Here is a 144,179-nt window from a genome sequence, read left to right as displayed (position 1 = left end):
GCTTCACTTCCTTGGGGCATGGTGCATAAAGGGCCTTAATCAGATGACATGCTACAATGTCATTGGTGAACCCAGGTGATAGCTTGGCTTTTGCATCATCAAAATAATAAACAAGTTTTTGTGTGCAAGTAACTAGCTAATAGGCTTGGCCACAGATTTGATTTAGGGTCCAACATATTTGCTTTAGGGTCCAGTAGCACTCACTACATTGGACAGCTTGATAAGCACATTCCTCCATTATGCCTGAAAGCATATATAACTCTTGTACCATTTAACACTAAGTAGTACCAATTGTTGGGCAAGATCTTCCTGACCGTCTCTGGTCTACAGATGCAAATGTGAGCAAAACCTGACACCGAACTATTAATAATCCATCACTCCCATTGTTTGGAAGGATACCTAGTACTTAACTGAGTTGTTGAAAGCTTAAGATATTTATATTGGATCCACTGCTTATAGTGTCAAGAGCCTCTGGTGGAATAAAGAATTCAAATACCGCAAGTGAGACGAGTTATAATTGCAATGAAGTGTTCGCTGTTGTAGTTGCTTTAATTCACTTCTAAGCAAAATCCAGCCCAAATATGGCACTCTAGTTTTATGGCCGATGATACTGAAGACAAAGTATTGTCTTTACATCAGATTATGAACACAGGAATCTGCATTACGCCTAGTCAGACCATGGGTTTATCCAGCTGACTGGCAGGGACTCTCCAGGGTTCCAGACCAAGGTTTTTCCCAGCCCTACCGGAGATGCATTGAACCTGGAAGCCCCTGCATGCAAGCATCTGCTCCCCCACTGGGCTATGGCTCTTCTTTAAGATGGCCTTTAGGCTTCCAAAATCCATTGTCTATGTCTAGAGATGGGGAAGGGGGGGACAGACACTCCCCACTCAGCTCTTGCTCAATGAAGTTTACACGACTGATATTTTCCCACAGATGTTCTTATTTCTAAAGAAATGACAGTTGGACCAATTTCATTAGAATTCTTTTTATTCAGGCCTTTTAATCACAATTGTTTAAAAAGCAGTCCACCATGTTATATCCAGAGAAATGCTGCAAAAAGGTTTGATCATTTGGTTCTATTCCTTGAGGAAAATATGCAAGCTGTCCTATGAAGTGTTTGTTTTTATTTCTTAAAACACATAACCCTTTCGACTTTGGCCGACACTAACTAGAGCCATTTTGTGCACATTTAGGTCAGGGCTGGGCAACTTTTTCAGCCCTGAGGGCTAAACGTGAGATGATGGGTGGGCTGTTGGAAGCCTAATTGAACACCCTCTTCCCCAGCACAATCACACAGCCTTGGCGTGGGAAGAGAAACCAGGGGCAGTATGCACAGGTGGCTTCTGAAGGCCACAGGTGGCCCACAGGCAGTGGTTGCTCACCCCTGATTTAGGTATGGCTGGGCATATTTATGATGTACTTTCGGAACTCTTTTGGATTATTGTGAATTTCCGACAACAAACTCTTTTGTTCCACTCAGCAAGAGCAATGGGTGAAGTCTTCACTGATGTAGCCTTTGCGTGCAAAATAGATCTGTTTCCAATCAAACTTCCTGCACGCAGCATCTCAAGCCAGACGTATCGTGCCCCTTCCTTGACAGAAATCATGCAAGCATCTGGTTGGTGCTGTCAGCTCCGAGAGTTGCTGATCATCATTTTGGGGTGGAAACTGGTGGGGTCTAAATCTGATCAACTCTAAAGATGATCAGTGTTATCAGAGTTTATGTGCTGATCATCTTCTCAGCAATGAAATCCAAATACCTGTGAAGCATAAACATACATGCTACTGCTGGGATGTGTGGGAGTTAATGTTCCATTGTGCTCAGAGGACTTCCTTGTTCCAATTAAAGACACACAGGCTCCAGCTGCAGGGCTGTTATCCTATGCCGGGGTAGGGAACATATGTTTTTGGGATGCAACTCCCATCAGCTCTAGCCAACCCAGCCAAAAGTAAGGGATTCTGGGAGTTGCAGTCCAACAACATCAGGTGGGTCACAGGTTCCCTATCCCTATTCTATGCACTCTTACTTCAATGTAAGCCCCATTGGGCTCAATGGAACAGGTCTAGGTGTATCTGGCTATACCAGAACACATGCAAGTGGAGACTCACATAACTGAATAGTCCTCTTTCAGTAGTAGTAGTAGTAAAAAGAAATTACAAGGATATGTGGTTTGAGACAATTTTGTAAAGATTTTTTTTTTTAGAAACTATTATGGCGCTTTTAGGGCCAATCCTATGCAAGTTTAGAAAGGAAAAAAGTCCTACAACTCCCAGCATTCCCCAGCCAGCCATGCTGGTTGGGGAATGCTGGACAATATAGGACTTTTTTCTGTCTAAACATGCATAGTATTGCGCCCTTAGTTTGTTAACAGATGTTTAAAGAAGCTTCAAAGTGGCATGCTTGATATTTATCTTTTGATTTTAAAACGCTGCTGCTGCTTTCTTTAGTTTTGAAGTGATGTTATTGGTTTTATTATTGGTTTCAATGTGCTTAATTTTATTAGGTAGTGCTGGAAGCCAGTGTGGTATAGTGCTAAGAGCCAATGGCCATGCTGGCTGGGGATGATGTGAGTTGTAGTCCAACACATTAAGGCATCCAGTTGGGGCAAAGCTGGGTTAGAGTGACAGATTACAACTGGGGAGATACAGATTCCAACCCCATTAAGCCATGAAGCTGACTGGGTGACCTTGGGCCAGTGACGCTCTCTCAACCTAATCTACCTCACAGGGTTGCTGTGAAGATAAAAATAAGGGGGGGGGGATGTACATTGCCTTGAACTCCTTGGAAGAAAAAAAGCATATACATAAATAAATATTTCCTGTGATGTATTCATTCATTTTTTTCATCTCACTGTCATCAAACGACTGTGGCAGGGTTTTTTTAAAGCTGTCGTGAAGAGGGGATGTAGTTGGATGGAAATTCTTACCACAGGCAATGGTGCCACTTCATCCCACCTTCTCTTCTCTGGAAAAAAAAAAATATCATCCATATCCAGCCATAGAAAAAGTTTTTATAGCTACAATGTAAACTCACTCTGAGCAGTAGGAAGCACAAACATTGGAAAGGTCAGAAGTACTAAATAAAAAAAGCAATATTCTATTGTAATATCTGCCTTGGCAGGCCAATATGGAAGCCTTTGTTACACAGAATGCATCCAAGTTTCAAGGAAGTTCATCATAAATAGATTGGTCAGGAAATTCACAAAGTGAGGGTGGGACACAAGACCTGGAATCAGTTGGTATACAAGACATGATGTTTATATTTTCGAGTCTGATGGAAAACACGATGGATTTTTGGCGACCTCTGGCAGTTTCTTCTGGAAAACTTACTCAGGCTGCAATCCTAAGAGGACTTACTTCCAAGTATACATGCTCAAGATTGCACTGTTAAGACACTGAAAAGCATTGTCCCTTCTGTTTTGAAGGTCTGTTTCAATTATAGATTTTCTCTGAAAACAGGGATTGCCTTGAATAAGATCCCCCCCCCCCCCGGGTGGATGGATACCACAAAAAGGGTGTTGAAGTCTTTCCGATGACAACAGGAAAAGCATAAGAAGAGGAGAGAGAATGATGTTGAAGGATGGGTGCTAGTGATGGAACAGGAGAAAAAGACTGGGGGTTGGAAGGAAAAGACAGGCCTCAACAGATGAAGGAGTCCTGGAAGTGACTGTTGTTTTAAGAGATGGCACTGATAGGCAGAGAAGAGGCTGTGGAGACTGGCCATTGACCTTTAGGCAGACTCATGTTACAGGGGCTGTCAATCTTAAACAATGGCAGAGTTGGCTCCCGCCTCAGCACTCTAGAATGGTGTTTCCCAAACTGCATCCGGGACATGCTGTTATCAGTATCAATCGCAGGAGGGGCTAAAGGGAAACACTGCCACCCCGTTGCATCCACCACATCATCCTCATCAGCATCACTGAGAAGCTCTATGAAGCATTGATTCTGCTTCTCTCTTCCAATATATGGAGAGCAACATCATCTAGGGAGAAGGGGTGGGGAATGTATGCCCCCCACATGATGCTGGACTGCAATTCCTATCTGCCCTGGCCAGCATCACCAATGGTGAAGGATAATCGGAGCTGTAGTCCAACAACATCTAGAGGGCCACATGTTCCCTACTCCTGGAATAAGGACTAGGTTTCCTTAATGCAGCGTGAACTTTAGCTGAGAGTATGGAGGAATCACAGAAGCATCACCAGTGCCCCGGAAGCTTATGGCATCTCTACACCAGCCTAAAATCCTGCATTTAAAATGAGGCTTTCTGCTTCCATTTTAAACTTTTAAACACAGGATCACAACAACTCCCTTTTTCACCTGCTCCCTTTCCCCCCTCCCCTTCCCCCTCCTTTCCCCTGTATCTGAGTCTTCCATATCTTTCGTTGATGATCTCGCTCCTCTTCTTGCCACTTTTCCTCTTTTCACGGAGGGAACTCAAGCGGAACACAATGGGGTGATTTGATAGCTCATCATCTGTGATCCATTCAAAAACAGAACAAAGGGCATTTAGTGCAGGAGACGGAGATGTCCTGGACGGTCACGGCATCATGTAAAGAGCCTGCAAACTTCTGTGCAAGAGCCATTTCAATCACAGGATAAAACCTCTGTGTGAAGAAGCCCACAGTCCCATCACTAAGCCCTGCCTGACTGGGCAAAGGGCAGGGCAGGACATCAGGAGAAAATATTAGGTGGGCTAATATCACAGCTGCAAGGAACCTATGTTTTAAACATCCTGTTCCATCTATTTTTCCAAAATACAACACACGCACACCCCACATATCAAATACATGGTCACACAGCATCCATTGTACATAGAAAAAAACAGCCATCAGAAAAAAAACAATTAAAAAGCATAAGTAAAACAACTTAATGATCAACAAAGAAAATCACATAACCAGAAGGAAACAGTGAAAGCAAACTTACAGCATAGTTATCTCATATTAAAGCTACTATTATGTTTCAAAGGGTTTGTTCATAAAAAAAAATACAGCAGCTTGAAAGATATCTCTGTTTGTTAAGTTGTGTTTCCAGAATTCTTCCTGAAATATATTGTGAGAAAAATACTATATCAAAAGTTAAGGGAATGCTGCTTTAGCAAAAGGACAAAAGGGAGAAGGTAGAGGTATCAACTTTTTGTCTGGTAGAGCTCTTGTGCCTTTAATGGCTAAATGGTGAGAAGAAATTCAGCCCAGAGAGAGATAACCCGTCACTTCATGCTGAGAAAAGCTTCATCTGTTGGGTTTCTGCCTGGCATGAAACTGTTAAGACACAAGAGCCCTGACAGAAAAAATAGAGTTGACAAACCTTCCAGAAGATAATCAAGTCCTCCCCACATTTCCAAGGCAGGTTCTTCTTTACTTCATCCCTCCCATAAATCAACCCAGATGCAAAGAGCTGCAACAACCTAAGTGCACTGAATGCCTACAAAGCAGATACTTCCAGGACCCTGTAGCAAACTACATGCTACAGAGGAGCTGATGTCTTGCTCAATTTGTTGCTCCTGGAACTTCTCACAGCTTGGAAGTCAGATGTGCACAATTATATGTTCCTGGCATTGTGCCATATCTCAGGTATGGTCTCTAATCTGTTGTGCACTCAAACTGGGTGATTAGGCTGTCATGCTCCAGATATAGTTAAAGTCATATGATGATCCATAGCAGTGCAGGCTGGAGCAAAATTCCTTCCAAAGTCCAAATACAGCAAATTCAGTTAAACCTGTAGTGTGAAGCACATCTCATCCTACCCTTTGAAAGAGTCATCTGCACCGTAGGAATTATAATATCGACCTACTTTACAGGGTTGTTGCTGTAAGAACTATTTACATAAAGTATATGAAGCATTTTGAACACACACCCCCCCCCCCACATGAATGCTATGGATTGCTACTAAAAGAACTGAGCTCCATCAATTTACACTGGAATAATTCCAAGTATGATGGTTTAACTAATTTCTGAATCAGAGCCAATAAGAGAAAGTGGACCTGTTTTAATGTGAGATATATAACTGTCAGCTGGATGAAAACAAACAGAAAGATGGCATAGAAAGATAGTAAATTCCAGACAAACTATGCTTTGTCCCTGCGGTTTATTTCTAAAAGAGAGGTGCTGAATAGCCAACTTTCAAGCCAGTCCATCTGAAACTTTCCCCTAATGTGATGTTGGACTATAACTATCCAGTGGGAAAGGAGATTCACTACATTCAGAGGCACTTTTAATTTAAATATTATTTCTCATGGAAGCACTACTTAAGATTCAACCCACTATTTTTTGCATTTAATTTCCCTCTGACCTCATTGTTTATGATGTATACATACCTGCAACTTAGAATAATATTTCATGCATCTGATGACATGGACTCTTGTCTATGAAAGCTTGTGCCACAATACATTTGTTCATCTTTGGGGTGCCACAAGACTCTTCTTCATTTTCGCTGCGACACAGACTAATGTGGCTACCCCTCTAGTGTTAACTATCCCATTTTGTCTGAACTTGGAAACTATGGTTACCAGCTTTGAAACAAGCCAGGATCTTCAACAAGTTGGTTTAAGATCTTGGCTTGTTCCAAAGCTGGTAACCATAGTTTCCCAATTCAGACAAAAAGGGAAACTATGGCTAATTAGATACTTTCTGGTTTAATTGCAGTTCATGTGAAGGGAGGAGCAAAGGGGCTGTATGTACAAGCAAAGGCCTCATTGTATCTCAGCTTGTTAAACCAAGATATGGTTGTCCAAACCATCTGGATAAGTCAGAGCAATGTGGAAATACGAGGCACCAGAGCTGCATGACCAAGCATCAGTACAGCAGCAGTCTCTGGTGTTACTGCGTGACAGACTCCTGTTGGCATCCAGTGCAGAAAATCACTCAGGGAATGAGTTAATTCCTGACATCCTATCTCAAAGGGGCAGGGCTTAAAAATGCCATATCAGGAGGAAATGTGCATGGGTACCCTCACTGATAAACTCCTTTCTCCTAACAAAAAAGCAAGCTTTTGCATGCTTGTACGCAATAGGTTTAGGGATTTTTCTCTCTCCTTTACCAAAGGTTCCTGGCTCTTGCAATTGATAGTGGAAAGCTCCCTCAGTCTTCCCCACTACATATCATCAAGGGACTGAGACTTTTTAACATCAAAATACTCAGCACAATAGTAGAAGCCACAAAGACCATATTGGGAAGCAAGTTGCCACAGAATGGCTTCCAGCCCTAAGGCTGAAGAACTGGCCAAGTTGACAAGGCTTACGGTCAGGGGTAAATAGATGGGTTTATAAGGTTGTGGTAATCCCAAACCTATTCCCCATATGCTCTTCCTACCTCCTCCTCAAGGCTTTTGGCTACTCAGCACTATGCAATTATATGGGCAAATACGTCATTTGTCGACTATATAGTTGCCAGGGGTCCCCAACTTTTTTGGACCCCTAGGCACCTTTGGGAATTTGAGACCATGCTGTGTGGGAACCACCACAAAATGCCTAATCAGTGGATCACCACTTTGGCATCTACCTGTCGCATCTATGGATCTTAGGCTGCGTCTTATTCAGCAAAAACTTTTGTTTTGTGTCTATTGGCCACTGCAACGTGTCTTTAATAAGGGTTTGTCTAATTTGGCTAATTGCCACTGGTGCAATACAGCTAATTCCTATTTCAAACATATGTTTTGGCAATGTCCAGTAGTTGCTTCTTTTGTGGAGGAGGTTATTACACAGATAAAGTTTGTACTGGAACACTCTTTAATAATCACTGGTGTACATGCTCTTTTCAATTATTTACCTGCTTCATGGAAATTAACAAATGTTCAGCATAAATGGATTCTCTGCACCCCTTTGACAGCTAAAAGACTGATATTACAACAGTAGAAGGATAAATACTCACCTTCTGTAATGCAATGGATTGCGGACCCTACAACACTTTCATTATTTGAAAGGGCGGCATATAGAGGTCAACTTCAAATAGATATTTATTTGGCTACTTTGGCCCACTTTTGTTGAACCCCATATATAATTGCTAGAAAGTTATATGCATTTCATACAAATCCATACATATATATTAAAAATATATATTTTTCAAAAATCCGGGTGCCCATGGGCACCACGTTGGGAACCCAGTTGTGGATGCCCTTGGAGGTGCCTGTGGGCACCATGGCACCCACATGCGCTGCATTGGGGACCCCTGATATAGTGTCACTCCAACTGATCTATTTCATCATAGAGTTGGCCGTTACTGGTATATAATGAAACAGTTAATGAGTTTTCCCCCTTGTCAGAAGTGATTTGGGATAAGATAAACGTGGAAATGTCAAAGGATGAGTTACATTCAAATTATTATTAAAATATACTTACATTAGTAATATAACTTACATATGCTAATTACTATTCTACCTCTGTAGTCTCTTCCCTTTTGTCCTTATCATAGACCAACCTTCTCCAAGCTGGTGCCCTCTAGATGTGTTGGACTACAATTCCCATCATCCTCAACCAGCCTGGCCATTGCGGTGGTGGGAGCTGTAGTCCAACACATCTGGAGTGCACCAGGTTCGGAAAGGCTGCCATAGACCATCATAGTTTGCCCTAGCCAGTATCTGCAGGCAGGCTTAGTATAAGATTCTAGGCAATGTGAGATGGACTGAAAACATAAAATCAATTAATGTTTCTGTATATCTTTCTTTTAGAATCTTAGGGAAGCATACTTAAGTATACTTACGTTTACATACCTGACTATGCTGAGGTACATAAGTGTAAAATGATTCACTTAAGCTGTCAAAACGTAACTGTCTGTGCACATTGTTTTCCCACAAGCCACAGAAAGTCATGCAGCTCCAACTATTTTTGAGAGTTGGGGACCCACAAAGCTCAGAGCTTTCACCATTTCTGCTTAATGTCCAGACAGAGACCTTACAGAAACTAGCAAGATGATGTAGGTTAGGTTGCTAGCAGTGTACCCAGTCAGATGCTTCCAAAGGCCACACTCCATGTTATGACTGCATGCTCATGTACTATGACTTTTGCAGAATTCTGTTATGACCAGTAACTGTGTCCTACAGATCTTGCAGCTAACAGTTAGATTAACAATATACATGAGTGTGAAGAACATGCAAGAAATCTTGATGCCTGATATGGAAAACACAAATGTACATTGTAATATACATTGGAATATTCTTGTCACTTCCAGTTCTTGACTAAGTAAGGCCTTGGTGGTGGGTGCAGATGTGTTGGACTACAATTCCCACCACCATGATGGCCAGTCTGGTTGAGGATGATGGGAATTGTAGTCCAACACATCTGGAGGGCACCAGCTTGGAGAAGATTGGTCTATGATAAAAAGGACAACAGGGCTCCTTCCATTGGTGGAAGGAATCAGTTGCAGGAAGGGTTGTGGTGAAAATTTCTGCTGATCTGTCAATCCCCCTGTAGCCCCCAGCACCATCTAACCTGCTGTTCTTTCACCCTCTAGGACAGATTTTTGGGGCTGCAGGGTAGAGGAGGAATCAGCAAAAATCACCTCTCCCCAAGGGATCATCCAGTTCATGCACTTCTGCTCCACACAGCTTTGGATCCAACCAAGTGACAATTACATTAAAGCTTAAGGTGACCATTTACAAAGCAGTGTTGGTGATAATGCACACATCCCGCCCCGGTGAGCTAATTTATACATGTACTGTAATAAAACTGGTTATCCCAGTTAGTTAATTAGAAACTCCCTAAGGCTGCATGCTTGGCCAAAAAGCCAAGGTATGATAGTCTGAAATGGGCCCATATCTGCATGGCACATTGCAGCCTGCTGCCGCCTAGTATTTGCTTCCTGATATTATGATATATTTTACTGGCTATTTTTCTATTAATGCTATTATTCTTAATGGGTTTAATGTTGCACATCACCTAGGGCTAGTGTAAAAAGGCAAGTAATACATTTTATAACTCAATCAATGTCTTCTGTTCTTGATGCTAAAGCAGACCATCAGTTCACAGGCCATGGGTAGAAATCTGTACATTTTCTGGATATCCTTAATGCAAATATTTTACTGTTTCCCCACTTTGAGAAATGGAAAAAGGAGAAGTGAAATTTGATTCCAGGCTGTTGTTTGCCTTTCGGTAATGTAATAAATTGTTGCCAATGACTGTCCTTATTAACTCTTAGAATCCTGCCCAAAGAAGCCCGAAATAGGCACCAGTATGCACCAGCTAAATACAAGCGTGCATTCTGTTTGTTTGGGGAATTTTTGTGTTTGAAAATACCCTTTGATCAACCTGCTGTGCCGGAACTGTTTTCGGAGCTCTGTGATAAGGTATAGCCTCTTACTAACTCTGTTTTTGTGAGAGTAAGACAGGTTAATTGGGCTTGACGATACTGACGACCCTTTCAAGTCATGTAAAATGAGACCGGAGAGCTTATCACAGGTAGATAACCATTAATATTCCTTGTACTGTCTAAGGGAAGAGAAAGGGAGTTGTTTGTTTTAAGTGTTTCCTAAGGTATCCAACAAAGGACACAAAGGGGAAACCATCTGCACAGAGGAGACAGGGCCGCCATACAAATAGCTCACTTGGAATGAAAAGACAGCTTCCTCCTGCTATAACTGATCATTTGGATGAAAGACTGGGAATTGGCTCATTGCTTTACAATAGGATTCAACCCTTCCATTGAGGCAGTGGAAGATTAAGAAAAATGAGAGGAAATCTTAAACTACTTCTCTTAGCAGACTTTTCCTTGATCTAAATCGTGAAATCCTTTTTCTCCTAACCTGCCCCCACCACCAAGGCCTTACTCATGCAAGAAATACCAACTGAAAGTGACAAGAACGTTACCATGTATATCAAGATTTTTCCCAATTAACAATGTGAATGAAAAATAAGAATTGGTTTTGGTAGCTAAATACTTTAGGATGGGGGTTCAGAACCGCAGGTGTGGGGGCCAAGTCTGGCCCTCAGAGAATCCCAATCTGGCCCTCCAGAGTTCCCCAGGAGGCCATGCCTCTTCCCCTGGCCCCACGCCTGATGGTTTGGTGGTTTCCTGGCTTTTCTCCAGTTTCCCCCCTATCCCAAAAGGCTGAAATGCTTCTCCCTACACATAGTTCCTGGCTATGAGAGCTTTAAATATTTTGGGGTTTTGACCCTGCCCCTTTTGCCTTTGGCTCCACCCACCACTGGAATGTAGCTCACAAGAACTTCTCTGAAATGGAATTTGGCACTCAGGCTGAAACAGGTTCTGCACTCCTGCTTTAGGGAACCCTAAAAACTGCCCTTCTGTGAGAACTGGAGATATTCAAAAGGGAATCCTTCACATTACAAACCACAACTCCCAGGATTCTTCAGGGCAAATCAAGACAATTAAGTGCAAAAACTATGCAAATCTGTAATCCTGATATGCTGAGTGGAATTTTGAGCTCCAAACTGCCCTTGAAAATTCTTGAATCTTGGGTGTATTTGGTATGTGGTAAATATGTCCTGTTAAAGAACTAGGGAGCGAGCAATCCTTCCGTGATAGGCGACCACCTATCCAATGTAGAGCAGGAGAAGTGCAGAGGGGATCTTCCCCTCTGTGCTTCAGCCACCCTGCATTTGCAGCTGGACAGCTGATTTCGGCTGTCTAGCTGCAGGAAGTTGGAGTGGGGGAAGTGGTGGCCAGATGACACATTGGATATGTCGTACTGGATTTCTGACTTCCCTGCCCTGGCGCGCCCCCAGGAATGCCCCGTTTTCGCCGCTCCGCACTCCTCTTCTGAGCACGGGGCCGTTCTGTGCTGCCTACAAGGCAGCACGGGAGGGGGTGGTCAGTTCTCAGGGAACTGACTTATCCTATAGCCCTCTAGCTGCTGACTAGCAGCCATAAGATTGTGCCCTAAAAGTTTTTTTTAAAAAAAAATGCATGAAGAAGATTCAAATAGCAAAAGAGTATTTTCCAGTCTGGGAAAATGTCCCAGTGTGGTTGAGAATGAAGCACTTTAACATAACTCTCATTCATTGTTTCCTACTCATTGCTAAAAGCGTTAACACAGCACAAGTGGTCAAAATAATTACAATGAACTGGTGGGTAGGAATAAAAGGTTAACCACTTATTTAATGAGAAATGCAAATTTGCTGTGCTGCTGGTTGACAAATTACTACTTGCCCAATCTCTTCTTCAGTATCCTAACACACAAGATGATTTCCTGAATGAATATCATTTATGGGTAAGAAAACCACATGAACACCTTAATATAGGACTAATGTGCATTGTCTATTTCACTGAATGTACTTGTGGTGAGAAGCCACAATTTATAGTAGGTTTGTTTGATTCGTTCCTCCTGTGCTATTTTTTCTATCCATTCTTTCATTCTATTCCCGTCTTTCACGTAGGTCTGTTTGTTTTCTATTTGCGAATATAATATCTATTTTAAGCGTTGTGATGCATTGTTTGCATGCTGCTGTGTAGTCTTTACTAGAATATTAAATGTATTCATGGAATTAAGAGGGCATTACATAAAAATTACTTTACATAGGAAGTTTGGTGGCTGACTATTGTTCACTTGTTTCCTTTCCTCTCTCATTTCAGTACAAAATATGGTACATTTTGTGACAACTCATAAAAAAGACATACCTTTATACAGAAGTAACTGATTATGGTTCATACACATACGTAGATGTGTGTATGTCACATGCCTCGATACATCTCAGCAGAGAGTTCCCAATACATTTCACCAGAGAGCTAGGCTATTATTTGACAGCACTACTCATGCTCGTTTATTTATTCATTTCATTTCTATACCGCCCAATAGCCGAAGCTCATATACACAGATAAGAAGCTTCTCATGCCTGACTCATCTATATCAGGTTGTATGAACTCAAGACAGCCTGGCTTCATAAGTGGCTTTGCTTTAGGCAAGTCGCTCTGTCGCAGCATCACATCCTCAACTGTAAAATGTGAATAGTTGTTATCATCTCCTAGTTTTATTGTGAGAACCAGAAAAAATAAGCATTACAGAACAGTAACAAAACCAAAAAGCAAAAGCTCAACAGTTACAGAACTATACAAACATGCTATGCAATGGCTACATTAATTGTTTGTTTTCTAGCATTGGCTGCCATCTAGCACAGCTACATATTCTTAAGTCGCAGGGGTGTGGAACCTCTTCCAGACCGTGGACCAAATTCAATTTCGGAGAAGCTTTTGGGAGCCACATTCCAGTGGTGGGCAGAGCCAAAGGCAAAAGAGGTGGGGCCAAAAATACCCCGAACACCAGCTTATTGTAGCTTAAAGCTCCTACTGCCAGGAACTAGGCCTTAGGATAGGCATTTCAACCTTTTTGGAGGGGGGGGGGGAAGCATGAAAAAGCTGGAAAATCATCCAATTATCAGTGGTCAGGGGAGAGGGAGCATGTCCATCTGGGGAACCCCAGAGAGCTGGATTGGGATGGCAGGAGGGGAGATTGGCCTGCAGGTCTGAGGTTCCCCACCCCTGCTCTAAGAGCACATGGATGAAGCTAAGCAAGTATTAGCTCCTAGCGAGACCACTAGGAGCCTTCTGTAAGAACAGGAGATTAATATAGAAAGTGAGTCCTATATAAGTTAAGCGAGTGCTTGACTGTGGTTGTGGCCCTTTAAAGATCTTGTCTCAAAAAATACCAATGGCTTAATATTAAGCAAGCATCAGAGGGAAAGGAACAGGCATAGCTACATGGGAAACAGGTTGTCAGTGTGTCTGTATTGTTACTATATGGAAGAAGATTTGAAGGTTTCATGTCAGATATTGGAGGGAGCAAAATATAGGAGAGCACTTAAGTGTAAGCTGGAATGTTTCCGTTGTTTGCTAGTGGATAAGATGTCTGTGCTCAGGGTCAAATACCCTTGGTTTCAACACAAACACACACACATATATTTGATTTGCATAATACTGAGTTGTGAACTCATGATAGGTAGGGAAAAGTCACATCCTCCCCCACCGCAATCGTTTCAAGGTATGCCAGCAATATATAAAAGGGGCTAAAGTGCTCAAGGCTGGAACAGCAGAAAGAGGTTCCAAATATGTTATTACATCTCCTTTTACCTGTGCTTCTGCCAGGTCTTTACTAGCAGATTTAGTATCGAGGCCAATATTCACTACCAGGATAGAGGATGGACAGCTAGCTCAGATGAGGTAGGATTACAGAATGCATTTAAATCTGGAAACGGTGATGAGGGTTGTAAACCCCTTCCTCCAGACCCAAAGTCCTTGCTGCCAGGCTAATAACTGCTCAGCTCAACACAAAATCGGCACTGCCAACTTTTTTTTTATTAGTTTCTACTCCTGGCCTTTAATATCAACTGATAGAAGGAACACCATGCTTATCTTGAGGTAAGCTCAGAAGGCAACAATGAGGGAGAGGGCCTTACCAGTGGTGGCTCCCCATCTGTGGAATGACCTCCCTGATGAGGTCCACCTGACGCCAACATTGTTATCTTTTCAGCGTCAGGTTAAGACCTATCTCTTTTCCCAGGCATTTGGCAGCACATGATGAGTTTTAATCAGTCCTGGATGTGTTTTTAGTTATGAATTACTGTTCAAAGTTGTTTTTAGTTATATGTTCATAGAATAGTAGGGTTGGAAGGGGCCTACAAGACCACTGAGTTCAACCCCCTGCTCAATGCAGGAAGCCTGATTCCCAGGCAGTTCCCCATCCAAGTACTAACCAGGGCTGACCCTGCTTAGCTTCCGAGATCAGATAAGATTGTGGGTGTATATTGCCTGAGTGCTTTTATGTAAACGGCTTTTAAGCTCTGTATATTGTGTTTTAATGTTTTGACTTCTGTAAACTGCCCAGAGAGCTTTGGATATGGGGTGGTATAGAAATGTAATAAATTATCATCATCTTCATGCCACTGAAAGCTACATTTAAACACCTATGCAGACTGAGACACTATTAAAGGCACAGGAACAGGACGCTCTAGTTTTTTTGACGAGTTGGCAACTCTACACCCAGTGATGGAGACAGATATTTATTTATTTAATTATATTTTTAATTTGCCCAATAACAACTCTTCTCTAGGCAGATTACAAATAGTTAAAAGTATAAAATACAATACAAATATGAGTGGTACACCCCTGGGAAGCAGCCTAATTCACTTGCAGCACTAATATAATGTGCTTTAACCTGCTAGTAAAAATGCCTGCACAGGGTCAGCAAGGGATCGAAAACTCAAATGGTCAGATAAGCTTAGTCCTTCCTCCCTTGGAGCTGTCTTGGTGAGCCTTGCAGGGGAAATCAATTTCATTTATTATATTTCTATACCGCCCAATAGCCAAAGTTGTCTGTGTGGTTCACAAAGATTAAAAACCTTAAAAATACAGTATGATGCACAGTATAAAAACAGTTTAGCTACAAAGATATAGAGCAGACACACAGACACAGACACATATCCAAACAATATCCCATATCCTATGCTGCCAAATGCCTGGGAGTAGAGGAAGGCCTTAACCTGGCGCTGAAAAGATAGCAACGCTGGCACCAGGCGGGCCTTGCTGAGAAGGTCATTCCATAATTGGGGGCGGGGGGTGCCACCAAGAAGGCCCTCTCCCTTGTTGCCACCCTCTGAGCCTCCCTTGGAGGAGGCACCTGGAGGAGGGCCTCAGATGATAAGCGTAGTGTACAGGTAGGTTTATGCCAATCAGAAGAATGTGGTATGATGGTCCAACCCTCAATTCAAAATAGAGGCAAGACTAGTAAACTCTGAACTTGTCTCTAATGGCTGAGAGTTCCTGACTGAGAATCTCGCAATGCTTGCAAGAACCCTACAAAAACGAAATATGAATTGGTCTATCCAGTGGCACCAGTGGGAGCAAACCTCAGGACAGTGGCAGGGACAACTTCAGCAATTTTCAGTTAAAACTGGTTAGTGATGCTTATTAAAATCACACACTTTGGCAAAGTTTTACCAGTCTTTAATATTTTACATTTCTATACCACTTTTCTGCATCATTCATTTCTAACGGCTTTTTTAAACACCTATCGAGAACTGAAGGTGAAAACTTGTTCACTCTTGTTTGTCATACTTCTGTCTGTTGCAAGACCATCCAACAGTGCATACCATACTTCTACAAATCTCAGAGAAGAAAGTTCCACTTCTTTACACAATCGCTTTGTGCCTCACCCAGTTTAGATAGCATTTATCTTTAAATGAACTGCACTCTTTTGCAAGTTTGCCTGATATGGTAACAACCAGTACTGCACTTTAGCAAATATTGTACAATTCACAACAATAAAGGCAAAAATAAGGCTGGTAAACAGACACGATCATTTAGGGTGCAATCCTATACTGGCTGGGGAATGCTGGGAGTTATAGGACTTTTATCTGTCGATACATGCATAGGATTGCATCCTAATGTGTTTTTGGTCTTGAGCACACAACATTGCAATCCTGCATGTACTTATCCAAACCTTTTAAATCCTGCTAACGTCAGACAGAACAAATCATGATCAGGAGCACAGACCTTGTATGAACAGATAAAAGCTTAATTGTTCCAGAAATGAAAGAAAAGGAAAGAAGGGCCAAACAAGATGTGCAAGCATTTGCACTTTTGGTAAATAGAAAGAAGATCCCCCAAGATGGGGGATACGTGGCTCAACAACACTACAAGCGAGAAGGATCTTGGAATTGTTGTCGATCACAAGCTGAATATGAGCCAACAATGTGATGTGGCTGCAAAAAAGGCAAATGCTATTTTGGGCTGCATTAATAGAAGCATAGCTTCCAAATCCCAGGAAGTACTAGTTCCCCTCTACTCAGCACTGGTTAGGCTTCACCTGGAGTACTGTGTCCAGTTCTGGGCACCACACTTTAAGAAGGATGCAGACAAACTGCAGAGGGTTCAGAGGAGGGCAACAAAGATGATCAGGGGGCTGGAAACAAAGCCCTATGAAGACAGACTGAAAGAACTGGGCATGTTTAGCCTTGAGAAGATGAGACTGAGGGGAGATATGATAGCGCTCTTCAAGTACTTGAAAGGTTGTCACAGAGAGGAAGGCCTGGATCTCTTCTCGATCATCCCAGAGTGCTGGACATGGAATAATGGGCTCAAGTTACAGGAAGCCAGATTCCGGCTGAATATCAGGAAAAACTTCCTGACTGTTAGAGCAATACGACAATGGAACCAATTACCTAGGGAGGTAGCGGGCTCTCCTGCACTGGAGCCGTTCAAGACGAGGCTGGACAGCCATCTGTCAGGGATGCTCTGACTTGGATTCCTGCATTGAGCAGGGGGTTGGACTCGATGGTCTTGTAGGCCCCTTCCAACCCTACTATTCTATGATTCTAAGCCTCAGAAGGCTGTAATTCTGAGCAAAGGAGTGGCCGGGGAGAAGGACTGCTTTAATGGTTCACCCTGCACCTTTTTACCAGCTATTTCCCCACACACAATGTTTCTCCCTCCCTGCTTGCCTCCCACCACTAATGCTGTTTTTACCTGCATAGGGTTCCAAATGCAGACTTGCAAGCGCTACTGTGAGCAGCCTGAGATCTTTAAATAGGCAAAAGGCAAATCGGAAGACTTATTCTTCCAGTCTGCCCCTCGCGTGACTTAGTTTTCCTCCCATGCCAACACCGTATGCATGATAGACTCAGGCTGGAATCAGGACAACATGGGATACATGTGCAGGTTGCCCAGCCCTGAGGGATGAAAGCTGAAATATATTACACAATCTTACCTTCTAAGGTAATGCCTAAAACTTTACCCATGTTTTGATTCTTTCTCAAACCTCTCTTGCCCTTTTCTACCAGATGTCACCTTCCTGAGAATTCTCCATCCTTAGCCATTTTAGGAATGTCACCTTCACGACCAGCACTTAGACCACAGAGAGCCCGTGTAAATGGTGGTTTGAGTAACAGACTGGGACTGGGGAAACCTGACTTCAAATCCTCACTTAGCCATAAAGCTCACTGGCCAGTCAGTAGCTCCCATTCTTTCCCAATGAGGATAAAATGCATCTCTGCTTGAGCTCCTTGGAGGAAACTTGGAACATAATGTAGTAAGTAGTTTGTGTTACTGACCAGGGTGGAACCCAAAATGTTTCACTAAATAATGTTTAGGCTCTCTGTTTTGCAGGCACTGCAGGGGAGCAATCCTATGCTAGAGAACTGCCAGCTGAAGGGCTGTAAGATTCAAAGGAGGCCCTTCTACACCAGTAGAAATGAGACCCACAGCTGACATGGTACACCAGCAGAACATCATAAACGTTTGGATGGACTGCAGTCTACTAGGATCCAGAGGCTACTCAAATACAGCACTGTTCAGTTGTTTTTCAGGTTTTACCTGAAAAACATGCATGCTCACACACACACACACACACACACTGATGACCAGAAACATTTTCAAAACATATTGTTATGTATAAATGTTGTAAATAAATAAATACAAGAGATTCTGGTACAGAAGAGTAAATTTCAGGAAAGAGAGGCAGGCAGGCAAAGGAGACCATTTCAGAATCTTCTTTCTCTTGCTGCAGGGCCATTACCACCAACTGGCCTATGGGAAGGATTCGAATTTATTCTTAGTATTGTTTACTGTCTTGTATTAATTTATCTACTTAACTGTTTCACTCACTTTAAGATATATGCCTACGTAAGTACAATATAAAAAAAGAAGATCAAAGGCAAGCCTATCAAAATCAATAGAAACCACCTTAACAAAATGTTACTTACTGGGATGGAAACTGTTTGAAGGCACAGAACCATCAAATGCTATGCTGTGTGTTCTTTCACAAATGCTCCAAATATTTTAAATATTAATAAAAAATAAGTCGTTGTAGATAGCCTCAGACCCAATATGTTAACCTGGACTTAAAATACCAAATGAGAGATCACACAGGAAAGACCAGCACAATTAAAATGTTTGGATTGTGTCGAGACAGAGAAACAATGTGATTGTGCTGCCACCTCTTGATACATTTCAGAAACACAGGTTCATAATTTAAAATTATAAAGTAGGTTAATGATAAAAACAGCAAGAACAAATAAATTTCTTTTTTAAAGGTTTCTAGTTATTGATATAACAAAATCATCAAATGAAAGGAGATGGGAAGACAGATCTTTTAAACTTCTCTTTGTATAATGTATATCACTGTCCAAACCCAAGAAGAGAAGAGTTTCCTTGTCTTCCAAAGCTCCCACTCATGTCAACAGAGGGATCTGATCCACATGCATAGTAGCGCATGCTCATTCATTTCAATGGAAGTGAATGGAGTAGTAAACGACCTATGTGGATGTGGATCTGTGAATCTGGATACTGAACTGCTCAGTTATCTTAGGAAGTCATAGAGCCATTGTGGGATCTGTAGGCTGAACAATCAAAAATATTTTAAACTTATATATACACATACATACAACCACACTTACACACATACATATTGTTGTGAACCACTCAGAAAGCTTCAGCTATTGGATGGTATAGAAATGTAATGTAAACACACACCCCTACCTCTCTTTCTTTTCAATGATTGAAAAATCTGCCGCTTTAAGACCAGTTAAAGCTATCACACGTTGGCTCAAACTCTACAAAGTCAAGAAATAAAGCTGATGCCTTAACAGATGTGCCCCATGATCAGTGATGATGTTGTACAATGTCAGGAATTGGATGATGGGTGTTGTAGTCCAACACATCTGAGGGCACCACCTTGGGGAAGGCTGCTTTACACTGTCCAGCTCAAATAACCAAACTGTTGCCAAGGGGTGAAAGATGTTCCTTCCTTTTCCCTCCTTCCAGTAACATAGCTGCCATAGCCCACTATTGTGTAGAGTGAAAGAAGGTGTGAATAAGTAAAGATATGCTTTTTGTAGGGCTTAATTTGACCCAGGGTTCAGCAAGGCTTCCCAGGAAGCTGTTGTTCTTGCACTGCTAAGTAGTAAGGTAAGAACATAAGAAGAGCCATGCTGGATCAGACCAAGGGTCTATCTAGTCTAGTATTCTGTTCACACAGTGGCCAATCAGCCGCCCACAGGAAACCCACAAACAGGACATGACCTCAACAGCACCTCCCACCCATGTACCCCAGTGACTGGTGTACATAAGCATACTGTCTCTGATACTGGAGGTAGCATATAGCCATCTGGACTTAGTAGCCATTGATAGCCTTCTCTTCCAGGAATTTGTCTAACCCACTTTTAAAGCCAGCACTATGTCTTGTGGTAGTGAATTTCATAGTTTAACTATGTGCTGTGTGAAGAAGTACTTCCTTTTATCTGTCCTGAATCGCTCAACAATCAGCTTCAAGGAATGACCCCGGGCTCTAGTATTATGAGAAAGGGAGAAAAGTGTCTCCCTATCCACTTTCTCTGCACCATGCGTAATTTTGTACACTCTATCATGTTTCCCCTTATTTGCTTTTTCTCCAACCTAAACAATCCTAGCAGTTGTAATCTTCTTCTTTAGGGAGGAGCAATAACTCAGTGTGATAGAGCACATGCTTTGCATGCAGAAGGTCTCTCAGGTTTCCCGATCCCCCCAGCACACATCCTCAGGCAATGTGACACCAGACACCCAAATCAGTGAGATTTCTTTATTGCAGGGAATCCCACGGCAAAAGCTTAATTATTACACTCTTCAGAAATCATATAGCTGATGGTCAGTAACTATAGGCGCTATGTAATTCCAGAACAGTCCAAAGCTAAACACTACTACCATGATTAAGATCCTCATCAACGTGGTTTCTCCATTGCCATCTCCATGGTTTTGAACATAAGGGAAAGGACTCTGGATTCCTGGGTACCTAACCCAGACAATCCTTTCACGAGGTTCCAACCCTGGACATGGAAAGGGAATGATTCCTGAAATGAACCCATCAGGCAATCAGGGGATAACTTCTTGAAAGGCCTAAACAACCCACACCCATAGAGAGTCCAACTTTGAATCTTTTGTTGATAACTCTAGGCTACATGGTCAAGGCCCATCAAGATCAAGGGAAGGGCATACCCACACATGCAAGGAGTTCCAGGCCACTGCTTTCACATTGGCAACTCCATGCTGCATGAATTCTGGCAGAGGAAAGTCCAAAAGTCATAGATCAAACCCAGCCTGCCATACACTGAGCTGCCCACAAACACAGACACACAATGCACAGCAACGAGAGTTCAAGTCTGTGAAAAGCCTCACAGTACGTTTCATGGCAAGTCCTTAACAACCCAAAGTTCCAGTCGATGTGCAGAGTGCCTCCAAAAGCCCAGACAATGATGGATCCAAACACAGAAGGCTTCGGACAATGAAGACGAGATGTTCCTAGCAAAGGCTCTTCGCCTTTGCATCAGCTTAAAAGGGAAGGCGTGACCGTAAGACACCCCCTCCGGATCCCTTGACAGACGAGGGCCTTTAGCCTTTCAGCAAGGCCCCTGTCTAAACAGGGTGGCACTGCTCAGCCCTCCAGCAGTGACGCTTCAACCCGGGCAACGCTTCTGCAAACCCCACCCCACCTCTGTCAGGTTCTCACAGACGGCTTCCAGCCTCCCTGCCTGCCAAGGCCAGGCCACAGTTGGACAGGGAGTTGGGTGACTCCCCCTGGGTCTGCTCTGAGAACACCAACAGAGGTAAGCTCACACAGACTCTGACATTCCAGAGCCTGAATAGACCCAAGCCCTTCCAGGCTACTTCTATTCAAATCCTGGCTATAACCTACAACAACATCACATTGTTGGCTCATATTCAGCTTGTCATCGACAACAATTCCAAGATCCTTCTTGCTTGTAGTGTTGTTGAGCCACGTGCCCCCCATCTTGTAACTGCATTTGGTTTCTTTTTCATAGGTGCAGAACTTGGCATTTATCCCTATTAAATTTAATTCTGTTGTTTTCTGCCCAGCCTTCTAGTCTATTAAGATCACTTTGAATTCTGTTTCTGTCTTCCAGGGTATTAGCTATCCTGCCCAATTTTGTGTCACCTGCAATTCTGATAAGCATTCCCTGCACCTCTTCACCCAAGTCATTAATAAAAATGTTGAAGAGCACTGAGCCCAGGACTGAGTCCTGCGGTACCCTGCTCGTTACCTCTCCCCAGTTTGAGAAGACCCCATTGAGAAGCACGCTTTGAGTCTGATTCTGTGGACAACTGTGGATCCATCTGATACTTGTTTCATCAGCCCACTTTGAGCTAGTTCGCTCATCAGGATATCATGGGGCACTTTGTTGAAAGCTTTGCTGAAGTCAAGGTATATTATGTTCACAGCATTCGCACAATCCACAAGGGAGGTTACCTGATCAAAAAATGAGATCAGATTAGTCTGGTAGGATTTGTTCTTGACAAATCCATGTTGGCTTCAAGTAATCACTTCATTGTTTTCAAGGTGCTTAACAGATTGATTGCTTTATAATCTTCTCCAGAATTTTCCCTGGGATTGATGTCAGACTGACTGGTCTGTAGTTCTCAGGTTCTTCCTGTCTGAAGACAGGGACAACATTAGCCCTCCTCCAGTCATCTGGCACTTCACACGTCCTCCATGCATTCTCAATGATAATAGACAGCGGTTCTGAGAGTTCTTCTGCCAGTTCCGTTATTACTCTAGGATGCAGTTCATCTGGCCCTGGAGATCTGAACTCATTCAAAGTAATTAGGTGCTCCTTGACCATATGCCTATCGATCTCAAGCTGCAATCCTGCCCCTTCAGCCTGTACTTCACCTTTGTCAGGGGGTTCATAGACCCTCTTTTGGGAGAAGACTGAGCTGAAGTAGGAAGTGAGTACTTTTGCCTTTTCTTTGTAAACTGTTATCATTTTGCCATCTGCATCTGCCGTTTGGATGCCTATTCTCCCAGTTTGGAGAGATCCTTTTGGAGCTCCTCACAATCCCTTTCTGTTAATAAATAATAATTTGCTGTCATGAGTAAACTTGGCCACTTCACTGCTCACTCCTAATTCCAGGTCATTTATGAATAAATTGAAAAGAATAGGTCTCAGTAAAGAACCCTGTGGGACTCACTATTTACATCTGCCCATTGGGAGAATTTATCATTTATTCCTCCTCTCTGCTTTCTGTTCTTTAACCAGTTACTGATTCATAAGAGGCCCTTTCCTCATATTCCATGACTGCTAAGTTTGCTCATGAGTCTTTAGTAAGGGACTTTGTCAAAAGCCTTTTGGAACTCCAAGTAAATGATGTCTACCGGATCACCCGTCTACATTTAGTGACACTATCAAGGAACTCTAAAAGGTTAGTGAGACAGGATTTATCTCTGCGGAAGCCGTGTTGGTTCTTTTCCAGCAAGGCTTGTCCTTCTACATGCTTACTAATTTTATCTTTAATAATGCTTTCAACCAATTTACCTGGAACAGATGTTAAGCTAACTGGCCTGTAATTTCCCGGATCCTACCTGGATCGCTTTTTAAAAACTGGTGTTGCACTGGCCATTTTCCAGTCCTCTGGTACAGAGGCTGATCTTAGGGACACATTGCATATATTTTTTTAAAGGTAGCCATCTTTTTCTTGCCAGGGCAGAAATCCAACATGGGTAGCATTCTTTGCCCTACATGCATTCCCATGCATCCTGTTGAATTTTAGTCTGTCCATGGAAGGCACAAGAGCCCTAGCAGGAAAAAAAGAGAGCTAAGCCTCCTTAACCCTATATTATACATTGTACGGTAATAAAGAAGAATTTATAGACCTTGTACAAAATGCTTTCCCTTTTATCACCAAGCAATCACAGGCCTCCCCTTCATGGATCACTGCCTTGTTGTGGCGAAGGGGCTTGCGTAACTCAGTGAAGCCATAAGCTATGCCGTGCAGGGCCACCCAAGACGGACAGGTCATGGCGGAGAGTTCTGACAAAATGTGGTCCACTGGAGAAGGAAATGGCAACCCACTCCAGTATTCTTGCCAAGAAAACCCCATGGAACGTATCTCAAGGCTAAAAGAGATGACGCCGGAAGATGAGCCCCTCAGGTCGGAAGGTGTTCAATATACTACTGGGGAAGAGCAGAGGGTATTTCCAAGTAGCGCCAGAAAGAGTGAAGCGGCTGGGCCAAAGCCGAAAGGACACTCAGCTGTGGATGTGTCTGGTGGTGAAAAGAAAATCCGATGCTGTAAAGAACAATATTGTTTAGGAACCTGGAATGTAAGAACAATGAATCAAGGTAAGCTGGAGGTGGTCAAACATGAGATGGCAAGACTGAACATCGACATCTTGGGAATCAGCGAACTAAAATGGACAGGCATGGGTGAATTTAATTCAGGTGACCATTATATCTACTACTGTGGGCAAGAATCCCTTAGAAGAAATGGAGTAGCACTCATAGTCAACAAAAGGGTGGGAAAAGCAGTACTGGGGTACAATCTCAAAAACGATAGAATGATCTCAGTACGAATCCAAGGCAAACCATTCAACATCACAGTAATTCAAGTCTATGCCCCAACCACTGAGGCCGAAGAAGCTGAGGTTGATCGGCTCTATGAAGACCTACAACACCTTCTAGAACTAACACCAAAAAAAGATGTCCTCTTCATCATAGGGGATTGGAATGCTAAAGTAGGACGTCAAGAAATTACCGGGATAACAGGCAAGCACGGCCTTGGTGTACAAAATGAAGCAGGACAAAGGCTAATACAGTTTTGCCAAGAGAACACGCTGATCATAGCAAACACTCTTTTCCAACAGCACAAGAGATGACTCTACACATGGACATCACCAGATGGTCAATATTGAAATCAGATTGATGATGTCCTTTGCAGCCAAAGATGGAGAAGCTCTATACAGTCAGTAAAAACAAGACCTGGAGCTGACTGTGGCTCAGATCATGAGCTTCTTGTTCCAAAATTTCGGCTTAAATTGAAGAACGTAGGGAAAACCACTAAACCACTCAGGTATGACCGAAATCATATCCCTTATGAATATACAGTGGAGGTGAGGAATAGATTTAAGGGATTAGACCTAATCGACAGAGTGCCTGAGGAACTATGGACGGAGGTCCGTAACATTGTTCAGGAGGCAGCAACTCAAACCATCCCAAAGAAAAAGAAATGCAAGAAAGCCAAGTGGCTGTCTGAGGAGGCTTTACAAGTAGCTGAAGAAAGAAGGGAAGCGAAAAGCAAGGGAGAAAGGGGAAGGTATATCCAACTGAATGCAGAGTTCCAGAGAATAGCAAGGAGAGACAAGAAGGCCTTCTTTAATGAACAATGCAAAGAAATCGAGGAAAACAACAGAATGGGAAAGACTAGAGATCTCTTCAAGAAAATTGGAGATCTCAAGGGAACGTTTTGTGCAAAGACGGGCATGATAAAGGGCAAAGAAGGCAGGGACCTAACAGAAGCAGATGAGATTAAGAAGAGGTGGAAAGAATACACAGAAGAACTATACAGGAAAGATCTGAATGTCCCTGATAGCCATGGTAGTGCGGTCACTGAACTTGAGCCAGACATCCTCGAAAGTGAAGTCAAGTGGGCCTTAGGAAGCATTAGTAACAACAAAGCTAGCGGAGATGACAGTATTCCAGCTGAGCTATTTAAAATCCTAAAAGATGATGCTGTTAAAGTGCTGCACTCAATATGCCAACAAATTTGGAACACTCAACAGTGGCCGCAAGATTGGAAAAGGTCAGTTTACATTCCAATTCCAAAGAAGGGTGTTACATTCCAAGGCCAAAGAGTGTTCAAACTACCGCACAATTGCGCTCATGTCACATGCCAGCAAGGTGATGCTCAAAATCCTACAAGCTAGACTTCAGCAGTATGCGAACCGAGAACTACCGGAAGTACCGGAAGTACAAGCTGCGTTTCGAAGAGGCAGAGGAACTAGAGATCAAATCGCCAACGTTCGCTGCATCATGGAGAAAGCAAGAGAATTCCAGAAAAGCATCTATTTCTGCTTCACTGACTACGCTAAAGCCTTTGATTGTGTGGATCACAACAAACTGTGGCAAATTCTTAAAGTGATGGGAATACCAGACCACCTTACCTGTCTCCTGAGAAACCTGTACGAGGGTCAAGAAGTAACAGTAAGAACCAGACATGGAACAACTGAGTGGTTCCAAATTGGGAAAGGAGTATGACAAGGCTGCATATTGTCACCCTGCTTATTTAACTTATATGCAGAGTACATCATGAGAAACGCCGGTTTGGATGAATCACAGGTCGGAATTAAGATTGCCGGGAGACTTATCAACAACCTCCGATATGCAGACGATACCACCCTAATGGCAGAAAGCGAAGAGGATCTCAAGAGCCTCTTGTTGAGGGTGAAAGAGGAGAGTGCAAAAGCTGGTTTGAAACTCAACATTAAAAAAACGAATATTATGGCATCTGGCCCCATCACTTCCAGGCGTATAGAAGGGGAAGAAATGGAAGCTGTGACAGATTTTATTTTCTTGGGCTCCAAGATCACCGCAGACGGTGACTGTAGCCATGAAATTAAAAGACGCTTGCTCCTTGGGAGGAAAGCTATGGCAAACCTAGACAGCATAGTAAGAAGCAGAGACATTACTTTGCCGACAAAGGTCCGTCTAATCAAAGCTATGGTTTTCCCAGTAGTAATGTATGGCTGTGAGAGCTGGACTATAAGGAAGGCTGAGCGCCGAAGAATTGATGCTTTCGAACTGTGGTGCTGGAGAAGACTCTTACGAGTCCCCTGGACTGCAAGGAGGTCAAATCAATCCATCCTAAAGGAAATCAACCCTGACTGCTCATTGGAAGGACAGATGCTGAAGCTGAAATATTTTGGCCACCTAATGCGAAGAGAAAACTCTCTGGAAAAGACCCTGATGCTGGGAAAGACTGAAGGCAAAAGGAGAAGGGGACGGCAGAGGATGAGATGGCTAGATAGCATCACTGATGCAATGAATATGAACTTGAGCATGCTCCAGGAGAGAGCGCAGGACAGGAAGGCCTGGCGTGCTATGGTCCATGGGGTCATGAAGAGTTGGACATGACTGAACGGCTGAACAACAATCACAGGCCTCCTTCCCAGTTAGGATGCCAGTATGTTTGCATTTACTGTCAGGAACTTTGAGATCTTTTTCAAAAGGAAAATTGTGGTAATATATTAAATGGTAACGGATTTTTTCACCTTGGAGGTTTAGCCATATTCGTTTGTTGTGGCCCAATGACTTAACAACTTTATTTGTGGCATAAGCTGTCTTGGGCATTTTCAGATGCACGAAATGTTATCCTGAGTTGCCAGGGCCCCATACGCATATGATGGCAGCCGAAGGCAAAAAAGCTTCCTAAGCGAAGTTCCACGGTGGGGCTGACTTCTGCGCACGCACGTAGTGCGCGGTGAGGTTGCAGTCCTATGCGCGCGTACCCGGGAGTCAGCTCCGCCGAACCAAGCGGGACTTGGTTCCGAGGTCATCGTACACAGGGCGTAAAATGTGCGCGGAACCATTCCGAGCGAAGCCGGCCCGCCGACGGAGGCGCCCGCGGCTGCTCGACTCGGCTTACTGACCAAGCGCTGTGCAAGTGGTGATGAGGCCCAAGGCGGGGAGAGCGCGCGAGCCGCGCCGGCGCCTTCCTGCAGGGGGAGCCGTCCCGCGCCCTCCGCCTCCTGCGTCGCCTCTCTTGCCGCTTGCCGGAGGTGGCGGCTCCTCGTCGGGGAGGGGGCGGGCCTCGCTGCGGCTGGGCTTCGCACGCCGGCTGCAGGCGAAGGCGAGCGGCGCCTGGCCCTGCCCAGTCCCTCCTCTTCCTGCGTCCCGCCCCTGCGCCGCCCGCACCGCCGAGGCGTTCCGCTGCCTTTCCCTGGAGCTCACCGCTACCAGCATGCAGGCTTTCCAGTATCCCGAGGTGTATCGCGAGGAGACAGCTGTGAGTACCGACCCGGGGGTCCTGCTGCTGACTTGCCGCGCGGGAGACGCCCCGCAGCTGCTCCCCTGCTGGTGCCGGGCTCTCTTTTGTCTGCCGTGCACGCCCAGCCCGCAGTCTTTTGAGTGTTGTTCAGCTTCCTCTCTTCGGGACGTGTCCCGCGCCTGCCTGCCTGCCTGCCTGCTCTTCGCTCCCTCTCAGGGCTCTGTGATCTCAAGGAATTGCCCACCACCGCCCACATCTAGCCCCTATAAGCTTCCTGTTACCTTATATCCCAGTCTTTCCCCAACCTGGTGCCCTCCAGATGCCTTGGACTTCAACTCCCGTCATCTCCAGCCAGCATGGCCAACGGTCAGGAATGCTGGGAGTTGTAGTCCAAAACATCTGGAGGGCGCCAGGTTGAGGAAGGCTGTTCTGTACAATATGGGTTCTCCTTCTGCAACCTGATGCCTTCCAGATGTGTCGGATCGCAACCCCCATCATCCCCACCCAGCACAGCCAATGGCCCTGCTAGTTGGGGTGATGGGAGTTGTGGACTAACACATCTGGAGAGTACCGAGCTGTGGAAGGAGAATATAGGTGTTCGAGATAGTAACAGGTTATGTTGACTGAGGGGTTCTACTATTTGAACACCCACCCACACCAGCCTTCCAACCTTTTGAGTGTTTCCAGTGCGACTGGAGAGATAGATACAGCTGTTTAGGTGTCCATATTTTCTGTCCACACTGACCACTGAGGTTGTGGGAATTGCAGCAGACTATTACTGTGACCACATTATGTTTCTCTCTCTGGAGACGATAGGGGCTGCTTGTGTGGGCAAAAAAATACATTGTGTGAACTGGCTATCAGAGCTTAACATTGGCGTGTTTTAGTCTCACCCAGGCCTGAAGTTAAAAAAAAACCTGTTGTCCAAGCAAGGAGAAATATTTTCCCCAAGTCATATTGTGGGGCACAGTGTTCTGGGTTGTGTAATTGGGGCTGCTGTATAGATAGATGCCTCACAGCAGGAGATGGGCCTAGATTACCTTCACCCCTTTCTGATTCTGTTCATTTTGGGGACTCCAATTTGGTGCTTAAACTCTTTAAGCTTGAGAAATTATACCTACCTGTAGGAAAGAGAACAATGTCTTGCAGAAGTTTTGTGCATTGGCAGCTCTATTGATTAGCGTTCTGCATACCTGCCCAGAGTCTTAGGTATTTAGTACCCACTGTATGGCCCAGAGAAGTGCTGCATGAGTATACTAGGCAATAAAATAAAATCCCTCCCAAAGAAGCCATTGAGATATTCTTGCATACTTCCTCTTCTGCACTGTCAAGCAGTAATTCTTCTTTCCCACTTCCCATGGAGATCTATGTAATTGTCTTCGTTTTTTAAAACAAAATTCACACTCTTTATAGCCTTGTTTCTCTAAATAATAGGGCTAATATCCAATTGGATACTAACGCTAACATAAATTACATTGCAGTAGCATAAGGGATGTCTTGCACAACATCAGTAGCATTAGCTGGTGCAGTGGGTTTTCTGGAGAATCTTGTCACAGTATTGGCGTTGTGCTCAAGGTCCCTTATGCCAATGCAACATAATTTACATTAGAACTAGTGTCTGGTTGGATACTGCCCCTAGGAGTCCTTGAAAAAGGAAGTCCTGAGTTGCAGAACTTCAGCTGTTGACTTTAGTTGATGTTTTCGCCCAGCTTGTATGGAGGATATAAGGTGTCACAACATCAAAGCCAGGGCTTTTGCAAATAATTCAGCAGAAGTTATTAGTCCCTAAGAATTACACATCTATATGGCACAGATACTGCAGTGAAAGTCGTTTGTGGTATATTGACAACTTGAATGTGAGCCAACTCTCCCAGTCTACAAATACTTCCCTGCTTGGTTCCTTGGTGGAAATTCTGGCCTGCTGTATATTGCCAGGGGAGTGATTATTTTAAAAGTCTGGCAGTTTGAACCAGGGCTTAGCCCTGTAACTCCATCTGAAAACCATGGCTCCTCCTTGGCACGAGTGTAGTAATGGTGAGGAGAAGGTGGAAGAATGACTGCAGAATGCTGTCCTTCACCACGGCATTTCTACCTACATTAGAATTTGTCTAACCCCCTTTTAAAGCTATCCAAGATGGTGGCCACCACTACATCTGTCCCATCATTCAGCCATTCTAATACTATGAGAGAGGGAGAAAATACCTCCCTATCCACTTTCTCCACACTGTACATAATTTGATCCACCTCTGTTATGACCTCCCCCCATAACTTGCCTTTATTCTAAGCTAGAGAGCCACAAACGTTGTAACCTTTCTTCATAGTGGAACTGCTTGAGACCCTTGATCATTTTGGTGTCCCCTTTCTAAAACTTTCTGGTTCTACTATATCCTCTTTGAGGGGTAGTGACCAGAACTGTACGCCAAGTGTGCACCATAGATTTGTATAATGGCACTTTGATATTGGGAGTTATATTTTCAATTCTTTTACTAATGATCCGCAGCATGGAATTTGCCCTTTTCACATTAGCCACACAGTGGATTGATGTTTTCACTGAGCTATCCACCACAATCCCAAGAACCCTTTCCTGGTCAATCAGCAAGTATGCAAAGTTTTGTACCACTTTACGTTTGCTTACACTGAACCACATTTGCCATTTTGATGCCTATTCCCCCAGTTTGGAGAGATCCTTTCCAGAGCTCTTCACTGTCCCTTTTTTGCTTTATCTACCCTAAATAATTTTATGTCATCAGCAAACTTGGCCACCTCACTGCTCACCCTTAATTTCGGATAATTTATTGAAACTGGTCCCAATACAAGTCCTTGGGGGACCTCACTGTTTGCATCCTTCCATTGAAAAAACTGTCAGTTTATTTCTACTCTGCTTTCTGTACCAGCTTTCAGTCCATAAGAGGAAGTATGTAAATAGGAAAGGGACACATAGGCACTTGAAAGGATTTCCAAGGACTCCATTCCCCATAATATTCCTGTTCCAAATTAGTACCCACTGCTGAGAGTTTTCTCTAACCTGATTGTTTGGTAGCACCAGATGCACAGAGAGCCTGCCAACTTCTGCAGAAGATCCGCAAACTTCTACGGCATGTAAACCTTTCTGGATCGGGGGCCTAGTTATGTATGATTAACCAATTTGGGGGGTGGGGAGCAATTGCTCTTTTACAAAATACCTAGATGAAATGACTTGTCTTCTTAATTGCATCGTCCACTTTTCAGCAGAATATTGCATGACTTCTTTTAGCATCAAGTGGTTCTAAAACATGTTTTAAAAAAGAAATGTTTATTTGAAAACAAATTCAGGTGCAAGACTATCACGGCTGTAAAATATGTGACCCGTATAGCTGGCTTGAAGATCCCGATAGTGAACAAACAAAGGTAAGCCTCTAATATAATTTTGGACATCTTGAGACAGGTGCCTTTGCAAGCCAGAAGTGCAAAGTATTGTTCAAATGTGATATTAATCTTCGAGCAATATTTTCTTCAACTCCCAGCATTCCTGACCATTGGCCATGCTGGCAAGGGTTTATGGGAGTTGAAGTCCAAAACATCTGGAAATCTACTTTCTGCCCATTCTGGGGTAGACCATTCTGAGCTTGATGGACAGGTGGTGTGATTCTGTATAACAAGTGTTCTTATGTTGATTTCAAGTAGCAGAGCTAGGAAGATCCCCTGTCTGAAACCTTGGAGACTGGTTCCAGTCAGAGTAGACAGACAAGACTGGGCTAGATGGAAGGATGGTCTAAGGCAGCTTCATATGTTAAGCTGCATTTTCTTTCCCTCTTTCCACTATCTCCTATATAAATATATATTCTGTGATGTTTCATTTATTTATTTTTAATGCATTTCTCAGCTTTAAATACATCTGACAATGACTATGTAGGAACACTCATTATGTAGAACTGATGGCAATTACTATATTGCCTTGTGTGTATGGATGGAGAGGAGTGACATTCCAGCTCAGAAGGGGTAGCCATGTGGCCACCATGTGGCTGCCTCTGGGCCAAAAAGTGTGGTGTAGTGGCTAGAGTGTTGGACTGGGTGTCGGGAGGTCCAGGTTCTAGTCCCCACTCAGCCATGGAAACTCACTGGGTGACTTTGGGCCAGTCACAGACTCTCAGACCAACTACCACACAGGGTTGTTGTTGTGAGGCTAAAATGGAGAGGAGGAGGATTATGAGTTTTTCCACCTTGAGTTCCTTAAGGGGGAAAAAAGGTGGTATATAAATGTAAAAAAGAAAATAAATAAATAAGGAAGGAAGGAAGGAAGGACCTCGTTTGGAAGGTCCAAGGTGCTATAGGTAACTGGGAAGTGGTAGTTAAGTACCCTAAGGTAGTTAGTGCCACTGATTATTGATAGTGAAATGATAGGGATAGAACAGATGATGTATTGGTCCATTTTAGGTATATGGATGTGTGTAGGTGAGGAGTAACAGATCATGCCTTTTCTGTTGGGCCAGGCAAGGTTGGAGGGAGCTCACCTGTGGGAGACAGCCAGGGGAGCTGGAGACAGTAGGTTGAGACAGTGGCCCTGTTAACTTCTGCAAATGACCAGCTTAGGTTACCTCTTCCAGCTTTCCTTTGCTGGACCTGGGAAACAGCCTATGAATACTGGTATAATTAGAATCTGTGCATTTTGTGGTGTATGCATTCTTGGCACTTCTCGTTGTATGCTTCTATAATTCTTGATTCTATCATTCTTGATTTTGGCAGTAAGATCTGACATTCAGGCATCTGTACAAAGGCTACACCCTTGTTGCCCAAGTTCTCCTAATTCCATGTTCTAGAAATCAGAGGTGGGAAAACGCTGTAATTAATGCAAACTGATGCATCCTACTCGCTACACATGTGATAGACTAAGGAGTATTATACCAGAATTACCTGCAGGACAAAGACAGTTTTAATAAAAACACACCCTGGTGGTTGAAGCCAGTTAGCTGAGTTATGCGGAAAGCAAATACTCCCCAGTGTCAGCAGTTATTAAAGAGAGTGTAGTTTGAGTCAAGGACTTAACATGATCTTCCTAAGCTATTGCAGTGTAACTTCCCATTCTTCACTGAATAAAACATTACACGTTGCGTGTGTTTGTATGTATGCACTGAGAACTTATGTGAAAACTTGATTTGCAAACGGCATAAGCTGCTTGTTCAGTCCACAATCCCCTTGCCTGCCAAGTGTGTGGCTCCGTCCCTGAGGGGCGGGTCCCATCTGGAATTGGCTCTACCCTTATAGCTGCTGTGATAATGGAACAGGCAGAGCTATATGTGTAGTAATTACATTTTCAGGAATTCCCCTTCTGTGTTAGATGTAATCCTATTGACTTCACTAGCTTATTCACGTTGGCACCAGTGTTCAAGGAACTTAGCAGAATCCAGCCATATTCAGGGCTTGTTAGGAGATCCAATAAAACACTTGTAAGAGACAGCCATCTGTCAGGGATGCTCTGACTTGGATTCCTGCATTGAGCAGGGGGTTGGACTCGATGGCCTTGTAGGCCCCTTCCAACCCTACTCTTCTATGATTCTATGAGACCTGTTTTAACTCTCTTCTGGAGTTGCCATATTATCCAGGGCCTATTTCTTTTTCTGTAGAGAGGGTATTGCATTATAATACCATAAATCAGCTTTCAACAAACCCACTTGTATATGGTGACTGTGTATAAAACTTTGTGCACCCCATATTCTCATAAAATGATTTCATCCAGTGAATAGTGTGCAGTCATGTGATTTCAATACTCTTGAAGACATGTGTGTGTTTGTGTATCATGCAAGGTTTTGCTTAGTATTATTTGGAAGAGTTGATGCACTTCCTCCCCAAGAATCAGTTCTGATTCCCACCCAGCATGTGAGTAAAAAACAAAACATACACGTGCATGATCTTCACATATGATATTCATAATGTATTAAGACACTGTACTTTAGCGCTGTCTTAATACATTAGCAGAAAATGGAGACAGTGCCCAGATATTTGCTAGCCACGGTGTTCTGGTGCAGTCATTACGGAACACCTGTCTTGACCATGGTCAAAAGATTGGATGCGAGCTGGTCTTCACCCCAACCCAGCCCCCGTTTTCTCTTCGCTAGTGTCACTTCTCTCTCCCCTTTTCTTTCCAGCTTTAGCTATGGTTTAGCATTGTGACTGTACTAAGATTTCCCTCATTTCCAGGGTTTTAGGACCCTGGTTTGCAAACGTTTACAATAGGCGCTGGTTAGCATTAAAGAGCGTTAGCGCTGAGGTAATAGAGTTCAGGCCAGGAAATTCACCAGGCGCAAATATGTTTTGATTAGTCTGAAAGATAGATGGGATGTGCATGATTTGTACTCAGGAGGGGCTGTAATTGGCTCAGATGAAATGCAGTGCTCCTTGTGTATAATGTGCCTAAAATGAACTCTGGTACAGTTAATTGCCTTTTCTAAATGTATAAAACATCTAGCTGTTCATCATTTTCAGTTCATTGGTTGACATGTGAAGCTTCATTTTGCATCTTGCTGTTGTACAAAGTAGTTTGGTATTAGTTTTTTCCCTATATCTTCACTTCATTTGGGGCCTTGAATGGGAACTGAATAGTATTGTGCTCTCCAGTGAGCTCTTAAAAGAAATTGATTTTTTAAAAATGTGAACTACTTTTCAGAAGCTACCAATTTGTTTTATAGGAGCTAATAATATTATGCTCCTTCCTGACCCCTTTATTTTCTGTTTCTTCTTCCCTTCACTGAATTTATAGCTGCCTGGCATCTGTTGGTGTGGCATTTCAGATGTAATCTAAGGCTGTGATCCAATATGCACTTGCTTGGGAGTAAGCCCTGTTGAACTCAGTGAGACTTCTGAGTACAATTTCATAGGATTGGGCTAGAAGTCCCATTGGACACAGCAAGGCTTTTTTCCAAGTAAACATACATGGGAGAAGGCTGCACAGAAGCTAACATGCAATCTTGCTGTAACCATTGTTACTGTTGCTTCACAAGCTCTGAAAGAACTGCTGTATTAGGTCATGTACTAAGCCATGTGTTCACACATACCTTTTCAAAAAGCAGTCATCTGCCTTCACGTTAACCTCACTGCTGAAGCTCTTCACTTGTTCTTGCTATTGCTTCAGTGGTGACTAAACTATTTCTGTTCCTGACTCCTTACACCAGCCTTTCCTAGCTTGGTGCCCTCCAGATGTTTTGGACTTCAACTCCCATCAGTCCCAGCCAGCGTGGCCAATGGTCAGGAATGCTGGGAGTTGTAGTTCAAAACATCTGGAGGGTACCAGGGTGGGGAAGTCTGCCTCATGTAAATGTGCTTAATATACAGCAAGCAGTTTCTAGAGATTTTGTCTGGGTTTAAATCAAAGAGGTCTGTAAACCTAATTAGAGCTCATACCTGTGATGACTAAACATAGTTTAGGGCCTTTTAAGCCTCTTAGCCCATTTTGTTGTTTGCTCAGTCTGGGTGTGGTGAACAAGTGGCAAAACAAGGCCTATCTCAGCATTCTAATAAAGTGGTTTCATAGCAAAAAATACTCAAGTGAGTCCTTTGATGTGGCGCTGGAAAAGCCAGTTGACAAGCTGTTGGGTTGACAATGAAAAGTGATTGATGGCTTGTGCTAGGACCTATTCATCAAGAATCAGTCCCCAAACATTTATATAATTTAACAAGGGATGCTGAAATTAAAGTAAAAACAGTCAGGTTATTCTCCTGTCTTGAAAATTAGATAATCAATTTAGTTTTGATTATTATCATGTCGTATGCCTGACAGAGCACCAGAGTCCCTTAATGACATGAGCTGCTGCATTCCTGAAAAGAATGCAGTTGGTTACCTTCAGTTCTACTTTGAGACTGTAATTATGAAGTAACGCTTGATCATTACAAAATATTTTTCACTACCTAGGTCAGGGGTGGGCAACTTGTGGCCCTCCAGATGTTTTGACCGGTGACACGCACCAGCCCTAGCCGCTATAACCAATGGTGAGGGATCATGAGAGTTGTAGGCCAAAACATCTGGAGAGCCACAAGTTGCCCACCCCTGATCTAGGTCAATTCTTACTGTGGCTTATAAAATACTTGTTTTACTTCAGTATGTTTTGCTTCCTCTCTTTTTCTTTTAGGCTTTTGTAGAGGCACAAAATAAGATCACAGTGCCTTTTCTTGAGCAATGCACTGTCCGAGGGGTATTTAAAGAGCGAATGACTGAATTGTATGACTATCCCAAGTACAGTTGTCATTTCAGGAAAGGGAAAAGGTATGTAAGGAATTTTTGTGCATGTACGTCAGTGGATTATGACCGCCTGTTATCGGCTCGTAGTCAGAAGTGTTGGTGTAGTGGTGAGGATTGTAAGTAGTGTTCCGCTTGTTCACTAAGTGGTTCTTAGCTCAGAAAAATATACATTGTGTGTCTGCCAATTAAATCTCAAGCCAAAATATCAGCTCCCAGCCTGCCAAGAAAATAGTAGAACAAGTGTAGCTGACAATGAAGGAAACACAGGCATCCTGCCCTGTTCTATCATTTAATAGTTAGTACATGCAATAAAGGAGGATATCGCTGCTTCCCCAGCTTTTCAGTCCAATCATTGTCTTTGCATATATTGACTACAACACTGGAAGTGGGAAGCATTTTACTTCTTACTGAGTAGTTGCTTACAAAAGAGGGCCAGTGTGGTGCAGTGGTTAGAGTGTGGGACTGGGACTCAGGCAACAAACCTGGGTTCTAGTCCCCACTTGGCCAGGAAGCTGACTGGGTGACTTTGGGCCAGTCAGTGACTCTCAGCCTGACCTCCCTCACAGGGTGGTTGGGAGAGGAGGAGGATTATGTAAGCCACCTTTGAAGGAAAGGCAGGATATAAATGTAGCAAACGATGCTGCTTGTATGCTTTCCTCTCATGACTTTTAAGGGCCAAACTACGGGCAGCGAGAGATCTTTCTGCCTGAGGCAGAATAGCAAATAACATGCACACACACCCGGCTCAAGTCACGGTGCCTACGCCGGTCAAGTTATTTTGGCACTTGAGGCCCGTCAATGAAAGCCTATCATGCTATAACATATTTATGTGTCTTCAAGATGCCACAAGACACTTTGTGGCTTTTGAACACGAAAGAAGAAGACCTCCCTACGTGTCTTCACATCTGCGCACCTTTCTCTAGCAAGTGCAAACCCCTGCTGTCAAGAAAGACTATGCACCCATCAGAGCCTGGCCTCGTGGATCATGCAGCCAGTAGGCGCACTCCAGAAAGATGCTTTCAGAGCCAAGGAGATCCAGACAAACTCAAGCAAGCCAAGCCAAGCCACACTACATGCTCACATATTATCTTGCCTCTACTCCAAATGCTGCTGCTCACATCCCTTTTTTCTGCAGTTCCTCTTCTGTCCTGCTGACCCAGGTAAGGGGCCTGGGCCAGCTTGGAAGTAGCAACAGGTGAGGAAGGCCTCTGGCACTCCATGGAACAGGTCAGCAGCCAGTGCACCTCCCCCCCCCCCCCCCGGAGCCTCAATTACTACTACAAAAGTGTAGTAATTGGCTGGGCACTTCTGTCTGCTCAATCAGGCACTAGCGTACAATGGGGTTGTTAAGCAATGTTGGATGCTGGATGTAACCGTCTTATAGCCCCCTTTATATCTTAAAATGCATCACTTCACTTCAAAAGGCAGGTATACCTTCCACACTGCACAGCTGCTACACTCCTGATACTACAGCAATAATAATACTTTTTAAAGATTCCACACACGTGCAGAGATTCACATTTCAGACTCACTCAAGGCACAATCCTATGCATGTTCAGAAAGAAAAAAGCCCTACAACTCTCAGCGTGCCCCAGCCAGCCATGCTGGCCAGGGGATTCTAGGACTTTTTTTCTCTGTATAAACATGCATAGGATTGTGCCTTTGTCACACTAGCATGCATAGGATTGTGCATCATATCACACTAGCATGACTATAGGGATAAAATAGGATCCCGTCTGTGCTTTTCAGAAATGGAATAGTGACCTGATGCTTGAACCGTAAGTCCCCTTTCACATATACTTACGGTGCGGCTGACTGAGTTGCATATGTTTGGGTTGTTTTTAAGTTTCCTAGCAAAACCTCCCCAAAAGACAGGCTGAGGTATGCTAGGAGTTGTAGGACTTTTTCTCTCTCTTAACATGCAGAGGATTGTGTTCTTAATCTATAATTTGGTAAGTACATGGCAGAGAAATCTTATTGTTTCTGTTAATTACATAATACATCAATGGCAAAAGCTTTGGGGAGAGCAATCCTGTGCCCCCTAGACAGTGTCTGGGGGGACAGGCATAGGATTGTTCAGTTTCCTTGCTCCAACCTCAGAGCCAGGAAACCGCACTCCCCGCCCCATCCCAGGAAAACTGAGCACAGAGATGGGGAGAAGGAGGTGTTCCTGGGGGCAAGGAGCGGAGGTGACCTGGGCAGCAGCCATACGAGAGGTCCTGTGGCCCTCCCAGCCTCCTTCCCTCTCCGAAGCCTCTGCTAGATGGGCGAAATTGCCTGTCTAGCTTAAATGCAGAGTGGGAGGCACAAGGCGCCACCCACTCTGTATTGGATACACATAAGCCTCTGATGTAGGAGGCTTACGCGTACCCAGGGCGGATCCCATAGGACTGCGCCCTAACTGTGTTAGTGGATGACTTAAAGTGACTTTGTAATTTCATTCTGATGTTGATGTTATGCAACTTTATTGGTGAATTGCATGCTAACTTTTGAAATGGGGAGATTTGCATTTTTTCCATCTGAAAATATTTTGGCTGCTTTCATATGTTATAAGTCTGCCACTGCTCTTGAGACTGATTTTAAATTTTAAGCACAGCACAGGTCTGACTACAGAATTATGCAGGCAAACTATTTCCTTCATTCTCTCTCACGTGTATTCTAGGTATTTTCACTTTTATAATTCTGGACTTCAGAACCAGCGAGTATTGTATGTGCAAGACTCCTTGGATGCTGATGCCAAAGTCTTTCTTGACCCAAATAAACTTTCTGATGATGGCACTGTGGCTTTGCGAGGTCAGTGTAGCAGATTTTCCAAAATGTGTCATTTTAGACACCTGTGTAAGGTTTGTCGATTTTGAATTATGCATAAACATGTCTACATAGAGGGGAGGGGGGATATGCAAATGTCAGAAGATATGTAACATTTCAGTTTTAAGGGTTGCCGATGCGTTGTAGGCAAATGCTAGAGCATTAATCGAAAGCAGGGATGAGGAGCGTGTGGCCCTCCAGAAGTTGTTGGACTGCAAGCGTTATCATCCCTCACCCTTGGCTATAAGAACATAAGAAGAGCCATGCTGGCTCAGAACAAGGGTCCATCTAGTCCAGCATTCTGTTCACACAGTGGCCAACCAGATGCCCATGGGAAATCTACAAGCAGGACATGAGTGCAACAGCACCCTCCCGCCCATGTTCCTCAGCGACTGGTGTACATAGGTTCACTGCCTCTCATAGTGGAGGTAGCATATAGTCATCAGGACTAGTAGCCATTGATAGACTTCTCCAGGAATTTGTCCAATTCCCTTTTAAAGCCATCCGGATTGGTGGCCATCACTACATCTTGTGGTAGTGAATTCCATAGTTTAACTTTGCACTGTGTGAAGAAGTGCTTCCTTTGATCTTTCCTGAATCTCCCACCAATCAGCTCTGTGGGATGACTCCGGGTTCTTGTATTGTGAGAGAGGGAGCTATACTGGCTGGGTCTGATGGGAGCTGCAGTCCAGCAACATCGTAAGGGTCACAGGTTCCCCTCCCCTGATCTAAACGAAAACATTGTTAATGTGAGTAACTAATTAATACATGGTATGTTTTTAATTTGCAGGTTATGCTTTCAGTGAAGATGGGGAATATTTTGCATATGGCTTGAGTTCCAGTGGCTCAGACTGGGTGACGATTAAATTTATGAAGGTGGATGGTGCTGAGGAACTTCCAGACATACTGGAAATGGTAAAATTCAGTTGCATGGCTTGGACCCATGATGGCAAGGGCATGTTCTACAACTGCTACCCAAAGCAAGATGGCAAAAGTGATGGTGAGTGGCATGCAATAACGGTTCAGGAACAAGCCTGTCCTATCTCTAGGCCTTTATCTCCTTCATCCACTTCCCCTCAAGTGTCCGTATTTCACTGTGTGAACTCTGCTGCCTTCTTTTGGAAATCTTGACTCCCAGGGCCTTGGCTTCTCTGGCTCCTGGGACTTTTAATTCTCCCTGTCCACCTTGCCAACACAGCCTCGTCTCACTTCCATGCTGCCTGTTTGTAACTTAAGTAATAAAAATAACACAATGTATGACAAATAATGTAAAAAGCATAGGTCTAGCATAACATAAAGGAAAATAATGATAAAAAGACAAAATGATGATCCTTGTAGCTACTACAGAGCTTCTTGGGAGTAAGGACTCATATTTCTAGCAAACAGATGAGTGTTATGAAATATATACTTTTGTTAACTCACTAAATGTTAACTCACTAAATAAATAGTTTATAATCTGTGAAAGTGTGAGACATTACGCTCATACTAAGAACAAGAAATTTTGAAGCATACCTTGTCTACATGTAATCAAATATTCTAATTGCCCCAGGCACCGAGACGTCAACCAACTTGCACCAGAAGTTGTACTATCATGTCCTGGGAACTGACCAATCAAAGGATGTTTTATGTGCCGAATTTCCTCATGAGCCAAAATGGATGGGTGGCGTGGAGGTATGATGCATTTCATCTTGTTTGAAAGAGTACTTGTAGACATGATTTACTAAAGGTTCAGCAGATAATAAAGTAAGGTGAAATATTTTTATAGCCCCGACTATTCCTTGTGAAATAAGTTATCACTATGCCAGTTGGTGCAGGGATGGGGAACATCTGGTCCACCAGATGTTGGTGGGTTCCAACTCCCATCAAGCCCTAGTCGGCATAGCTAGTGGTGAGGGATGGTAGGAGCTGCAGTCCAGCAACATCTGGAGGGCCACATGTTGCTCATGCCTGATTGGCGTGAACTCCTTTTGACTAGTGTGGTGCCAGAGTGTCATGGCGATTGGTTTAAAATAAGAATGTTGCTGTTTTAACTATGTGACAATCTGTATGGGAAACTGCTAGATTCCACTATTTCTCAAACTGTGTGTCTGTGTGTTCTGCCTATTCTCAGCCAGTGGTCTTTTGATCCTCTACTTCTTTGGCACCATTTTTTTTTATTTGGAAAGAAATGGACCGTAATCAAGACTCTTTGTTGTGCACTAAAGCACATACATACTTGGCTTTTAAAATAATGTGTGTTTTTAAAATCGTTTTTCCAAAAATCGTAATTCTGTTACTGTGAGCTACTGATCATAAACATTAGTGTGGATTGTTTTTTTTTAAAAGAGTGAGAGAGCAAGAGATACTGGCAAAATGGGAAGCGCTTTTCAAATGGTGTAAAAATATTAACAAAATACTCCCTTCCTGCTACTTTGACTCAGCAGTAATTTTGACAACTATAAATGCTAGCTTATCCATCTCGCTCATTTGGGCCCCATCCTTGCTCAGAGTGATGTGTCCATGTGGTTTTCCCCACTTGAAGTACTAGTTCCCCTCTTGAAGTACTAGTTCCCCTCTACTCAGCACTGGTTAGGCCTCATCTGGAGTACTGTGTCCAGTTATGGGCACCACACTTTAAGAAGGATGCAGACAAACTGGAGTGGGTTCAGAAGAGGGCAACGAAGATGATCAGGGGACTGGAAACAAAGCCCTATGAAGAGAGACTGAAAGAACTGGGCATGTTTAGCCTTGAGAAGAGAAGACTGAGGGGAGATATGATAGTACTCTTCAAGTACTTGAAAAGTTGTCACAGAGAGGAAGGCCAGGATCTCTTCTTGATCATCCCAGAGTGCAGGACACGGAATAATGGGCTCAAGTGACAGGAAGCCAGATTCCGGCTGAACATCAGGAAAACCTTCCTGACTGTTAGAGCAATACAACAATGGAACCAATTACCTATGAATTATAATGAATCCAAGGCTGGAGTTAAAATCGCTGGAAGAAACATTAACAATCTCAGATATGCAGATGGTACCACTTTGATGGCTGAAAGCGAGGAGGAGCTGAGGAACCTTATGACGAAGGCGAAAGAAGAAAGTGCAAAAGCTGGGTTGCAGTTAAACCTCAAAAAACCCAAGATTATGACAAACAGCTTGATTGATAACGGGCAAATAGAGGGAGAAAATGTGGAGGCAGTGACAGACTTTGTATTTCTAGACGCAAAGATTACTGCAGACGCTGACTGCAGCCAGGAAATCAGAAGACGTTTACTTCTTGGGAAGAGAACAATGACAAATCTTGATAAAATAGTTAAGAGCAGAGACATCAGACTGTCTGCATAGTTAAAGCAATGATATTCCCCGTAGTAACCCATGGCTGCGAGAGCTGGACCATAAGGAAGGCTGAGCGAAGGAAGATAGATGCTTTTGAACTGTAGTGTTGGAAGAAAATTCTGAGAGTGCCTTGGACTGTAAGAAGATCAAACCAGTCCATACTCCAGGAAATAAAGCCAGACTGCTCACTTGAGGGAATGATATTAAAGGCAAAACTGAAGCACTTTGACCACATAAGGAGAAGACAGGATACCCTGGAGAAGATGCTGATGCTAGGGAAAGTGGAAGGCAAAAGGAAGAGGAGCCAACCAAGGGCAAGATGGATGGATGATATTCTGGAGGTGATGGACTCGACCTTGGGGGAGCTGGGGGTGGTGACGGCCAACAGGAAGCTGTGGCGTGGCTGGTCCATGAAGTCACGAAGAGTCAGAAGCGACTGAACGAATAAACAACAAAATCTAGGGAGGTAGTGGGCTCTCCCACACTGGAGGCATTCAAGACGAGGCTGTACAGCCAACTGTCAGGGATGTTTTGACTTGGATTCCTGCATTGAGCAGCGGGTTGGACTTGATGATCTTATAGGCTGCTTCCAATCCTACTATTCTATGATTTTATGACCTTCAGAAACCGCCCAGTGATGGCAGAGAGTAATTGGCTGAAGGTCATCCAGTAGGGATTTGAACCTAGGACCACCTCTCCACATATTTATGTTTCCTGCAGCAAACACAAGGTATAGATGACATTCACCCAGATATGAAATCGGGCAACTGGATTCACTCAGGGTACACAGACCTGCATACAAGCATGTAGGTTGTACACATATTATGTATTCGTTGCGGGAAACAGTATCACTGGTGTACACACAGCAAATAGCATTGCTCCGTTTGGGTCTTCGATTGAAGTTCAGCTTCCGTTCACACCACAACGCATGCCTTTTATGGCAAACGGCTGTCACTTTTAGGTCTATGTTGATGTCCTATTGCGTTGCGCCACTGCACATGCAATTTCATGATGTCACAACACAGCAGGGATGTTTTAGCGCTTCTATAACAATAGTCACCACCGTTTGCCACCCTGTTGCATCATCATTCAAAGCAGCTGCATATAGTGTAAACATGGGAAGAGATGGTGGTAGCATCTGTAACGTCGGGGTGGTTGATCTAATTTCGAAGTTCTTTCCACTATGAACTCTCTAAAGGCGCAATAATCCTATGAATAGTTAGAGAGAAAAAAGTCCTACAATTTCCAGCATGCCCCAACCAACGTGGCTGGTTGGAGAGATGCTGGGAGTTGTAGGACTTTTTTCAGTCTCAACATGCATTGGAGTGCTCCCTAAGTAGCCTTAGGGCAAGGGTGGGGAATATCAGGCCCAAGATCCAAATCTGGCCCTCCTAGAGTCCTGATTCAGCCCTCTGGAGTTCTCCATATGGCCACCACCCCAAACACTAATTGTTTAGCCGTTTCTCAGCTTTTGTGCAGGTTTTTTCCTATTCTAAAAGGTCGAAATGCCTCTCCTGTGGCTCAGTTACTGGCAGCAAAAGCATCAAGCCACGATATGCTGATGTTTATTTGTTATTTGTATTTTTTGTATTTTTGGTCCCACCCTGTTTGCCCACCACTGGAATGCAGCCCCAAGAGCCAGGTTGGGGATGGCTGTGTTAAGGTTTCAGAAGTAACTAAGCAGTTCATGGAGTCAGTTCTATTAGTGTCACTAAGATAAAAGAGGGTTCCAGTGGTTAGAGTATTGTTCTGGGGCTGGGGAGACTCAGGTTTGCGTCCCCACTGGGCCATGAAGCTCACTGGGTGACTTTGGGCCAGTCATGGACTCCCAGCCTAACCTAACTCACAGGGTTGTTGTGAGGATAAAATGGAGAGGAGGAGGATCATGTATACCACCTTGGGCTCCATGAGGGAAAAGTCAGGATATAAATGTAACAAATAAATAGAAGGCGGGAAAGAGCCATGTAGGGATGATGGAGAAATTTGAGACGGATTAAAATGAGCTTGGATTTCTAAGAATCCGACCTGCAGCATCTGCTGCAGATTGACCACCTCAGGCCCTGCGGAGTCCGTGGACTTTCGGATGATTTTTTTACTTTCCCGAAATTTACGCATATAAATCTGTAGAAAAATACATAAGTTTCTGCTGAGGAAACGTAGAATGGAATAGGGGACAATACACTAAATATTACATACTGGGGTAAATTATGTAAACACTTACGTAAACACATAAATATTTACATAATTCCGTATTTTTCCGCATGACAAAAATTTTTTTTGCATCCATCTGTGGATGGATGATGCAACGAAAGGCACCTGACAATCTGCGAAACACAGACGGAGTGGATTTTACACAGTCCATACATCCCTAGAGCCATGTACACTGTCTTGAGCTCCTTGGAAGAAATGAAGGATATAAATGTGAATAGATGCATAAAATAAATAAACCAAGCCTTATAATGCCTCCTCTAATAGTTTTATTTTTCTTTTAACATTAGCTTGTAATATCTATGGGCAGGGGGGCGGCGAGAAGAGAAACCTAAATAACCTCTGTTCCATTCCATTGGCCCTTATTCAAGGTATTTCCCTTTCCAGCTTTATCCTCAACCCCTGTTGTTATGAAGTTAATGTATATTTGTATCAATTCTAATTATAAACAGAATGACTATGGCCCCAGCTTTCTCCTGTAAACTGTAGCTGACATGGACAGAGTTTTGGCTGGAAGCAGATGGAATGAGTTTGAGACAGTGCCCAGAAGAGGGCACTGTGGAATGATGATTTGATGCTTTGGTGTATGAGTTAAGTGGGGTGAAAAGCCTTGGGGATTTGAAATGGACTTGTGGTATACATGTTGCTGTTTTCAATGAAGTTTACATTCTTGGAGTAATGTAAGATATAACGTAAAAGGTATCAGAAATATTTATAGAAGGTTATTCCTTCTTTCTGCTGCCCCATTTTCAAATAACACTGCGAAAACCACAAGAATATAAATAGTATATTTTGCTTCAGAAATGTATTAATTTGTAAAACCGTTTTCACTTCAGCTAGAGGCTGGACACAAGATTGCTCATTGTCGACGTGATCACCTGAAATAACTTTGTGCTTTCATTTGAAAAATAAAGGAACCAAGCAGTACAAGACAGGATTGATGTAATATCTATACTGTAACGTGTTAAGGAAGTTGTCGTGGTTGGCACTGATTTTATGAGCTGATGATGCATTAGAATCTTTACAAATCGTTTAAGTTCTTGGAAAATGAAAATGGGCAGCATGGAATTTCACAGGCAGTCTCCTGAGGGAAGTGAGAGATCAGTTGTGCTGAAACCTATACCTCACACTGATTCTAGGGTCAGGTAAAACCATACTGCCAAGATAAGAGGATGAGTGAGAAGACATCCTAGAAGGCAGGGAAACCAAAGGGCGGGAAACCCAGGGGCAAGGTAGTTAAAAGATGGGATCAGGGACAGTGGATTAAGATGGGTCCTGAGAAGAAAACGGAATAAGGGGAGAAAAAAATGAAAAGGCTGTTGGGGAAAATCTAGAAAACTGCGGAAAAGCAGAGTATGGTGTGTGTGTGTGTGTGTGTGTGTGTGTGTGTGTGTGAGAGTTAGTGTTACAGAAAGCTCATGCAGAGCCAGAGGCTAGGAAAGTCTATATATTGTTTACTGAGGGTGGGGAAGGGAGAAGGAAGGAACCTGTGTGTTGAAGGAAAGAAGGGCTAAAGAAAAAGTGGGGCTGTGGCTACGGTTGCCATCTCCGTCTCTGGCAAGGCTTCTGTGTTATCAAAAGAAGCTGAGTCTAAACTTTCTGCTAGGAAAACTGATGGGGGAGGGGCACTTGACCGGTGGTGGTCCAATAAGTACTGAATGGTCAACCATCTTCCCAGACATTTAGGATAGGAAACAGAGCTCCGGGGTCAAAGAGAATGACTTCTAGGTAGGTAGGCAACCCAGCATCTTTTGTTCAAAATCTGGTGACTGGACTTGCTGCTTAGCATAGCAGGAACTGGCCTTTTCTAAAGGAGCATGACCTTCCTGAGTATTCTTTGTAGGAATATGATCCTTTTCCTAGATCAACACTCCCATTTCACTTTATTGCTTTACACGACAATTGCTATTTTCCTGTTGAAAAGTACATTAGTGTTTGGGTAGGAACCAGCGTAAGTGGTGATGTTGGGTTTAATGGTTCCAATAAATACATTAAGGCTGCAATCCAATATCCACTTACCTAGGAGTAAGCCCCATTTTACTCAGTGGGGCTTACTTCTGAATAGACAGATACAGGATTACAATGTATTACAAATATAGGAGTTGGCAGAAGTGATGGTGGAGGTGTGCGCCTGGCAAGGAAGCCGATAAGCTGTAGTGGTTAGAAAGTGCACAGAGGGTTTTGGTATATGCACATATATTCAGATGTAATCAAGTCTATGTATAAACAGATACAGAGATCTTGCAAAATAGTGTATTAACTGTGTGCACTCTCTCAAGAACACTTTAAAAAGGAGTTGTGTTATATATTAAGAACAAAGTTCTTTGCTACATTTTAAGTCTCAAGAGACTGTAGTTACAGGCTATAAACTGAGAGGGCTGGAGAAAACAATATAACTAATTACAGTTCTTCCATTAAATTAAATATCCTTGATAATTTAATCCTCCAACTCTATCCAATTACATTTAATTTGAGCTTTGGTTGACTCTGAACCCCAGGGATAGGTAGCCTTGGCTTTGCATTGTAAACAAAATTGTTCTCAGGGCAACATACAGATGATGTTGAAGAGGCACCTATTTATGCATTGTTATCTCCTGTGGCCTATTTTCCCCTCAGTCTTTAAAATCTTAGTGGAAATTTTCAAGATAAGAGGTCTTGATAAAAGGCCACCTTGAGATCCATCATCAAGGAGGGAAGAACGAATATAAATCTAATAAAATATTAGCACCAAAAAAGAAACTAGCTTTTTTATTTCAGTGACTTACATTGAACAAACGGAGGCATTTTCCATTTTTATTTCAGTTCAAAAATCACATTTTTGTTGGAGTGTTTTTGCTTTGTACTTCTCCGCCCTTCCCCATGATTCATCAGTCTCTCTTTTGTCTCCATGTTGAACCTAGAACCTTCGGTATACAAAGCAGTTGTTTACCATGGAGCTATGGCCCTTCCCCATATGTTTGACACAGAGCCCACACGCAACGCTGGATAAAAGAGCTAGCCATGTGGCAAGTTTAGCTTCCTTCTCTCATTGGCTAGATTGCATAGCATTCCATCACAATACTGGGGCTGGCCTTTTGGCCTGCCTGGTAGAACTGCTCTGGCCAGTTGGCTTGCTTAATGTTGAAATGTCATACCTGTGGTACAGTCATACCAACCTGGAATTGGTGGTGATTCAACATAAAGGAAAGGAACTAGTTAGAAACCTGAACCAATTAATGAATTTTGTGACATATGACTACATTGCCATACCGATGCAAGAAAGGTGGAGGGGTGAACACATACACTGAGCTGGTTTGCACATAATGTTAACCCATGGTTTATTTAAGCTATGGCTTGTTGCCCTGCTCAGGGTTTGTCTGGCAGACGGTCAAACTGTGGTTTTCTCAATCCCTGGCTTGTTTGTTTCCTTCTTCCTTCACCTGCTCCCTCCCTGTATCCCAAATGCCTTTGTGGCACTGTAGTACTGGCATGCAGAGTGGCTGGTTGTTGTTTTTTACCACTCTTGCCCGCTGCCTCTGTAGCCTGGTGCAACAACCCAGGGTCAGGGTTCACACATACTGACAACCCATGGTTTAAACAACCCAGAGTTCACAACCCAACAGCAAACTGTGGGTTATCTTTCTGGGTTGTTCATGGCTTGTTTGTGTGGTTTGTTGAACCACGGTTTGCTCATGTGGCAGCATTCACACATCATGACAACCCTGAATTCAACAACCCATATCATGGGTTAGTGTTATGTACGAAATAGGCTACTGTCTATCCATAGATTGATAGAGAGAGACTGCTAGAGATGTGAAGGCTTTGAAAAAAAATGGAAAATTCGGGGGGGGGGGAATCCCCCCCCCCAATTTCTGAAAAACTTGGGGCAGTGGGACTTTTTAAAAACAATGTTTTCTGGGGGTTTTCCAGAAAAAAAACTTCACATCACTACAGAGGGAAAGGCACTAATACTCTGCCTTCATTTGTTTGTCTCCATTAAGAAATCTGAAGATGTAATTTTTGAATGCAGCAGTCAACAATGCTTTGTCTTGATACTCTTGAATTCCTTTGAGTTTCCAAACACATTAATGGAAAGACAGCTGTAGGAATGAAGACAGACTTAATTGTGTGTTGTTGTGTTGGGGAATTAGATTAAGAATGTGTTCTGAGAAACACATTAAGTAAACTATTATCAACTATTTGCCAGTCCAGCAAGGAATGATGAAGAAAATGTGCATCAGATGTGTTCAGAATTTCTGCTGTCAGGGGAGTCTTGTTCACCATGGCCCCAGAGAGAAAATGTTTCAAAGATTTATTTTGTGTTGACAAACTGAAGGCAGTATGAGTTCAGAATTAATTCTCAAAGGCTGGATACTAAATGCATTTGCCACTTGTAAAATTGGGGGGAAGGGATGCCTATTGCTGGAATATGGCCCCTGAGAGCTTCTCTGAAATGAAATTTGGTCCTCTGGCTGAAAGGGGTTCTATAGCCCTAATTTAAGGTATTCAAATACACAAGTTCAAAAAAAAAATCCCAAAAACCTATAGAGGGAAAGGGAAAAAATTAGGACAGAATATAAAAATAACTGCACTTTGCTGTTCTTTGAGAAATTTGTATTTGAGTGGTGTTATAATTAATTTAGGATGCTTTCTGTAGAGTGATTATGCGCAATAAAGATCTGTCAGTATAATTTTTGACCCTGTCTACTGTCACCTTGCGTTTAGCATAACAACTTCAGGTACGCATGACTATCCATAACATATTAGCTGTATAGATGAGAGGAACTTGTTTTTTACAAACTGCTTTTAATTTCAGATAACTAGGGTTTATCAGAATACACAGTTGAGTCATGACTCTGAATTAGAAATTTATTGTCTATGTTCCTGAAAAGCAAAATTGACTTGAAGGACTACCGGCCTCCATTCCGTTCTTTTGCCGTTTTGGGAGAGCAATTCTTGTATGTCAGTCAAATGTAAGATACATCAGTATTTGGTACTCTGACTTTGTTGGTTTTGTTTCGCAAAATGTTTTTTTCTGGAAAACTAGGAGACCTGTTTGAGTAGTATTACTTTTTAATTTGGAATAAGTTGATATTTATGTTGTCTTAATTTTGATAAATTGTAGATATCTGATGATGGGCAATACGCTTTGCTCTCCATACGGGAAGGATGTGATCCAGTGAACAGACTGTGGTACTGTAATCTACAGGAGGAATCAAATGGTATAATGGGTAAGTGCTTTTTGTTCATGTTAAGTAAAATTGCTTCATTTTGAAAATATTGCAAACCTCTGTATAACGGTAAGTTAAGCGTACCTCCATGAATCAATGAGGCCAAGCATCTTTGCATAGGTCCTATGCCATACGTCAGGGGTGGGGGGCCCTCAGGCCCAGGTCCCATTCCGGCCTTTTGAGGATCCCGGGGTGGCCACGCCCCCTTTTCCCAACCACCAAGCCTAAAAGGGCAAAATGCCTCTCCTAAGGCTTTGTTACTGGCAGTAAGAGCTTGGAGTGGCAATATGCTGGGGGGGGGGTTGTATTTTTGGCCCCACCCCTTTTGCCTCTGGCTCTGCCCCCTTTGCTTTCGGCACCACTGTAATGTGGCCCCTGAGAGCTTCTCTGAAGTCACATTCAGATCTCAGGATGAAAGAGGCCTCTACCCTTGCCATAGGTGATGGTGATTCTTAAGTACATGGAAACAAAACAGAATCCCCAGCAGCCAAACCTTGAACTGAAATGTACTTCTCTAAATTCATGGTGTCTCCCCACATAGAGTTGGTTAAGAGACTAATAATGCAGTCCTGTACATGCCAGTACCCACTAACCTGGGAGTAAGCACCACTGAACTCAGTTGAAATTAGCTCTGAATAGCCATGTAGAGGATTGCACTGTGAGCTACAAATCAGGCAGTCACAAGTTCAAACTTTGCTTCCATGAATTCACAAGGTAGGCTTAGGCAAGCTCTCTCTCTCAGCCATCATCTGCGGTATGAAGATGATAATACTAACCTAGTTGTAAGGGCTACAAGAAGATAATCTATGTGATGCACTTTGAGAGTGCCATATAGTTGCTAAGAATTATTATTTGTATTTCAGTTAATCTAAATATGCTTTTGAAATGAAATCCACATCCCATTGAAATGAGCAAAACATCCCTTTGTTTTTAATGCACCAAGTTTTCACCTAAAATCTTTCACCCCAGCTGCTGTGATGGGAACCCATTTTGGTTTTTTCCATCTGTGGATAAAGGCACTCTTGTGTTAGAGAGTTAAGTTAAAACTCAGTTGGCTTTTGCTCTTTCTTGCTCTAATGCATGTCAGCTTGATTTGGGTTGCAGTTTAGATGTGTGAAAGCAAACTTTGCCCATGACCTTGAACTACAAGACTGTGAAATACATTGCCAGTTTTGGCATTGACCCAGTTTGCACGATTAAATTAATGGTTAATGGTTTAAAATTCTGCATTGTTTCTCCTTTAACAACCCAGAGTTCTGGGTTTGGGTGTCATGGAGAACAACCGAGGAATGATCCTGGGTTGTTTAGCAAACCAGAAGTGGGTGACCAGTCAAGAGCCAGCACACTTGCTCACTGCTGCGTGCTGCAGAACAACCCTTAGTTAATAAACAACAGGTTGTTTAATCATGTGAACCAGGTCAGTGTGCGCACAAGGAACTCAACAGGTGATAAAATTTTCAGGTAAATGAAAATATTTGTGTTAAAAACCTAAAGAGTGGGGAGTCTTCGCATACTGCTTTCTTTGTTTCTTCTATCAGCATCAACCTGTACTTTTGGAAGTAGGGGAAGGTATTTTAATTAATTTTCATTAACGTATGTGTTACATGCATTCTAGACTGCTGATGTTAGTACTTTATGTTCTGTTATGTTCTTTATGGCATGAGCCTTTGGGAGAATGTGGGGATAAATAGCTTTTAAAATTACTATTATTCAAGTTTATGGGTGAAATCCAATGTTGCAAAAGTGGACTTCTACTTGTACATGGGAACTTTCTCCTCCTCTGTTCTCCAATCTGCTCAGGAGAGTCCCCCAACCGTCAATACGGTTTTCAGGGCACACAGGGGCATGCAAAGGGGAAATATATCCCTCCCCATTTCACTAACAAAAGCTGTTCCATCAGCAGGAAGGGCTGGTTGGATGTGACCCCATGTGACAAATCCCACAGATTTATAGTTGTGTCATTTTCATGAAAACCAAAAGCTGCAGATACTATGAATGTGTTGTTCCCCCAGAATGAATGGCTTCTGCATTTTAAGTTGAAATTGGTCTAATTCACATGCACAAATAACTTCTTTAGGCAGTTCCTGGTAATGATACTATAGATTGTACCACTGATGCTAGAAACTGAGGACATTTTTGTTTGGGGCAATAAACTGTTCCTTTGTAGTCGCAATTTTTATTCTTTTTTCAGGTTCTTTGCAAGCAGCCTCATACTCTGCTTGCCTTAGTTGGCTCTGTGCTGGACTGTTGGGCACTGCTATAAGGGAAATTTCATATTTTTGTGTTTGGAAGTATATTCTTCCCCTCTCCGTTTTCAAACTGTTATATTAATTGTTTTCTGAACTACATGTGCACAAAATTTTAAATTACTGCCTGTTGTGAAGTACCTTAAGAATTTTTGGGTACCTCCTCAGTACTACTTGGTGTGGTATGAAACAGGAAGAAAGAAGTTCAACATTTGTGTGTGGGGGAGGGTATATTATTTATATGATCTTGTACTGAAATAAAAAAGAGCCCTTTGTTATTCAGGAGCCCTTTCTTGCTTTTAATTGCTTCATCGTCAGATTTCCCCCTGGATATGTACATTTTAAAGATGAAGTTAAAATAACTACTACCTCAGGCCAACTAATTGCATGAGAAGTAGAATCATATATTCCTCTGATTGTATCCAAGAGGACACGTCAGCCTATGAACTTGATTTTGGAGCATAGATGCAACTTGATACTGAAAAGATGACAATTTGTTTGGTACATGACATAAAGCTATAGAGCCTCCGTTGCATACTTGTGTTTTTCATATCTTAATTTGATTTCATTGTCAGTACATTTCCAACCTTGGACAGACCTGCATAAGGAAAAGCATGTGGGAAGAGGATGTGGGATATTATCCAAGTCATTTCCACAATCTGTCCCTTTTTTCAATATGAAATTAAATCTCAATTCTAAAATAAGGTTTATGTCTGTTTCTCATGATAGCTAGTTAAGAAAACTGTACCTTTCACAAGTTTCGTTTCTTCACTTTACCCCTCCTCTCTTTAGACCTGTGATTTGTAAAACGCATTCTCAAGAATCTAAAAGTTCTGTGTCTGAGCTCAGCTACCTTCACTTTTGCTTTCCCTACTTACCCACACTGAAACCTGTCACCTCAAATGCAGTGGTGGCTGGTGCTTATTGAGGCAGCTGGGGTGGAAGGCAGGACAGCTAATGGTCAGCAGAGCAACGGGGTCACAATAGGGAGAACCAAGATGTGGAGGCATACAAGTTATATTTCAGATTATGACTGTAAAGAAAAGAGTTTAGTGGTGATGGGAGTGTGTGATCCTGACGCACACAACAACACAAAAGCACTCCTTTGTACCACATTTCTCTGCTCAGCAGCAGCAACCCATTGCCCAGAAAAGCCAAAGTAAGGGGCAGAAATTAAAACAACAGCAAAGAAATGGGGAGAAAAGAAACAAACAATTTGGTGAGGGTTGTCCATGGTGGGGAAATCCCTTTGGGGGCCCAACAGATCCGCGCTGCCCCCAACTCAACTTACATTTGTGAGCTGAACCCCGGGCTAGTTCCTGAAACCTGGGGACTTCATCAGGTTTTTCTGTTTGTGCAAATTGTGGCCCTAAATAGCGCAATTTGCGCAAAGACAATTTACACTTGTGCAATTTGTTTTATTTATGGCTGTGATTTTGCATAAATTGCAATTTGTGCAAATTAAAAAACACCCTAAAATCTGCAAACTGGCCTGACTCGTTGCGTGCCGAGTCGGGCCAGCTCGCATATGAGCAAGCCAGAGTCTGAGGGACCAAGATGGTGAAAACGCTCTGAGCTCCACCCCGCAAACAGATTTCTCCAACATCCTTAGTTCGGGGGCTTACAGGATACACACTCTGCAAATGTGTGGGTTTTAAAAATTTAATCCCACTCCAAACACACCAATTTTTGCACACACTCACAAAAGATTAAGTCAAAAAGTGAAGCAACATCACATTTCTATAAAACAAGGGAACACACACAGTCCAAGAAGCACCTGCATACTCCTCTGTCATTGTCTCACATGCACTCTCACTACAGTGTAATGTGGAGCTGACCCTGTGTGTGTGTGTGTGTGTGTGTGTGTGTGTGTGTCTTTATTACTCTAAAGTAAGTGCAGGCCTCCACCTGCACAAATACACAGAGTACCCCCGGTCAATTCACTTCTGAATGCATGTGTGATATTCAAAATTCCTGATTTGGGACCTGTTTAAGTTTTTTATCAGGTCCTGGTAGTTTTATTATTAATTGTTTTAACTAGTTTTTAAACTAGTTTTTAAAACAATTATTAACAATTATTAATTGTTTTAACTAGTTTTAAATTCTTGAATGTTAAAGGTTTTATATTGCATTTTATCATGCTGTGACCCCCACCCCCCCGAGAGCTTTGGCTGTTGGGCGGTATAGAAATGTAATGAATGAATATATTACAAATGCAACCAGCTGAAGTGAGTGTGACTTGCAATCTTGCTTTCTCTGCTTTTTTTTGGGGGGGGGGTAACATTTGGAGTGACTCTAAAGTAAAAGTACCTTAGGTTGTTTACTTCAGGTTGACTTGATTTTGCAGTTGAGGTTTTTACAGTTGATGGTTTGTTGAAAGAGTAGCAGTTGCAGTCGACTTCCTTGGCATTTAATATGACCAGAAATAATGGAGATGATGCTTTGTGTGAGAGTCAAGGTGCCTGAACAGCATCGACAGTCCTCCCACTTTGAGCACAAAGAACCCACAGTGGTAGAGCACAAAAGCCACACCAAAGAAAGTGCTGCCTTGACAGTTTGGCTGTGGGAGAAGAGGCCAGGGACACCAAATGTCATTGCTCGTACTTTAACAATCTTACTAAATGTTCCAAGATAAAAGGACAGAAGGTAGAAGATCTGCTGTGTGTGTGTGTGTGAGAGAGAGAGAGAGAGATTTTCTGGGTTTTTTGCACAGTTTCTTCCATGTGGAACTTTCTACCTTTGAAGAAGACATAGCAGGAGTGGGCAGCTTGTGGCCCTCCAGATGTTCTTGGACTGCAACTCCTATCAGCCCTAGCCATCATAAGCAATGGTGAGGGATGCTGGGCGTTGTAGCCCAACAGCATCTGGAGGGCCCCTAGATTATATGTGTGTGCTTGGTGCATTAAACACTCAAGTCAAATTCCCTGGATGTCAAAATTACTGAACTGGTAAAAGCTGAGAGCGGGTACTTGGGAGAGACCATAAGGGACAGTGTAATGGGGCCCCACTCCCGTGCTGCCAGCTCCGGCGCTATTGTGAAGAAAGAGTCTTGGTCAAGTCGGTCACTATATTGAGGAATTGGGACATAGACCTGGCTCATACGATCCCTGCGCATGCCAGGGGGAAAAGCATAATTACCCTTGGCAGTGCAGCTTGTCACCCAGAACCTATAGCCTGCTGTAGGGTTCTGGGTGGCTTGCTACCCACGGCAACAAGCCACTCTGCCCAGGTTCACACTGCAAGACGAGTTACACTGTCAGGGGTAATCACACATGCAACTGGCACACACAGCCAGCACATGCAGGGAGGGTAAATAAGCCACTGTGGCTTATTTCTCCTCCATGATCAAGCAAACCTGACCATAGTCTCTTAGAAAGAATCCACTTCTTGGTCCAAGCCAAGAATATAAACCTGGGAGTGCGGTCTTCTTAGTGGAAGATTCAGTCATTAGAGGCATAGATGGACTGTTTTATTTTGAGTGTGGTTGACCACATGGTGACTTATCTGCCTTATACCAGGGGTGTGCATATCACAAGATGTTTGTCTGGAGTGTGTTGTGGTCTCAGTAGTTGTGGTCATTAATGTAATTGCACCTGTTGGTAGTTGTGGTCTTTATTGTCCATTTCTTAGGTTTGTTAGTAACTTTAGTTAGTCTTGCCCAGATTTGTTTGTTTGTTTATTTAAACTACTTGTATACTGCTTGATATCCTAAGATCTTTAAGTGGTTTACGTAAATATAGGAATACAGTATTAAAACCAATGTAAAAAAAGTATAAAACATTAAAAACATTACACGAATAGTAAAACAGAGCAGCGTGATTACAAATCAGGAAATACAAGGGATTTCTGGAAGGGTAAATTCTAAACAGTACATATAGTTCAGAGTTGTCATTGTTGTGGGTAGATGTTTTTTCCATACTCACAGTTTCAACCCATTAAAAGCCCAGTAATTATTTTTGCATACAAAGGACCACAATTACCTGATTTTCCCTCTTTTTAATCTATGTTAAGGGTTTCTAATTATTGATGGTGTCTTGTCACTCCCAATATATTTTGTTTTCCACAAGGCTTATGCGAATGTAATTCAAATGAAAAACAACCAGATGTTAAAAAGCAGGAAAACAAAGAAAGAGAAGGAAATCTAATCAGTGTAATGTCTTGGTTATAATTAATTTATATTGTAGAGAACGTAAACAACGCTGATCTTTAAAATTAACACAGACCAATTACCAAGTGTTTGGACCCTGAGTTAATAAGCATGTATGATTAGAAATTTAGGTTTTTGCATCTTTCACAACTTGAATATGCAAATATATCCTCAAATGGCTCCTATTAAATTAATTATACCTACAAACCCTTGGCTAAACAGCATTTTTAGTGGGAGGACCCGTTACTCCACAATCTTTATTCATATTATACTGAACATTTACTATCTTCCGCCCAGCCCATTTCCCTTAAGATGTTTGTTTGGCATGTCTTACTTTGAGTTATGTTATTGCTTTTTGTTGCTGGGATCAAGCCAGCAATTGTTGCTATTCTCTGAGAAACTCCTGGAGAAAGAACTATGTGACCAGTAGCTCGCATCATCAAGTTAAATTGAATAGCAAGATGTTGTTGGACTGCAACTTCCACCAGCCCTAACCAGCACAGGCAATGCTGAGGCATGATGGAAGTTGCCACCCAACAGCATCTGAAGGGTCACAATCATGAGCGCACAATGAAAGCCTTGTGCAGAAAGACCCTCGTGCAGAAAGACCCTTTATTTGCTGTCAGGTTGTGGAGTGTTATCCACTTTCAGTACCACGCTCGACCACTTTTCATGATAACATGTACATCAACATGCCACCCCACTATATATATAATTAAGCTGTAATAATCCTTAGCTCTGTAAAAACATAGCATTGTTGGAGAAGGACCCTGCAAGCCACAGGCTGATTGACACTTGTGGAGAGATGGCAAATGTGAGCTTGATGAGTTGCATGTGTGACAGAACCCACATGGTCCCTGCATAATAGTGGCATGAAGCTAGAGCTGTGGAGAGTTGTCTAGAGCCAAAGAAAGCAGCATCACAATATAATGACTAGAGCAAAGACTCTAGAAGCAATTGTTTGTGTAGCTATGAAACTATGACGCTCTATGGTATGCAAAACAAGTGCAGAAAAAGAAAGGATGGTACTCCTATCAAGGATTACATTTGCACTTCTGTCATGCTGTTAGAGGTGGTTATGAGTTTCCATTTGAAGATACCCTTTTCTGAGCTCATAGATCTTTCTCAAATTATTTGGGCAAGGTATTAGAGCAAGTGGTAGCTCTTCAGCTCCAGACATTACTGGATTATACTGATTTTCAGAGCTCATTTCAATCTGGCCTCTAGTCCAGTTTTGGAATGAAAATGGTTTTGGTCATCCTGATGACAAATCAGAATAATGACAAATCACTGTTTGTCCTGACTGCAAAATGGCATTCAATAACATTGACCATGGTATCTTTCTGGTATCACCTGACCAGAATGGGAATTGGGAGCACTGTTTTTCAGTGGTTCTGTTTCTTCCTGATTGACCAAATCCAGAAGATGGTGTTGGGGTACTGTAGTTATAGTCCATAAAATCTGAAGGGCACCAGGTTGCCTACTCCTGTCTCACATGCTCTTGAACATATGCATACAGCCACAGGGGGAAGGCTGTCCAGAGTGATGTAGCTGGGTGCAATCAGTATGTGAAGCACTCGTTCTTTCATCAGAGCAAGGTGTACTTGTGGACAGTTTAGACTGGTGTTTGGAGTCAGTGATGGGTTGTATCAACAAATGGAAGCTCAGTCCAAACAAGACGGTGATCAGTGGTATCAAACCTGTTTTGAATGGTGTCGCAGTCCCTCTTAAGGATCAGGTCTGCAGCTCAGGGTGCTTCTAGATTGAGCATTGCTGCTGGATGTGCAGGTAGCATCTATAGCTTGTAATACCTTTCACCAGTTTCAGCTTTTTGGAGAGAGATGGTCTGGCCACATTAGTCTGTGCGCTTCTAACATCCAGGTTGGATTACTGTCACACATTATAATTTATTTATGTCTATGGAGGGCTTCCTCTCCATACGAAACAATGCATTCAGAAACTACGCCTGGCACAGAATGCGGTGGCCAGATTGTTCTAGGCATTCAGTGCCAGTTAACATGTGACACCAAGAGTCAAAAGATCTCCACAGGCTGCCAGTTTGTTTCCAGGTGCAATTCAAAGTGCTGCCCTTGGCCATTAAAGCTGTAGGTGGCCTGAGACACATTCGTGCTTTATCCTATTCAAAGCTGTCAGTCCCTAGAGATTTGGAGTCCCTTGTCTGGATGTCCCTACCTTTGGCTGTTACTCAGATTATGACATTACCTTCCTAGACATGTTCACTCAGCATCTTCTTTGCTCTGTTTAGATGTCAGGTCCTGTCCTTGTTACTTAATAGTGTTTGAGGTGCTTTTGATATCCTTCCTGCTGATACACTGATGTTTTGCTAGATGATATTCTTGACTTATCTGCTGCTTTGAGGAACTTTTTAAACTAATGCATGGTGTTTTGTATCTTACTGGTTTCTGCTTTGTATTGTGAACTGCACTGAGGCTATTTGGTGATCTAAGACTCACCCATCTGTACCTCATTCTGTGTCGTGTTCCAAAGCTGGGTCACCTTTATGGTTCCTATGGGCACCTCTCTTGGTGCCGACCATGCTTCCTGCCCCAATTGATTTTCATTTTTTTTAAAACTTAGAATCACAGAATCATAAAATAGTAGGGTTGGGAGGGGCCTATAAGACTGTCGAGTCCAACACCCTGCTCAATGCAGGAATCCAAGTCAGAGCATCCCTGACAGGTGGTTGTCCAGCCTCATCTTGAATGCCTCCAGTGTGGGAGAGCCCACCACCTCCCTAGGTAATTGGTTCCATTGTCGTATTGCTGTAACAGTCGGGAAGGTTTTCCTGATGTACAGCTGGAATCTGGCTTCCTGTCACTGAGCCCATTATTCCGTGTCCTGCACTTTGGGATGATGGAGAAGAGATCCTGGCCTTCCTCTCTGTGACAACCATTCAAGTACTTGAAGAGCGCTATCATATCTCCCCTCAGTCTTCTCTTCTCAAGGCTAAACATGCCCAGTTCTTTCAGTCTCTCCTCATAGGGCTTTGTTTCCGGTCCCCTGATCATCTTTGTTGCCATTTTCTGAACCCTCTCCAGCTTGTCTTCATCCTTAAAGTGTGGTGCCCAAAATTGGACACAGTAGTTCAAGATGAGGGGCTTGGGAGGGGCTGACATGCTGCAGAGTGAAGCATCAGCCTCCAGAGCCATTTTTATTTCCCAGAATGTCACTGGGCCCCATGTGACATTCTTGGTGAAGTTACTTGTCTCTGAGCCTCATCAGTTTGCCTTCTGTGAAATGGGCATTGTAGCAGAAAACTGTGGGTTCAAAAGAGTGGTTTGGAGTTCAGACCTCACTTCTGTCTCATTCTTGGGAAAGTTGCTTTTCTTTTAACCTTCTGGGAAATGGGTATTTTGTGACTGGCCTTGCCTACTGTGGCAGCCATTTTTGTGAATGGGCAAGCTTTTATGACAGCCATTTTATGAGAGCACCCACAACACTCTCAAGATTCCAATGTGCCCATCAACTCAAAAATGTTAGGGACCCCTTTGCTAATGAGTGCATTTCTCCCATTAATGTGAACCACAGGGGGTCAGCAGGGCAGATGCCTACCCAGCTCCCTTCTGTATCAGGATGTCATCATGAGTCAGCACTTTTTTGAATTAAAATCAAACAACTGAGTATGTCACAGTCCTGCCTGTGTGTGCTTGTGCAGTGATTCTGGGCTGCAGGTTACTCCCATGCCACATACCAAGGAAGAGATAAAGCTGTTGCATAATGGGTAAGGACCTGGGAGAGCAAGACGTTGCTTGCTCAGTCCTAGTAGCCTCTTGTTGCAGGAAGGAATCTAGACATTTTAGAAATACACAGAAGAAATAAGGCAGAACAAAATCTATAAAATAGCCAGGACACATCCATCAGCAGGACCTAAGATTTTCCGTGAATCACCTTGAGAACTTATTTATCTGAAAGGCAACTAATAAATGTATTAAATAAAAACATAATAGCAGAGTACACAAAATTATTTATTTATTTACAACATCTGTATACTGCTCCATAGCTATAACAGATTCTGGAGCAGTGAACTTAAGAGGTACAATAGTAAAAAGATTAAAGATTAAAACACCATATTAAAATTATTAAAAACATAATACTAATAAAAACCATGGCTGGTCATTTAAGGAATGCTTCCTGGAACAGAACTGTTTTCAGGAGGCTCTGGAAGCAAAACAGTGGTGGCACCTACATGACCTCCAGGGGCAGGGAGTTCCAAAGACAGGGGGCCACCACACTGAAGGCTCTTCTCTTGGTGGGCTCCAGTTGGGCCATAGGTCCATGTGGAACCACCAAGAGCATGCCCTCTGATGCAGTGACTGGTCAGGTTGGTAAAGGAGAAGGCACTCTCAGTAAATGGTTTACCCATGTAAAACAATATGTGGGTAAATATTCATACATGCCTATGCAAAATCAAGTGCTGAATAATGGAAAACAAGGGATTTTGAGGAGACTGGTGTGGCTTGGCTACTTAATGTTTGGGAACAAGAAGAAAAAACACTAAAAAGATAACTTCTGATTTACAGAACAATCCAATGCATGATTACCCAGAAGTAAGTCCCATTGTGTTCAATGGTGCTTACTCTGAAGTAAGTGTATTTAGGGTAATAGAGTGCTCCTAAGGGAGCAATCCTATTGCCACTAGTCAGTGGCTAGATGGCCATAGGATATGGCCTGCGCTCTGAGGTTGGTTCCCTGAGAACCGACCTTCACCCCTCCCCCACTGCCTCACAGGCAGCTCAGAACTGCCCCACGCTCTGCGCTCGGAAGAGGAGTGCGGAGCGGCGAAAACGGGGCGTTTCGGGGCAGGGAAGTCGGAAATCCGGTACGATGCATCCTATGTGTTGTCTGGCCGCCACTTCCCCTGCTCCACCTTCCTGTCTAGCTGCAAATGCAGGGCAGCTGAAGCGCAGAGGAGATGATCCTCTCCACGCTTCTCCTGCCCTGCACTGGATAGGTGGTTGCCTCTGAGTTCAGAGGCAGCCGCCTATCCCCATGGGATTGCGTCCTAAAAGGCTTTAAGGCTGCAGTTTTATACACACTTGGATTTGGAGTGCAGCTTCAGTTCCTCCCTCTGGAGCAAATCCCATTAAACTCAGTGTAACATACTCCTGAGTAGTCATGCATAAGGCTGAGCTGTAATTCACTTAAGCAAAATTTCACCCCAAAACCCTGAATGGTTCCATTGCTCTGATGTTCCAGCAGTACCGTCTCTGGTCCACTGAACCTGGCTGCAGCTTTTGGCTTCCTTTTTCTCCTCCATGCAGTCCATCTCAGCTCTGCATTTTGGTTTTATTGTCACAATGTTTGTATACCATGTTTTGCCTACATTGTAAAGCTATCTTATCTTTTTTGCCTTTTTAAATTGTGAGTGAAGGGAAGGTTGTCCATCACTAAAGACTCTTGGCAAGTGTGACATTGTATTAGTTCTACTGTAGAGGAGGCAGCTGTGTCTTGTCTGTTCACTGAAGCTTGATGTGCTTGTATCTGTGAATTAGTCAGAAGTTAACTCATTCTGTCGCTGGTAGAAAATGGATTTCACTCCTGGGATTAGTGTGTGTACTGTTATCCTTTACTGTCTGTCACACAACTTGGTGAAATTCAGGGTTTTTTAAAAAGCCTAACAACCACCGTATGCTGGATGTTTCGGAATGCCTTTCCGAAAAAGTTGCATAAATCAGTCGAAACTCTAACCTTGAAATACCAAAGTGTGACAGTCATACTTTGCACCTTGGAATACGTGAAGATTAATTCTGTGAATTTTGTGGGTTGTATCAGACCTGACATTAGAATGAATCTGCACCTTGATACTTTTGTAGTATTGGGGGGGGGGGGGTTTCCAGCTTTTCTGTCCTGCAATTTTATGCTTCAGAGGGCTGTATCCCAGCGTAGAGCAAACATGCTTTGTATGCAGTGTCCCAGGATCAGTCCCTGGGATTATCAACTAAAGGATATGAAGTAGCATCTCCCAAGCCCTTGAAGAGCTGATACCAAATGGAGTAGCAGCGGTCTGACTTGGAATCAGGAAGTTTCATAGGCTGTTGAATTTGATTTAACCTTATAGTACCATGCATGCCTTAGGTGAGCCCTTTCCTACTGGCCTGGGGAAGAATGGGGTACGAATCCATTTTCCTTTTCTACAGTATGTTCTGCCTGTACACTCTGGATTTGTTCATGTTTCTTCCTTCAGACATAGACTGGATGTTACTTTAAAGACGCAACAAGCAGCTACATCTTTGTGTTTGTGTTGTTTTTACTTTTAAGTGCAGAGCCTGCAATCCAGATTAGGACCCTAGTGTGGGGTAGGGGTTAACCCTTCTCTCCCCCCTCCAACCCCCCAGCAGCAGTCCCAGTCCAGATTGGGCTTCCTGTGCCTGCAATTTATTTTACCAAGAAGTGATCAATTAAAGCAAATGGATTTGGCAATATAAATTGTAGGCATGGGGGACCCAACCTGGATTGGGACCATGGGGGGGGGTAAAAGGCCCCCACCCCCATGATCTTGATCTGTACTGGGGTCTCTGCGCTTACTCTAGAGTAACATGTGCTTTCACCTGCAATCTCTTTGTTATTGCAGCATGTCATTATATACTTTTAGCAATAGCTTAGTGATAGAGCACCTGTTGCTAGGCATCTACAATTTCTTCCAACGCCTTCCCGCTTTTCATGTGTGATGCATGAAAGCATACACCTCTGGCTTTTCTATTCTCCTTCCAGTGAGAGATCCTATGATAGAAACTCTTTTCTACACAATCATCTCTTTGTTTTTTCTTGGGTAAATTGAAGAAAGGCGTCTTGGCAACTTTTTGAGTTAAGCTACCTGGGGAACAATCTCTGCTGTTAAGCAGAACAATCTGTCTGGTTAACTTTCTGAGTGGCTGTCCCCCCGAGGCTCCTCTTGTTCCTTTCGCTTAACAGTGGCACGACTGTGCAATGCCTCCAGAGGGAGGAATGGAAGCTGCGCTCCGAGACATGAGATAAGTTGTGGTATACTGAGCTTGTGATTTTAAGCTTTCCTTTTGAAAACAAAAGACAAGACCTATCTAGTACAGTGACTCCCAGGGAAGTATCTATAAGGGCATAAGGAAGCTTATTTTGGGGCTTGCCCCCAGAAGCACTAAATCTCCATTCCGCAAGTAGTGGGTCCCAGTTGCAGAAGGGAATCGATCGACTGGCCACTCACGGAGTGGAAGCAGTAGGCCCCACTCATGGATGTGCAGCATTGGATCCTGTCCCCAGATAGTGAGAAGGACCACCTTGCAGGGGTGGGACACGTATGTGTGGTGCGCGCACTCACTCACTCTGACTGGGTTTCCACAGCATGCTAACCCACAATCAGTGGTTGAGTGTGGGTTGTTTGTTCAACCATGGGTTAGCATGTTGTCTGAACCTAGGACATCTTCTGCAGGGTAGCTTGTTAACTGTGCACCTCCTCCACTCACCCCCTGCGCTCGCCTCCTGCACTTGCCACTGCCGCCCACTTCTTCTGTTCACTGCCATCAGCCACCAAATCCCTGGCCCTGATGGGATCCTTCCTCAGAGCCAGGCATCATGAAGATTGGAGAGGTGTCCCAAGAGAGCACCTGTGCTGTGGATGATATCCTGGTACACCTCTCCTCCAGATCAGGCAGCTGCTCCTGAGGAGAGGTGTCCTGGGAGAGGAGTCTGAAGAGCCACGTTGGCCACTTTTTCCTGCCGATGCAGCTCACTCGAGGGTGGGTGGTGGTGGTGATGAGTGGAGGATTTTAAGGGTCAGCAGGGATGGGCCCTTCTGATCCCATGCGCCTCAGCAGCTGCCCAGCCTTGCTGATCCCTGACTCCAAGCCTGACTGTGGGAACAAAATGCTGTATTAGAGAGACCTTGGTCTGATCCCGCTATAGTTTGCCATTGATTCTGCCTGGGAAACCTATGGTTTCCTCAAACCATAGTTTGTTGCCTTTGGATGCAACAGTAACCAGTGATTTGCCGCTAACTAGAAACAGAAGCTACTAATCTCTTCTCATTGTGCATGGGAGAAGGGAGGAGGTAACATGCAAGCCCAAAGCTCATTGCTGCTCTGTCTCGGTCTTCAAAGTCATGATTTGAAGGATCAGCTGAATGCAGCCTTACTTTTTCAGTTTTAATGCCAGCTCTCAAGTTCAATCAACTTTAATCAATTAAGCTGTTTTCTGCCATGCACGACTTGATGAAATTTCAAGAATGCTGATAGACAGTTTAAAGTTAATTATTACTTCAGCATATTTGCATGTGTCAGTACTAATTAGCATGTTCCATATTTATTAAGCTGCAGTGGTGTACATGAAGGTGGTGGTGGAGTTAAACTATATTCAACATTTCTGTTCCATACATTCAGATGTGCTTCTGAATATGAACATAATCATTGTTTCTTAAGCCAAAGAGCTTTAAAATCTGCATTCAGTCCTTTGGGGTTTTCTGTATTGTTCTCTTAATATCCTCTTGTCCTCTTAAGTATGCGTAATATCTTTATCAATTTTAAAGCCACATTGCAAATTTCCAGGTATTTGCCATCAAAATATCCAGGCTAATGCCAAACCTGGTGTCTTTGCCAAATGTCACTGTATGTGCCAAACATGACATGTACATTGACATTTGTGACCCGATGATAAAACCCTTTCAAGTCTTACAGTATAAATTGGAATGTAAATACATGTATTTGAATCACTTGAAATTTATCTGACATCTTCACTCTCAAGCAAGAAAATCTTGGTTTGTGAGGACCCTCCTTCTGCCCCCAAATAATTAGAGAACAAAGACTGATAGCAGGCTTCTCTCAGGCTGCCAGCAAACATTGACAACATGGGACCACCATCCATGCTGTCAGCAGTTAGACTAAAGGGAAATAGTTGGCCAAATTATTCTTAATTTGTGAGTGGAGCGCCCCATGTTGTAGCTTAAAGAACTAGGGCAGGGGTTAAATGGAATTGGAGGAGTGCACCCCACCAAGGATCCTTCAAGCTGCAAAGGGAGCTCAGAACATTGCTTTAGGCTGCAACCCTGTACTCACTTTCCTAGGAGTAGGTCCCATTGAACTCAGTGGGACTTAATTTTAAGTAGACGTGGATTGCACTGTTAGGCTCACAACAACCCTCTGAGGTATGTGAGACTGAAAGAGAGAGTGCTTTACCTAAGGCTGTTCCCAAATCCAGGAAGATACATTGTCTGTTCTGAAACTGTGCTAAAATAATAGTGTGCTAATTAATACAATAGGATATTTTAATTTCAGAATCAATAGGACCTCTATAGTGCATTTCTATCTTTTTCTAGTCTCAAGTCCTGCAACTATGATACTTGTAAGAAAAGGAATTGCATGTGGGCTCAGAAGAGCTTTTTTGCTAAATCTCCAGATCATGCATACTTTCTCTAAGGGTATAATTGATTTATTTCTTTTATCTTAAATGTAGGCATTCTACAGTGGGTGAAACTGATAGACAACTTTGATGCAGAGTACGAATATGTCACCAACGAAGGAACTACGTTCACCTTCAAGACAAACCGTCATGCTCCAAACTATCGATTAATTAACATTGATTTTAGTGATCCTGAGGAATCCAAATGGAAAGTGCTGGTTCCTGAACATGGAAGGGATGTTCTGGGTAAGAATATGAACTAGTAATAATCTGCAGGGAAGAGAGAGCATTTGCTAACTATTGGGATGTTAACTGAGTAGGACTTTGGGTTAGTCACTGTGTAGCCACAGTGTCTGAATTTAAGAAACATTTTGTAAGGCAAATAACATAGTTGCATATTCACAGCTTTTATGCAACTATGACTGCTGTATGAACCACAAATGAGTAATGTACAATGATAGAGGTTTTTGTTGTTGTTATGACATTTGAGGAACATCTTTCGAGGGTGGGGGTGGTTCTAAAAAATCTATCCTTGCCATTTAGTTGTTTAGGTATATTTACTTGTTTTGTGGGGATAATACTAATCGGAGTATCAGGGAGAAATATGCATTTCAAGCACTGTTGAATATTAATGCATTGGGGAGGCGGATATCACTGGATTCCTGCATACCAGAAGAACCACAGAAATTGCAGTCAGTTGATCACTTTTACAGTGAGAATTCTTCATTTCTAAAGAGCAAGTTGTCCTAATGGTAAAAGGCCAGCTTTCCATTATGTCATATTGTTTTAGTCACTTCCAAGATTCAGTTTGGAAACCATAATTACAGCAGAAGGCAGTTAATAATTTATCGCTCTGAAAGCTTTGCAGTCAAATGAATTTTTGATTTTTACCTGATACAAAAATGACATGTTAATGAAGTGTCTTGTGCAAAAACAAGATATGTAAGAATTCAAAGGTTAAGTGGTTACTTAGCATAAAGTGATTCATTGCTCTGGTGTAATCTGCATATGACACTATTGTACATAAATTCTAGACAGTCTAGTAACTGTAAACATTCTGCTGGGCTGTTTTACTATTTTTATTAGATAAATAGCTGTATATACATCCTGTAAATGAATTAGAGCATATAAACTACAAGGTTTTTTGTTTGTTTTCTTGCCCAGTTAGCATATCTCTTTCATCCATAAAACCATAAAAACCAATACTGTAGCAGAAATATATGTATAATATAAAGATTTGATTTTGCAGTCAAGTTTAACCATTTTGAAATTATCCTAGTTTTGTGAAATCTTTTCTGAGACCAAAATCTGGTCTATCCATGGTAGCCCATCCGTTTGTATCTCCCTATCTGTAGTGCAATCCTAAGCATGCTTACTCAGAAGTAAAGCCCACTGTGTTTGAAGGGACTGACCCACTAGTGAATGTCATTGAATGGCAGATTCAGACCCTGTCCAAGCTAAAGTGATTAGTGATTCAGTTCCATTGCTTTGTGTCCCTCCAGTCATAGAAGGAGCTCTGCTCCAGCAGAGGTTTCCATGAATGGAAGGAGAAAGGAGGTGATTTTCACAAATTGCCGCCTCTTCTTGTAGCCTACCACCTCCCATGTTATTCCAAAAGGTCCCCTAATCCTCTGGAACAGATTGGGGGGGGGGGCACAGGGGGCTGCAGAGGGAAAGAAAAGAAAACCACTTCATCCCCCTTCCCCTTCAGTGAGCAGAGGGACACAATTGGATACAACCTAAAATTGGATCTCAACTAACTAGCCAATGGAGGCTTAATTTAAGGCTAATTCACCATTAGATGTTTTGCTCCACAGTTGAGCAGTCTTGACTATGCACATATGGGTACACGCTGTGAACTGTACAATCACAGGTACAGCCAGCAGCAATTCAAAAGAAGCTTCTTAAGCCAGGTCAGACTGTTTGTCCACCTAGTCCAATGTTATCTGCTCTGACTGATAGTCCATATGCCCATGTGCCTGGGGATTTCGGGGAGTGCTTGCATGTAGAGCAAACACCTTCTGTGAACCAGCCCTTTGTGATGCTTTTCTATGAAGTGTATGCCCCCTTTCTTATTTGCACATTGCCATTTATAATACGGCTGCCAAGCAGGTATCCTCTTGGTTTTGTAGAGGTCTTGATTCTTTTAACTGCTACTTCACTATAATTGATATCTCTAGCTCTGTATCATCATCACCACCCTCCATTTCACTATAAACACAGAATTATTACAAACAAAAATGCTGTTTTTGGCTTAAAATTGCTTTGATAACAATACACTGTTATGATTTTTAGTAGCCACTGCTGCTGAATAACAAAGCTAGCCCTCCTTTTTTTACATATGTTTGGGATGAAAGCTGTTCTCATTTATAAGACTGTAGTTATGGCAAAACCATACGTTAGTTTTTTATTTTGGTTGACGCATTTTTTTCCTGCCCCAGAGTACTAAACAAGTGTTATAAAGAGAAGCTTCACACCAAGTTGAGATAAATTTAGAACTCCATTCTGTGAACTGAAGGAGGAAACAATTTAGGGCAAAGATGTTTAGGGCAGGAACCTTAGGACATCTAAAATGTGCAAAAGGCATAATGTTGGTTTCTTTTGAAGATAACTTTAGATAGATTTTTGAAAAGTAACAGTGCAATCTTATGTATGTCTACTCAGAAATAAGCCTCGTTGCATTCAATAGGATTTACTTTCCCATCTGTATGTATAGAATTGCAGCCTAAGTAAACTAGTGCCTCCTCTACTCTGGAGTTTCACAACAGAAACTGGAATGGAGGGTCCACATGGAACATCCGCAAAATGGACAGCTTTTCCTTGTCCTCCAGTAGCATTTCTGTTTTCCCCACTGAGTTGCTGTCATTAATACCTTTTGTACTTACTGTTGCCAGAGATTAATATTGGGTTAGAGCCAGGATCTGCCTTCCATGGATGGAAGGGCTCCACTCATGGAAGGTGCCTCCGCCCACTCTTCAGGAACCATCCCTCCCATCTGTACCACAGCTCACCCTATTCAGTATGACCCTTTGTGTAGCATTTTCAGAGGGCTAAAGGGGCTGCCTCTGTGAGAAGCAGCCAGGCAAATCCACTTCCAGTTGCATGCACCTAAATCTGGATCCAATTTCCCACAGGTCTGCCTGAACCCTTTTACTTGCATAGGTTTTTATAGAACCATCATCATATGTCTGACTTATGCCTTCTGCTAATACCACTGCAGCTCTGAGAAATCTTCCAAAAAGTAAAAACAAAAAGCCTCTGAATTCACATCTCTTCTCCATTCTTATACACTGACATATGTCAGGCCAAATTGGTAATTTGCCTGGTTACCTGCAATGAATAGAATTGCCTCTAGGCAGGTCCTCCTGTGCAAGTATAGTGCTCTGTGGATAGCCACTGTAGTGATGCCCTATGTTTATCAATTACAATACCATCAAAACTACAACACATTTTCTTCCCTTTCCTCCATTTGGTCATTTTAAAACAGTTTTTTTATAGGCTAACCTAGAAATTATTTACTGCCAAATATTCTGTGCCCTACATATCAAGGAAAATGGTTGAAAGGAAATTTTGCTATAGCAATAATAATCTTTAAATACTGAATAATACTTTGCAGTTTCTAGGTAGACTCTTTTTTATCTAACAATCTGATCTTATTTAATAATCTGATCTAGCTGCCTAGAGGATCTTGATGCTGAGTGAACAGGATATACATTCAGGGTGGTGGGTGGGGAAAAGGAAGTTGTTAAAACTCAGTGGAGACATAATGCTGCACAAACCGTAACATGATTAAAGGACGAGAATTGGGCCTCAGGAATGTGTGCTCCCTTCCTGCTGTTCCCCTTTCACACATGAATTGGCTCTACCATTTTTAACCATAGTTAACCATTATAAATGTACTTAGGAACATAGGAAGCTGTCTTACACTGAGTCAGACTATTGGTCCATCAAGCCCAGTATTGTCGACCCTGACTGGGAGTGGTTCTCCAGGGTTTCAGCTGGGCGTTTTCCTGCCTTTCCTGGAGATGCTTGGGATCAAACTTGGGACTTTCTGCATGCAAAGCATGTGCTCTATCACTGAACAGTGATTAATGCTAATCAAGGTTCTCTCTTCTATAGGATTTGAAACCAGAGTTTAGAGCTAGTTTCAAATCCTGTTTAAGAGTGAACCCTGGTTAGTGTTAATCGCTAGTAACATCAATGCAGATATGACTATGGTTATATAAGGGTGGTGGGGAGAAGGTTCTTATGTCAAGGTGGGGGCAGCTTGCATTCCTGTTCCTGAACTCTCCACTAGGGTTCAGGGACAGCTAGTGTTATGTCTGTATAAGCCCTACATGTTAACAGCAATGTAGACAACAAGCCATCTTTGCTTCAGTTGTGTTCTGAGATGCTGGTTCTTATTTTCTGCAGTCGTCTCATACTGAAGTCTTCTCACCAGTTGCTATCTTTGCCAGACCCAGATAGTTATCTGAAAGTTCCATTACAAACAATGCAGAGTGCAGACAAATCATCTGCCCGTCATTTACTGGCTTAAAAGCCAACACATATTGTTACATTTAATGTTCTTGCTTACATAAAGATATTTTACTTTTATGGATCTGGAAAGCTTTCGGAATCCCAGTGAACATGTATTTCCACTTAGATTTAGGAGTTAAGGTAACTTATATAACTGATTAAAATCATACACTGAAAAATAATGGAGTTCCTTTAAGGTAATGTTCTGAAAACTGCTCTTTTCCTTCCTATTGACAGAATGGGTAGCTTGTGTTAGATCCAACTTCCTAGTCTTGTGTTATCTCCACGATGTGAAGAATGTTCTGCAACTTCATGATCTAGCAACTGGTGCCCATCTTAAGACACTTCCATTGGATGTCGGCAGCATTGTGGGATATAGTGGTCAAAAGAAAGACAGTGAAATATTTTATCAGTTTACTTCCTTCTTATCACCAGGTAAGACTACTTGCCTTTGTAGTGTGTTCTTCACACATTATATTTTCCTTACACAAGTGTGTACATATGTATAGGAAAAATAACACATTTAGGGTGCAATCCTATGCATGTTTAGAGAGAGGAAAGTCCTACAGCTCTCAGCATTCCCCAGCCAGCATGAGAATTGTAGGACTTTTCTCTATCTAAATATGCCTAAGATTGCACCTTACACTATCACATGTGAAGAGAGCATATATATTTTGCGACCTCTTCACATGCTTGGCAGTGCGCGGCAGCATGTTTGCAGTGTGTCTATATATAATAAAACACACACATGCCACCTTCACACATTAATGTGCAAATAATTTTCATACATCATGTGTGAATCCTCTCTTAGAAGCTACACAATGTCTGTGAAGCAAAGAAGCATACGTCTAATAAGCCCTAATGTTAAAACCTGTATTTTAAAACAGTGTTCTCATTCAATCCACTGTACAGATTAATCACATATGGATTAATCACATATTCATGTGACCAGTGAATTAATTGCATATTAAAATGTGTCATTTTATCCAACTTTATTATAGCCCTTGTGGAATTATTGGAGAATGACAACAGTGTAAACAATTTATGTAAATCTCTTGCGAGTTGCACTGAGGATGACTGCCTAAACAATTAATGTGTGTTTGGTGTCTGGCAGAGAGTGTCTACCATCTCATAAATATTCTCCTGATTATTGCCTTATGTAACCTCTGTTTTTAACAGCTTTCTTAAAAGGCTTTATCCATGGTGATTTGTTACTATTTCTTTTTAAAACTCTATAATTAGTTTACAACACTAGCTGTCACTTTAGAGATGGGAAAAAAGGGTAGTCGTGGGATGGGGGGAGAGAAACCTAACATATTCCAACCTGCTTATTTCCATTTTGTGAGGAAGAAGGTATTTTATCATAAGGAAGTGATGATGTATTATGTCACAGAGAGCCAGTATAGTTCAGTGAACCGAATGCTAAGGCCAATTTATATGCTTAGAATCATGTGATAAACCTTTTCTTAGATTATACTATTTTATCCTATAGGTAGAATATTCCGAAGTTTGAATGGTCCTCCTTTTAAAACCCACACCATTGTGCACACACAAAATTAGCATGTCAGGGAGAAAGGTTCAGTATTTTCACTGACATTTTACTTTCTGTGTGCAAGTAGACTGTTTTTGTGCAGAACCACTTGAACAAACAGTTCTCCACTACTTGAACAAGCAGCTTGAAATGGTACAACCCAGGAAAAGTTGTACTTCATGATTCTGCTGAATGTATAAATAGGCACCTAAGCTTCTGTCCACTGAACCACATTAGCATTCTGGATCAGCTTTGGGTGATCCACATTTTATTAGTTTCATGTCTTCATCTGTAAAGCTTTAAGGAGCTACCTCAAAGTGTCTTGAGAATGATAGGATAATTTAAGCCTATTTTAGCTTTAAGCTACAATAGGCTGGTATTTTTTATCTTTTGGGCCCTCCCCTTTGCTTTTGGCTCCACCCTCCACTGGAATGGAGCCCCTGATAGTTTCTCTGAAATGGAATTTGGCCCTTGGGGTAAAAGAGGTTCAACACCCCTGGCATGTGTTCTAGCATGCAGTAGAGTTAGGCATACAGAACCTCTGGTCTGTGGGCCAAATGTGGACCTCCAGCCCTTCCAATCCTCCAGGCTGTTCTGAGGCCATGCCCCACTCCAGGTTACCAACATTATTTCCTCCAACTTCAATTATTGATTCCTTCCAACTACGTAGGGAGACTCACGCATGTTGGGGAAGGAGAATACCTGGATGCAAATGTTTTTTTGCTTTTGTGCGTGCGACAAAATTAAGAGTCACTCTTGTAGCTCCACCCATTTTTGCTCTGGCTTCATCCACTTTTGGCTCTGGCTCCACCCACTGCTGGTATGTGGTGGGGGGAAAACCCTGGGCAGGTTTTGACTGAGGTAACGTGGACAGCAACAGGAAAAAGGTCTCTCACCCCACCCGTACAGTAAGTACAGTGTCAGAGTTAAAATTGGGAGGTACCAGTGGAGTACCTCAGCCTTTCTTGGGAATGTTCCGGTCCATACAGAGCAAGACCTGCAGTAGCAATGGTGGGGAACATACATCGATCAGCATTGCAAAGTAATTGCATCGCAATACAGTGAGAAGTGAGACCGTGTCTAAATTAAAAACTTTAACATTTAATTATCGACGTTTCAACTAATTTTTAAAAACAGAGTTATTCTTCTGCAATTTAGACATCAATAGCAAATGCTTGTGATTGTGTACCTGTTCGACTCCGTGATACAAATTATTGTAAATTCTAACAATTAATTGCAAAACTGTCAATTTATTTTGGTGGGTGTGAGTATTTTTCTGCAAACCTAGGCATCGGCAGCTTTAATGTGAGACCACTCCAAACTCAATCGGATAATATTTAGGAGTCAAAATGGAGTGAACAAAAATGTATGCTTCGTATTGATATATAGCTATGTCTCTGTTTGAAGCCTTCAGTACCATCTTCAGTCACTAAGTGGCAGACTCTCCTAATGAGCGCATAGCTTTGCAGTCAATACATTTTCAAGCTGTGGAATAGTCTGAGGGACAGAGTTATACCGTTTCCTCCTCACCCTGCTGTGTGGCAGTCCCCGTTCAGGGGAGAGCAGACCAACCCCTCCCTCGGGGCTATAGGAGTAATGACGAGGGCCATGGCAGAGTGCCAACAGGTGTGATTTCACTCAGATGGGCAGGGGGCATAATGTGTCCAACCCTGATAGCTACGTACATTTGCTTGAAGGATTCCCTGTATCAAACTTTAAGGGCTGTTCCAACCTATGTGAGCTGGGGTTATTCGCTAGTAAATGAATAAAGGAACGTTCCCACTCTATCCATAGGTAGCCAGTATAAATTTGCATTAGGGCATCGGGAATTGTCATGGTGGCAGCTACATAATAAGCAGAAAGATGTAGCTTTATAAACATAGCTTTTGAAAGATCATGGCTTTTGCTATTTACAAAAAGCATAATTTGTGTTTTCCAAGCCAGTAGCCAGCAATGATAACTACCAGTTCAGCAGGATTAGTCAATTTACTTCCTTCTTTTACACTGTAGTTTACAGATCAGTAGTTATGCCAATGGATTCTAAACAGCAGGTTTGTAATGTACCTCAAAGAGGGAGCAAATATGAAAATTACATCCTTGTTTGTTCTTCTGTAGTAGCTGGACAACAAATTTGTTTCCTGTAGATAGCGTCACGTTGTGGTTCCCTTTCTTGTCTCTTTAAGTGAGGGGAAGGGAAGAACTGCTCTTAGCTTAATATGGTTGTGCTGGCAACAATCATAATGTAGTATTCCCACTACCCTGCCCCACTTTCTACTTGGCAGTTATTATAGCCTTGCATTTCAGCACTTGCAGAAGTATTACAAGCTGCATTGTTACAGCATCTTCTGCTGTTTTATACAATTATGGCATACGTTGCAGTTTTATTTTTTAATTTTTTTAAATTCTCTTTGTAAGTTGCTTTGAATAGTTGGAGAGCTAGGGTATAAATATTTTAAATAAATAATTGCTTTGCCCTCACAATATCTTACACCTGACCCGACAATTCATTCTCATAAGACCGCGAGGGCCAAAGCAGACATTACTTTAAATCTGTATGTAACAGCTACATTTGCTTTCATTTTTACTCTAGAGTAGGTGCAGGGGCCTGATCTAGATCTGAACTCTAATGTAGGAGGGCTTTAAAGATCTGGATCAGGGATTCTGAATGTACTGTAAAGTAAAAATGAAAAAAGATGTAGCTGCTAGATATGGATTTAAAGTGATGTCTGTTCTGGCACTAGGTGTGACAGCCTCTGCATTTCTTTACTAGAGATTCAGTCCACTATCCCCCAAGAAAACAGAAAATTTTGCTCATTTGAATAAAGTCAAAGAGGCAGTATAAAGCCCAAATACATTAATAGAAATGAGGCTGTTTGTAAAAAACAAAACAAAACAAAAAAACAGAAATTGCTGTGATGGTGAGAAATGTAAGTGTGAGAAAGAACCTGTAATATTAGCAGCAGTATATCAGAAGAAGGCTAGTTTCCCTTAATTTCTGACTTGTGGTACCCCTAAAGTAATGTGTGTCATGAGGTTTTTTCTTCTTCATGATACCTAGTGTACAGCAACCTTCAAAGAAGAAAAATATTCTGTAATTGCATACACTGGGGGGGGGGAGTCAATGTGTCACTGCTATAATGGGGCTGAAACAATCATTCATGCAGAAGTTGAGTTAAAAAACAAAAAGCATGGGAAAAGAGAAATCATTTTCTTTTCTTTTTTACTGGAAAAAGCCACCTGATAGAAGCATGCACATTTTGCAGAAATGTTTCACCTTAGTCCAGTGGTTTTAAATTCTAACCTCTTCAGTGTAGTCATTAATTTCCTAACAGCCCTGGAAAATGACCTTCACACAATTACTCAGGCTGCCTTTATATTATCCTGAACAAGAAATCCAAATTAATTGTGGATATGATCCAGCCAAAATCAAGCCTGTTACAGTCCAAAGATTTTCACTGGGCAAGTATGTGGCAAAAGGGGGAAATGTTTTTATTAAAAATAGATTATATTTGTTCCTGGAATTAGCTTTACTGATGATGGAACTCAGTGGTAATTTAGTTTTATTCCTGGGCTGGGCTTGGTCCAAGGGATTCTGAGCGGGTTTGGACAGTTGAAGGGGAGAGGGAGACCATACTGACAGTTGGAAGTTGAAGCAAGGGTGCAAGGCCAGAAGCTGAGGAGAAAAAGTGGTTAGATATCTTGGTCTGTGCCGGTTTTTAATCATTTGACTTGGCTTTGGAAGAACATGAACCGTTACTTTATAAGAAAATAAAAACATTGTTATTTATCCAGTGTGGCTTAATAGAGGTCAATACCCATGTGAACTGGAGCTGGCAGTTTATACAGGAGCAACATAGTTGCTCTGGTATACTTGAGGGTACAGGGTAATGGAAGAGAAATACCTCAAGTGGTGGCAGCAGGCTGGTAATTCCAGCGTTAAACCTCTCACTTCTTCAGGTTGAGGTGACATGAGTTAATATATGTCAGCGTTCCCCAACCTGGCACCTTCCAGATGTGTTGGACTACAATTCCAACCATTCCCAGCCAGCAAGATGTTCAACACATCTGAGGGGGGACCGGATTGGGGAAGGCTGACAAATGTTTACACTTTTCCTATTACAATCAGTAGGACTTAAAAGTGGTTAACCTTTTGGCTATTGGTTGTGTTGTGTGAACTGTGAATAAATTTAATTAAGTCACAATTCCAAAAAATAATTCAAAGGTGGTTGCCTACCCCTGCTAGACTACAAGTGCTCCTATTCTTTTCCTCCTGACCTAAAAGGAAACCAAGATGGGCAGCCATCACTAATCCTGCACCACTGGAAATGTGGCACCAAGGTTCTCCTGGTTGTCTGTATCCCAGTTTCTTCCATCCACAGCTAGACAGGAGAAATTACAAGCCTGAAGTAAAAAACAAAAAAGAGGACAAATGCAGAATGACGACTCATTCTGAGCAGGAGTGGGCAACACTGAGGTCTGTGCCCAAAATGTTTGCCATCACATATTTAAGCTAACTCTGCTACTAGTAACCCAGGTGCAGAAGAGGAAGCTATTTTGCGTGGGTGGGGTTGTTTGTATGATATAGGTATTTTGTGTAAGGGTCCACCTATAAATGAAGGGATGCCTTTGTTGAAATGGGTAGTTTAGTCTTCTCTCCTCTTGGATTTTGTGGTTTAAGGAAAGACCATTAAGGAAAGACCATTAATAAGAAAGGCAATAACAAAATTGGCTGCACCTAAAAACAACATATCTATCATTCTTTATTCATGTAAATCTTACTTCACACAAAACAGGTATTAATCATGTAATCGTTGTGAGAGAATGGAATTTCTTTCCAGTAGAAAGCAAGTTTGAAATGACTAAAAAAGGAAGAGTAGGCTCCAAAGATCATGCTTGCTGTGCCTAATCCTAAGAAAGTATTCAAGAACTGAACTACCCATTTTTGGTCAGTAATAATCAAATGGTGAAGTCTGAGCATTAGCTAAATCCCTGTACATTGCTTTCAATACGCTGTTAAACTGAATGATTGGTTTGGTAATGGAACAATTTACAGGGGTGTGGGGTGTGTGGTTCTCCTTCAGTCTAATCTGACATTTTGATCAGCTATTCTGTGATGCATGTACATCACATTTTGCTCAGTTTTTCATTAAAACAACAAAACAAGACTTCATTTATTTTCATTAATGTAAAATATCACTGCACAAGCAGTTAAACAAGGCAGAAGGGTAGGCATCATGTAATTACTTTGAATATGCACTTTTACATTCAGATATAAAGAGGAGGAATCACTTTGCACTCTTTATTCAATATGTGAGAATTCCCCCGCCCTTCCCTGGGTCCTCAGCTTCAAGCGCACGCTTCGGTAGTGCAACTTTGTTGGAGGTTGGTGCGAGTTACTCCATTATGCACTGGCGGTACACCAACACGCATAATGAGGGAGAATGGGTTTATGTGTCTCTTTTGTTCTGGAATGGAACAATATTATTTAAAATAGGGGGCATTTGACCAAGTTTGAGGTGAGTTGTAGACAAGGAGAGACCTGAAATTGCTACAGCAAGTACAAAGATCATCTGAGTGCAAAGCGTGACTATTTCATGTCATATTGGGTAATCTGTAAGGGCCACAAGTTGCCCACCCCTGAGTTACAGAATCTTTTGAGTTCTGTTCAGTGAACAGACACTGGATTAGTTAACTGACGAACTTGAATTATATGTTTAGGTATTATTTACCACTGTGATCTGACCAAAGAAGAACTAGAGCCAAGAGTTTTCCGAGAGGTCACAGTGAAAGGATTTGATCCTTCAGCTTACCAAACAGTACAGGTAAGTAAAGAAACACCATTGCTTGTTCTTTCTAGGTTCTAATGATCTGCCACAAAGGCTAACAAAAGTTGTAGTTGGTTAAAATCACTTTTGAATTGACATCTCATTTGATTTTGCACCACTTTCAGTTCCTGCAACAATTATTGTGCCACCTTAACAAGCATCCTCAAGTCTGAGGTGCTTCTTACTTTGCCACACTGTGCTATTTACAATATCAGTCATGCTCTATCATCTTCAGGTAATTCTCAGGAGTCCCTGGCCAATTGTACTGATGGCAAGGGGACTTTGGTTGTAACTTGGACTGCTGTTGGAGCATTTATTTTCAAATTCAGCCTCAGTGTAAAGATCCTGGGTAATATTAAACCAGAGTTCCCTGTTATGTCCAAGCTGTGGTTTGATGTCAGTTAATAAACCAGAAAAATTGAGTGAACAGGTAGAAAGACAGAAGTGAATGGTTGTGTGGGAGACCCCAAGGACATTGTGACTTCAGCTCCTGCTTGCTTTTCTACCTCTGCTTGGAAGCTGCTCACAGCCTAAGCAGATGGGAGCAAGTCTCCAGTCTTGCTCACAGGACTTCCCTACACCCCCATGCCTAGCTGGGAGTCTGTCTGGGCTTCCTCTAACTGTCCTAGAAAATTTCTGAGGTTAGGATATAGCTGTTGAGGTCCAGAAGGAGCCAGGGTCCCTTTTCTCTCTTCCTTCCACAGCACACCCAAGCAGCTTAGACAGATCTTTCCCACAGGAGCCCTTTTTTGCTTGCTGCCTCATCTGTGTCCTCACCCCACCCAGAATCCTCACTGTTCTTCTCCCCAGCCCCTCTCCTACCTCATCGGCAACCTAGATTGGAGTCAGGACACAGCTGCATGCTGGGGCCAATTGTAACCCCAGGGAAATTCTGTCTGCCTGCCTGCCCCTGCTTCCCACAGTTCCTGCTTCATCTCCTTACAGCTTATAGTAGCCAAGAGGAGGTTAGCTGGGTGAATCTTGAACAGGAGCAGTCCTGTTAGAAAGGAGATCGACAGCAACATTTTGTTGCAACTCTCACTTGTTCAATCAAAGAGCTTTGGCTATTGGGCGGCATAGAAATGTAATAAATAAATAAATGAGCCAAAACCAAACCACCCATGCACAGGAAGGAGGTATCAGCAGATCTGGGGTAACCCTGAGGTTTGCAGGGGTATGAAACATAGTAAGAATGAAAGCTTCTAAAGGGAGCAAAACAGCCCAGTCAGGACTCAGTGGCACAGAATGTTGACTGACTCAGAAGAAAAAACCCAGACAGCCAGATATTTGGGGGGAGGGGATGGAATGGAGTGGTTGGAGAAGGTGGGTGGAGGAAGAGACCAAGGATTTAAAAAGGGTATAGAGAGAAATCTCTCATTGTCTGGATAGTCTACTTCCTGGTTCACACAGAGAAACAATTTTTAAATGTCCCCAGGGAGAACTGCCTATGTAAATCAATAGAGAAATCCAGTATTATAATGTAGCTTGTATTAGGCAACAGGGTGTCCCCCATCCCACAAAAAACCATATGGAAAAAAAAAATCTTCTCCACGAGAACTGAGCATGTTCAGTGGACAAGGAATGCTGAGTGACTGTTGTGAGTGGGGGGGATGAAATGAGGCAGATGGATGGAATGGAGTGATCCAAACAGAAGCTCTCCTCACTGCAACATTTTGTTGCAGGGATCCACTTTTTGCTTAATGCAAATGCACTATGGCCATACACTTACGTTACCTTCAGAGGTGAAGGAGTTCCATCTTGTGTTTTTGTAAAAGAACACTGTTTTGTAACTTTAAAAAGTACACTGTTCCTAGGCTCAGTGAGATGGCAATAATTGAATTCAAATATCCGTGTAATTAAAGTGTTTCAGTGAGAGGAGAAGTCTAATGGGTATCTTAGGTTAAAATGCTTGTGGAATCTAAAATCACTTCTATACTTGCATCAATTGCATATTAAAAACAATGGAAACATTACTATTAAAACTGAAAGTTTTCTGTTGGACTCTCTAAATGCTTTTTTTCCCCTCACTATTTTTCTCCCTGGGGAGTAGAAATAAGTTTATGTAGGGGTAGAGAGAAATTTGCACATTTGTGCTTAACTGAGCCTTACTGTTTGTAATGTAGATTGTTCATATGATTTATGTAAAGACAATGCCTCTTTTTTAAAATCCTTGAGAACCTGTAAGCTTGGCTTTTCTGTCTGCTCATATTTTTACTTCACACTGATACCCCAACATGGATTAACCCTCCACCTAGAAGAGTTCAGATAAGATTTCAGTCGCATTAATTTTGGTATGCCAAGATTATAGGGGCTGAAATGGTAAGAGTGAGACCAATTGCATTCATCCTCATGCCACATACAGAATAATAGGTCATAGGGATTGTCTGGACACTTATGGAATTATTTTTGAAAGAAAGGTGCATGAGTGGTCGAAGATATCAGTTGATTCTGAGGAATAGTTTGGGAAAGGGCCATATTTTTTAAGTTTAACTCAAGTGAGGGTCACAATAAGTGAATGTGTAGGAGACAAAATTTTAAACAGGGATTTGATAAGAGCCCTTCCTTCCCAAGGAAAGGAGCAAAAGTACTGAGGGAGTGTGAGGAGGAAGAGAGCTCCAAGGCAGCTGAAGGGGAGAAGAATAAAAAAAGCAAAGGGCTTGTTTAATGGCCTGATTAGTGATTTGATACTGGATATAATTTATTTAGTAATAAGACAGTCTGTTACCCATTCATCTTTTCAATAATTATTTATAAGTTTTTATAAATACCTAACTTGCCCTCTTCTGTGCCTCTAAGTAGAAGTAATACCTGCTTGGCAGTTAAAGTAGAGGAAGAAAGAAAAAAAGCCTTAGGCAGTTGATGCCCACCACAAAGGGTCAGTTGGTAAGAGCTCCTGGAAAGTATTAGACTTACATAAGGAAATCTGTAATGTCAAAAGAGAGTTCACGTGAACACAGTTCGCACATCATGATAGCAAATCTTGGGTTAATTAACCCACAATTTGTGGGGATGAGAGTTCTGCACGAACTGATTCCAGTTTACATAAACAACATATGAATGCTCTTTTTGTAGATTGTTAGTGTGAAGTCCAAACCTGGACACCCTGGGTTGTTTATGGGTGAAACAGCTGAGAGTTAATCTACAATTTGTTGTTAGATTAACTCTGGATTGTTTAACCCATAAATGACCATATCAGCAAATTGAATGCTAGTTCAAGCCTGTCAGTGCCACTTGTTGCTACTGCTGCTGCTATCTTTTCTTCTCTTGGCATTGTTAATTTTCCCCAGCCAAATGAGCATGAGCTTCTAGTAGCAAGCGAGGCAGAAAGGTGGTGAGTGGTTGGACCAGTGTTTGATACTGGTAGGCTACTCTAAGAGTGGTGTTATGGATAGGAACTGTGGTGTAACTGAAGAACACACCATGACCTTATTTTGTATCATGTCTGTCTACATTCTAATACATTTGCCTTTGATTGTAGTACATTTCTTCTTTATGCTTCACTAATATCTGTAGCTCACAGATTTCTTTGAGAGGAAATCCACAGAGCCCTAGCATCAGGGCTGGAATCAAAGATTGGCATGGTTGGTCACCTGTCAATAGCAGATTCACTTGGCTATGGTGTGGAGGAGCCTTCTCAAATGTGGGACCCACCATGTGGAATGATCTCCCCATTGAGATCGGGCAGGCTTCTAGTATAGAGTGCTTCTGCTGACAACTGAAGACATTGCTAGCATTGTCGGCTTCCCCTAGTTATTTTAATAAGATTTTATTGTTTTTATCATTTTTTATTGTTTTTATTGTTTTTATTATATTTATCTTGTAACCCACTTTGGGATTTTTTTTAATGAAAAGCAGTATAGAAATTCTCTGAAATAAATAAATAAGCAAGCAAGCAAGCTGAGTTATCAAGGTAGGGCATGCAACAAAGCAAATAGAATGGTAAATGTTTAAACCACAGAAGTTAAAAGTGGCAATGGATCCCGGATGAGGTAAGAGTAGACGGTGCCAGATGCTCAAAAAGAACAAGGGAGAGATGAGCCAAAGCTAGAATTGCAACCAAAGCAAAGGAAAAGTAGACCTGTAGGGGTGCAGGAACAGGGCAACAGATGAGTAGCTAGGCCTAGGGAAGTACCTTTTTAAAGGTTACAATTCAATAGCAGAATCAGTTTTCAACTTTTCAGAATCAGTCAGGTATTCAGGTTTAGTACAGCCAGTAGGAACAGTGATGGGTAGTTACAGGCAACCATTTTACCATATATCTGCACCTGATGTGTACCACTCTAGTCTAGTCTACATCTCCCACAGTGTGTTAGACCTCTAGAATAGGCACAATAAAACATGCAAAGTCTGCTTTGGCTTTGGCTATTGGGTGCTATAGAAATGTAATTTGGCTATTGGCGGGTTTAGAAATATAATTAAAAAGAATAGTTATTAATAATAATGAAAGTAATACTTAACAATCCATCACTCGTGCACTAAGTGCCACATGCCTTATATAGTGATTGACAGAAACAATGTTTCTGTGCTCTGTTAGCACATACCTCTCACACATCCCTGATTTTGAACCTAACACTTTAGAACAGGATCATATCAAATACCTGATTTTTTACCATGTGTTTTGGATCTGGCAGAAAAAGATATTCCTTAGCAAGATGACAGAGATCACTTTCACAGAGTCACTTTTTCAGTGAATAAGATTTGTTTCTGTCATTTGACTGATAGAAACCTTCATTTACAGAGGTCTGGGTCACTTAGTGAGCTTACTATATCTCTTTTCTTTTCATATTTAAACAACATATACAACAGAATATTGGTGCATTTCAGAAGCAGAAACATGTTTAGAATAATCTTTGTCCCTCACACAGAACTTCCTATATTAAATGGTTAGCAGCACGACCAATAATCTCTACAAAGGTTGAGGATGAGTCAGATCTGAATTAATTGGCAGAGGTGTAAGAGAAATTGCTTCACAATGTCTTCCCACACCATTCTTGGATCTTGCTATCCTTACTAGTGTGTCATGTTGTGAGCATTAAACGTGCCATCTTTTTTATATATATAATGAAAACCATTTTTTAAAGTGTGTGCTAATAAAGTTCATGAATGGCCTTGTGAAACAAAGTGAGAACTTCAGATGATGTTTTTAAAGGAGGATTTATTGAAGATTCTCTTTTTCTAGTATCTGCCCAAGCATAGATAAATGGTCCCCTGCTGATAAGTACTAATATTCATGGGTCTGTCATCCTGCCAAGGGGCATCATCCTTAATAGAATTTGAAAGGTTCGTATTTCAGAAGAGCTGTCTCTTATTCTGTTCTTTGGAAAATAAATTGCTTTTAGCTGGCCTTAGTGTGAAATAGTTATCTCCTAGCCATAAGGAATACATAGATGCTGTTTTGATTTTTTTTAACCCAGTTTAGTTTTTATTGCCTCCTTCAACCAGATACTCTAGCTTTGTATCAGGGCATCAGAAATTAATAATACTTGCTAAGAATGCAGGGTGCATGGTTATTTGCCACCATATACAAGCCAAGTGCTGCCATCTAGAGCTGTGACAAATATTCTCCAGTTCTGATTTTCGAGCAATTTCAGGATCCCCCCCCCCAAAAAAAAACCCCACTTCTGTTCAGTCCTGTTCAGCACTATTGTTCCTTCTGGCAACTGCTGCCTCAGAGCACTTTTTTTTAAACCTAGCAGCTGCTGCTTCATCCATCCTTGATTAGTCATGTGGATGATCCCACCCATCAGATATTATGCTATCAATAGGATGACATCCTAATACTATGTAGCCAATCAGAATTAAATAAATGATGATGTCACTGAGGAGCACGTGAAGGCGAGGGCAGTCTCAACAAATAAGTGAACATTTGTCAAGGAATGCCAAACAAAACTTCAGATGGTTGCATATTTTTCAGCACTGCTGAAAATGTTTGCAAAAGTATGAGTAGTTTCAACTCAGCTGTGCTCCCAATCACTTTTATGCAGTCAGAATTCAACTTCATTTTTATTTTCTCTTGTTGGCCTTGATGAAAAACACAGATGTCTTTACCGCTTATATTTTTCCAGATTAAATTGTGGATATATTGCTTGATCAGACCCAGAACAGTGACAAACATTAACTGTAGTTAGTTTAAAACAGGCAAGTTTCAGAAACCAAGGTTTGAAGTTAGCTTGTTTTAAAGTAACATAATTAATATTAACCATAGTATGTCTGTCCATACTGTTTGTGTTTGGACTTTTTTCTGGGCTTTCTCCTCCCCTTCGCTCCAATTCTCAGTGCCCTTGCAGTTGGGATTTCTTCTCTGCTTCCTTTGTGAATTGGGGGTGGAGGGGAGTGTGTGTATATTGGCTTTGGCCCCACCTACCACAGGCATGCACCACTCCTGGAGTGTTACGCATGCAGGAATGAGTCCCTCAGGTTGAAAAAGGTTGTCCATCCCTAGTTTAGCATAACGTTTGGTAACCTCCCTTGTGGACTGTGGGAATTCTATGGACGTAATATACCTCGACTTCATATCCTGATGAGCAAACTAGCTCAAAGTGGGCTAGATGAAACAACGATCCGGTGGATCCACGGTTGGCTACAGAATCGGACTCAAAGAGTGCTTATCAATGGGATCTTCTCAAACTGGGGAGAGGTAACGAGCGGGGTACCTCAGGGCTCAGTCCTGGCTGGGCCCAGTGCTCTTCAACATGTTTATTAATGACTTGGAGGAGGAGGTGCAGGGAATGCTGATCAAATTTGCAGATGACACAAAATTGGGCGGGATAGCTAATACTCTGGAAGACAGAAACAAAATTCAGAGTGATCTGGATAGACTGGAGGGCTGGGCAGAAAACAACAGAATGAAATTGAATAGGGATAAATGCCAAGGTCTGCACTTAGGAAAAAGAAACCAAATGCACAGTTACAGGATGGGGGATACATAGCTCAACAACACTACAAGCGAGAAGGATCTTGGAATAGTTGTCGATCACAAGCTGAATATGAGCCAACAATGTGATGTAGCTGCAAAAAAGGCAAATGCTCTTTTGGGCTGTATTAATAGAAGCATAGCTTCCAAATCCTGGGAAGTACTAGTTCCCCTCTACTCAGCACTGGTTAGGCCTCATCTGGACTACTGTGTCCAGTTCTGGGCACCACACTTTAAGAAGGATGCAGACAAGCTGGAGAGGGTTCAGAGGAGGGCAACAAAGATGATCAGGGGACTGGAAACAAAGCCCTATGAAGAGAGACTGAAAGAACTGGGCATGTTTAGCCTTGAAGAGGAGACTGAGGGGAGATATGACAGTGCTCTTCAAGTACTTGAAAGGTTGTCACAGAGAGGAAGGCCAGGATCTCTTCTTGATCATCCCAGAATGCAGGACATGGAATAATGGGCTGAAGTGACAGGAAGCCAGATTCCGGCTGAACATCAGGAAAAACTTCCTGACTGTTAGAGCAATACGACAATAGAACCAATTACTAGGGAGGTGGTGGGCTCTCCCACACTGGAGGCATTCAAGATAAGGCTGGACAGCCATCTGTCAGGGATGCTCTGACTTGGATTCCTGCATTGAGCAAGGGGTTGGACTCGATGGCCTTGTAGGCCCTTTCCAACCCTACTATTCTATTCTATGAATGTTGTGAAAGAAATAACAATGAAAACCCAGAGGCCTGCAGCCAAAAGCTGAAACCAAGAAGAGTCTGGACTCTTTATGAATTGCTGTTGAACACTGTTTCCTTTTTAAATATCTTTGATGACCAGATGAAATGGGGGATAAGTAACTTCAACGTGTTCCGCTTTCCTTATTGCTGCATGACTAGCTTTACCCACAAAACTTCACTCTTCTACTCTACTGTTAAAAGTACAGGACCCTGTCTTCTATTGAATCTGTTACCCTTCTTAGCAGATGAGATGAACACTTTTTGTGAATAGGTACTTTTAACAGCATACCCACCTACAATATGTCAGAATGGTTTGAATAGTGGTTTCTACTATGATACTCCACTGCAAGAAATGTACTTCAAGTGGCTAGTTGTAAGGCTGACCAATGAATAATAATGTTGAGGGCCAAGGCTTGATTCCAAACTGAACTCAGATGCCTCTTGTTAAATTGAATGGTGTTGAATGGAAGTAGGTCGATAGCCATTGATCCCAACTCTCACAAATTGCTTACTGTATAGAAAATGGAATAGGTACTAGATACTTAAAGATATTTAATGGACATTTAAAGGAACACTTTTCTAATCTTTCAAGGACTGCAGTACTCTGTACAAAGATGTATTTTGAGTTTTACTGTAAGTAATTGAGTTCATCTTTACTCAAGGGAAGGGTAAAGCCCATGTGTTCCTCCCACCCCATCCAGTATTCTTTCTGAAATGGAACACTGGGAGAGGGGGAACTTTATCCTTTTTATTGTAGCTAACACAAATATTCATCTATGAATACAGATTGATCTCGCTTCTTTGGATTAACAATTCGCATGGCATATTATTTCATATAACACCCAAGACAGACAAGAATTTTGTCATCTCAGATCTCTAGCTCCCCCCCCCTTTTTTTTTTTTTGAGGACTCCGAAGATTTTTAAGAAGATGGGAAAACTTTTTTTAACACTTGCAGGTTCTTAGAGATACACAGATGCCTGGAAAATTTGGGATATGGTCCTAGGACATATAATGACCTATAGATAAACTGGAAGGAAAACCTTGTTGCTCACCCTGAGGGTCACTAATTATAACTAGTGATGGGTGAACTCCCCTCAGCTCAATACAGAAATGAATGCTCTCCCCGAGACTAATTCTGAATGTGGATGCTTAGTTGTGTCCCAAGCACAGGGAAAATGTCAGTCATTAGGCACCCTGGAAACTGAGCCCGTGTTCCTGGGATGCTGCCATGGCAGCATTTGAGGAATTAGGGAGGTAGAGCGGGATGCACACCCACTTGGCATAAGAGCTGAAGCAGAGCCACGTGGTGTAGTGGCAAGAGTGTTGGACTGGGAGCTGGGAGATCTGGGTTCTAGTCCCCACTCAGCCGTGGAAGCTCACTGGGTGACTTTGGGCCAGTCACACACTCTCAGCCCAACCCACCTCACAGGGTTGTTGTTGTGAGGATGAAATGGAGAGGAGGAGGATAATGTAAGCCGCCTTGAGTTCCTTGCAAGAGGAAAAAAGGCGGGGTATAAATGCAATAATAAATAAATAAACAAACAAACAAACTTAGGTCAATGGTCAAGCACTTGCTTTTCATGAAGAAGGTCCCGGGTACAATCCCTGGCATCTCCTGGTAGGCTAGGAAAGAATCCTGTCTGAAACTCTGGAGAGCTGCTGCGGTAGACAGTACTGGGCTGAATGGACTGGTGGGCTGACTCATGAGGCAGCTTCCTACGTTCCTAAGTCTGACGAAATTGGCACTAGCTTTGTAATGCCGTTGTATCTAGAATTAGGGTTCAGTAATTACCGGCTTTGGCATTATCACTAGTGAGAAGTATAAGAACACTGATTTCATGCATTCAGAACCACAAATTTCACTGGGACTGTATTGGGAAAACAGTGCCGTCTGTTCCTAGGTTTTCTTTATGACTTAAATGGCTCTCCTGACTCGAAGCTGCTTACAAACTAACACACTATCAGAATCAGTGTATAACTAGTTTTAGACGTATGGAGCCAGGGAATGATAACCTTCCCCGTTTTGACTCGACAGAACTAACATGCATGTTGGGACAGTTAAGCCTCCGAGCAGGTTACAGAACTGAGGTAATCAATTCTAATTTTCCTAGTTCAATACAGAGGTCTGCCTTTTTACATCTTTCAGGTGGGGTTAAGATGTGTGAAATCCAGTTGTCCAGTCTAGATGGGAGCCGCGACACATTCTGTAACAAGTCCCAGTAGGTAGCTATCTTTAAGAGGGAATTATAGCCTTCTTTTACCTGTGTTCAGTGGTGCTGTGCCAGTCTAACAAATAATATTCATTAGCATTACTTCTTAACAATATCAGTATTCCCTTAATCAAGGTAGATGATATTCTCAGAGGAGCTGTTTAATGCCTGTTACAGCAAATAAAAGAAGGATTTTTTGGCTTTAAAATTAGATCTAATTGGAGAGTAACGGTCTTTGCTGGGCAGAGCGACTCAAATTTCTAGCATCTGTCCCAGCTCCCTACAGAGCGTGTTTGCAGACGTCTGTTCCCTGCACAGAAAATGAAAAATAGCTCTTCAAAGAGTTCTGTTTATGTATGTTTCCTGCGATCTTCTGCACAGACAACAAACATTTTGCTTCAGAGCCCCATCCAGTGTTATAAAGGCACAAACAGTGCTTGTGTGGGAGCATCAGCATAGGAACATAAGAAGCTGCCTTATACTGCCTCAGACCATCGGTCCATCCAGCCCAGCATTGTTGACCCTGACTGGCAGGGGCTCTCCAGGTTTTCAGGCAGGGGTTTTTCCAGCCCTACCTGGAGATGACAGGGATTGGACCTGGGACCTTCTGCATGCAGTGCAGGTGCTCTACCTTTGAGCTACAGCCCCTCCCCTAAACAATGATGCAAGAGCCTGCTAATGTAAGACCCTGCTGTGTTGTTGGGGAAAAGACAAGATGCTGCTGCCCCTCTTTACGATCAGTGTTTGCTCTACAGCACCTAAAGCAATTGTAGGCCTGGTTCACATGTAACAACAGCCCTGAGTTTCAGTGGTTGTTGAATCGTGAGTTGTTGAATCATGGGTTGTTGAATCATGGGTTGTTGTTACATGTGAACCCTGCACTATGGTTTAACTATGGGTTGTTAACTATGAACAACCCAGAGTTCACAACCCAACAGCAAACCATGGGTTCTCTGCCTGTGTTGTTCAAGGTTAACAACCCATATCTAAAGCATAGTGCAGGATTCACATGTAACAACAACCCGTGATTCAACAACAACTCATGATTCAACAACCACCAAAATTCAGGGCTGGTGATAGTGTTTGCCATTGAATCATGAACCCACGATTCAGTGGCAATCCACGATTCAGCAACACCCCATATTCAACCCATACTCTGAGACATATTATAGAGTTCCCTAAATCAACTGGTTTTTAAAACCTTGAATTTCTTAGGTTACCAATTCAATTTCGTCTAGCATTTTCTTTTTGTATTTTCTCCCTGATGTCATCCTTCATTCAGCTCTGTTTCTTATTTTCATGCTCAGCTATATGATCACGGGGCTGACTGCAATAGGCAGAGCAGATAAACTAGCCATTTACTGTCCTCATATTCCTTAGAACCACTTACCATTACTTTTTTTAAAAATGGAAAGATATGTGAAGCACTTAACCTGAGGAGACCAGTGCACTGGTCCAAGAAAAGGTGTATATGAATAGCTCTGAAAATTGGTTCATAGGAACCAACAGAAAATAGGCATATGTGTTGCTCCCACATTACATTTTCATGCATCTTAAGAAAAAAGGTGCGCACTTGTATTTTCTTGAAGTATTGCAGGAAATAGCCCAGGGCAAGCTCAAACATTCTAGTTGGCACCTAAGCATTCCCAAGAAAGTCTTCCACATGGTGGAACTCACATATGTGAGTTGTAACATTTCTAAACAACTTGGTATAGAGTGGGATTAATTTATATGAAATGGCCTACACTCCATGCACTTCAAGCACAACCGCTGGTGCTGCCATGAGATCCTTCACACGAAAAGGCTTGATCACATGCAAATTGTTTATAAATGTTACAGCTCCAGCCGTGGAAGATGCAAGAGCTGTTAATGCTTGAAACACATCCAGTAGGCTAACTTTAGTAATAGCTATGGCCAGCCTATGGCAAATTCGCTCCCATTGCCATGCGTTTCAGTGGCTGGGAAGAATATGATTTGGTTTGCAAGTTATTTCCAAATTAATTTTTCCTGCACTACACTCAAAGCTGATTCACATGCACATACGTGTACATCCCTTAATGACGCTGAGCTGAAGTGAGAAATTCTTCCATTGAAAATTATGATGCTTCAGTGAAGATGTTGTGAAATATTATGACAGTTCCAGCTCTAACATTTGATCTGAGGTGATTGTTTCCCATGTGCAAGTCAACACACTCCGATGCAGTCATCAAATAAAGAGCATGCACATTGCCCTCATCTAATAAAGCAAGGGAAAGCGTATCTCTGAAATTGTTAGCACTTCAGTGGTTCCACACATACATCACTCATGTTGCTGATGGTGCACAATATGATAAAGCAGCAAGGCTAGGACTTAAGATGAGTCCACATAATTGACTGTTGTCTTTCCTCAGTCACCTTGGGCTCATACACACCGGGTGTCACGTGGAGTATGTGTCGTGTGAAATGGAAGTACATGTGTACACTGATACATGATACTGACATAGCTGAGAAGGGTCAAATGAACACAAGATTATTCGTGGCTATAGTATATGTATAGTATATATTTATGTAAATAGTTCACTTCTGGTTCACACAATAGCACTTCCATGTGATCTTAGTGGAGCTCGTACCTGACAACAGGAGCGCATGGGGCCAACGTAATATGAATGCATATTATGAGAATTAGGCCAACTGTGTGAATTAGTCCGTGCCGTTATCAGTATCAAGTGATTAGGACTGACGTCATAGCTGGCAAACAGCAGAAATACATATGTGTATTTATTTGCAAAAACACGTTAAGTTAATCTCTGAAGATTCGTCATCTGATGTATCCCAAGTACTCAGGGCCTGTGAATAAACAGAACTTCAAAATAAGAATATAATAAGGTGCTGTTTCATGACACAGAAATATTTTGCACTTTTACAGTACGGTACCCTTGTACAATTACAGGCTTTGTACAAGGGTAAAAGTGACTTTTTGAGATTTTGTATTTATTCAATTTTTTGACATTTTTAGGCTTTCTTGTGTGGTGCCCTCTACTGTCACTTTAAAAAAAAAAACTTCCTATGGTTCTGCTATCACTTAAAAGCTGTGCTTGCTTTCTTGTAAGAGTTCCTTTTTTGGCACAAAGGCAGCCTTTTAGTATCAAGCAGTTGACAAATATATTACAGAGATGTTAGCTTTCAGCTTTAGTTCAGAACTTACTTCACTTGTGCCGATACTCATTAAGAGTAAATAGCTTTTCTCAAAGTAATTATTTCTCCTCCATCCTTGAGGCAACTCCCATGAAACTTGGAAAATAGTATGACCCTGCAAATAAAAAGTCGTATCGTAACACAATATTTTTCCGCTGCTAAGATGAATGGTCATAAGCTGTAGATGGCCTTCATTGCCGTAGACTGATGTTCCTCCAGGCAGCAGGTACTGTAAAATCTAATAAATAGACTGACAGCGAATCACTTTTCAGAGAAAAGCAACAAAAGTGCAGCAGTTCTTGGAACTAGGAAAGATTGCTTTGAAGAGATTTTTTTGAGAGCTTATTGTTTACATGAGAAGATCCTGGTGAAGAATAACCAAAATTGCATGACAAAAATCTAACTACTGCTCTTAAACTGTTAAGGAACCTATACTATAATGTGACATTCATTTTTGTAAATTGAAAGTTATCTTGAAAGCCATGTTTATAATTGTTTTAATCTTAGAAAATCCATATTCAGGCAATACCGTTATTAGGCTACTCAGTTAAGGTATTCAGTCACTTCCCTGAATGTTATCCCAAAGGCTACTTCAATTCAGGATGCTGCAGTGTTCGCATGTAACCTAATTGTAGGTTAACTTTGGGTTAAAGCCACAAATGACCCATAGTGTCTGGGTTCGTGCATCACACAACAACCTACGATTGGACTGATCGGAGGTGGATTATGCAATATGGGAGCAGATCAAGTGCAGCATGCAACCCAGCAAATCATTGGTTAATTAATTAACCACAGTTAATTAACCCACAATTTGCCACCATTATGTGCGAACCAACTCCAAGTGTAAAGTGCTCCCAGCGGCCTATTCAGAATAAGAATGAGCTGTTAAGTTTTGCATCAACTTTAGTCTTGCATCAACTTTATTCCGTGTGAGTTAGCAACAGTTTTACAGTGAGATTCGAACTTCAGGAAAAAAAGATTAGATTTCTGAAAACAATTCCAAACAGTACTGTTGTCTGAAAGTTCATGTGCAGTATAGAATCCAGCAGCCAGAGTGATTAGAAAAACTGTATTGATAACAAGTATATCTGTTCAGGAAGCAGCCTATTATTACTACTTCAATGTTGGTTGAATTCAGTGTCAGCTGACTTGCCCACATCCAGTCCCCAACTACATAAAAGTGTTTCTAATAACAGGGCTAAGCATTACCTCTGACTGGGGCTTTAGAGAGCTGCTGCAAGTCTAGTACTGGTCTGACTGGTCTATTAGTTTGTTGTAGTATAAAGAAGCTGCCATTATCCACTGTCAACAATCATAGAATCATAGAATAGTAGGGTTGGAAGGGGCTTACAAGGCCATCGAGTCCAACCCCCTGCTCAATGCAGGAATCCAAGTCAGAGCATCCCTGACAAATGGCTGTCCAGCCTCGTCTTGAAGGCCTCCAGTGTGGGAGAGCCCACCACCTCCCTAGGGAATTGGTTCCATTGTCGTATTGCTCTGACACTCAGGAATTTTTTCCTGATGTTCAGCCGGAATCTGGCTTCCTGTCACTTGAGCCCATTATTCCGTGCCCTGTACTCTGGGATGATTGAGAAGAGATCCTGGCCTTCTTCTCTGTGACAACCTTTCAAGTACTTGAAGAGTGCTATCATATCTCCCCTCAGTCTTCTCTTCTCAAGGCTAAACATGCCCAATTCTTTCAGTCTCTCTTCATAGGGCTTTGTTTCCAGTCCCCTGATCATCTTTGTTGCCCTCCTCTGAACCCTCTCCAGTTTGTCTGCATCCTTCTTAAAGTGTGGTGCCCAGAACTGGACACAGTACTCCAGATGAGGCCTAACCAGTGCTGAGTAGAGGGGAACTAGTACTTCCCGGGATTTGGAAGCTATGCTTCTATTAATGCAGCCCAAAATAGCATTTGCCTTTTTTGCAGCCACATCACATTGTTGGCTCATATTCAGCTTGTGATCGACAACAATGCCAAGATCCTTCTCGCTTGTAGTGTGGTTGAGCCACGTATCCCCCATCTTGTAACTGTGCATTTGGTTTCTTTTTCCTAGGTGCAGAACTTGACATTTATCCCTATTCAATTTCATTCTCTTGTTTTCTGCCCAGCGCTCCAGTCTATCCGGATCACTTTGAATTTTGTTTCTGTCTTCCAGAGTATTAGCTATCCTGCCCAATTTTGTGTCATCTGCAAATCTGATCAGCATTCCCTGCACCTCCTCCTCCAAGTCATTAATAAACGTGTTGAAGAGCACTGGGCCCAGGACTGAGCCCTGAGGTACCCCGCTCGTTACCTCTCCCCAGTTTGAGAAGGTTCCATTGATAAGCACTCTTTGAGTCCGATTCTGTAGCCAACTGTGGATCCACCGGATCGTTGTTTCATCTAGCCCACTTTGAGCTAGTTTGCTCATCAGGAGATCACGGGGCACTTTGTCGAAAGCTTTGCTGAAGTCGAGGTATATGATGTCTACAGCATTCCCACGGTCTACAAGGGAGGTTACTTGATCAAAAAATGAGATCAGATTTGTCTGGCAGGACTTGTTTTTGACAAATCCATGTTGGCTTCGAGTAATCACGGCATTGTTGTCAAGGTGCTTCCCGATGGATTGCTTTGTCATCTGCTCCAGAATTTTTCCCAGGGATTGATGTCAGACTGACTGGTCTGTAGTTCCCAGGTTCCTCCTTTTTACCCTTTTTGAAGATAGGGACAACGTTAGCCCTCCTCCAGTCATCTGGCACTTCCCCCGTCCTCCATGATTTCTCAGAGAATAGACAGCGGTTCTGAGAGTTCTTCTGCCAGTTCCTTTATGACTCTAGGATGCAGTTCATCTGGCCCTGGAGATTTGAACTCATTCAAAGTAATGAGGTGTTCCTTGACCATATGCCTGTCGATCTCAAGCTGCAATCCTGCCCCTTCAGCCTGTACTTCGCCTTTGCCAGGGGGGTCATAGACCCTCTTTTGGGAGAAGACTGAGCCAAAGTAGGAATTGAGCACCTCTGCCTTTTCGTTGTCATCTGTTATCGTTTTGCCATCCTGATTTAATAGCTGAACCACCATTTCTTTCCTCTGCCTTTCACTATGCACGTAGCTGAAGAAAGCCTGTTGTTTTTGTTGTTTTTAGCATCCCTTGCTAACCTCAGCTCATTCTCAGCTTTAGCCTTCCTGACACCATCCCTGCAATTCTGTGCTATCTGCCTGTACTCTTCCTTTGTTACTTGGCCTTCTTTCCACTTCCTATATGTGTGCTTTTTTCTTTTCAGATCATCCCTAAGCTTTTTGTGAAGCCACATTGGCTTCTTCTGTTGTCTTCCACCTTTTCTTCTAGTTGGAATTGTTTGTGATTGTGCCTTGAGAATTTCCTTTTTTAAAAGCTCCCACCCATCTTGGACTCCTTTTCTCGCTAGCGTCGCTTGCCATGGGACCTTACTGATCATTGTGCTGAGTTTATGAAAATCAGCTTTCCTAAAATCCAGGGTACGCATTTGACTACACTCAGCTTTTGCTTCCCTTAGAACCAAGAACTCGAGTACAACATGGTCACTTTCCCCCAGAGTTCCTGTAACTGCTACTTTATCCACTAAGTCATCTCTGTTGGTTAGGATCAAGTCAAGGATAGCCGATCCTCTAGTTCCTTCCTCTAATTTCTGTAGGAGGAAGTTATCCGCCACACAAGTCAGGAATTTCCTGGAGGGGCCATGTTTTGCAGAATTTGTCTCCCAACAAATATCGGGGAAATTGAAGTCCCCCATTGCTACTATTTATTTATTTATTTATTTATTTATTTATTTATTTATTTATTAAATTTATTAATCGCCCATCTGACTGGTCACCCAGCCACTCTGGGCGATGTACAACCCACCATAAACAATTTAAAACAGTAAAATTTTACCATAAATTTTTTTTAAAAAAATACCCTAACCCACCCCAAATGCCTGCCTGAACAACCATGTTTTTAATGCACGACGGAAGCTCATTAAAGAGGGGGCATGACGGAGTTCCCTAGGGAGGGAGTTCCACAGAGTGGGGGCCACCACAGAGAAGGCCCTCTCCCTCGTCCCCACCAGTCTAGCTGTCCTGGCTGATGGGACAGAGAGAAGGCCATCCGAGGCTGATCTTGTTAAGCGGCCTGTCTGGTGTTGCTGGAGGCGCTCCTTACATCATGCTTCCTTAAAACATTGGCTATTTGCTTTTCAAAAGTTTCATCCTTGTCTTCTCCTTGATTGGGTGGCCGGTAGTAGACTCTGACCACCAGGTTCCTTTTATTCTTTGCTCCATTTATTTCAACCCAGATGCTCTCGATGGGGCTACCAAGCTCCTCCTCCTGTATTTCTGTGCAGAGATATGTATTTTTCACATACAGTGCAACCCCACCTCCCTTTCTGTTCCTCCTGTTCTTTTTGAACAAGTTATATCCTTCAATTGCTGTATTCCAGTCATGAGAGTCATCCCACCAAGTCTCAGTTATACCTATCAGGTCATAATTTCCCTCTTGTATTAAGAGTTCAAGTTCGTTCTGTTTGTTTCCCATACTCTGGGCATTAGTATATAGACATCAAAGACCATGTGCTTCATAGTCTGGCTTTCTTCCTACATGTGTCTGAAGACTATTATTGGGCGCTATCAGAGCTGTTCTCTCCATTGCAGTGCATGCGCCTATGTCCATTGTTACCCCCAACATTACATCTCCCTTCCCCGTAGGATTCAGTTTAAAGCCCTCCTGATGAAGTTCTTCATGCTGTGGCCAAACACATTCTTCCCATCCTTTGTGAGGTGCAACCCGTCCCTTGCCAACAGCCCATCTTCCAGGAAGTATAGCCCGTGGACCCAGAATCCAAATCTCTCTCGTCGGCACCACCTTCGTAGCCAGTCATTCACCCGGAGTATTTTTCATTCCCTTTCTATCCCTCTTCTAACTACTGGAAGGATGGATGAGAAAACTATCTGGGCCCCAAAGTTCTTGAGTTTCCTTCCCAAAGCTTCAAAGTCTGACGTGATCTCTTCGTAGCTCCGCTTGGCGGTATCATTTGTTCCCACATGGATGAAAAGAAAGGGATACCTGTCAGTGGGCTTTATGAGTGCAGGCAACCTTTCAGTCACGTCTCTAATCTGTCCTCCCGAGAGACAACATACCTGGCGAGTCCACGGGTCTTTGTGACATACTTGGGTCTCGATCCCACGCAGCAAGGAGTCTCCCACTACTACCACTCTTCTCTTCTTCTTCTTGTAGGCCTGGGTTTCATCACCTCTGTTTGACTGACCTTCAGCCTCTTGCTCACTCTCATGCAGGTTCCCCTGTGATTCTTCCTCTGCAGGCTGTCCTCCAGTCTCATCCGCAAGTACCTGAAATCGGTTCCACAGCTCCACTACTTCCACTGGTGCAGAGTGGCGTCTAGTTCTTCTTCTCCTAACTGTCACCCTTTTCCAAGGAGTATCCTCTACTCCATTTTTCTTCACCTCAGCATTTCCCACTGCCTCATCTTGCTGTTGCTCTTCAAGCTTCTGGTCTTCCCTTTGCTGCTGTAGTTCCCCCATTCTGTCCACGAACTCTTCATGTTCTCTTATTCCCCGGAGGGTCGACAGTCGCCGCTCCAGTCCACTTACTTTTTCTTCCAACAGCGTGATCAACTTGCACTTATTGCAGGTGTAGGCCATGTTGTTCTCAGGCAAGAAAACAAACATTGCACACACCTTGCAGGTCACCAGCATTGGAGAGTCTTGTCCTTCCATAGCCTCTTTTCCTGTATTTACCATATTAATTGTGCTACCAATTGCAATACCTTCCTACTGGGAGATTGTTAAGAGGATTCTGTGACCAGGTTCTTATGACACTCTGATGTTATTCAACCCAGAATGAGCTGTAGGGCCCACAGTCGCCAGGTTACATATGCAACCCCGGCAAGCGTGGGTTATGTGAGGATTAAACAACACTCACATAACCCTAACACAGATCAGGGATTATGCCAGGGTTGTTTAACCCTCACATAACCCATGCTTGCTGGGTTCGCATAACACAACAACCCCCGAGTGGGGGTTGCATTTTCAAAATGGCAACTTCACATACCCCATAGCCTCACTGTGACTATTGTGTTGTAAGAACAGCCCCTGTGTCAGAACTGAGAAGATGCTAGGGTGGGTAGGAAGAAAGGAGATCAAGGTCACAAGCCACGGTTTTAATGATATCCATTACTAATACTGCAAAGACTGCTGTGTCAGTTTTATGCCTTCGCTTTAATTCTTTCCCCCTAACTACTGGCTGTTTTTTCCATACTTCCTGCATCGTGGAGTGTTCTGGTATTAAGGGCTACTTTGATGAAACATGTTTGACTTTAATTTCTCAGGTTTCCTAGTAATGCATTAAATGGGAGAGCATACCTTTTTTATTTTAAAAGTATAAGAAATGCTCACTGATCTTTGGTGTGCTTGGCAAAAGCTAAGAATATAAGTAGAATAAGACAGCTTCAAAAGCATCTGATTAATCTGCTTTGTATCAAACCTTTTGACATTTGATATTTCTGTAGAGGGAATTAAACCCTTTTTCTTTATTTTATTAAGGAAGATTTTTTTTTTATTAAAAAAAACTATTCTGTGCCTCTACTGCAGGATGTCTGTCCAAACTTCTTTGAAAATTGTCTTTCTCTTCCTTCTCTCTCTTTCCTGCCACCTGGTGAGTTTATTTCCAGCAACCATTTGCTGCTAGACTGCCAGGCTCACTAACGAGGGATTTTTCTAAGTGACTGGTTCTGGCACTTACGCTGCATCAGCATGACGCTGCTTCTTGCCCCATGGGTGGGTGGTGAAATGAACTCTCCTGAGGGCTTCCTTGATTATTTATGACGATTCTCCTATTTTCCAAAACACCTTTGTTTGACGTATCTATGCACTTGACACTCTTACTTTATAGAAGCCTTTATTTTACATTGAATGCTTGGCAGCAAGCTGACAACATTACTACAAGTAGCTGCACTTTTACTGGAACAAATCAGTCCTGTGATAGACACTGGGGGGAGTGAATAGGGTTGGCTGGTTAAATGGGCATTCAATATACATTTGCCTCCTACAGTACAGACACAAGTTATTGGCTTGCATTGAATTCTTACCAGACCACACTACAGGTAAGGCTTTCTGGAAAATGCTTCTAATGCATTCAGATTAGTACTACTGTTCTGAACTGAGATTACGCCATATTGAAAGGAGACAAGACGCATCCTTCATAGAGGGATATCTGGCAACCACGTATTAATCTAGGCAATCATCCTAATCTAGTTCTACTTGTGCGTATGGCTAGTTGTGTCACAATGGAGATGCACACCCAACTAGAAGTTATGCAATACAGAAAAATGCCATTCAGATACAGATATAGAGGAGGACCATAGATAGCTCCCTTGTAGAGCACTTGTTTTGCATTCAGACAGTCCCAGGTTCAATCTTTGGCATCTACAGTTAAAAGGATCAAGTAGCAGGTAATGGGAAAGGCCTCTTCCCAAGGCCCAAAGGGAGCTGCTGACAGTCAGAGGCATTACTGGGCTAGATAGACTAGTAGTATAAGACAGCTTCCATTGTTCCTATGATGTATTTTCCTCCTGTGGTTCCTGGTACAGCAAGTGATGAGGGTGATGAACCCTGCTTGTGTGCACAGATCTTTTTATCTGGCTTGGGACAGAAATATTAATCTAAAGGGATGCTTTTTAATATTGGAATATACATATAAAGGATCTCTTCAGATAAACATTCTTGCAATTAGTATTAAAATGGAAGCTAGTGTTGTGGCCTATAGGTAAGAATTTAAAATGAAAAAACGTGAGCTAGTATAAACTGAATTAATGATGGGCATTAATAATATTAAAGGATAAAATGTCAGCTAATATAAACTGACAAATCTGGGCAATAATAATACTGATACTCCTACTACTACTTTTTAGAGTTTTCTAGGGACAATATTCTTATAGATGTTAGCTAACTTACTGTAAACTTTTTTGATTGCTTCCTTGACCTACTCCTAATTATAACTATCCCATGGAAGATCAGTGTGGTATCCAGAAAAAGAAGCCAGATGCATATTCTTTTGTATGGGAGAGGTTGATACTTACAGCGAAGCTCATTGGGCACCCCACACATGAAGCGCTGTGTGTGTGCATTGGAGCCCAGTCAGTGGTAGAGCACATGCTTTGCTTGCAGAAGGTTCCACACTCAGTGCCTAGCATTTCTAGGTAGGGCTGGGAGAATCCCGTCTGAAATCCAGGAGAGCCGCTGCCAGTTAGTGTGGATAATATAGAGTTTGATGGACCAGCAGTCTGACTTAGTAAAGGTCTCCCATGCGTGTTTCTCTACTTAAGTACTAGTAGCAGATGGCAGGTTGTTTACTGGTCTTCTAGAAAGCACCATATTTGACAGAAGCTTTACCAAGGCTACTGTGTGTTTGATCCTCCTCTTTCCCCACTCCAATAACTGATACGGTTTCCACCAGCTTGTTAGCTTGGTTCAGTAGTTCCTGTCACAGATTGACAGGGAGTCTGTTATTCTGGGCAAGCCCTTCTGTGAAAGACGTCTTAAAGTGAAGTGATTTCAGGACTGGCCTGGAAGATGTCCTTGTCACCTGTTGCATGCAATGTAACCATAAATAGTAGATCGTTTGGAATGTGTACAGAAGCATCTTTAACTATCCCCCCATTGCATTCTTCTCCCCTAACCCCGAGTTCTGAAACGCTTTCTGTCTGTGTTGCTGTGATTGAGCAAGAGCTAATTTGGGAACTCATAGTGGTGTTTGGTGTTTAATTTTACCAACTGTGGACACGGTGATAAATATTCTGACTAGATATCACGTGGGAGTGAGGGATCATGCTCCTCTTGGAGTTATCTGCTAGCTACAAAAATAGCTCTTGCCTAGTTTCAGCGTGCTTTATTCCAGTAAGGACACTGGTGTTTCATTAGAAAAACAGCAATAACTTACAACAGTTTAAAGAAGGGTTACTCTACTTTTTATTTGTTGAAAAACTTTAGATGACAATTCAGGATGCTGATTTTTAAAGCCCTAAATGGCCTGAGTCTTGCCTACTTTTGGAAGCACCTCCCTGTATGTGATCTACCATGCATTAATATAACCAGGGCAGTCTTTTCTTGAAGTCCTAATTCCCTAGAAATACTGCAGAAACTAGGATCAGGGCCTTTTACAGTGAGTCTTCTGGTCCTCTGGAACGCCTTCCCTAGAGAAGCCCTCCATTGAAACCCCCCATTGCTCTCATTTGTGTTTGATTGCAGAGAAAACCTAAAACCAAGCTTTTGATATCCTGTAGGAATTTAAACATGATCTGATCTTGGTCTGGGAAACTGCTATTGAATATGTATATGTTTGTTCAGTCAATTTATTTCATTTATTTTTTAATGTATTTATACATTTATGACTCACCTTTCAGCCCAAATAGGGCCCCAAGACAACTTGCCATTAAAACTTTAAATAATTTAAATGCTTTTTTAAAAATTGGAAACTTTAAAAACAAATTTGAACACTTCAGAAACAAATTTGAAAACTTCAGAAACAATCTGAAAACTTCAGAAACACATTTGGAAACTTTTTTAAAAAAATCACCAACAGCAAAATTAAGAGCAAAAGAATCTTAAAAAGTGTGGTTAAGAAATAAAAAATATTAAAAAGCTATACAAAAAAAATGTAACAGCCCACCTAAAACTGAACAAATGAGGGGCCAGCTTAACTCCCTTTGGGAGAGAGTTGATAGCCACCTTTTTGACCAAAGTGTCCAAAGGGGCTTACAGTGTTCAGAAAAGTGCAACAGTTCCGCTAAAACCCTTACAACTTTAAAAATGAATACAGTAAAATAAATGGACCTATGAGGGGATAGGGAAGAAAACAGCCAGTGTGGTGTAGTGGCAAGAGTGTTGGACTAGGAGCTGGGAGATCCGGGTTCTAGTCCCCACTCGGCCATGGAAGCTCACTGGGTGACTTTGGGCCAGTCACAGACTCTCAGCCCAACCCACCTCACAGGGTTGTTGTTGTGAGGATAAAATGGAGAGGAGGAGGATAATGTAAGCCGCCTTGGGTTCCGTGCAAGAGGAAAAAAGGCGGGATATAAATGAAATAAATAAATAAATAAATAAATAAATAAATAGGGGAGAATGAGCTGAAAACAGATTGTTAAAATACCGAACTCAAAACCAAAACAAAATCAGAAACAAAGAACAAACACACAAACTCCCATAGTTGGGACACGGGGAAAGGGAGCAGCAACAGGAGTACCTCTGAGCTGGTTTGAGAAAGCAGATGTGTGGCAACGCCTTTACTTGCCTACCACTCCTCCAGATGGTGTTCATCGGAAATTTGAGGAGTATGTCCACAGGCACTGCTGCCCACATACGTAGCATGTGGTAAATGGACCTTTTGAGTATTTGATGCTTGAGACAAATGACAAGGGATAGCTATTTCCCTTATGCCCTGATTGGGAACTTCCAGATATATCTGCCTTTCTGAGTCATGCTGTGGTCGGATCTAGCAAGGTAATTCTTATGTTCATAAGCTTTCTAGTGAACGAACTTTCGTTTCTCTTTGTAAAGTACAATGGCTGCCTGTGACTAATATTCCTGCAAACGCATTCCATGTTAGTGATACTTCACGCTTTTTCTCCTCCTCAGGTTTTCTACCCAACCAAAGATGGTACTAAGATCCCAATGTTTATTGTCCACAAAAAAGGAATCAAATTAGATGGATCTCATCCTGCCTTCCTTTATGGTTATGGTGGCTTCAACATATCTATCACACCAAGCTACAGGTAAGCAAAGAATTGCAGGCTTACAGAACATTTGTCAAAATAATAAACAGGTGATTTTATATTAAGAGGTTGCTCAGTTTATCACATAGGCCAGATTTTCAGCTAAAAAATACTGAAGAAAACCCAAAGGAAATCTTGAATTTCAGTGCAACCTGTTGGTTCTTCTCAAAATACCCAGTGCAACCTGTTGGTCTCACCCCAACAACCCTGCAAGGTAGGACAGGCCCAACTCGGCCACAGGTTTTCCCAAGATTACCTAGTAGCTTTCCTCCCAGGCCAATAGGCACTGTATTTAGCACTGAAGTTATACAGGACACACCACACCAACTGGAAGTTAGATAAAAGTTTATTAGGGGAAAGAAACACAGAGGAAAGGGGAGAGGTGGTCGGTTGTACAGAAAACTACAAGCAAGATTACAATATCCAAAAGCCAGAAACGCCAACCACCTGAACACCCACTCCCAGGAGCAAAACAATAAAGCTAGCTAGTCTATCCTATACATACCAAAGTATGGGCCTCTTAGGATAGCCGTTGAGCAGCAACACACCCTAGTACCGTCAGAGCAAAAGAAGAAACATCTGCCCCTTCTTTGCCACCCAATTTATTGCCCAGCCCTAGCAAGTCAAGGCAGATTTGAAACACCCAATCATTGCCCAGTCCCAGGACACCCCACTCCACCCTCCAAGGAGGCTGGATCTTCCCACCAGACATGGCTGTTATCACTTTCCCAATCAGCAGGAACAGAGTGTGGCCTTGAGCTGCCGGGCTGAGAAAGGGCCAAATAACAATCAACTTCCAGGTGGCTACTTTGTATTTGACAACCCGATCGGCCAACATGGCTTCTACTACCCTCATTCTTGACACTATACCTTAAAAAGGATATTGTAGAGCTGCAAAGGGTGCAGAAAGGGGCAACCAAAATAATAAAGAGGCTTGAGCAACTCTCCTGTAAGGCACAATTACAATATCTAGGGCTGTTTAGGGAAAAGGCGAGTAAGGGAAGGCATGATAGATGTTTATCAAATTATGCATGGTGTGTAGGAAGTGTGTAGAAAAGTTTTTGTCCTGCTCTCATAATACTAGAACCCAGGGTGATCCCATGAAGCTGAATTTGATTCAGAACAGACAAAAGGGAACACTTCTTCACACAACACATATGGCATTTGCTTCCTCAAGCAGTGATGGCCACACACTTAGATGGCTTTAAAAGATGATTAGACAGATCATGGAGGATAAGGCTATTGATGGCTACTCGCCATGAAAACTGTATGCTACCTCCAGGATCAGAGGCAGCATGCTTCTCAATACCAGTTGCTAGGGAACAATAGCGGAAGAGACCTATTGCCCTCATATCCTGCTTGTGGGCTTCCCAGACACATACAGTCAGGGCCAGAAATACTGGAACAAGGATAACTGTTCTGGCAGTTGGCCTCTGTACACCACCACAATGAAGTTGAAAGGAAACACACCCAGATGGGAGCGAAGTCAGGACTTTCAGCTGTAATTCAAGGGGTTTGACAAAAGTGGGGCACTAACCATTCAGGAAGTATAGCCAGTGGCATACACACACACCCATCATTGGTGGCTCATAAGTAATGGAACGAATGGCTGACAAGCAGCTGCATGGCCAAGTGTGGCCTGTTTCCTGAGTACCCCATGACCAATCAAGCAGAGAAAAGGCCTGGAGGTGGTTCTGAGTGTTACATTTGCATTTGGTAGCTGTTCACTGGAACCCCCAACATGAGGTCCACAGAGGTGTCCATGTGAGTGAAGGAGGTCATCATTAGGCTGAGGAAACAAAATAAATTCATCAGAGAGATAGCAAAAACAGCAGGAGTGGCCAATACAAGAGTTTGGAACATCCTGAAAAAGAAGGAATTACCTGGCAAGCTCAGCAACAGCAAAAGGCCTGGAAGACCACGGAAGACAACTCAAGTGGATGACCGCAGAATTCTGCTCATGGTGGAGAGGAACCTTTTCACAACATCTAGCCAAGTCAAGAATGCTCTTGCGGAGGTAGGCATGTCATTGTCAACATCTACAGTCAAGAGATAGCTTTATGACTGTAAATACAAAGGTTTCACAACAAGGTGCAAACCACTGATAACGCTCAAGAACAGAAAGGCCAGATTAGCCTTTGCCAGCAAACACCTAAAAAAGCCTGCCCAGTTCTGGAATAAGATTCTTTGTACTGATGAGACCAAGATTAACTTGTACCAGAATGATGGGAAGAGAAAAGTATGGAGAAGGAAAGGAACAGCTCATGATCCAAAGCATACCACATCATCTGTCAAACATGGTGGAGGCAGTGTTATGGCATGGGCATGTAAGGCTGCCAATGGAACCGGGTCACTGGTGTTTATTGATGACCTGACTGCTGATAAAAGCAGCAGGATGAATTCTGAAGTGTATAGGGCTATACTTTCTGCTCAGATTCAGCGGAATGCTGCAAAACTGATAGGATGCCGCTTCACATTGCAGATGGATAATCTGACCCAAAACATACAGCAAAGGTACCCAAGAGTTTCTGAAGGCAAAGAAGTGGGATGTTCTTCAATGTCCAAGTCAGTCACCTGATCTCCACCCAATAGAGCATGCTTTTCACTTACTGAAGACAAGACTGAAGGCAGAAAAACCCACAGACAAGCAGCAGCTGAAGGCAGCTTCAGTAAAGGCCTGGCAAAGCATCTCGAAGGAGGAAACTCAGCATTTGGTCGTGTCCATGGGTTCCAGACTTCAGGCAGTCATTGACTGCAAAGGATTTTCATCCAGGTATTAAAGGCGATCCTTAACTTTGAAATGATGTTGGTTTGTTCCATTACTTCTGAGCCACCAACGATGGGTGTGTGTGTATGCCACTGGCTGTCCTTCCTGAATGGTTAGTGCCCCACTTTTGTGAAACCCCTTGAATTACAGCTGAAAGTCCTGACTTCGCTCCCATCTGGGTGTGTTTCCTTTCAACTTCAATGTGGTGGTGTGCAGAGGCCAACTGCCAAAACAGTTATCCTTCTTCCAATATTTCTGGCCCTGACTATATGATCGGTCATTGTGAGAAATAGGATGGTGGACTAGATAAACATTTGGACTGATCTAGCAGTGCTGTTCTTATGTTTTTAAACAACCACCTAAAATGCAAATCATCATTTGCTAAGTAAGTATCCTGTTTGGTCTCTTACTTCTCTTATCATCTTTTCTCAGCCTCCAGAAGATTACAATAGACCTCACTTTGCAGTCTCCTTAACATGTAGATGCTCATTCTTACTTGTCCTGTAGTAGAGTTCCTGGACTAGCTTAAGGTCATGACCAATCCAGAAGTCTAAGGTCCACTGCGCTTTACTTTCCTTACATGGAGAATCTGTGTGTAACCATGCAAAGTACTCTAAAATGTGCTGTTCCCTAGAATAGTACTCCTGGACTACCCAGAGAGTTATTTTGAGCCATGTGGCAAGTAGAAATTAATAAAGTGGAGAAAAACTCTGGTTACTTTTCCAGGAGACTAGCAAGTCAGTGCTGTAAGTCCACAAAATAAGTTCTTACACGAGTCAAAGCACCCTTAGGGTTAAGCGTGTAGCATGTAGCTGAGGATAACCTGTTTTTACTCTAGAATAAGTGTGAGCAGCTCCTATTTGGATTGGGACCACCACATACCAGAAGGGAAGGTTCACGCCCCCAATACATACACATACAGTCATCATCCCCTTCCCCCCCACACAAATTTCTCCCCCACTGGGATAAAAGAAAAAAGAAAAGCCCTCTATTGATGCCAATGGATACTTTTTTCTCTTTTTAAAATATCCACACACACATATCAGGGGAAAGGATTTCAGGGGGGAAACAGGGAAGGGGGAGTGCAGATCCAAACTGGGGCTGTGCACACTTACTCTACAGTAAAAAAAAAAATCTTGAAGTACACACTACACCATTAATGTAATGCATAGTTTGACCCTAAGTCTCCTGTGGGAATGGCCTTAAATCTGATTGAATCCTTCCATGGACATCCTTGACAAGTCTAAGAACTGAAGTTCTTAGCCACTGATGGTTAGCAAAGGCAGCCTCCCACTGCTAACCCAAATTTAGAGCACCCTTTAGGTCTCAATGCAACTATAGAACCGTGTGCTTATGTTATGAACCGTTTCTTTAAAGAAATCAAAAACATATTCCTTGCAAGATTCCAGAAGCAGGTGACCATGAGAACACTTTATCCATCCCAAGGGCTTTCTCTCTCCCATGTGTCTGTGTCCATTTTTCTTGTTGTCATGTCTCTTATCTAGCAGCCAGTCATTCAGCCATGCACTTACAGATTCAACCTGACAGTCAAACCCAAATGAATGAGTCACAGGTCCAGAAGCTGAGAACAAAATGTCTGTTCTCTGCAATGATAAAGGAGACTTCAAAAACACATAATACTTAAGCTTTGAACATTTCAAACTTCATCACTGAGCTCAGCTGGAGGAACTGAGCATATTATTGTGTGTTAGCCACACAGATATTGATACACCTAGGAAACAGAATGTGTGCTGTCTGTATCCCTGTTTGTCGTGTGTATAAACCCTTCTGGGTTTAAAGTGAGACAGGCAGGCCACTTTGTAGTATGAGCCAGCACTTAATATCTCATTTGAATGGTTCAACCTTAATACTTCAGGGTTGGAACATTTGAGATGTAGACTGCCAACTGTTGGGGTAGTTTCTGTAAGAAAAACTTCACGTTACTTTTAATACATGGTCTTGTTAAATTATACATCTGTTCTTTTTTTCTTACTGGTCCCAGTCTAGATGCTGCACCTGCAATTATAGGTTCTCCCCCTCCCCTACAAACTTCGGGGGGGGGGGATCCGGATTGGGATCACAGTGGGTGGGGCAACAGGTTAAAGCTGTCCTACCCCAAAGGTGGGTTGCAGTCTAGACTGGCAGGTCCACACATACTTTCTGTAAGGAAAAAGAACAGACTTACCTGCATGCAACATATTTAAAAGTAACATTAGTTTGACCCTGTGTGAAAAGAGAGAGGCGTTTGGCTATAAAAAAATCTCATAGAGAGAGCTTAGAACAAGGTGATCGCAAAAAGGTGATGGTTTCATAGGGATGGGCGAGCATGCGATGTTCAAGCTTGTTGAGGTTCTCTGAATTCTTCCTCAAAGCTCAGTTTGCCTTGTTTGCATTCCAGAATGTGAGCGTGTTTTTTTCCCCCCCGATTGGGAAAAATGTGCATTTTCAATCAAGAACAATGTGCATTTTCCCCAATTGAAAGTGCACATTCCTGCTCCCAGGTTGAAGTATGAAAATGTGGATTTGGGGGCGAGTGCGAATTTTCAGAATTGTGCAGTTGTGCAAGTGTGCACTTTTGAACTCAAATACAAGTTCAGGAAATTGTGTTTGGGGTTACAAATGGGACACGTCTGCATGATTTCTGAACAGGAATGAAATTCTTGTACATCCCTGTAGCAAGGAATAAGAAATGTTGGCAGAAAGCAAAAATAAACAGGCTGGGAGCCTGAGTGGAAAAAGAGTTGCTCACCAACAAAAAGTACCACCACCATCACCATCACACTCTGCCTTTGTTTGGAGGCCCGTCACCAGACAAACATGCAGCAAAACTGTGTGTGCTTGTGTGTGCATGTGGGTGCGCGCACACACACTATGGCCTCTCTTTTTTTCTTATGTGATGGGCTTCACACTTTTACCCACCCGATTTTCTGGAGTCCATAAAAAGGGCAGTCTTGGGGACATGGTAGGAGAGAATGGGTAGATACTGTTTCATGATTTTAAAACAACAGGAAACTTCCAGCCCAGAGGTCTTCCCTACCTGGCCCACAGCCTCCCTGCTGCACACACACCCCACGCAGCAAATAGGCTTTAAGAAATCCTCCGTTGGTGACAATTTTTTTAATGTCTAATTGCTGTGTGGGGGATGCTTTGAGGTGGGGCTGCTACAGGTAAGGAAAGGGCTAACACACACACATGCACACACGCCCCATGTGCTCTGATCTTACCTCTACAAATCCCTCGCAAGCACAGCAGTTGGATAGCAGTTAAGTCTAATTGCAGAATGGGGGGGATTTCTTCATGGTGGTGTGTACGGATGTGAATGCATGGGTGTAAAAGAGAGACGGGGGGGCTGCCCACCTCTGGCATTCAGCCCCCAGCCAGTTCCCCGAAAAGGAATGCAGCCCTCGTACTGAAAAAGTTCCCACTGTCAGGTTTAAAATGACCCATCTGTATATTGGGCTGCAGGCTCCCTAGCCAAGGATGCAAGTAGGGAAAGGATGGAATGGTTTCCCTATGATTTCGTAGTCTTCTTGTCTATTATTGTTATTCTGTGAACATCTCACTGCATTAATTTCCAGCTTCATTTGACAGCAAGCCTTCTTACCATCATTTTACCTTTGTGATCACTAATTCTAACTTTAAGGGTCTTGGTTAATAACAGTGTTTAGAACTGATCAATGACTCAGATGTCTTTGTAAGTAGTTGTAATTCTCTTGCTGTATTGTATTAGCTTCCATCTGCATTAAAAGAATATTGAGTAGTCAGGTAGTAGACATTAGAGATGTGTAAGGAGCAAGCAAGCAAATACATGGTTAACAAATAATTCTAGTGCTGACCATCTCTCTCCCCACTTTTTTTTTCAGATGCTATACTGACATTTGTAAATATTATGGATATGAGAGGGAGGGATGTCTTTCCCTACTGGTAGACCCCTTCTTTACAATGCTTTCCTGCAAAATAATTACTGATAGGCTGCCACCACATGCTAATTCTCACCCAAACACTCTAGGCCAGGGGTCCTCAACCATTTGGGCTGGTGGATGCTTTTGAATTTTGAGAGAATGTCTCACAAACTAGCTTCCCTGGCGGGAGGGGGGTTTGGCCATTCAAAAAATGGCTGACATGGTGGGAGTGGCCAATAATAAAGCACCCATTTCCCAGAAAGCAAATTGGTGAAGCTAAAAGAAAAGTAATTTCGGCTATGGGGTGGTATAGAAATGTAACAAATACATAAATGACTTGCCCAGGAACCCAATAAAGCACAGAAATGGCTTCTGAGCTCCAAAACACAAAACCACTCATTTGAACCCACATTTTTCTAACACTCATTTCACAGAAGGCAAACTGATGAGGTTCAGAGACAAGTGACTTCACACAGAAACTGAATACAAGGCAGAGGTGGGGGTCTGAGCCCTAAATGACAATTCATGTATTTGTTCCCTCAAAGCACAACAAAAGTATGCACTTCACAGAAAGAAAACAGGTAATGCTCAGAGAAACACACACACACAGGCAAAATACACACACACAATAAAAAAGGCAACATACACACACACACACAAGCAAATCACACACCACACCAAAACAAGCAAACCAGCTAACCTGCACTGCACCACACCAAAACAAAAAATCCAAACAAAAAGCATGCAATGTGTGCTCACACATGCCTATACCAGGCAAAACTCTGCCTCCCTGCCGTCCTTTCTAGCCCCCAGGATGCTCCCCCTCCACTCCAGCTGTGAGGATTGCAGCTAAGCTCAGAGAGAACATGGAAGTCTGAAAGGGAGCGGGGGATGGGGTGACATCAGTGTTCCTGCTAATAAAAAATGCTGGTGCTGCGGCCCTGCAAGCCCTGGCTCCACTACATCACTCATAGCCAATAAGGCCTCTTTCCACTAAGCAGGATACATTGAGATTCTGGTGACTGCACTTCTGGTGACCTCACGGCAGGCTAACCTCAATGTGCTATTCCCTCATAACATCTTACCTCTTTGCAGACACTATTGTAACAGTTGAAATCAAAGTGTGAGGCCTTCAACTTTCCTAAGCAAAATAGGAAGGTAGAAGAACTTGAGCGGGCAGCCTTAAGTACTTCATGTTGATTTTTTTCCTCTCACATTGTTCATGTGTTAAATCCTTGGGAGCAGTTCATCAGCTTTATTTTTCTGGGTTGGTAACAGATGCCTATTTATTTTTTATTTTTTTAAAGAGGTCTTCAAATCCATTTTTGGTCAATAAGTTCAGGTTTCTGCAGAATTTAACTGGCCCATCTGGAGATTTGAACAGTTGAGACAAAGAATGAATCATGAAAGGATTTGTCATTATTAAGGACGTTCGCTATTGCAATACTTCATATGGGAAAAGCCTTTAAACTATCCTTTCTACTAGCTTAAGGTTAAAACAGGAGAATGTTTTTATGTGAATGGAAACTTTTCCTCTTACAACTACATTTTAATCAACAGGGGACACCAGAGCCCAAACACTGAAAATATTTACCTATTTGTATTTTTTGCAGTGTATCAAGACTTATTTTTATAAGACACCTTGGTGGTATTCTAGCTGTTGCTAATATCAGGGGAGGTGGTGAATATGGAGAGACCTGGCACAAAGGTAAGGATTTCTTGGTGCAAGAGTGTTGTCTGGTATCAGTCTGAATTTCTTTCTACAGATCAAGTGTTTGTACGTATGCATGCTAAACAATTACACAGACCTGTTTGTTTTGACCTTCATTTGAATTTGCACCAACACCATCACAAACATATTTGAAAATGTTATCTATCTTAATTTACAAAAAATAATTTTGTTCTCTGCTGCAGAGGTGGGCAAAAAGTAGATCCCCAGATGTTTTGGACTTCAACTCCCAACATTCATGGCCATTAGCCATGCTGGCAGAGGCTTCTGGGACTTGAAGTCCAAAACATCTGGAGGTCTACCTTCTGCCCTCCCCAGCTCTATTGCATCTTTTCCAAAACCCATTTTGGGTCGTTCCTGAAGAATATACAATAATCCCTTCTTTCCGTTTTCCAGGTTACCCTTTCATAACTTTGTTCAGTACTATTCTAATTATTTCTCTAGTCTAGAGTGTTTATCAGTAATTGGGAGAAAAGATCTCATGATTTTCAGAAAGATAAAGCACTCATGCCAGCATATCTACAGTATTATCATCCAAGACAAAGTGTCCTTCTATAACTGGAAATTAACTGAAGAGCTGTAATGAATTTTTATAAAGTTTGCCTTTATATGAGAGGGCTTTGTTTCCCTATTAACTGTTTTACCATGTGTTGGTATTAGCTGGAAGTCTGTTGTTTGTTAATTTCATAGATAGCTATTCTGATGTTAAGTGAGTTTGGCATGGTGTTCTTAGATTACATGGAAATGATTCTGAAGTTGTACTACTGAAGAAGTGCTTGATACTTCAAATAAAGCACAAGAAGTCTCTCCTCTAGTGTTTTGTAGAGCCAGTTAAACAAAAAAAAATACCATGCATAGATAGTATGCATGGTATTCTTTGTGCTTTTCATTTTTTGATGTGATGATACTATATGACGACAGACTGTTGCATGGCAATGGTATAGGTGATAGCAAAATCTTTAGTTAAAGGAACCAATAGTTTCATTCACCAAAGCATTATCATGCTATAAAAAAGTTAAGGCTACATTTAAATTATTAAAGAATTAAAGGAGTCTACTTTTGTATGGCTAGTCAAGTTTCCTATGATCAGTTAGTAATGTGCAAGCTAAAGACCATCACGTCTTAAAAAAAGGAAGTTGATACAAAATGATGACATGAGCAATGGCTTGGATCCAAAGTGCTCCTCTGCAAGCAGAAGATACTTTCACAAAAGGTGCCTTCCTGCCTTGCACTGAGGCACTCACATCACATCATGTTCAGAGAGTCCCCAATCCTCAGCTGCAGCAGGGAGTTCTGGTTACACATCTTTGGAGCCAAGTCAAAGATGTACATACAAAAACAAAAATACAATGAAATAACCAAGAAGAATTCATTATTGGCTGTGTTAGGATGTAACAATAACCCATGGTTTATTGTTATAGGAATGCGCCTAAGTGAGCCTCAGGCTTGTGCGCTTCTCCCCTCCCTCCTTCTCCAGTGTGGCCATGAGGAGAAAATCAGAAGATTTTGCTTCCATTTTTGATTAAAATGCCATGAATGAGCTGAAGATGGTCAATTTTCCATTAAGGATCTATCTAGATAAACTTCAGCCAGAAATGCACGTGGCCATTTTGTCTGCACTGTGAAGCTTTTAGATGGGATCGGTTAATAGGAACATTACCTGGTGTGATGTGGTGTTTTTTTTCCAGCCTTCAGCATAGGTATGTATTATTCAAGGCTTCTGAAAGCATTAAAGTTACTGGCAGGACCATCTTCCGAATTCTCTGTTGAAAGATCTTCATTGCCTTTTGTGTTCTCAACTGCATAAATTATTAAAACGTGCATGGAAAACAAAAGACATCCCAAGAGCTCCCATTCTGAATTGGCAATATTAAAACAAATTGCATGTGTTTAAAGAGGTTAAACTGGTTTTGGTTTTCTTTGTTTGCATTTAGGTGGAATCCTGGGCCACAAACAAAACTGCTTTGATGATTTTCAGTGCGCAGCCGAGTATCTCATCAAAGAGGGATATACTTCTCCAACAAAGCTAACTATTAATGGAGGTTCAAATGGAGGCCTCTTAGTGGGTAAGAACAGGCTGTGTGTTTCCATTTATTTATTTATTTCGTTTCTCTACAGCCCATTAGCCAAAGCTCTCTTAAGTGGTTCACAAACCAAACTTAAAGCCATACGTTTGAAACAAAATAAAACCAAAATATGAACCAAGATAAAAGCCAGCAGCAGTTATGTAGTTATGACTTGACTTAGATGGATTTAATGTAAAGTAATTTGAAGGTTTGGAGAGTAGGTTCTGGAAGACATCATAACACTAGTTAACAGAACTGAGTAATTGGCTCAGCACTCAGATGTTATCTGGGTCTGCAGAATACCAATTGACCATTTAAGCAAACATCCATCCTTATGAGCCACACACATAATGAGTGCATTGAGGCATCTGTCTGTTCTTGTAGAACTAGCTACATACAGAACACAGTGTATATAAAAAAATATAGCTAGGGAAACAAGGGCAAAACTCATATCAAAAATTAGTGACTAGTCAGCACTGACTTTTGTATATTATTAGTTGCCACTGACTCTTCCTACTCCCCCCCTATCTGAAGCATTTTGCCTTTAGGTTTTTCCATTTTTGAAGCTTCCTGTTTACCTAGGACCTAGCTTTCCCTGGCACATAGATGGGAGATCGTTGTATAGGTAGAAGGAATGACTGAATAATCAGCAGGCCTCAAACACAACTGTTCTTTATTTCAGCACACACAGAAGTGACAACTTAGCAGAAGTTTCACCTGCTGTTGCTTCTTGCAGCTCTACAGGAGCTGCCAAGGTTCAAAATAATGACTGAGCCTCGGTACCACCACCACCACGACAGATACATAACATTCCTCCCCACTTAGCTATCATAGTCTTCCGACCAACGAGGAGGTACCCTTTCATGGTATGGTCTCTGCACTCAACTAGTAAGTGTAGCTTGCTCAGATGACTTCCTTTCAGTAACTGCCATAGGTAAGGAAGGAATATTGCTCCCATCATTAAGTGCTTCTGGTGGTGGTGGTGAGAGAAACACATCAGTTTCAGATAGATCTTCAGCAGCTACCTCTGCTGATGACAACCCACTCTGGCCAGAGCTGATGCCACACTGACCCATCTGCACCCTGGACCTTGTATGACACAGGTCCAGTGACCTCAGTGATAGAGGAAGGATCCCACCTTGGTCCAGCACCATAGTTCCTAGCAAACACCTGATCTTGTGGGGCAAACGAATGGAGAGTAGGACCTGAGAAAGTAGCATCCAGAGCTTGCTCCCGTTTGCTTTGCAAGTCTTCAGCTAAGTCTGGGTGGAGACAGTCAAGACAAGTTTTTAGATGTCACCCCATAAGTAACTCTGCAGGACTGACTCCTGTTGTTGCACAAGGAGTAACATGTTGAGCAACAAGAAGCCTGGCAAAGCACGTTGGCCAGTCTCCTCCCACAGTGTGCTTCAGGGCATCTTTTGTTGTCTGCACCATCCGTTCAGCTTGGCCATTTGCTCGGGGATGACAAGGTGCAATGGTGACAGCCTGAATAATGTTCTTGTCTGCAAATGTTTTAAATTCAACAAATGTAAAAGCAGTTCCATTGTCTGAGACTATAGTATCAGGCAACCCATGGGTTGCAAATGCTGTGGGACAATGCTGTGATTGTTGCAGTGGCTTTTTGTGATGGTACTAAGACTGCTTCAAACCACTTCAAGAAAGAATTTACCACAACCAAGACATTTTTTCCTTGAAATGGTCCTGCAAAATCAATATAGATTCTTGGCCAAGACTTCTTGGTCGCTTCCCATGGAAGGATAGGTGCCCTTGGTGGATTGTGCCTAGTGGCTTGACAAGTACTGCACTCATTTACAGTTTTTTCCATACGTGAGTCAGTACTGGCCACCAGACATAGCGCCTGGCCAGTGCTTTCATGCAAACGATCCCTGGATGAGCTGCATGCAGCATGGTCAAGATGGTTTGATGACTCTTATCTGGAATAACAACACGGGTTCCCCATAGCAGACATCCCTTATGGGTAGACATCTCATGCCCACGGCGTTTGAATGGCTTAAATTCCTCTGGCAGTTCCTCATCTGGCTATCCCCTCCATACCAGTTTAAAACAGGAGCCACTACAGGATCTCAAGCAGTCAGCCTAGCAATTTGATCAGTCTGAAGAGGTGAGTCATGAAGGCCTTTGAGTATCAAGACTTCCAGTGGAGGAGGTACAACAAAATTTGGAATTTGAAGTGGTACCCGACTCAGTCCATCGGCATTAGCTATTGCCTTTCCTGGCTTGTAGAAAAGTGTATAATCATAAGCATTGAGTAGAATGTTCCAACGCTGCTTGCTGGGAGATAGTATGCAGGGAGTAGGCATACCAGGAGAGAAGATTCCTACAAGGGGGCCTGTGGTCCGTGTATATTTCAAAAGTATGGCTATAGGGGTAGTTGTGGAACTTTTTGACTCCTGCAATAACAGCGAAGGCTTCTCTATCAATTTGTGCCAAGTTCCTTTCAGTGGATAACATAGTCCTTGAATAATAAGCAATTGGTGCCTCTGTACCATCTGGAAATGTGTGGCTTAGCACAGCCCTAACCTCATAAGAAGAAGCATCCGTAGTAAGGATTAGTGGGGGGAAGGGGCGTTGTCATAATGTACAAGCACAGAATTTGAACTCAACAAGTGTTTGACATTCTGAAAAGCATACTGGCTGGTCCATTTCCATGGAACTCCTTTTCCCAGCAAGCAATGCAGTGGCCCAGCAATGGTAGCCTTTTGTGGAAGAAACACAGGGTAGAAATTGAGAAGTCCCAAGAAGGTTTGAAGTTCCTGCTTTGTTTTTGGAGCAGGTGCATTGTGAATTGCACGTATTTTTTCGTCAGGGGGATGAATTCCAGAACCATCAATATGATAGCCCCAAAATGTTACACTGGAGGGTTCCAGTTTCTCATTTCTCCTTTTTTACATAAATGCTGGATGTGTCAAAACGATGTACAACTTCTTGAAGTCATTCATCAAGCTCTTCCTCTGTTGACCCCATGAACAGGACATCGTCAAAATATGGTACATCTGGAATTCCAGAAAGTAGCGTTTCCATGAATTGTTGGAACAGTCTGGGGGCCACAGAAATTCCAAATTGCAGATGCTTTACTCAGAATGTCCCTCAATGAGTGACTGTGGTTTAGGCATCTACTGTAGAATCATCGACGACCAACTGTTGATATGCTTGGGCCAGATCAAGGTTTGCAAAGACCTTCCCTCCACGAAGAACAGCGAAGAGTTGATTGAGAGCAGGAACTTGGTATGGATGCTGCTTGAGTGCTTTATTCACAGTGCACTTGTAATCCCCACACAGTCTCACCTTCCCATTAGGCTTTAATATTGGCACAATGAGCATAGGCCACTGGGTCTGTATAACTGTTTCTAGCACACCTTGCTTGATGAGATGCTCAAGTTCTTCAATTTTTCCCTGCAATTCAAAAGGCACATTCCTGGCTTTCATGCAAATTGGTGCAATAGATGGATCCAGATGAAGTGACACTGGCTTCCCTTTGTATTCTCCCAGTTCTTCAGAAAATACCCTTGGAAATGTATTAACAATTGTTGCAAGCCAACCTGTAGTAAGGGCGTGAATTCCTATTGATGAGAAACCAGTTTCTCCCCAAGAGGTTTTTCCTCTGCCCTTCCACAATTATAAGGGGACGCTTCCCTTGGAAGGAGCCATACTGTACATCTGTGGTACAGCATCTAACTATATTGACCTTCTTTTTATTGTAATCATGCAGAATGCATAATGGACTTGACAACTTTGGAGCAAGGGTCCCAAAAAATACGTGCTTAAAGATGCCACTGTTAATTATAGATACCCCAGACCCCAAATCCACTTCCATTTTGCACTTCTAACCATTGACTGTTGCAAACAACACCGCATAATGTGCCTTGCCACAGACCTTCTGAATGTGATATAGCTCCTGAGTTTCATCAATCAACCCCATGAGATGCTAGGTGGAGAGACTCTTTGTTATAGTTCCTTGGTCTTGTGCTGACAGATTTTGAACGGCAGATTCGCTCAAGGTGACCCTTCTTGCAAAACCTGCACTCAGCATCCTTGAATCTTCACAGAGAGTGCTAATGTAGTCTTCCACAGCCTGAGCAGGAATAGGTAAGCCAGGGCCTATCTGCAGATTTTATGGAGGGTGCATTTCTTGCGTTCTGTTGACCTAGCTGCCCAGAATTCTCAGCCTGCTTGCTCTGGATGGCATTTATATCATCTGCATCTCTCTTGAGTTCTGTGACATATAGTGATGCAGTCTCACTGGCTAATGCCTTTTCTTGAGCCATTGCAAATGTCAAGTTTGGCTCGGACAGGAGGTGTTGTAGTGCTTCATCATAAACCCCACAGACGAGGCGATCCCTCAACATATCCTCTAGATAATCCCCAAAATTGCAGTGTTGAGAAAGATGATGCAGTTCTACAATATAAGTGGCAGTGTCCTCCAGGTTGCTGCATTCGTTTGTGAAATTTAAGTCTCTGCACAGTAACCGAAGTATTTGGTGAGAAATGTATCTTCAATAATCCTAAAGTTCATCAAAAGTCTTAGTTTGGGGCGAGGCAGGAACGGTGAAGGGTCTTATTATGGCAAATGTCTGTGGCCCACAAACAATTAAGAGCATAGTTCACTTTTGTTCAGCATTGGCTATCTTACTTACTTCAAGATAGAATGAAAGCCAGTCTGCATAAGAATCACAGGAAGCAGGTTGACTAACATCAAACTCTTTGATATGTCCAAGAGCAGCCATTTTTATTTTAATTCTCTTAAAAAACAAACACAGGAGTTGCTCAAGTTCTTAAGTGGGTCTAGCTGACTGCTTACCAGTTAGCTGTGTAAATGGATTCACAGTCCTTGCTGCCTGTATAGCTCTCAGGATCCCATCTTCGTCACCACAAAATGTTGTATAGGTGGTAGGAATGACTGCAAGAATCAGCAGGCCTCAAACACAACTGTTCTTTAATTCAGCACACACAGAAGTGACAACAGAAGCTCCACCCACTGTTGCTACTACCAGTTCTACAGGAGCTGCCAAGGTTCAAAACAATAACTAAGCCACAGTACACACATGCACATACCCACCAGGATACATAACAGAGATCATCAGCTTACACTCCTTTCATGCACAGTGGAAATCATATGGAAAAATATCCTGAAATATTTTGCAACATTAATTAATTCTATGTTTTCTAAGTGGAAAGATGATGTGATTTTCCTAGAATAGGGCATGCACAACATGAAGACCAGGGACTGTTCAGCAGCTTTAGGATTTTGAGTTGTTCTTGATCTGTCTTCCTTCCTTCCTTCCAGGTCTGGCTGCGTAGTCTTAGAATAAATCTTGAAATGTGACTACTGCATATACTCAAACATCATCTCACAATGTTTAAATCAATTGCACAATTTGTAGGGCCTTGTTTAGAAAGTAACCAAAACAAAGGTGTGGTAAACTGCTTCTTAATGCAACTGCCTTACCTTAAATATTAATCTTTTGCCAAGTCCATTTCCTGTCCAGGTTTCCATGATGATGGTACAAACAATTCTGTTCTTATTCCACTTTCACTAAAAAGTTCACAAGGCCAGCAATATGAAGTTCATAATAACTGGGAAACACATCATGCTCCATTAGCTGCCACTTTTTGATAATGGAGAAAACATGTTACTGGATTGTCTGGTGGCAACCCCCCTGCCTTCCTGGCCAGAAGGTTGTGCTGTTGAACACCAGATCAGGCATAGAAAATATTAACCAGTAGAACTGATCCTGGCATGTATTTCAGAGACCTGGCTGGACAAGGGAGGTGGAATGGTCCCAGCTGAGATTCTCTGTACAGTATTGGGAATGCACTCTACAGAAGTGCATATGAAGAATCTTCAGAAATTTCCGTTGATCCAGTATGTGGCAGTGGGGATGTGAGGCTGCTCGTCCGTGGGATCGTATTATGCCCATTCTGCGACAGCTTTACTGGTTGCCAATTTGTTTGTGAGCACAATAAACAGGGTGAAATCAACACGATGCAAACAGACTTCCAATCGCACAATGGGACTTTCCTTCATCTTCTCCCTTCTGCAACCCACAGATCTGCTCCGGAGGAGGCCCTGACCTTTTGGAGCCAATTTTGAGTAGACCGGGGTGTGGGGGTAAGAGGAGGGGAAAGTGACTTGTTCGACTGATGGAAGCTGCTACAGCGGGAAGGGCTAACTGGATACAACCCAAAGAGTTGGTAAATATCTTTAAATCCCTAAATAGCTTAGGTCCAGGATACCTGAAGGACCGTTTCTTCCTCTACCATCTTCTCACTCACTAATGTCTATTAGGGAGGCCTTTCTCTCTGTGCTGGAGAGACCTTTCTCTTTCTGTAGTGTGTGTGGCTGAGGCACAATTGGTCAGGATGAGAGAGGACCTTCTCAGTAGCTGCACCTAGACTGTGGAATACCTTATCCTATGAGATCTTTGTTTTGTAATGTTCGTAAACTGCCCAGAGACCTTTGGCTATTAGGTAGTACAGAAACGAAATAAAGGAATGAAATGAATGAATGAGATCTATTTGTTCCCCTCATTTCCTGTTTTTTGCTAACTTTCCTGTTCCAGGCAGATTATTTTTCTGTGGTAGACTCTTGGTTCAGGATGTTTTATCTGCTGAGCCTATTTCCATTTCTGTGCTTTCATTTTTAATTGTTGTTGGTTTGTAATTGGTTTTAGCTGTCCCAAGTGATGCAAATAAATAAATAAATTTGTGTGGTAGGTTGTCCATTCTTATTTTACAAAGTTCATTCAGGGGTCTTCTAAACATGCTGCTGCCTTGCTCCGCACCCAGTTTGTTGAACTGTTCTTTATTTTGAGCATGTTGCATGTTCTGTTTTTTCCAAGCAGAACAAGTTTTTCCCTCTCTTTTGATATCTATGGGGATTTTAAAATAGCTATTTATGTTCTTATGGTCAGCATTCATAGTGTACAATGTCTGCCTCAGATGTAAAAGCATAGCGCCATGTTCCCTCAGATCCTATCCAGGGGGGTCGGGGGAGTCAAGAAAAATGCTGGAATTTTTCCAGAACACTTTCCTCCTATTCGCATGAATGGAAGGTAACACTGATAAATTCAAGCAATACCTTTCCAAGCTCATTCATATGTAAAAAACACATACATGTATCCCATAGAGTGTAAATCCAAGAATGAAATGCCGGCTCAGGCCATGATTCACAAACTGGCTGCGCAGTGCTGATTCGTTGGCCTGTCCAACTCACAGACCTGACACCACAGCACAGAAATGCAGCCGGCTGTGCACGGTGCACAGGTGCTGCTTATGAGTGGTTGGAGCATTCTACACAAGTCCTAGCCAGCAGATGTTACTGGCTTTCAGCTCCTCCCTTCAGGCTTTTGTGTGACTGATCCTACCAATCACAAACATTCTACCAATCATAAAACTGCTGGAAGTTGCATGGCCAAAGCATGTATGGTTGCTGTAATGAGATTGCAGACATCTGCCCTGCCCAGCCCAGCAGAGTACAGAACTGTGACGCACGTTCGTGAGGTGCATCCTTCATTAGTCAGCACAGCTAGAAGGGAGCAATCCTCCTTGCTCTTTTTTAAAGAAAAACTTCTCTAGGATTCTTTTTTTTTAATATTTCTTGAAAACAAAGCAAAGGAATTTTTGGTTTGAAGGAAGGGCAGGGGAAGGAAGGAAGGAAGGAAGGAAGGAAAGAAAGAAAGAAAGAAAGAAAGAAAGATCAGTGCCAGTGGTTTTGACATCAAAGTAATGTGTTGGATTTGATACATCATCAGATCCAGTGATTTAAAGTACTATTATTGTCAAGCAAAGGCAGGCATACCATAAAAGTGAAGCTCACAGCAGATTCTCAGATTGGTGGGAGGCCTGGCTTCTTCCCAGAACTGAAATGATAGACATGCATACCAGCAAATAAATACTGGCTCAGCTGTTTAGTTTTGACCTTCCCTTTCTCTCCCATAGCTCAGGTGCACTGTCCAACTTATTTTTTTATATTCAAAAGCATACTAGAAACATTAATGCCTATTGTGTTTCTGTTAAAAGAAGGTGTTGGACTTCACCTTTTTTTTTAACATAGTGTTTTGACAACTAAATACAGCTAGCCTGACACATCTTGGCTGTAGTTCTGCTCTCTTCAAGCTTGTGAGATGAGCTAGTAGAGCACCTCCTCATGGGAGCTAAGGAAAGCCTACTAGGTTGGATCCAGTTGTAGTCATGCTTAGAGCAGACCCAATTGAAATCAATGGGACTTAAGCTGGTCATGACTAATTTCAGCCCCATTGATGCCAGTATGATTTCATACTTCAGATTTAAGTATTATTAAATCTGGATCCAACCCATAATCTCCATACCACTGCTTCGAAGCTGACACACCTGATAGTGAGCCGATATCTCAAGCAGAGGCGTTTCCATGTCTCACATTGGGCAAGCTTCTCCTTCCCCAAACAACAGATCCACACATAACCATGTTATCGAGCCCTAGATTGTCAGATGGGCCATTCATTCATTCATATCTCAGTGTCATGCATTGGGATGTACTAACCTGGACATCTGCATGCATACATACAAAGCTTTTGCCTCTCCCAACTCCCAGCAATTTCCAGTGAGATCACTGTTTCTCCACTGCTCCTGTGTTGTTCAGTCGTGTCCAGCTCTTCGTGACCCCATGGACCATAGCACGCCAGGCCTTCCTGTCCTGCGCTCTCTCCCAGAGTGTGCTCAAGTCCATATTCATTGCATCGGTGATGCTATCTAGCCATCTCATCCTCTGCCGCCCCCTTCTCCTTTTGCCTTCAATCTTTCCCAGCATCAGGGTCTTTTCCAGGGAGTTTTCTCTTCGCATTAGGTGGCCAAAATATTGGAGCTTCAGCTTCAGTATGTGTCCTTCCAATGAGCAGTCAGGGTTAATTTCCTTTAGGATGGACTGATTTGACCTCCTTGTAGTCCAGGGCACTCGTAAGAGTCTTCTCCAGCACCACAGTTCGAAAGCATCAATTCTTCGGCGCTCAGCCTTCCTTATAGTCCAGCTCTCACAGCCATACGTTGCTACTGGGAAAACCATAGCTTTGATTATACGAACCTTTGTCGGCAAGGAGATGTCTCTGCTTCTTACTATGCTGTCTAGGTTTGCCATAGCTTTCCTCCCAAGCAGCAAGCGTCTTTAATTTCATGGCTACAGTCACCGTCTGTGGGGATCTTGGAGCCCAAGAAAATAAAATCTGTCACTGCTTCCATTTCTTCCCCTTCTATATTCCAGGAGGTGATGGGGCCAGATGCCATGATTTTAGTTTTTTTAATGTGGAGTTTCAAACCAGCTTTTGCACTCTCCACTTTCACCCTCAACAAGAGGCTCTTGAGATCCTCTACACTTTCTGCCATTAGGATGGTATCGTCTGCGTATCTGAGGTTGTTGATAATTCTCCCAGCAATCTTAATTCTGACCTGTGATTCATCCAACCCGGCGTTTCTCATGATGTACTCTGCATATAAGTTAAATAAGCAGGGTAACAATATGCAGCCTTGTCGTACTCCTTTCCCAATTTTGAACCACTTGGTTGTTCCATGTCTGGTTCTTACTGTTGCTTCTTGACCCTCGTACAGGTTTCTCAGGAGACAGGTAAGGTGGTCTGGTACTCCCATCTCTTTCAGAATTTGCCACAATTTGTTGTGATCCACACAGTCAAAGGCTTTAGCGTAGTCAATGAAGCAGAAATAGACGTTTTTCTGGAATTCTATTGCTTTCTCCATGATCCAGCGAATGTTGGTGATTTGATCTCTAGTTCCTCTGCCTCTTTGAAACCCAGCTTGTACTTCCAGTAGTTCTCGGTTCACATACTGCTGAAGCCTAGCTTGTAGGATTTTGAGCATCACCTTGCTGGCATGTGAAATGAGCGCAATTGTACGGTAGTTTGAACACTCTTTGGCATTGCCCTTCTTTGGAATTGGAATGTAAACTGACCTTTTCCAGTCTTGTGGCTATTGTTGAGTGTTCCAAATTTGTTGGCATATTGAGTGCAGCACTTTAACAGCATCATCTTTTAGGATCTTAAATAGCTCAGCTGGAATACTGTCATCTCCGCTAGCTTTGTTGTTAGTAATGCTTCCTAAGGCCCACTTGACTTCACTCTCGAGGATGTCTGGCTCAAGTTCAGTGACCGCACTATCATGGCTATCAGGGACATTCAGATCTTTCCTGTATAGTTCTTCTGTGTATTCTTTCCACCTCTTCTTAATCTCATCTGCTTCTGTTAGGTCCCTGCCTTCTTTGTCCTTTATCATGCCCGTCTTTGCACAAAACGTTCCCTTGAGATCTCTGATTTTCTTGAAGAGATCTCTAGTCTTTCCCATTCTATTGTTTTCTTTGATTTCTTTGCATTGTTCATTTAAGAAGGCCTTCTTGTCTCTCCTTGCTATTCTTTGGAAATCTGCATTCAGTTGGGTATATCTTCCCCTTTCTCCCTTGCTTTTCGCTTCCCTTCTTTCCTCAGCTACTTGTAAAGCCTCCTCAAGACAGCCACTTTGCTTTCTTGCATTTCTTTTTATTTGGGATGGATTTCGTTGCTGCCTCCTGAACAATATTAGAGACCTCCATCCATAGTTCCTCAGGCACTCTGTCGATCAGGTCTAATCCCTTAAATCTATTCGTCATCTCCACTGTATATTCATAAGGGATATGATTTAGGTCATTCCTGAGTGGTTTAGTGGTTTTCCCGACGTTCTTCAATTTAAGCCGAAATTTTGCGATAAGAAGCTCATGATCTGATCCACAGTCAGCTCCAGGTCTTGTTTTCACTGACTGTATAGAGTTTCTCCATCTTTGGCTGCAAAGGACATAATCAATCTGATTTCGATATTGACCATCTGGTGAAGTCCATGTGTAGAGTCGCCTCTTGTGCTGTTGGAAAAGAGTGTTTGCTATGATCAGCGTGTTCTCTTGGCAAAACTCTGTTAGCCTTTGTCCTGCTTCATTTTGTACACCAAAGCCATGCTTGCCTGTTATCCCGGTAATTTCTTGACGTCCTACTTTAGCATTCTAATCCCCTATGATGAAGAGGACATCTTTTTTTGGTGTTAGTTCTAGAAGGTGTTGTAGGACTTCATTAAACCGATCAACCTCAGATTCTTCAGCCTCAGTGGCTGGGGCATAGACTTGAATTACTGTGATGCTGAATGGTTTGCCTTGGATTCGTACTGAGATCATTCTGTCATTTTTGAGATTGTACCCCAGTACTGCTTTTCCCACCCTTTTATTGACTATGAGTGCTACTCTGTTTCTTCTAAGGGATTCTTGCCCACAGTAGTAGATATAATGGTCACCTGAATTAAATTCACCCATGCTTGTCCATTTTAGTTCGCGGATTCCCAAGATGTTCAATCTTGCCATCTCATGTTTGACCACCTCCAGCTTACCTTGATTCATTGATCTGACATTCCAGGTTCCTAAACAATATTGTTCTTTACAGCATCGGACTTTTTTTTCACCACCAGACACATCCACAGCTGAGTGTCCTTTCGGCTTTGGCCCAGCCGCTTCACTCTTTCTGGCGCTACTTGGAAATACCCTCTGCTCTTCTTCCCCAGTACTATATTGGACACCTTCCGACCTGAGGGACTCATCTTCCGGCGTCATGTCTTTTAGCCCTGTGATACGTTCCTTGGGGTTTTCTTGGCAAGAATATTGGAGTGGGTTGCCATTTCCTTCTCCAGTGGACCACATTTTGTCAGAACTCTCCACCATGACCTGTTCGTCTTGGGTGGCCATGCGCAGCATAGCTTATGGCTTCACTGAGTTACGCAAGCCCCTTCGCCACAACAAAGCAGTGATCCATGAAGGGGCTGCTGCTCCTAGCAGCAGATAAATAATCTCACAGGTGGAGTAGCTTGGAGCTGGGTGAGGCAAAAGCCTCTCCCAGCAACCAGCATTCTCCAACAAGATTGCTGTCCCAGGTCTGCTATTAGCAGTGCCTGAACAGTGTTTTTCCCCTGCAGTCCTACTGATTAGCTGGGCTGTGGGGGAAAGTGTGGACTAGCATCTGGAGTGCTTCCACTGTCCCATATGCATCAATCAGTTTCTTTAAATATAACATGAAATGGAAGGGAATTTGTGCACTTATTTATTTCAGAAAGCTTCATTGCTTTTCAAGCATCTCATGGTATGTCCAGTGTCACAGACTATTAAAAATCATAACTTTCCAGCAGGAAGTAGTTGGCTACTTCTTGTTCTTCAGCACATCCAGCTCCCAAAAGCTGAGCATGTCAGGGCAAGTGACATAACTGAGTGAGTAGAGCACAGGCTTTGCATGCAGAGGGCCCCAGCTTCAGTGCCTGGTGTTTCCAGTAAAGGATATGATATAGCAAGGCTGGGAAAGACTCCTGCCCCAAAACTTTGAAGAGCCACAACCAGTCAGAACTAGAATAGATGGACTCCGTAACACACATCAGCCTGGTTTGTAGGCAATAGTATCCCAGATTTTCTTCAGATTCTGGATTATTGGGAATGAAGCTGCAAGCAGGAGGGGCTAAACAAACCGCAGAGCTTCCTTCCATGGTTTGGTTCACATTAAATGTGAATGAGGAACTCTGACTTATCTCTCCCTCAACGATCTTGAGTTATACACAAGAACAAACTTCAGGTTATGACTCTGGCTTGTCGAGGGACAGGCAAGACAGAGTTCCTGGTTTGCATGTAATGCTAACCAAACCATGGAAGAAGGTGGTTTGTTTAGCTACTCCTGCATGCAGCAGGGCTGCATATGCACAAGCATGGTGCCTTCTTTCCAATAACTCAGACTTCTAAAAAAATTCTGGATTATCATTGCGTGGGAACTGGAGTTAACCTTTTATACAGAGTCTACTTTTTCTATTTCTGATTAGTAGTTTTATACCAGGATTTATAAAACACATCAAGTTAGGCCTTTATATGAAGTGGGTTATGCCAGATGCATATAATGTGTGGAATGTAATATGCAGTGGTAGGTGGAAGAGGGGTGCTAAATGCTCTCCAATTCACTTTTTTTCTCCCCACAATACACTTTTTTCTTTCCCACCAATGCACTTTTTCCTCCACCCCGACAGGAAATAACCTTCCCCAAGTTACTTCTGTCTCTCCAGTGCTTGAAACCCATCTAGAAAAGCTGCCAGGGGAGGATTTCTGGGAAGAAGTATAAATGAATCAAGGTTCTGCATCCTTCTCCCAGCTGCCCTAGACTGTAAGGCATCTTCATATGTCCCCCACAGTATGGATACAGCTGCTCTTGTATTGTATCCTACTTTGTCAAGGAACTTCTGATTTGGTGCTAAAGTAACAAACTGATCTGTTCCTATGCAGGTATATCCTTACATTTTTCATATGCTACAACCTTTTATTGCTATTTTTAAAACTGCTATTTGTAAATATAAGCCAGCAGTAATAGCTACTCTAGCCATCAATATTAATACAACTTGAGTTTGTTTGTTCCACCCACCCCCATGCTCAGCTGCCTGTGCCAACCAGCGTCCAGATCTATTTGGCTGTGTTATTGCTCAAGTAGGAGTAATGGACATGCTAAAGTTCCACAAATTCACCATTGGACATGCTTGGACAACAGACTTCGGCTGCTCTGATTATAAAGAACAATTTGGTTGGCTGCACAAGTAAGTAGAGAGTGTTTTCTTGCTTACGTACAGTAAATTCCACTTGACTGCTGAATAACAGTAATATGGAAGGTGCTCATTTTTCTGTCTTAAGAATTCATATGATAAAACTTTAAAATTACACCATAGATCCAGGGGGCATTTACTTATTCATGATCTATTGAGTTCAGTTAGTAGTTATTTAACCAATAGACATTTCTTCCAAGAAAAATACAGGTTGTACTTCAATGTGGCCGTGCTGCCTGGGGATGATGAGAGTTGAAGTCCAACACACCTGGAGGGCACCGGGTTGGCAAAGACTAGACGATAGTAGGCTTGCTAAACTATATTCTGCATTTTAAGAAATCATTTTGTAGCTTGCCCTAATAGCAGTTTTATCATGTATGTGCCAAAATAATCCATTACACAAGGAAAGTGTGTCTCAAGATATTAAACCCAGGGCATAATCCCTCATGTTCCTGGTGGTTCCACATGGACCCATGGCCCAGAAAGTACATCATGTTCCTTCTGACACCTCCTGAAGACATTGTTATTTTGAGAGGCCTTTCTTGCATGACCAGCTGCAGTTTATTAAATTCAACCTTATTGGAATTTGTATTTTTTTAAAAAATGTTTTAACTGTTTTAACCTAGTATTTTATTCTTTTATCTTGGTTGTTCACCACTCCAAAATCTTCTGATGTGGAGCAGTATATAAATATTGTAAATAATAAATACAACCATAGGAAAAGCCCTGCTGGATTAGACCAAAGCTTTGTACAGTCCAGCATCCAGTTTCCTCATTGACAACCAGATGTTGCTGGAAAGCCCACAGGCATTCCCATACTGGTGTGTCTTAGCAACAGGCTGTGGCATAGTGAATTCCATGTAGCCATCATTGCTGTTGATAGGTTTTATCTTCCATGAATTTGTCTAATCCTCTTTGAAAGCCATCTAAACTAGCAATGGCCACTAACTTAGATGATTTTAAACAAGGATGCCAAGTGCAGGAGCAGATTCCATCCATTAACTATATGATGAGTGGTGAAGTACTTTCTTTTGTCTGTCCTGAATCTACAGCCAATGAATTTTATTTAATGCTGTCAAGTTCTAGTGTCATGGAACAGAGAGAAAAAACTATCTTTATCTAGTTTCTACCCACTTCGTCATCTCTGTTCTAAACTAAAAAAACCTCTTAATGCTTTAACTTTTTCTGTTAGGGAAAATACTCCTGTTCTCTGATCACTTTGCCTGCACGTTTTTCAACTCTACAATATCTTTTTTGAGATATGGTGACCAAAAACTGTACACAGTATTTCAAATGTAGCAGCAAAATAGATTTCTATAACGGCATTACAATACCGGCAGTTGTTATTTTTGAACCCTTTCCTGATCATTCCTAGCATGGAATTTGCCATTTTCTTAGAGTTGACTGTACCAAGTCATCTTTCACCCTCTTCCTGTTATCAGCTGAGTACATAAGAGGGGATCCACATAAGACAGAGGAGTGCTTTTCACTCCCTTTTTTTCTGCCAACCCTTGGATAGACATGCTTGCAGCCATTGTGTGGCCATTTACATATCCTGTTTCTAGATCCAGCCATCCCGCTTCTCATCAGGGCCCACACACACACACACACACGGGCTTCTCCTTCCTAGCACATATACCTTATCTCCAGCCGCTCAGATCCTTCGAGCCAGGATTCTTAATCTACTTTATCCTGCCGAGTGCCTGTCGATCAGTAGCATTTTGTCTGTTTTTCAGGGATCAAACAAATGTCGTTCCTCTTACAGGTATTCTCCTCTTCATAATATCAAAATACCAGATGGAGATGGAGTCCAGTACCCTGCCACCTTACTTCTTACAGCTGATCATGATGACCGTGTGGTGCCTCTTCATTCTCTGAAGTTCATTGCTACTCTGCAGTATGTTGTTGGACGAAGCCCCAAACAAACCAATCCACTACTAATCCACGTGGACACCAAGGCTGGCCATGGTGCCGGAAAGCCGACAGCCAAAGTTATAGAGGAAGCATCCGACATGTTTGCCTTTATAGCAAGATGCCTAAATCTCGAATGGATAGAATAGATCATTACTGTCTCAATTAGAAATAAAGGGCTTTAACAGCATTTTAAAACAACAGGAGCACTTGGTGTAGTACTTACATTTAAGCTGCCACTCCCAACTTCCCGTGAACTTCATATCCCTTCTGCTTTGATTCGGTGTTTACTTTGCTCCTCATTTTAGTTTTCACTTGTATGTTTTAAATAGCATGTTCTGATAGATAGGCGGATTGCAGACGATGCTGTTATGTGAATTCTCAGAGTCAAAAGTTGTTGGAGGTGATGATTTCATACAGAACAGTTTTAATGTAACTGTTTCTCCTTTTAAGCATATCTGGCTCACTTGTAATTAAATGTAAGTACTGTTCCAGTATAAACTGTCAACTTGTATTTTCTTTACAGCCACAAGAAGCGTTGCGATTATTTCCAATACTTCTCCATTAAAACACCTATATTATAAATGCCGAGTAATGTCAGGTTGTGTGTCAGTTTTTTAAAAATCTGGATTTTGTGCAGCTCTGCTCTGGATCAGTACATAGTAAAGAAATATTTTAGAGGTATACACGCGCGCGCACACCCCTCTTGGCTCTTAACAGCCATTTTGGAATGATATCTACAGACTACAAATTGTTATATCTATGGTGCTGTGTTTTCATTGGAAGAGGTGACGTAACATGGAATTAATGTAAGTAGCAATATTTGGACTACTGACCAATGAGAAATAACATACTAAAGCAAGATCCAAATGGAAGAGCCTCTGTTTCTCTTGGATGTGTTGCTCCTTCAAGACTTTTTTGCAGACATGTGTTTCCAGTGTGTCTCAATAAGCTTACAAATGCCTGAGGAGGAGATCAGGTTTTCGCTTTAATGAAATGGAATATTTTTCAGTGTCTGATAAACTGTAATACTCTTGATTGACAATAGTAAATCTTCTTCTATCTACTGTAAAGCAAATTGTAGCATCCTCCTGATTTGGAAATACCATCTGGCTGAGATTGGGCTCTCCTTTTTCTTTACTTTTGTTTGAAATATCAAACAAGGAGGCACATCTTTATAAAAGAAGAATGAAAAGGAAGGCGGATTAGCACCTGTCATTTCTATTGTGCTTTTGAGAATATATTTACAATAATGACATTGAGGGCACCATACTTTAGTTTCACTGGCTGAGGGGCTATAGAATATGTCAGAAGCCTCTCCCTACACCACAGTCACATAAGATACGCTAGTTCAACTGCATAGATATGTTAGCACAAGATACATTAGCTATGCCAATGTATCTGCTATGCCAGCACAATTCAAGCAACATAACAACTAAAATGGGGTGGAAACTTGGATGGAAGAGGGGAGAAACAGATTGACACTATATCCTAAACCCCTTCAGGCCCTGAACATGCCCCAACAATGGTGGAACTTCAAACTGACCACAGAGTTGGTGTAAGGAAAATTCCTCTCATTCAATTCATTGGAGAGGAAAACAGACAACAAAAAACCACTCTCAACACTGCTTCGCATTTTGCCCATGTCACTGTGACAGTGTATAGGATATGGCACATATCAGCACCCAATTACAGCACACCACCACTAATACATACATACATATCTATATCTATAGTTATAGATTATTATTATTATTATTATTATTTTATCATTATTTAATTATTATTTAATAATAATTATATATTATTAGATATAATAATATCTATAGATAATTAATTATAATTAATATCTATAATTATATATTATAGATATATATAATATCTAATATATAAACCCACAAAGGGAGGCCGTAACTCCAGGCAATGGAGTGTGCAGCATAGGGCTATATCTCTCTGGCCTCAAGTTGCACACACTTAGGGCACATGCAAAAGAGCTCTGGTGAGGGGAAACTATGGCAAAAGAACACACTGCCCACAAAGAAAGGTTCCTCCTGTGCAAGCACCGAGTCATTACTGACCCCTAGAGAGACGCCGCTTTTGCTGGCGTTTTCATGGCAGACTATAGCGGGGTGGTGTGCCATTGCCTTCCCCAGTCGTGACTACCTTTCCCCCAGCAAGCTGGGTACTCATTTTCCCCACCTCGGAAGGATGGAAGGTTGAGTCGACCTGAGCCGGCTCCCTGAGACCCAGCTTCCGCTGGGATCGAACTCAGGCCATGGGGAAAGTTTCAGTTGCAATACTACCGCTTACCACTCTGTGCCACACGAGGCTCTCCACAAAGAAAAGCTTACTTCAAAACAGTACACACAGAACACAGAGAAACTTGAGCCTGTTGCTAATACTTCCTCTGCCTAGAACCCGAAGAGGTGCCTCACCTTGGGACTCCAGGCACAAACATCCAACACCGAACTGTTCTACAATAACTGGGAGATCAAGGACAAAGCATTCCGCACAAGGGGAAAAGGCAACCATGCTTTAACTGTTTTAACTGTCTCCCATGCCTTCCACAAACACCGCTTTGCTCCCATGTCTGTTGCTCTTACATATGCAGGTAAGCTTTCTGTTGGTGAAGGCTACTTCACCAACCATTGCTGCTGCTGGCCAAATAGTCACGAGCACTTTGGTCTTGCAGGATTGTGGCCCAAACACATGAAGAAGAACAAGCAGATCTTCTAACACACATGCACAATTCCATTGCAAGCCCCAAGCAGAGAAGAAGAAATGGGGAGGGGGGGGCAGGAACTAGCACACTTGTCTTCATAATCTCCCCTTGCATGTTGATTATTCACAGAAGTAGAATGCGTAGGACTCATGACTTTGCCACATGTTGATTCATGTTAGGGAGGGGTAGAGAGGAGGGGAAGCAATGCCTGTTAGTATGAGCTGGCTTCAGCTGGCCTCTGGCTGGGGGTTTTAGGGGTAGGCAGGGAGTTTGAAGCTACCAGGACCAGTAGCTCCTGCACTTGCTGTTCATGAGCTTCCTCAGCATCACTGGTCATCAGCTTCCAACTAGCTCCCAGTGTTGAGGTCTAGCCCTCCATCCACCAACTGCCACCAGAGGAACCTTTGAAGAACGATCTTGCTTTGTGGTGATGGGAAACAGTTTCTTCAAAATGAACAGTTGTTTCTCTTTTCTGTTTTTATTGCTTTAATAATTTTACGTAAACTGCTTTCTGAGGTCTGCCTAAAAAGTCAGTCAGTCAGTCAGTCAGTCTCTGTGTGTGTGTGTGTGTGTGTGTGTGTGTGTGTATGTGCACACAACACATATTGTGAGAGGGCAGGACACACTAGTAGCAGGGGTGCTGCTGCCACAGTGTATGTTACACTTGGGGGTAACAGGAGGGGAAAGACGGAGAGGAAAAATAGTGGGGACATGAGTCACGTGGGTTACAAGGGAGAGGAACATGTCAAAAAGGCTAGTTGACCCATGCAGCACTCTTGATTCACTCAGCAATGCCTGAGTGAGTGCCCCTCCCCATCTTTTGTAGTTTGGGGTTGTAGCCTGGATTTGGGCCTGTGCCCCATTGCATGTGAAACCTGAGCTGTTTCATCAGGCTGGGACTTATCCTGCAGTGCATGTGCTTCTGGCATATATGACTGGGTCTTGAGGTTGGGGTCAGGCAAATGCCCCATGCTGCCTCTGCTTGTTGTGTCTGGGTAGCTTGTTAACCATGGCAACAAACCACACTGGCCGGGTTTGCACAACATGACAAGCTGCGCTCCTGAGGGTAATTATGCTAATCCCCCTGGCACACCACCAGCATGCATGGTGGGGGAAATAAGCCACCATGGCTTGTTCACCCCGCTGCAATGGTGGAAACCAAGCCTTCCTCTCGTCCTTCTGACATGACGGTTGCTGGCAGGCATGCAAAAGGTGAATGGAGTCATATTTCTCTCCCCCTCCCAATGGTGGCCCTGGAATTCACATTTCCAGAGGTTGCTGTGTTAATGTGTGGTTGTGGCTTCTCTTGTTGCATATCCTGGTTCATCACTTCCGTGCTTGGCAACAGATTATCTTCCTCCTTTGGTGGGTCTTGAACCGTTGTCCCAAGAAGGGCTATGAGCCCTCTCTGCTGTCCTCTACCCGAAGGAGCTGTTTGGGTCTGTGTTGCATGGCCTTTCCTTCCTGTTGTGATTAGAAAACAACAACAAAAAACTACATGTGAGGAATGTGTAGTATAAGGGAAATTGAACCTCTAGGAATGCCTAAGGCTCTTAGTTGCTGGTGTCTTCCTGCCTCTGTCACAGTGGCTCACCATAGCGGAAGCTGCTATGGCATCATTGCGTTTGGCAGATCATGTGTTGGGTGGGATGGGAAGATGTACTGGGGGGCATTTCCCTGTCAATATGAATGGGATTGGCTCCTCCTGTGTTCAGCTGGTATGGGGGCATCACCACATCATCTCCACAACTTCGTCACATCTTCTCCACAGCCTTGCTATGTCATCTCTGTGGCACTGCCACACCGGCCATGATTGGTGGGCACTGACAGTATTGCCACAGACATTGGGGGTTGTTGCTCTGTTCTGTGCTTTTCAGAGCAATGTGCCCTGTTCTGGGCTGAGTAAGTGTAGAACATGGTAGACATTGCACTGGCATCGTAGTGAGGTATCTATATCCCCTGGTGTATTGGACTATAGGATTGCTTTCCCCATTTCCCCAGCAGTTTCCTCCTGAGACACAGGAAAAGGGCTTCCTTCTTTTGTGAGGAATGATTATGCATAGACTGGGTTAATAGATACAATAATGCTTACAAATACAAAACAATTGCCCATAGAGCTGGGTGCTCTTTCATTTAAAGCCAACAACAATACAACAATGGTTTGAAAGTGACCTCGTTTTTATATACTGACATGATCCTTTCCCTGCAAAATCACAGATGCTTATCTCCATGGAAAATCTAGACTAATATCTTATCATAATAGAAGGTAACAAATAGTTTGACCTTGGGTATCTGCAGCCACTCTAAAATCTCGTGTCTGTCTTTATTCATCTCCAGAACATTTAAATTAATCACTAAAATGAGCCAACCTGTGTTGCCACAGAGAGCCCATAGACAACATTTTTAACACTAATTTCACAACAATGTTACCACCACATTGCAAATTCCTCCTTACCACTTGACAGTATGATTTTTTATTTTTATTTTTTTTTAAGAAGACCCTGCTACTGTTTGGTATGATTTTTTTTTTTAAAGAAGACACTGCTACTATTTGGTAGGAGTGTTCCCTCTGGACTCCTTTGATCCTTTGTATGGGTTTAGATGTCCATTTATGAAGTAGTTACTTGCATGCTGCTGTTAAGTTGCCATTTGATAAATGGTCATTTCTACCACACACAGGCCAGCCAGCTGTGAAGAATATTAGCCATTTGTCTTGCTACTTTACCACAAACTGAGGGAGTTTTTCAGGATGTCAGATGGCAACACTTAAGTGAAGAACAGCGTTTTCTGCTTCATTAACCTTTTACATTACTTCCTGCCATGAGGCAGCAGCTTGTCATATTGATGGCAAATAACAAAATGCAGTTGTGTGGGCTGGTTTGAACAGTGGGGTGTGCACCCCCCTTCTTCCTAGGGTTACTGAATTAAGTTCAGTCACATCAGTGGTAGTAGTAGTAGTAAGAACTGTTTGGAACTGTGACAGGGATTAGGTAAGCAGCAATTAAGAATGTATTCACAGTCATTTTGTCAGAACAATGTTTGCAACCTAAATTTTATTTTCTCAGGAACTGCTGTAAATGGGACAATACTGAAAGAGAACAAACATATCTAATTGTTGGCAGAAGTAACAGCAACCTGTAATTCTATCATCAAGTGATTGGAATTTCACAGAATTTCGGGTAACAATTTGTAGAAGAGAAGAACTAGCATTTGAGTTCATTTATGAAGAGAAGGCTAAAACCACAACAATAGCACAGATGTGATAGTGGGGACTTGTATTAGTGGATATTGGCCTTAATGTCTGCTGAAAGGCCTGACCAGGTCTGAAATCATAGCATAACGGGACAGGATTAATCATCCCCCTGCCCACGCAGACTGTGGTCCCAACAAAAATCACACACACGCACACATCCCAAGCTGCTATTCCTTCTGGCAGGGATGCTGCTATTGGCACCAGTGTTAGCTTATCTCCTCAGAAGAATGACAGCTTGGGGAGAGGTTGGTTTTCATCAGGACTGGAGTGCAGGGGAAAGGGTTAATCCCCCTCCCTGTATTCTTGATCTCTGTCTGTCTGTCTGTCTGTCTCTCTCTCTCTCTCTCTCTCACACACACACACACACACACACACACACACAGAGAGAGAGAGAGAGAAACAAAAGACATTTCAGAAACAAAAGGCAGATACATTAAATGCATTGACACATTTTAACATATTGACTGGGTTCACACAACACGATAACCCACCCTTGCGGTTGAGTATGGGTTGAGTGTGGCTTGTCGTTGAACCATGGATTGTTGTTGAAACATGGGTTGTGTGTTGTATGAACCAGCCATGATAACAAACCATGGTTTGTTAACCACAGATAACCCACAGTTCACAATCCAACAGCAAACCATGGGTTCTCTCCAAGGGTTGTTCATGGTCAATAAACCATGGTTTGTTAGCATGGCTGGGTTCAGAAAACAACAACCCACATTTCAATGACAACCCATAGTTCAATTTCAACCCACACTCAACCCGTACTCAACTTTGAGTGTGGGTTATTGTGTTGTGTGAATCCAGTCATTGTCTATAGCCCTCTTCCTCCCATGTTGAACAAACGCATGAGGAGGGGAGTGCTCCAGCCCTTCCCACACTCCATCATCACGTTTATTGCCCTGTATGTGTGGAGGGTGACAGTCTGAATAGAAGAGCCTCCTGTATCTGTGGAGGCTTTTCATGCAGTTAAGAACCCTGGAAAATCTGGATTCTTAATCATATGGAGAGCCTCCATGCCTGAAGAGGGCTTAGCTTGTATGAAATGTTGCCGACACCAAATGGAATCTGATGTGTTAAGACAGCCTTCCCCAACCTGGTTCCCTCCAGATGTATTAAACTACAACTCCCATCATTCCTGACCACTGAACATACTGGTTGGGGCTGATGAGTGCTGGAGGACACCAGGTTGGAGAACTGTGTGTTACGACCTCAAAGTGGGCTGGAATTGGCTTTTGAAACTGATACGGAAGGAAAATCGGGAGCCTAGCACATTTGACTCTTTTTTAAAAAAGCACCTTTGTTTTATTTAATTCTTGTGCATAGTACAATGAGCTTATCGACAAATACAATAAAGGTCAGCTATTCAAACAAACATATAAAGAAACTGTGTTCCCATTCTTGCCTGAGTTACATTAACAGTAAAATGTTCTTGGAGCACCCCTCATTTAATTAGATCCCTCCAAAATGATGTTTGGGGTGTCAGAGACTTACAGGCCACCATTCCTTTGTTGACAGATACAATGAAGGGAAACCAGATTTCTATAAAGTGGTCATGTTTGCCTTGGTGGGTTATACTGTAGGCTGCAATGTTGGGGGGAATTTCATTCAATCCTGCAGCAATCTGTCATCTGGACTGTACCACCCACACTACTGCTGCTAATTCCCCTGTCTGCCCTTTTGGAAGAGGCACAGGTATGCTTCCCCTGTATTTTGTCAGAGTTGGAAGTGCTCAGTCAGTGCACTCAACACTTTGAAAACAACTAAACCCCTCGATCTGGAAGCTACCAGTTTTCAGAACTCTTGGCTATCCAAAACCCTGACCATTTGTGTGAATGAAATTGTGATTAAAATGTGTTCACAATAGCATTAATACATTGTAGCACCTGAGCACCCTTTTATATTCATGTTGAAACACTGGATCAAGGGCGTTGCTAGGTCCTTAGAAGATCCGGGGCACAGGCCCAAAACACAAATTTGCACATATATATATATATATATATATATACACACACACATACATATATATATATATACACATACATATATATATACATACATACATACATATATACACGAGTCTAAGCGCACCTCGTGTGTGTGTGTGTGTGTGCTTGTGTGTGTGTATAGATTACATACATACATAAGAAGTGTGCACTGAAACCCCCCCCCCCCCTTCAACTCAGACCCCAGTTCAGTGTTTTGGAAAACGTTTCTCCTTGGGCCAACTTATGGTCAGACCACTTCAGCTCAGCACCAAGCCTGAGTGTGGAAAAATGAATCTTTATGCTTCCTGTTGACTACCATGGGAAATAAGAAAAAAACTGTAACTTTTTCTCTTGGTCAGAACTGGATGATAATTTCAGGCATAGTAGCCCCCTAGAGGGAGATTACACCTGCCCAATGTCAGAAAAATAGGTCCAGGTTTATATTTTGATTTCCTTTTAAAGGGAACTGCCAATAACATTTTTTATTACTTGGAAGAATTGGATAAACATTTCAGGATTCATTGCCCCATCAGAGGAGATCACATCTGCCAAATTTCAGAATGATAGCCACAGGGGATTTTTGTCCTTGACATTTTGCGGTCTCCAAAAGACGACATGATTATCTCTCTATGTTCCTTGTGGACCATTGTTCTGAAAATTACAGACAGTCTAGAGTTGTCCCTAAGTAAGAAACAGCAAAGTTTCAGAAGGATAGGTGCAGCAGTTCATGTGGAAGGGGAGTTCTCCAATTTGGGGGAGAGAGTGATTTGCTTTTTCTTCCCCCTTTCCCAATAGTTTTAGGTAAGTTTGTATGAAAATACACAGGTCATTAGAGGTATCCCCCAGGCAAGAAACCTGCAAAGTTCCTGAAGGATATGCATACATGCAAATTTAGAATTACTAGAATTTATTTACATTTCACCAATGTTAGCAGCAGGGGAACATGGGTTGGAAGGTGCTATTGCACTCATGTCCTGCTTGTGGGTTTCCCGTGGGCATCTGGTTGGCCACTGTGTGAACAGAATGCTGGACTAGATGGACTTTGGTCTGATGCACCATGGCTCTTATGTTCTTAAATAGAGAGTGCCTCTGAGCATACGCAGAATGCTTTTTTTCACCACTGAGCACTTACATTCTCCCCCTACCAATTCTATTCCCCTCCATGCAACCATCCCTCCTCATCCTACCATCCTCCAGTAACTCTTCATAAAAACAGATGTCTTGTTTTGTGCAACTCCTCTCTACCTCCTCCTTGTTTGCACAAGCTCTTATTGTATCTTCCTCCCCATAACTTAATTTGTGTCAAGACTTCACCAGGATTCAGCCAATGAGTCTGTTTTCAAAACTAGGATTAAGTTATGGAGAAACTCTGAGCATGTACTAAGTGTGTTTCCCTCACCACTGATGCTAGAGGTCATACAAAATAAAAATACGCACACACAAATGACAAAATATGCATAGGACTGAGCTGAAAGGGTAGTCAATTCATTAGACGGAATTAGGTAGGCACTGTATTAAGCCTGTATTAAGTACCATGCTCACAACTCAGGATTTATTTCTGAGTAAACATGCAGAATATCAGGGTGCAAACCTCCCTGCAAAACTAACCTGTGCTGGAATCCTATGCACACTTTCCTGAAGGTAAGCCTCATTAAACATAATGGGGCTTCTGAGTAGGCATACATAGGATTGTATAAATGAGCAGTATTTATCTCCCCTCCACTTAAAAAACAAACCCCAAACTCCTATTTTTATTAAAGCTTTCTGTTCAGAGGAACATAGGAAGCTGCCTTGTACTGAGTCCGATCCTGGGTCCATCTAGCCCAGTATTGTTGACACTGACTGGCAGCAGCGGCTCTCCAGGGTTTCAGGCAGGGTTCTTTCCTAGCTCTACATGGAGATGCTGGGGATTGATCTCGGGACCTTCTGCATGCCAAGCAGGTGCTCTGCCACTGAGCTACGGCCCTTCCTATTGCTGGATAATGGCAGCTGACCAACAAAACAGCCCCAGTTTTGTTTCTCTGCAACCATGTGAACCCACTCTTCTCAAAGACTTGAGTGAGAAGGAGAAAAATCAACCCTCTTGTCTGTTTGTATAAAGTCAAATATAGTTCAGAACTTTTCTTGCTCACTGAAGAGAATTCTCATTAAGAATTCCCCAAGATATGCTCTGGGTGGAATAAAGAAGAGAAAGAAAGAACGGGATAGGGGCGGGAAGAAGAAAAGAAGAATGGTGATTGGAAATGTACGCGGGGGTGGGGGGTAGAGAGAATTCCCTAAGCCAAGTGGCTCCTTTCAAAGAGGTAGGACTTCAGAGGAATTTAGGAGGCTGTGGAGGGTTTGTAAAGATTGCACGTACTTAAATGAACTTTATGAGGTGAGGTGGCTGAGGGCTTTTTCTAGCTTTTTCAAAACTGTAGAACCTATTTAAAAGCCCCAGCAGTTCCTCGATCATGATGCCACATAGTCCTAACCCTCCTTTTGGAATAATCTGAGTCCTACATCTGTTTTGGAGGAATTCAAGTGGAGGAGGAGAAAGACATTTGTGCAGGCTGACTGGATCCTTTGCTGTACTGAAGCTACTAAACTTCTGCAGAAGCCAAAGGTTCTGGCTTGGGGCAGTAAAATCAGATGCTGTGTGAAATACCAGTATTTCACATGGAGCTCTTTCTTCCCTTCCTTCTCCCTCTTCAAAATTTCATTGCAGGCAAGCTCCCAACAGTGGGCATGTAAGAACAGAAAAGTAGGGAGAAAGAGGTTTTTTGCACCTCAAAAAAAAACCCTGCACCGGAGATTATTTATTTGTTTGTTTATGTATTATGTATTCATTTCTATAACATCCAATAGCCGAAGCTCTCTGGGTGGTTCACAAAAAGATTAGGGATAGTGATCTCCTAATGGTCACCTTAAACACCTTCTGATTAGGATCTCTAATCCCCTGTGTGACTTGACAGGGTTTTTTTACTTTTTGTTTCAGTCTTTGAGGAAAGGAATATTTATGCATGGCTAGCACAAAAGCCATTGGACCTAATTGTCTGAAATTTGGCAGGTTCAGTCAGGTCCATAGGGGCTGCCAGTGCCCCCAGTTCCATGAACTTATGTGGAAGCACAAAAAACGTATAGCTCTTTACTTTGACAGATTTTCTTGAGAAAAGCATATTTTACCCATGGCTAGCACAAAAGCCACTGGACCTAACTGTCTGAACTTTGGAAGGCTCAGTCAGCTCCACAGGGGTTGTCAGGTACCCAAATTCCATGCACTTATGTGGAAGCACAAAAAAATTATAGCTCCTTGCTTTGACAGATTTTCTTGAAAATTGCAAATTTTACCTGCAACTAGCACAAATGTCACTGGACCTAACTGCCTGAAATTTGGAAGGTTTAATAAGATCTATGGGGGCTACTAGGTCTCCACATTTCATATATTTATTGTACAAACTAAAAAAGCTATGACGTTCCTGTTTTCCAATGCAAGTCAATGGAAAAATGTTTAAAAATGGCAATTAGGATAGCTCAAAAAGATCCAGGGCCCATACCCAGGTGGCCCCTTTATTATGATGCCCTTACACTGGATGTTATACATTTGGAGAGGATAGAATTCAAGAAGGGGATTATACATAAGCATGAGAAAGTAATAAACGGGCATGGGAAAATGGGCAACTCCTTTTAAAATAGGCTGGTATTAATTAAATATTATAGTATAGTAGTATAATGATCTAGCTGCAATGTAAGCCTTCCAAACACCCTTCTTTTGTGGACACAGTTTGCTGTGTATGAACAGCACCTGAAATTGTGAGAACTCACCTTTTTGTTTGTTTTTAATTTTATTCTCATACCTCCATGTGGAATGCCCAAGGGGTTAACATATGTGCGTTCCTGTCATACACCAGCAATATATAAAAGAACAAATGGTTTGACATTCGTTTTTGGCACTGCAGCCTCAGTTTGGGAAACCTACCTGTTGCTGGCTGAGGTAATGTTCATACATACATACAGTGCTTCTTAGGAGTAAACAATCTGGTGGCCTCCAGATGTTTTAGACTACAGCTCACATAATCTCTGACCATTGTTCATTCTGGCTGTGGCTTATGGGAATTGTAGTCCAAAACATCTGGAGGCCACCAGGTTGCCTGCTTTTGATGGGCTAGTTCCTAGACACATATGTCAGTTGGTTTTAGCAGCCAATAAAACACTTCCAAGACAGATTTTCCCTCCCTCCGGAATGTATGGTTACCATGGGGATCAAAAGGTATACACCTGTTTCTCTTCAAAAGAGAAGAGTCTGCACACTATCAAGTCAACAGGGCAATTTCTTTTAAGCTAATGTTTGATGGCTGACAGTAGTATGATGATGTGTATGCCTGAGAGATGCCAGGGGGGCTGATTGTCTTTTCAAGTTAGTTGCTCTGATGAGCTGTTCTCCCTCCCTCCTTACACATAGTATGACATAAGGTTCAGCAAAAGAAGTACCGTCTAAGGAAAAGCTGCAAACTCTTGTGTTCAGTCTAATCATATTCCCATTTATGCACACACCTTTTGTTTATTCATGATCTACCCTGAATGGGAGCCAGGATTCTCTGTAAAAACCAGTTAGTCCAAATTGGCAGCACGAACATTAGAAGCTGCCTTGTACAAAGTCTATTTGTCCATCTAGCTCAGTATTGGCTGTCCTGATAGAGGTGGCTCTGAAGGGTCTCAGGCTGAGTGGCCTTTCCCATCACTTGCTTGCTACCTGATCCTTTTAATTGGAGATACCAGGAATTTAATCTGGGACCTTCTGCCTGCAAAGCATGTGCTCTGTCTCTGAGCTAGGGTTCTCCATTGGGTTCTAGTACTTCTGTCCAAAACAATAAAACCAAAGTCTTTTGAAGTTTTGCTGTTGCTTAATGGAGATCAATGTTGCACGCAACAGATGCAGTGAGTGAACAATAGAGTTTAGGGCTGGTCATCATCACGAGGCTTGAAGTAGCGAGGCACTGGGCTAGTTCGTACAATCCCTGCCGCCCACCATGGCTTATTTAAGATATGGTGGGTTGCAGCGTGTGTTGGCTGCCCTCTTGAATATTCAAGCTGCAGTCACCCTTCCCATAACCAATGGGCTGGTTTAGGATTTCTAAGCCTCGTATCAGCCACCCCCACTGTGGCTTGAATATTCAATTTAATTCAGTCTTTATTTACAGTCAGCAGACCATTAGTAATATATTTAATATTCAAAAGGGTGGCCAGAAATGCACTGCAACCTACCCTGGCTTAAATAAGCCACGATGGGCTGCAGTGATTGTGCAAACTCATTCATTGATTTCTTATTGCTAAAGCTAAATCAGTGTGGAACTGGTGTATCTAGTTGCCCCCATTGGCTTTAGCGTGGATGAGAACTCCAAAAACTAAAGATCTGCTGGGCTGAAAAATCCAGTAAAGCCACCCCCTCCCAAAATCCTGTTCCAGCCAGCATGAGCTGTTAGGCCTCTGGAAATGGTGGGCAATCTTCCAGTGTGCTTACCCCCACCTCATCCGACATTGCTCTACTCATAACTGAGTTATGAGTGACCACATGTTTCACACTGCTGCCTATGGCAATGCTCAACGAAGAGATAATTATTCTAAAGGGCTCGGCTTCCTTGCAAGTTCCACAGATGAGCGCAGAGGATTGTCTGGATTGTCACACAATTTATCTATTCGCTGATGAATAACCCAAGAGATCTAATCATAGAGAGATTTTCCTGACGGTACTTGAAAAAGCATTACAGTCCTGCTTTTTTCCAAGTTATGCATATTCCCCAGTTCTGATTTAACGCCATGTCTCACATTCCCTCATTAACCTTACCTGATTGCTTGCATCGACCTGTAGAAAAACAAGTCAAGTGCACTGTTGTATGCTATTTTGAGCTCGACAAATTGCCCTCCTTCACTCTCTCTCATTTGTTTTAACATTATCTGCTCTACTTTTGTCATCTGTTAGTTCTCCAGCTGTTTTCACCTTGTCTAGACCTGAATTATTTGAACCATTAGGATATGGGATTTTGGAATACATAATCCCTTCAGAGATTTACCTGCTGCCTTGACAAACCTATGATGCATTTATCAGTTTCCTGTCTCTTCCTTCTTCTATATATTAGCAGTTGATGTATTTTCAACGGCAATTTTTGTAATACCAGAACAACATACCTGTCTACCTGTAGTACTTTAAATGAGAATTGTATGATTTGTGCTATACATTTGATATATATGAGTAAATGTTACTATTATTGGGCAGGATCCAGACATGCTCTAACTCAAGCAGAAGACCTCTTCCACAAGTGGAAAAAGATCCTTGTGCAAGAAAATACAATCATTTGTGCAATGTGTTATGCAATCTCTTGCACAAGGTCTTGCATAACATCTTAAAATACATGCTCACCTTGCACAATCCCTTAAACAAGGTCTCAAGATTTGTGCTAGGAAAAGGCATTGTGCATGGTCACACAGAGCAGCACCACCGCCAGAATTTATTCTGCTAGCACATTTCTGAATCCTACACAGAGTCCAGAGAGAGAATGGTTGGATAGTATATGATGCCATTACACTATTAAAGCTGAGAAGATCTCAATTTGGGCAGCAATGCTTGGATTAGAAACAGCATGGGGGCCTCACATAACTAATTTTTGGAACTGCAAATTTTCGCAAGTGTGAATTTGCACAAATGCAAATTTGTGCAAGTGCGAATTTTCACAGTTTCAGGAAATTGAAAAAATCCAGTTCTGTCAATGAGCATATCATGGAACAAAATACACCTGACAATCTGCAAAATGCAGATGGATTTACAAAATCCTTACAGCCCTAATGGAGGCTGAACTGGTGGTGATCAACCAGGAAAGACTATGGGACTGTGGTGAATAGCTCAATGAAAACATCATCTCAGTTGTGGCTGCCATGTAAAAGGCAAATTCCATGTTAGGGATTATTGAGAAAGAATAAAAAAATAAAACTGCCAATATTATAATACCTTTATACAAATCTGTGGTGATGCGACCACACATAGAATGCTATGTACAGTTCTGGTTACCACATCTCATAAAGGATATTGTGGACTAGCTGGAACAGGTGTTGAAAGGAGCAAATAAAATGTTCATGGGTCTGGAGCAAATCTCCTATGAGAAAAGATTACATATTTGGGGCTTCTTAGGTTAGAAGAAAAGGTAAAGGCCCTAAGTAAGAAAACTGCAAAGTTTCAGAAGGATAGGTGTGGCAATTTTTGTGGAATGGGAGTCCTCAAATTTGGGAGGGCTGAGTGATTTTGCTTCCCATTCCTCCTCATTTGTTTTTTAGGGGCAATTTATATAGAAATGGAAAACATTATAGAGATGTCCCCAGGCAAGAAACTTGCAATTGTTTCAGGAGAATAGGTGCAGGGGCTAGGGGTTTATGATGATAGATAACCAGTTTAATACTTTGCTTCATAGTGAAGCCTGGTAGTCTTGGAAGTATGTCCATTTCACTGTCCCATCCTTGGCCTTCCTCAAAGTACAGTGATTGGAGAGCCCCTGGCAAAGCATTCCCTATGTCTAGATGGACCTATGAGCCACTCAACCACACTCCCTCCCTTCTTCCTCCTCTTCCCTCATTAGTGTTTAGCAGGGGGTGGGCAACTTATGGCCCTCCAGATGGTTTGGCCTACAATTCCCATCAGCCCTAGCCAACATAGCCAATAGTGAGGCATGATGTGAGTTGCAGGCCAAAACATCTGGAGGACCACAAGTAGCTTACCCCTGGTTAAGAGAAATCAAAGCCACCAAAGACACTAGTTTTGGAGGCACTCTGTCTGCCTTTCTGAAGCTAAATTCTGAACAAAGCCTCATACAAAGCTTCCATTCTGATCATTTCAGAGGGAAACCCACTTCACTTCAGGAAGCCCAGAGACTGTCAAAAGGTCTCTGGGCTTCCCTCTGAAATGATCAGAGGGAAGTCATTTCATCTTGGGCTTCAGCTGAATCCAATCCCTAGTGTGTGTGTGTGTGTGTGTGTGTGTGTATTCCACTAATCAAAATTTAAAGAAATGGGTGTGGCCAAAAGTGTTTCATACCACTCAGTGATCTTCTCTGCAGATGCTTAGTTAGAATTTGCAGGACTGTATAGTCATCCAGCATTTACAGACATTTGCTTCCACCGGGCCTGTTCAATTCCTCATGAATCTTTGAGATGGAACTGATAGTGATTTAGCTTCCTGGACTCTCTCTTGTCATTATAATTACTTTGGTCATAGAGCTCCCTAATTTACTGTGTAAACTCCTTCATTACTGTATTATCTGGAGGGACAAATAACATTGTTTTCTATTACTTCACCTCTCTTCTTCTTCTTCTTCTTCTTCTTCTTCTTCTTCTTCTTCTTCTTCTTCTTCTTCCCACAAATGGACACATAAGGAATAAGGTCTGGGTCTAGCATTGACTTAGCCTCCACAACTGTTAATTGTCATCATTTTTGCTTCAGATGTGTGAAACCTTCATAGACCCTACTGTGGATTCCTCCATTATGCATAACTCTCTCTGTAGTCCTCATTATCGCCTCTCTTGTAGTTGCAAAATAGAATAAATTGGCTTGATTTATTTTTTTATTCCTCCAACCATTCAATGATTTTAGAAAGAAAGTTCAGTTGGTGGAATGCAAAGATATACTGTATTGTCAGCTGACCACTAGAAATAATGAACATTATGCTTACAGTAAAAGAAGCACATCCTAGCAACAGCTGTTAGCAAAGGATAAAAGATCACATAAGGACACAGCTGCACATTAGCAGGGTGGGGTGGGGGGTTTCCAGACGGAGACTCTTCTGAGTGGCAGGCGTGCTGAATCAGCGGCCCCAATGATAGCGCTGCTGGGAGTGATGCTGATCACTGTTTGTCCAGAGAGAGACTGACGGAAGCAGACTGAATGATGCAGCAAGTGAGACAGAAAAACAGCAACTGTAGCAGCACACCCATAGGCTAACTGGTACCTCTTCTTTTGCTCTCTTTCCTGCTGCTATTTATGGGGGAAGCAATGAACTGGAAATAGCCTTCATGCAAGACTGGCTTGGATCAGGAAGTGGTGCCATTTGGGTGCAAGGTAGCCTGGTTGGCTGCTGTTAATGCTCCCTGAAACACTGCATCCACTGCCAATTACATAGGAACTGTCAATGACATAAATACCATGGGACAAATTAACCTATGTCTGTATATATTACAATTATTTATATACTGCCTTTCAGGATATAAATTCTACCAAGGAGGTTTCAAGTAATATAAAATAACAAATAACAAAATCACAATAAACAATATAAACA

At 42.5% G+C, this 144,179-nt stretch overlaps 1 protein-coding gene across 1 annotated transcript; it reads left to right on the top strand.

Annotated features, from left to right (window-relative positions):
• Positions 1–27,636: 27,636 nt before the first annotated feature.
• Positions 27,637–127,987, top strand: PREP (prolyl endopeptidase). Its single transcript, XM_084827200.1, has 15 exons — positions 27,637–27,710; positions 31,005–31,079; positions 35,792–35,925; positions 38,564–38,694; positions 39,500–39,709; positions 40,259–40,380; positions 49,333–49,438; positions 65,270–65,461; positions 69,971–70,168; positions 76,983–77,086; positions 100,768–100,904; positions 109,187–109,281; positions 111,237–111,368; positions 124,844–125,000; positions 126,772–127,987. The coding sequence occupies exons 1-15, from the start codon at positions 27,666–27,668 to the stop codon at positions 127,064–127,066; spliced, it is 2,133 nt and encodes a 710-aa protein (XP_084683326.1). The 5' UTR covers positions 27,637–27,665; the 3' UTR covers positions 127,067–127,987.
• Positions 127,988–144,179: the final 16,192 nt, after the last annotated feature.

Source organism: Heloderma suspectum, chromosome 1, assembly GCF_057233095.1.
Source record: "Heloderma suspectum isolate Gila_16-S chromosome 1, 16-S_ref, whole genome shotgun sequence".
NCBI lineage: Eukaryota > Metazoa > Chordata > Lepidosauria > Squamata > Helodermatidae > Heloderma > Heloderma suspectum.
Note: the sequence above shows the minus strand (reverse complement) of the source record. Positions and strands in the feature narration are given on the sequence as shown.

Coding starts and splice junctions, on each gene's coding strand:
- PREP (XM_084827200.1), top strand. CDS start 27,666: ATGCAGGCTTTCCAGTATCCCGAGGTGTATCGCGAGGAGACAGCT. Junction 39,710..40,258: donor GCAAGATGGCAAAAGTGATG/GTGAGTGGCATG, acceptor TAATTGCCCCAG/GCACCGAGACGTCAACCAAC. Junction 100,905..109,186: donor TCTATCACACCAAGCTACAG/GTAAGCAAAGAA, acceptor TATTTTTTGCAG/TGTATCAAGACTTATTTTTA.